The sequence below is a fragment of the Streptopelia decaocto genome (assembly GCF_964273445.1).
Source record: "Streptopelia decaocto genome assembly, chromosome: 5".
NCBI classification, from domain to species: Eukaryota; Metazoa; Chordata; class Aves; order Columbiformes; family Columbidae; genus Streptopelia; species Streptopelia decaocto.
Window position 1 is genome coordinate 33,907,434 of NC_138659.1, and position 138,399 is coordinate 34,045,832.

General features: G+C 52.0%; 5 protein-coding genes and 1 long non-coding RNA gene across 9 annotated transcripts; 5 read left to right on the top strand and 1 right to left on the bottom strand.

The window, feature by feature from the left end:
* The first annotated feature begins 916 nt into the window (after nucleotides 1-916).
* On the top strand, nucleotides 917-20,684 carry LOC309439669 (hexokinase HKDC1-like). Its single transcript, XM_082052576.1, has 18 exons — nucleotides 917-1,098; nucleotides 4,820-4,982; nucleotides 7,437-7,585; nucleotides 7,675-7,794; nucleotides 8,576-8,671; nucleotides 9,697-9,796; nucleotides 10,427-10,610; nucleotides 11,164-11,319; nucleotides 12,081-12,314; nucleotides 12,518-12,822; nucleotides 13,127-13,275; nucleotides 13,370-13,489; nucleotides 15,189-15,284; nucleotides 15,375-15,474; nucleotides 16,465-16,648; nucleotides 17,320-17,475; nucleotides 18,247-18,480; nucleotides 19,959-20,684. Exons 1-18 carry the CDS (start codon nucleotides 1,036-1,038, stop codon nucleotides 20,101-20,103), a joined length of 2,754 nt encoding a protein of 917 aa, XP_081908702.1. The 5' UTR covers nucleotides 917-1,035; the 3' UTR covers nucleotides 20,104-20,684.
* Nucleotides 20,685-36,046: 15,362 nt separating this feature from the next.
* On the top strand, nucleotides 36,047-68,883 carry HK1 (hexokinase 1). Of its 3 annotated transcripts, XM_082052573.1 has the most exons (18): nucleotides 36,047-36,203; nucleotides 42,819-42,981; nucleotides 47,351-47,499; nucleotides 50,940-51,059; nucleotides 53,431-53,526; nucleotides 54,683-54,782; nucleotides 54,878-55,061; nucleotides 55,144-55,299; nucleotides 56,913-57,146; nucleotides 58,559-58,863; nucleotides 59,247-59,395; nucleotides 59,495-59,614; nucleotides 60,779-60,874; nucleotides 61,748-61,847; nucleotides 63,973-64,156; nucleotides 65,373-65,528; nucleotides 66,207-66,440; nucleotides 67,065-68,883. In XM_082052573.1, the coding sequence occupies exons 1-18, from the start codon at nucleotides 36,141-36,143 to the stop codon at nucleotides 67,207-67,209; spliced, it is 2,754 nt and encodes a 917-aa protein (XP_081908699.1). In that variant the 5' UTR covers nucleotides 36,047-36,140; the 3' UTR covers nucleotides 67,210-68,883. The 3 variants fall into 3 exon arrangements, with proteins under 3 accessions (XP_081908699.1, XP_081908700.1, XP_081908701.1); XM_082052574.1 differs by lacking the exons at nucleotides 36,047-36,203; nucleotides 42,819-42,981 and adding an exon at nucleotides 45,988-46,197; XM_082052575.1 differs by lacking the exons at nucleotides 36,047-36,203; nucleotides 42,819-42,981 and adding an exon at nucleotides 47,099-47,208.
* A 1,638-nt stretch (nucleotides 68,884-70,521) lies between these two features.
* LOC309440166 lies at nucleotides 70,522-71,979 on the top strand. The gene is made up of 3 exons (XR_014184146.1): nucleotides 70,522-71,339; nucleotides 71,451-71,559; nucleotides 71,854-71,979. It is a non-coding gene; the product is annotated as an uncharacterized lncRNA (long non-coding RNA).
* Nucleotides 71,980-72,331: 352 nt separating this feature from the next.
* On the bottom strand, nucleotides 72,332-80,665 carry TACR2 (tachykinin receptor 2; the record flags this gene model as incomplete). The annotated part of the gene is made up of 5 exons (XM_082053580.1): nucleotides 72,332-72,531; nucleotides 73,501-73,697; nucleotides 73,985-74,141; nucleotides 77,151-77,345; nucleotides 80,262-80,665. 5 exons carry the CDS (start codon nucleotides 80,663-80,665, stop codon nucleotides 72,336-72,338), a joined length of 1,149 nt encoding a protein of 382 aa, XP_081909706.1. The 3' UTR covers nucleotides 72,332-72,335.
* A 5,052-nt stretch (nucleotides 80,666-85,717) lies between these two features.
* TSPAN15 (tetraspanin 15) lies at nucleotides 85,718-102,854 on the top strand. 2 transcript variants are annotated; one of them, XM_082053786.1, is made up of 8 exons: nucleotides 85,718-85,852; nucleotides 90,229-90,414; nucleotides 92,131-92,205; nucleotides 94,023-94,118; nucleotides 96,260-96,376; nucleotides 99,421-99,468; nucleotides 100,815-100,931; nucleotides 101,388-102,854. In XM_082053786.1, the coding sequence occupies exons 1-8, from the start codon at nucleotides 85,757-85,759 to the stop codon at nucleotides 101,538-101,540; spliced, it is 888 nt and encodes a 295-aa protein (XP_081909912.1). In that variant the 5' UTR covers nucleotides 85,718-85,756; the 3' UTR covers nucleotides 101,541-102,854. The 2 variants fall into 2 exon arrangements, with proteins under 2 accessions (XP_081909912.1, XP_081909913.1); XM_082053787.1 differs by lacking the exon at nucleotides 100,815-100,931.
* Nucleotides 102,855-113,399: 10,545 nt separating this feature from the next.
* NEUROG3 (neurogenin 3) lies at nucleotides 113,400-113,942 on the top strand (the record flags this gene model as incomplete). Its single annotated transcript, XM_082053063.1, has 1 exon — nucleotides 113,400-113,942. The coding sequence occupies one exon, from the start codon at nucleotides 113,400-113,402 to the stop codon at nucleotides 113,940-113,942; it is 543 nt and encodes a 180-aa protein (XP_081909189.1).
* Nucleotides 113,943-138,399: the final 24,457 nt, after the last annotated feature.

The following is a 138,399-nucleotide window of genomic DNA, read 5'->3' on the forward strand; positions in this document are numbered from 1 at the left end:
CAGTGGGGAAGCGCACCCGAGTGTAGGTGTAGTTTGACAATAAGACTCTAACTACCCCATGAGAATGCTCTTTTATATAAACTCTTCATGTGGTTTTCTTTCAGTGGTGTTTCCATAGTCCCTATCGCTTCATACACTGACAAAATCCTGGAGAGACCTGTGCATTCCGGATGCTCTTTTGACAGTGATGGTTAAAGGCTGTGTCACTCGGCTCCGATGGCTGAGGACGCTGCTCTTGCTGCGGGCGCTGCCGCCCGCTCGGGGCATTTACCGGCTGAGCTGTCCGGTCCCAGCACCGCCGGCTGCCAGGTGGATCTGTCCCCTCCCTCGGTTTGCAGCACCGAGGATCTGCATTGTCTGAAACTTTGTCTGCAGGAGGGCGAAGGAGAATAATCTCTACAAACCCTCTCTGGAAACCGCCTGAGAAGTGTTTCAGTGGGGGCAGGGGTCTGTGTCTGTTCCTCTCCGCGGCCGAGGCTTAATTGCAAAAAAGCGGTGGATAAGGGCGCATTGTGCGGAGCTGGAGCGGCGTTCATTCATGCGGAAGGGCTCGTCGCGCAAGTGGCAGCGCTGCAGAGGAAGGAGCCTCCCGGAGTCCCCTCTGGCTCCCAGGCTCCCGCAGCACCTCGTTGGCTGTGCGGGGGAGCCGTGGGCCCCCGGGGCGCGGGGGGCGAGCAGCGCAGGCTGCGCGGCCACTGCAGGGCCAAGTGGGTACAGTCCGAGGGGCAGGAACAAAACCGACGTTTCTCCCCTCAGCTTGGCAGCTCTCCAGGTGCCTGCCCTGGCACAGTGAAGTGTGCGGCTGGGGAGGGAGGGACTCCGGGTCGGTGGGGGGTGATACGAAGAGGCAGGAGTTTAATCATTGAACCGATCACTCTGGATGGACTCAATTTCCCAGCAACTCCACTATCTCGCCCTCGGGGAAATGCCTCAGCAGAAGTTCCTCTAGCTCCAGCTTTGTCAGAGGAGACCTGTTGCTTTGGAGTTACTCACAGCAGCTCTGTCGCTACTGGCTCATCCATCCGCTTCAGGAAAATGTTTGCCGTCCACTTGCTAGCTTTCCATTTCACAAAGCTAAAAGAGGATCAAATCAAAAAGGTATGTAAGATACGCTGTTAGCTGATTCCTGTTTTGAGAACTGTGTTACTCTGGTACTGTGGGGTCTGCAGTACCAAATGCAGACTAGATAATGGCATTATCGACTCGAGCCCTACTGCCAGATGGGGTAAGAAGTACTTGGACCCTGAATTGTCTGATGAGTGTGAAAATTAGTGAGTTAGTGATTTTCCTCGCACGGTTATAAGTTTTCTTTCAGTAATGGAGCAAATGATCTTCAGTAAGGAAAAGTGGTGCTTGAACGTTTATCTGGCAGGGTGCGGTGCAGTCCAGAGGGCAGAACAGAACCTCTTGCTGGATCGCTCCGCGAGTGCGGTGAGAAGGACGGGATTTCTAAAGCTGGGTAGGAATCCGAGTCACCTTGTGGCAGGGGCAGGGAGAGCTCTTGGACTCCTCTTCTGGGACTCAAGAAGCAGTTGCAACTAGCGTTGGTGTGGGAGAAGTGCCTGTGCCTCCTCTCTGCTTGTCCAAACCTGGCTGATAACTGATGTTTATAGATGTGACCTTTAATTACAGTCAGAAAAGCTCAAGATGGCCCAGACCTGAAGCCATCAGTACTGGGAGCGAGCTGGCTAATAGTTGCTCTTCCCCACTGCTCTGTTATGGCGATGCTGCGATGAGTTTTTGGCTCTCCATCGTAAGACCACGTGGGACCTGTGAGCTTCTTGGGTCAGAGGGCCTCTGCTTTCCAGACACGTCCCCTGCGGGTCCCCCGTCCCCCCGGCGCCCCTGGGTGCCGTGTGGCGGCTGCTGCCGCCACGCTCTGTCCTGTTTTCCACCAGCTGTGGGGCGGATGCGTGGCCGCGCAGCAGAGCCGAGGTCCCGCCGGTGCCGCCCGTCAGCAGAGCAGCACAGCTTGTCCTCCCTGTGCCCTCGCTTGAACATGGAGTGTTCGTAGTGGGGCTTCTTCCACTAGTTCTGCCTTGAGGAGAAGCTTCCCAGGAGCGGTCCTGGGCTCTCAGCAGTCAGATGCCTCCAGCTTTGTCTCCCAGTCACAGTCCTTTTATTCCCCAGGGTTTAACATGATCAGAAGAGGGCCCCGATGCCCTTTCCTTGTATGAGGATCTGATCTAAGATCTTTCATCTCCACAGCGCTATTCATTCGTGCTTGTGGCCTTGTGGAGCAGCGCTCAGGTGGAACGGGCTCTTCGGAGGGACATCCAGAGGGTGGCTGGGGGCCTCCCTGAAGTGAGGGGGTGCGGAGGGATTCTGGCAAAGCCATTTAAAAAGTGAAGTCTTTCTGCTAGGCGCAAACTAGCCCTCCTGACGGCAAGAAATCCTCTTCAGAGATGTCTTTTAAGAAGCCCAGGGGAGGATGTTTGGAGCAGAGGTGATTTTTCCCTAATTAGAAAGAAAGAATGTCTTCCCACCTTGACCTCCCCGGGTTTATTTGCTCCCTGGTGGCAATAACAAGAGCCCCCCTGCCACGAAAATAGTGCTGTTCCCATGACTGACAATTAGAAACAAGGGCTGTCCTTAGGGAGGGAGGGAGCCGCGAGCAGAGTTTGCTGGTGCATGGCCTGGCCATCCCTGTGTTTACAAGCAAATGGAATGTGAGCAGGTCCTTAATCTGGTTGTAAATCAGAGTCAGCAGCCTTTCCTGGACTCTGCCTTAGCTAGTTCCCCCAAGAGGACTGTCTGCTGCTGTGGTCAGGGGTAAAAAGCGTGGGGAATGCAATTTCTAGGGGAGCAGGAAGCTCTAGTGCACGTTCTCTGCAGACAGGCATGGTCATTTTTATTACTGTTCAGGGTTTTTTTCCACAGGGACTTCTGTCACCAGGCTGTTTGGGTCTGTGTGACGGTACCCAAGTGCTGTGTGTCTCCAGTCACTGGGTGTTTGGTGGTTTTGTGTGCCCGAAGCAGCAGTGCTGGTGCCCGGGCCGAGGCGGTGGGTGGGCTCAAAAGAGCCTTGGAGGAAATCAAGAGCTTGTGCAAACCAGGGCCGCAAAGAAAGACCTAAATAATGTCCTGTTCAAGGCACAGCTGTATCCTGAGGCAGCTGCTTCTCCTTGCCCATTGCGTCTCGTAGTGTAAGGCGTTCTCCTCTGTGTATGTTCTGCTGTCAGGTAAGTGCTGGAGTTGCTTTCAGGGTCCTGACTTTTTCAGGTGGGTCATTGCTGACCATCAGTTTAAAATTGGACTGTGGATAGGTAATTACTTTGTGCCTCATTGATATAGGTGACCAGTGCAAATTACAGAAGAGGCCAGTTTATCTACAAGCTGCGTTCCTCTCTTTTTACACAACACTACCTTTTAAATCCTGCCTTGTTGCTGGTGGGACTTGTTTTGTGCGTGTTCTCCCAGCCCTCCAGACCTTGCTATGTAAATGGGAGTGACGAAACGCCCTGAACAGATAAAGCAGTGTAATAATGGAGCCCAAGGTGCAAGAGCCGAGTGTTTGCACGGGCGCAGCGTTGGAAGCTGCCCCAGCTCTCTCCCCAGCCCAGCGCCCTGGTCCTGACCCGCGTGCGGTGGGGAGCAGGATGTTGACAGGGGTTACCTCCCGAGGGACGTCCGGCTGCTCGGAGCACGTTTGTTCGGACAGCACCCGGGTCTGGCTCCCCAGCAGAAGAGCGTTCGGGTGCTGATGTGTTAATCCTTCATTGGATGCAGCTACATAGTTCCTAGGCCACCTTACAGCCGTGTATCCAGCCCTGCAGGTAAATAAATGTCAGTCCAAGCAGAGTCTCATCCTGAAGAAGAAAACCTTAAATTTTCCCCTAGCAAAGCAGTACGGAAACACTGGTTGTCTTCTCTATCAGTTTATCTGAATGTGTCTCCTACTTCATAGATGGTTTTGATTCCCTTTAAATTCAACTGGCTTTTATTTTGATTGTATGCTGCAAGTTATTATAGGTCCTTAAGAAAGGATATTGGCTGCACCCAAAGCTGTGTTTAGATGTAATCCTGAACCACAGGAGAGCGGCAGGCAGCCGGGGTGAGGGGCAGCCCTGGGCAGCCTGCGCCCAGCAGAGCTCGCTGTCCTGGGTGGGCGGTGGGAGGTGTCTTCAGGCCGACACGCCGGCCGACGGCGTTTTCTGGACCTGGCTCGGGAGGGCAAATTCTCACCAGGTCGAGGTACTTTGCAGTTCTAGTTCATTACATGTACAGGACAGGATGGTGTAGAAACAGCTTGTCAGGGTCTCAAGCAAGTCTCGCGGGCTTATGTATATTGGCAAGTTCCTGAGCCATGGGGAGAGATGGCTTACTTTTTGACAGTAATTCACCAAAGCTGCATTAAACCCTTTCAAAACAAAGTTCTTTGTAAATGTTCTGATGATGTCCTGGAGCTTGCTTGCAGTGGCGATTCAGGTGCTGAGGTCAAAAACCCACTTGCAGAATCAGAGGGGTGCGGTTTGCTCAGGTGGTGCTGTGCTCACCGTCAGCTTGTTACGTACGCGCAAGTAATTCTTGTGTCTCCCTGGGATCTGTTTGGCCTCATGTCTGTCGGGTGGGTGGGAGGGAGCAGAGTGATTCTTGCCCAGCATAGTGCAGGGGTGCTGCTGACATTAAAGGTTTTCCAGCTCCTTCATTTCCAAACTGCACCCTCGTGGTTAGAAAACCAGTGCAAGTGGCTGGGGAGCTCCTGTGTCTCCTCTGCTCGCAGGAAGCGCCCCCAGCACGCACAGGAGAGTCCTGAGCGCCAGAGCAGCGCTGAGCAGGGGCAGCCTGCGTGTCCCGGTGACACCTCTCGTCTCCCCAGGTTGACAGGTACCTGTATCACCTGCGTCTCTCCGACGACGTCCTGCTGGATGTGATGACTCGCTTCCAGGCCGAGATGATGAGGGGCCTGGGGAGAGACACGAACCCCACGGCAACGGTGAAAATGCTGCCGACGTTTGTGCGCTCACTTCCCGACGGCTCGGGTGAGTTCCCCTGCTCCACTGCAGCAGTGCTGCGCTGGGATGGTGGGGGGTTGTTGGGGCACTCGAGGACAGCACAGCAAGGGGACAGGGCAGGCAGTGGCTTCGAGTCGCTGCCCGTCTCGTGTTGGGAAAGCAGGCGTGTGTTGAGGAGGCGACAGCTTCTGGGGGTGCTGGCAGAGCGTTTTTTCCCCCTGCGCTAGGTGGTTTTTGACCTGGTGCCGCTTGTTTGAGGAAAGGACTTAGAAAACACTCAGAAGACAGCAAATGTGCCTGTGCTTAGTGCAGGCCTTGCCGGAGCTGAGCCGGACACGGCAAGGGCAGCCCCTGCAGCGCGCTGGTACCGCGGCACCACGGTGATGGAGAGCAGCCCGGCCCGCCTGCTACAGCAAGTGCCCCCGAGCAGGTCGCACAGGAAGGCGTCCGGCAGGTTTTGAACATCTCCAGAGAAAGAGACTTTATAACCGGTTTGGGCAGCCCGGTCCAGCGCTCTGTCACCCTCAAAGTAAAGAAGTTTTTCCTCATGTTCAGATGGAACCTTCTGTTCTTCACAATCCCGTGCCCCACAGCGCTGCGGGGAAGGCAGGATGCTGTGAAGCGGCAGCAGCGCCGTGTTCTCAAAGCCGTGATCCTCTCCTGGCTTCTGACAGCAAACTCTGCGCTGCTTTCTCTATTGCCCCAAAAGTGATCCCTACCTGCCCTTCCTTGCCCTCTGCGGTGGAAGATCCGCTTCCGATGGGGTCTGCCAGGAGACAGCCTGTTTGCTGCGAGCAGGACCCTCGCTCCTTCACAGGTGCCCCTGGGATTTAAATAGAGAGGGGAGGGTGCGATGGTGTCCCTGGGAGGACGTAGGGTGAGGTGGGATCTCAAAGCGTCTCTTGTTTGGAGAAGGGTGCTCATCCAAACATCTCTCCTGGCCCCTGGCAGTGCAGGCTGACAGAAAATGGTGTTTTTCCCAGGTTTAACCAAGTCTCTGAATTTGTACCGGACACTGTGTCTGGCCTAGGTCAGAGCTCTGTGTATAACAGCTGTTCATGCAGAAAACTTCAGAGAAATGTTTGCTTTTGTACCTCATTTCCACAGGACTTTATTTCCCCGAAGGTAATTTTCCTACAATTAAATGAGACATAATGGCTTTAGTGGCACAAAGGGAACATTTGGACATCCCTTGAAATGAGGGATGTCTGACAGATATCACATACAAGCCCCTCAAACCGCCTGGCTGGAGCTGGGCGCCCTTCCTTCTGCTGCTGTATTCATCAAAGAAAAAGAAATATTAGCTTAACCGTTGCTATCTCGGTGACGGTCACTGACCGGTTCTGAGGTCTTACATGGCACTGGCCTGTCCTGAAGTGACAGGGACTCCGTGAGGTCAGGAGACCTGGAAATTGCGTGGAATGTCACCAGCGTTGCGAGACACCGCGCTGCTCAGTCAGCTTTGGGCAGCGCTCTCGGGGCCTTTGCGACCGTCCCGTGCCAAGGACGCGCTGCGGGCAGGCTGGGCCGTGCCTTATTGACACACTGCCTTTGTTTAGCTATCGCTTTGATTTTTCTATTTTTACTCTCTTGCAAAATCCTTTTTGCTTATTTTGTTTCCAGACAAAACTTCCAGCTGGTTTAAACACCTTAAACTTGGCTGGATTCTCCCATCTGCAGGAGCAATGACCTGTCGGACATTTCAGTGCCCTCAGCGTTGCTGCCTGAAATGACCTATGTGGAGCATCATCAGTTTTTTAATCATTTAGAGATTAATGGTGTGACTAATGTCACAGTTTACTGAGTAACCCCATTTGCCTCCTCACCTTTGTGATACCTGACCGTGGTATTACAGGTAGAGTTTCCTGCTTCCTTCCCCTTCAGGGACAGATTTGATAAAGCCTGGTCGGGTGTTTGGACCGTGGAACAAAGATCATGCGAGGCTGTGCACACGCCGCTGTGTTTTCCTGCGGGCAGGACCTTCTCCTGCGCGTGGGATGAATAGGTCATTGCTTTATTGTAGCAGCGAGACCGAACGGTGGTTCCGTCTGAGATCCCCTGCTAGAAGAGAACGTGTTCGAGCTGAGAGTGGTGCTGAAAGAGAAACAGAACGTATGGGGCGTTTCAGAGAGATGGACCCCGTGTGGTACAATTACACAAAAATTTGTGAACAGTTTAATGAGTTATCAAGTTTCAGTAACTTGTTAATAAATGCTCTGTGTTCCCTCCACCTCCTGGTAGTTTGTGATTGCAGATATACAGTGATTTCAAATTGGGTCTGTCTTTTTGAAACATGCCGTACTTTTATAGAAACACCTAAAGGCATTTGAAGCACTCGTGTTGGTTGACTTCGAATGGCAGATTAGTCTTGCCCCACTTGGAAACTGGCATCTGCAGTAGGGCCTGGGCTGCGACCCTCGGCGTGGCCTCTGGGCCGTGTCCCCTGGCCATCCTGGTGACAGCCGCCCACTTGTGTTGCAGAGAAGGGTGAATTCCTGGCTGCTGACCTGGGCGGCTCCCAGTTCCGTGCCCACCAGGTGAAGGTGTTTGATGACGGGAAGCAGAGCAGCCAGCTGGAGAGCAAGTTTTACCCGCTGCCCAAGGAGGTCACCCAGGGGAACAGAGCCGAGGTGGGGCCCGTAGGACCTTCTGTGGTGGTGCCGTGCTTGGGCACGTGCCCGCTGGGTGCAGCCTGACCGTCCTCTCCTTTCTCCTGCAGCTCTTTGATTATGTTGCTCACTGCCTGTTAGACTTCATGGAGACCAACAACCTGAAGCATAAGAAGTTACCTCTTGGTTTTACGTTTTCTTTTCCATGCAAACAGACCAAATTAGATGAGGTAAGATGCAAAAGAAATATTATTGGCAAGCATAGCTCCTTGCAGAACCTGGAGAAGCTATTGCATGGGAGTGTTACTCTGTGGGTCTGTGTGGGGTCATGTTTACGTAGCTCTCTGAAGAAGGTGTGGATGACCATTAGCATTTAATTGGACTTCACTGTCATTCAAACACTCGTTGCTGATTTCAAGGCAACATGATATTTAAGCTAAAGCTCTTCTTTTACTTAATCAGTGCCTAATTCCACAGTAACTGTGTGCCCTTGTACGAAGACCGTCAGACTGTAAACCACATACTTTTGTGTCCTGAAGCATGTTTCTTTTTTAATCGCTCTCATTCAATTTCTTTTTTACAGTTGATTCTAAATAGGGAAGACCTGTAGCTGAGCTGAGAGGCCACATGGGAAGTGAAGGGCTGGTTGCAATTGTTTTGTGGCCTCTTATTTATTTCCAGGGATCTGTGCTTTGGGTCTCAGCCCTGCAAATGCTTTATGCTTAACGCTATTTCTGATGAGCATCAGTAAAGCCACGTGTGGTTTAAACAAACACAGGGATACGCATTTGCAGGATTGCGACTTAATCCGCTGCACCCGTTCAGTCATGTTCGCGCTGACAGCCACCCCAAGGTGAGATGTTCTGCTCTGACTTGTTTTGGCCCACGTTTTATTGATAGTGTATGGAGAAACACAGCGGGCTCCTCCCCAGGCTTTGGTCCAGGCTGACCCTGCGGCAGGTTTGTGTGCTAAACCCGGAGCTCTCGGGTCACCGGACCGTTACCTTGCAGGGAATCCTTCTTGGCTGGACGAAACACTTCAAGGTCCGAGGGGTTCAGGACACGGACGTGGTCGGCTCTCTGCGCAAGGCCCTCCAGAAGCATAAGGCAAGTTTTGTACCTGCCAGAGGTGGACCTGAGGGCCTCAGGTTGTCCCCATGGGAGATCAGCTCTTGGTGCGTGGGTTGTTTTGGGAGCTGTCAAACATCACCGCACACTGAGCTGTCCCAGGGCTGGCCCCTCCGCTTCACTCTGCGGGATGGAGCCATTGATGGAAATTAAGGTCAGCAGGAAGACGTGATCAAATCTGCCCTTGAACTAGTGTATATCTTTGAATAGCATTGTTTTAATGTTTTGGAAAGCCTCGTTTTTCATGTGCGTTGCTATTGGTAACACCATCCAAGCACTACGAAGCATCTTTCCATGTCCTGACATCTTTGTAGTAAAGGGGAAGTTCCTCTGCTTTTGCACATGGTAAAAATCCAGCCTTCATTTTTGGTTCGCTTATTTCTCTACGTCAGTCTCTCTGTAGTTAACAGGAACAAATGTCCTGAGAGCTGCTGGGTGAAGCCTGCCCCCCGCTAGTGGTGGCATCTGACTTACAAGGATCCTTTGGTAACTTTGATTATCCTTTAGCAAGTTACCTCAGCATGACAGACAAACCGCCCCGCTCCGACCGCAAGGCTTTTTACTGGGGTGTGACGTTGGTGCGCAGCCTGGTGGTTAATAGTTGCAATTATATATGTGTATTTTCTGCCCCATTTGGTGGGATCTGCTCAGGGGCAGCATGGTGTCCCAGCATGAGCGAGCTACCAGAATGCAGGGCATCAAAAAGATACGTGGGTGCTGGCGTATCACAAAATTCAAACCGATAATACGCTGCTTTTCTAGCAAATGAGGGTGGACTGGGGAAAACTAAATCCTGCGAGCAGAGATCCTGGCTATCCGGGCACTCGAGGATCCAGAGGTGTTGGTTACTTTACAGGGTTTGGGAACAGAGCTACAGCAGTAAGTAGCGCGTGTTCCAGCCGAAGGGCTTTCCTGAGCCAGGCCCTCAGAGCGCGGCCCTGCGTGTCTGCCGCCCGAGACCTCCCAAGCCTTTTCCTTTTAACCACCCACCTTTATGCTGTCAGGACATAGACGTCGATGTTTTAGCGCTGGTCAACGACACCGTGGGAACCATGATGACCTGTGGATATGACGACCCGCGCTGCGAAGTTGGACTCATAGTTGGTAATTTTCTCTGTTCGCTAAGTATTTTTTCCCCGTCATTTGTCTGATCCTGACAACTCCGGACTAGAAGGGGGTGTTGGATACCGGAAAGAGCAGGAAGAAAATGGAAAAAACAATGGTGAGATTTTCAAGCCTGACTGCCTTCTGTGCAGCAGCTGTTTTCATGCTGATCACATTGCCGTCAAATGCCACAGTCCCCATTTTGTCTGGGCTCAGTTGTGACCAGCATACTAAACTTTTCTGCTGACTCTATAGCAAATTACCGTGTGTTTGTCCAGAGAAAGCTGAATTCCTCTCACGTCTGGTGGTTAGGATCACTTTCCACAGTGTCTCTGCTTTGTGCACCGTGGTGGCTTTTCCAAGGCGTGTAAAAGCATATTTGAAAAAGAAAAAAATGTTTTTTAAACAAGTCAAGCCTTAGATCAATTCCTAATGCTTTCACTTACTGTGAAATAATTATTTAACAAGTTCTGGTGGCTTGATATCAGCATCCTGGACCGCAGGGTTATGTATTTGTATTTTCTTCCAGAGATAGTATATTGACTTATTCCCAAAACCTGGGACAAGGCCCACGTGTTGCTTTTGTTTGGTGTAAGGGGTAACGTCTCCACACTGGTCCGACTCTCACAGGCACCGGCACCAACGCCTGCTACATGGAGGAGATGCGGCACATCGACCTGGTGGAAGGGGACGAGGGCAGGATGTGCATTAACACGGAGTGGGGTGCCTTTGGAGACGACGGTGCTTTGGACGACCTCCGCACAGAATTTGATCGGGAGCTGGATCTGGGATCTCTCAATCCTGGGAAACAGCTGTAAGTGATGCCCTGGCAGATTTGTCTCGGCACTCTGAGTTCTATGAGCGCGTTTCCAGCGCGTGCCAGGAGCCCCTTTGGAACAGGAGTTGGGTTGAGGGAACCTGAGGTGACTTATCCTGGTCCTGTCCTATCCAGACCTTTCCCTTCTGGGAAGTGCGGGTACCTCTCGCACCTCCCTGCCCCTCAGGCCGAGGGATTGCTGCTGCAACTGCTGCTGCGCTGTTAGAAATAGTGGCTGCTCTGGTGTGGTGCCACGGAGGGGTAAGGAAGGAGGAGGAAGGTAAACAAAGGGCATATTTGAAGCCTGGTTAATCAAAACTGCTTCTACTGGCCGAGCTGCTCGCAAGTCTTTTGAACATTCTCTCTAATCACTTGAGGGGCTGTTGTTGGGTTGCAGGACCTCAGGATGGCATCCTGTCTACCAGTTAGCTCCCAGACGCCTTTTGTACGTGTTTAAATGCGATCAGCCCCCGTACGAACATAAGATTCTTGAACTTGTAGCTCTGGCTAGCTGGTGAACACCTGTAATCCTTCCTGTGCTTCGTTCCAGGTTTGAGAAGATGATCAGCAGCTTGTATTTGGGGGAACTTGTAAGACTTATTCTCCTAAAAATGACGAAGGAAGGTCTGCTCTTCAATGGGAAAGTGTCAACAGCTCTGCTCACTAAAGGCAAGATTGAAATGAAACACGTGTCTGCAATGGAGAAGTAAGAACCCACAATGTGCTGTTTGAGAGTGGCTATTACTCTCTCACCACCACAGCAATGATAATTAACATGTAATAATAATCTGCGAGTACTGGGAACAGCTCTGAACTGTTCAACTTGATTTTGCTTTTACCTAGGAGAAAAGTTTGTATTTCAATAAGTAGGAATTGGTGGAAGATAAAGTTTTAGCAGAGTACCACGGCAGCAGATATATCAGCTGACCATCAAGATGCAGGGTGTTTAAAGTAACCCATGTGCAGACCTGAGCACGTGGGATGATGGGCGCAGTTCTCCCGTAACGTGGGAATAGTGGGGTTGTGGAGATGTGGTGCAGTCTCTGGATCGGCTAATGGGTGACCACATGCAAAACTGACAGATTCTGGGGTTTTGTTTCTGGTCGTCACTATAACTCCAGGAATATTTGCTTTGTTGTAGCGAGAGAAGCTGTACATCTATTCCCGTGCTCTCCTTCTGTGGACTGAACGTTTTATCCTGTTGTCTCCCTGGCCAGCTACTTGGTTTGTCTCACCAAACACTGAGCTCTGGGAAGCAGCCTCTTAAAAGTCTGGTCTCACCCCCCACGCACTTTTGGGAATAGCGCAGGAAAGACACTACTGGTTTATGGGAACCAGTTATGATGGTGCTTGATGGGCTGTGCTCTGGTCTTCTCTCATTTCTTTTTGTGCCAACGTGAAGATACTGATTGATGTGCTGCATTAATGTCCTCGTGTTAGATTATGTGTTCCTTTGCTTTGGGGTAGATACAAGGAAGGTCTGAGCAACACGAAAGAGATCCTTACAGAGCTGAACCTGTGTCCCTCTGAGGAGGACTGCGTCGCCGTTCAGCACGTCTGCACCATCGTTTCCTTCCGCTCGGCCAACCTCTGCGCGGCCGCCTTGGCAGCCATACTGACCCGGCTGAGAGAGAATAAAAGGCTGCTGAGGATGCGAACCACTGTTGGGATTGATGGAGGGCTCTACAAAACCCACCCTCAGTAAGTAACTAACGAAGATTTGGTAATTGCTCCCCACGTGTTGACGTTGCAAACAGGCTCCATCTGCATACCTGTGTGGCTTTTCAGACAGCTGCTGGTGTTGCTGCAGGGTTGGGGTGAGATCCGCTGGAGTGTCAGCGCGCGTGGAATAAACTGCGCGCGAAGTGCCTGTGAGGGTCTAAAGGAGCCCTTTGTTCCTGTAGATATGCCAAGCGCCTGCACAAGGTGGTGAGGAGGCTGGTCCCGAACTGCGACGTTCGGTTCCTCCTCTCGGTGAGCGGCAGCGGGAAGGGGGCGGCCGTGGTCACGGCGGTGGCGCACAGGCTGGCCGCCCAGCGCGGGAGAATCGACGCCGCTCTCGCACCGTTCCTACTGTCCCTGGACACCCTCGGAGAAGTGAAGAACAAAATGAGGACCGAGCTGGAGTATGGGCTGAAGCGAGAGACGCAAGCCAGTGCCACAGTGAAGATGTTGCCCACGTATGTCTGTGGGACACCAGATGGAACAGGTGAAGTCATTTCCTGGTCACCTGTGGCGGTGCAGGGAAATTGCTTGTCTGTTTTCTAGGGGGAATATGCCAGTTATTCTGGTAAATGCCAGGGTGATATCTGTTGGCAAACCGGTGCTTTGTGTGGTGTTACCTGGCTGGTCCTTCAGCCCCATCCTGGCAGACTGGTGGGATAAATGCCATAGGGAGCCATGTACTGTCACTGGCCCGGATGAAGTTTCTCGGGGATGGGCATAGTAGGCCATCCTGACTGGCAAACATGCTACAAGAAGCACCAAAATGAATTACCCTTCTTCTCTTACAGAGAAAGGAAAATTCCTTGCCCTTGATCTCGGTGGGACAAATTTTAGGGTTCTGCTGGTCAAGATCAGAAGCGGGAGAAGAAGATCAGTGCAAATGTATAACAAAATCTTTGCCATTCCTCTGGAGATCATGCAAGGGACGGGGGAAGAGGTAACCTGTAACCTGTAGCCAGTGTTTGACTGGTCCAGCCAAGGCCCGTTGCATGGAATTACTGGGAGATTTACATGCCTTTTCTGTCCTTCAGCTCTTTGACCATATTGTGCAGTGCATAGCAGACTTTCTGGAGTATATGGGGATTAAAGGTGCTCGACTGCCTCTGGGCTTCACCTTCTCCTTCCCGTGCAGGCAAGCCAGCATTGACAAGGTGAGAACTGCAACACCAGTGGGTCAAGTGGCAGCTGGGCATCTGCTTGGTAAATGACATTATTTTGGGTTAGGATGACTTGTTGGTTGGGAGATTGCAAGAAAAAGCTGTTCTTCTCAATGTTTTCTTCCAAGTAGAACTTTACAAGGTTCCTAAGATATACATGTATGTATGTGCGCACACACACATGTGCACATCAGTCTTTGGAGACAGTATTTCACCTGCTTTATGGGGATTTTATTACTCTACTCTGCAAATTAGTTGTTTCATGAGAAAGTTATCATTCTGTATGCGTATGGGAGGTAGAACTTTCACCTCTTGTATCTGATAAGAGATGGATATTACTCTACTTTTGTTCTATAAAGATTAAGCCTTACGATAGGTAAATGACTACATGTTTTTAATAGCCCAAGAATTTCTTATGCTGCCTTAACTCCTCAATGGCAAGAGGGAGCAGCCGCCTGCTCTGGGTCTCCCGGCTGCCCCCAGCTCTCAGCCGTGGGACTCCCGCACCGCTTCGGCCTCTCTTTGCGGAGCGTCAGCGGCAGAGCTGAGCTTGCTTGTTCGGCTTGGAAGGGCTGGACCTCTCAGATGTGTTAATTTGGCTCATGTGGCTTATTGACAGCCTGTCTTCATCTTTCCAGATCTGATGCAAGAAAGAAAAATAGAATAAAAAATCAAATTCAGGACGAAATAATTCTCAGTTATTCTGATGCGTTTCCGAAGAGGGGCAGGGGAGGTTGTGCTGTTTAGTTCTAGTCAAATGTGTAGGACATTGGGGAAATGAGACCGTGTGATTTTATTGCATGTTTTTGTGTCCTGGTGGGTTTTGCAAAAGCTTTTAAGTCTAGAAGCCAGTCTGTTCTCTCAATTTTCAGGTCCCAGTTGAGTGTATGGCAATAGGACTCGGCTGTTTGTGGGGGGATGGCTCAATATGCCTCCCAAACCTATAGCGTACTATTTAGGTCCTGACAAGTGATGAGGAAACAAGTTCCAGAGCAGTGACGGTAACCTGAGCGGGACACACCTGCAGCGGGTCCCATAGCACGCTGCCCTGTTTGGTTTCTTACTGCTGCTACAACTTGAGGGTGTTTTAAGAGCAGCTTTGTTCTCCCAGTTACTCTCCATTTCTTCTTATTTGGACAGTCCAGAGCCAGTTAACAAGTAGAAGTCTAGTTCATGTAACCTGGATAACTACTGTCAGGCCAGGCGTCTCTCCAAACAGAAACAAATTAGTGTTGCCTGGAGAACTAGGGTCATATCAAGTGTCCTTCAGTAAATGAGCCAAAAATTAACAGTAAGTGTTCATTAATATTTAATTATTTGCAGCAAAAGCATTTTTCAGCCTTTCCCGCAGTGGCTGTGTGCACAGAAAGAGCTGAGACGGGCAGGTTTTCCAAATGAGAAAAGAGCATTAGCAGGCACAGGGTGGGCAGTGTCTCGGTAAATCGCCGAGTCAATCTGGAGTCGCTGCCGTGAGCAGCTGAGTAACAAAGAGACGCGCACACGGTCTGCACTGGACACGCTCAGGAGCCTGTCCGGGGAAATCCGTTACCTAAAGGAACAAAAGACCCCCAACAAACCCACCAGAAAACCAAGCAAGGGGTGGGAAGGAGGGTGAAGACAAGAAAAGACCGATCCTTGGAACTCCAGTCTCCTCTCTGTCCTCACTTGTGGTTTTCGTCCTCTTCTGATTCAGGGAACGCTTGTAGGATGGACAAAAGGTTTCAAGGCAACAGACTGTGAGGGGGAAGATGTTGTTGATATGCTGAGAGAAGCCATCAGGAGAAGAAACGTGAGCTCTGATTTCTGCTCTTTTTGGTCTATTTAATGCACACCCCGTCTTCCTTTGGGACCCTGCTGCTGATTGTGACTTGTCTTGCAGGAGTTTGACTTGGACATTGTAGCGGTGGTGAATGACACCGTTGGGACAATGATGACTTGCGGATATGAGGATCCAAACTGTGAGATTGGTCTTATCGCAGGTACGGTGACATCGAATTGGGCACTATAAGAAGGAAGCACGCATGCAGGTGTCAGGCTTCGCACCCAGTTTTGGAATTTGTAAACCAGCATGTTTTGTTTGAGTTTGATACGTGCTGTTACTAGTCACTGAGAGTTCTCGGTACATTTGTATGGTATTTAAAAGAGAATGTGATAGCACCTATAGCACACAGGATCCTCAATCTGTTGGACTTTTGATCAAATCTCTGATGGTGCCTAAAAAACATGTACGCAGTAAAAGAATATGGGAATGGTAGATATAGCGTGAATCCTCATTTTGGCAAGTGTATTGATATTTACTAGCCAGCTCGTAGGCCTCGGAACAAGAAGACATTTTTTTAAATTGGAATGCGCTCTGTTTGGGCTTTCTAGATGGTTCTGCCAGTGGATCCCTCCATGTTTTCAGCCAGGAATACATCTGAGCATGTCGGATCTGAAACCCCGGTTGGGAAATCGGGCTCTCCTGGCTGGCTAAGTGCACCAGCTATCTCATTTTGTTTGGAGAACCGCTCTTTATGTTAGTTAATGTAACCCATGTTGGAAGTGATGCGGACCTGTTCACCAAACCATTTCAGACTGGGCAACTGCTCGGCTGGCCGCCAGGCCCTTGGCAGGGCTTGCTCCCGGGAGCACGCCGTCACCGAGACGCTGCGTGGTGCGTCACCGCCAGGCTGGCAGCAGTGACCACCCGTGCTTGCCAAAGCCACGTCTGTCCTGTGACAGAGCCCTCGTTCCTCTATGGTGGGAACTTCCTGCGTAGGACCCTTTTTACTTGGCAGTATTCTGTCGTGATAAATTACAGCATTCCTAGCATTGCTGTCTAGCACTTGCTTCTGTAAGATACGGAGAGATCTTTGACATTTGGGATATGGAGAAGAAACCTTTTGAGACAATTGCTGCAGTCATCTTCCGTGTGTTTCAGCTGCTGCTTCACCCTGCTGGTTGAAGCCTTGTCGTTTCTTCACTCCTAGGAACGGGCAGCAATGTGTGCTACATGGAGGACATGAAAAACATAGAAATAGTAGAAGGGAATGAAGGGAAAATGTGCATTAACACGGAATGGGGAGGATTTGGTGACAACGGCTGCATCGACAACATCAGAACAAAGTATGATAAAGAAGTGGATGAAGGCTCACTAAACCCAGGAAAACAGAGGTAAATGTGGTGGTCCCCATGCTAAGACCCTGATGAAGTCCGTTTCAGACACACACTGGCTGCTTTTTAAAATGTACCGAATGAATGAATGAATAATCAGAAAGGAAATTTTTAGTACCAAGTTTAATTAGTTGAGTGGTAAGCAATGCAGATATCTGGACAAAAACCAAAGACGTGCATTGTTTCTGTTAACATAGCACTGTTTTTACCTCAGGGCGGTTACTAAACAGTGCAGCTTTTCAGCCTTGCTCTTGGGGTGTTTTTTCAAAGGTAAAATATACTTTGTGCAAGAGGATAAACTCAACTGACGGTTCTTCGCTTGGTGAAGACGGCATCAATTATATGAGTCACCAGTGAATACATGGGGGGACAAGGAGTTGTTTCACTTCAGTGTCTATTCTGGCATTAACACTATCTTCTGTTTAATAGTGCAATTTTTTTTTCCCTACTTCTGTTACCTTTCAGCATAGATAAATATGTTGTAATTAATGTTTGCACTTGAAATCATTACAGCGTATTTTTGATGGCTGAAAGATGGAGTTCAATGGCCATTGCTTTGCCAGTTTTACTGGTTTTCTGAGGGTTGACATGGCACGTACCACTCACACTGAGCACAGCCAACTTGCTACCTCTTTAAAAGCACGTTTTTTTTTTCTTTTATAACCTGACAGGTATGAAAAAATGACCAGTGGAATGTACCTGGGTGAAATAGTACGGCAGATTTTGATTGACCTAACCAAACAAGGCCTGCTGTTCAGAGGACAGATTTCGGAATCACTCAGGAAAAGAGGCATATTCGAAACAAAATTCCTGTCTCAGATTGAAAGGTAAAGTTGTTAGATGTACATGGTTTAAATCCTTGAGGTCTTCTGTGACCTCCTTCAGTAAGTCAGTCACAGTTTTCTTCTTCACACACCTCCTCCTGCAGCCCCAGAATAAAAGCTGGAGGAGTTCCAGAATTACTCTGTAATTATATGAGTTACCATCTCCTGTCCACACAGCTGTGTTATCTTGAATGCCTTGATCATCAAGCATGCTCATACTTGGAGTGTTTCTTTTAGGACTTACTACTTATTTAAATTTAAAAAGTCAGTGTTATATGAATACCCCATGAATATGTGCTTACCTGCATATCTGTGCATGATGCAACAGTGTTCCAGGCTATTGAAACTCTTTGTACTGTTGAAAACCTTGGAAGGCAGGGTCTGAGATCAAAAATCACCCAGTCGGGTGCCTGATCTGGCTCAGCTCCCTCCTGACTTTGGGAGTCTGGTGAATAACTGCTGCCCGTGCCCTCTGGAAATACCGTCTAACATAGCAAAACGCATGCCAGCAGTAAGTTTTCAACCCGAATTCAAATTGGAATCTGCCTTAAAGAACTGGAGAATGTTAGAGGTGGTCCCGGTTCCTCCGGCCGTGGCCGGTGCCGGCGGTGGGCCCCTGGCAGTGCCCGGTTCCTCTGGCCATGGCCGGTGCCGGCGGTGGGCCCCGGCTCGGTGCCCGGCTCCTCTGGCCGTGGCCAGTGCCAGCGGTGGGCCCCTGGCAGTGCCGCCGCAGCCGCCCTGACGCCTCGTTCTGTTCGTGTTTCCCTGTGCCAGCGACCGGCTGGCTCTCCTGCAGGTCCGGCGCATCCTGCAGCAGCTCGGCCTGGACAGCACGTGCGACGACAGCATCATTGTGAAGGAGGTGTGCGGAGCTGTCTCAAAAAGAGCCGCCCAGCTCTGCGGGGCAGGACTGGCAGCTATTGTAGAGAAGAAGAGAGAAAACCGAGGCGTGGAGCGCTTGCAAATCACCGTTGGAGTAGATGGGACACTGTACAAGCTCCATCCGCAGTGAGTACCTTGGCACCGCTTCCCTTTGCTGTTTGCTCATTTACACTGTGAAAATGTACGGAGCTGTACCAGCTTTCTGCTAAGAAGATGAAAAATGAGAAGGGATGAAGATATAACATGCTTTCCTGCATCCTTTTGTTTCTCTTGCCTAGCCAAAGGTTCAAAATTGCGAAGCCAAGTCCAGTTACCACTGGGAAACTCTTTTCTCTGGAGTGTTGAGCAAACTTACTTTTCTAATATTTATTTTAGAATCATAGAATCATTTCCCTTGGAAGAGACCCTCAGGATCATCGAGTCCAGCCATAACCTAACCAACTCTAGCACGAAACCCTGTCCCTAAGAACCTTGTCCAAACACCTTTTCAACCCCTCCAGGGATGGTGACTCCAGCACTGCCCTGGGCAGCCTGTTCCAATGCCCCACAGCCCTTTCTGGGAAGAATTTTTTCCTAATACCCAATCTAAACCTCCCCTGGTGCAACTTGAGGCCATTTCCTCTTGTCCTATCACTTGCTACTTGGGAGGAGAGACCAACACCCTCCATGCTCCAACCTCCTTTCAGGTAGTCGTAGACAGCGATAAGGTCTCCCCTCAGCTCCTGTTCTCCAGCTGAACCCCCCAGGTCCCTCAGCTGCTCCATCACACTTGTGCTCCAGCCCCTCACCAGCTTTGTCACCTCCTCTGCACTCTCTCTTGTGCCTCAATGTCCTTTTTATGATGAGGGGCCCAAAACTGAACACAGGATTCAAGCTGTGGCCTCATCAGTGCTGAGTACAGTGACACAACCACTTCTCTAGTCCTGCTGGCCACACCATTCGTGATACCAGCCAGGATGCTGGTGGCCTTTTTGGCCACCTGGGCACACGCTGGCTCATGTTCATCTGGCTGTCAATCAGCATCCCCAGACCCCTCTCTGCCAGGCACCTTCCAGCCGCTCTTCCCCAGCCTGGAGCGTCCATGGGGTGGTTGTGACCCAGGACAGGACCCGGCACTCGGCCTTGTTGAACCTCAGACAATTGGCCTCAGCCCAATGATCCAGCCGGTCCAGATCCCTCTGTGTGGCCATACATGAATGTATCTCACTTTTCCAGTGTTTTGGGGGATTTCTGCAATATCTGGGTGTCCCAGATGGAAAGCTGTGGTGAGTTTTTTGAGTCGGGTCATTATTTTGTGAGCAAGCACTGTAAGTAGATGCATTAGATTTTGAGTTGTGAGAAGAGAGCCACCTCCGTGATCTCTAAAGACAAAGGAGAGGGGAGCGTCTGGCATCGCGCTGAACAAAATTAAAGCAGAGAAATAGAAATTAAAATGTGATTGTGTACAGATATTTGTCTTTTTTCCTTAATAGGAGGAAAAGCAAACAGAAAGGGGTGATGTGGAGAAGATGTTGGCTGAGGTTATGGTTCCTTGCTAGTAAATAAAGATCTCAGAGCAGAAAACAGTTGCTAATATGTTCTGTCCTTCTCTCTTTTCCTTTCAGTTTTTCTAGGGTCCTGCAGGAAACAGTGAAGGAACTGGCGCCTCAGTGCGATGTGACTTTCATGCTCTCTGAAGATGGGAGTGGGAAGGGCGCTGCCCTCATCACTGCCGTAGCAAAAAGGTTGCATAATATTGGACAGAAGTGAAAATGAGAGGTCAAGTCGTTCCAGCACCGCAGCCGTGTGCACAGAGACTTGCTGAGCGGTGATTCCAGGCAGCTTTGCCGGACGCCACACAGAGGTGCCTGTTTCCAGGGAGCCGCTGGTTTTTGACCAACCAGGATTGTGCGTTTTTGTCTTTTGAAAACTTTTGATAACTGGGAGAGTGAAAACAAACCAACCAACCAACCCCAAATGTGTATTTTTACAATGGCTTAATTAAGCTGCAGCACCACAACTGAATTTATCAGCAGTTTCTTAGGACTCGTGTGTGTTTTAGTTTCAGCTTGGCCTGGCCCGAGGAGTATTGAGATCCTGCTGTTGCGCGTGTCTAGCGGACGTGTTTGTTCAGTGCTTCGCTGGCTTTGCAATAAATCTGCAAGTAAATAAATTGATGAGCTTTGGTCAGTGATGTTCCCCACCACCGCTACGCTGGCTGCAAGTGTGTTGTGCTGTAAGACTTCCCTGAGGACAGGAGACATATTAGTAGATGAATGTAAAGAAAAAAACGTAATTTCACAAACTATCCATTTGTAGCAATATATGAGTGCACATAAACCTAAACCAGTGCTGGATGAACCTGAATGTGACTGATTCTTTTGGTACTGGGGGAAGGAGGGGATGTAGAGGCAGCTACCGAGTCCGCTACGTCTATGTCAGGCTACCTAGAGACTATCAGATCTGTTCATCTTTAGCTGCCAAAACAGCTGTGTAGAGAGAGAAAAAAAAAAGCCTCAATTTCTGAAATTCTCTTGTTTTCCCTCAGTTACCTCCTTGCCCGTTCATGGGAGGGTAGTTTCCGTTTTGTGGGAGTTCATCCTTGTTCCTCACGTTCTGCTGCCGCGGCCCTGCCTGTCTGGCCTGTTGTAAGTAGGTCCGTGGTGTGCGAGCCGTCCCTCCTGTGTGGCGCCGCTCCTGACCCGTGGGAACACCAGGCGAGCGGAGCCTTCTGTGACCTGTCCATAACTACTCCAGCTGTGCTGAAGGTGCCTTGTGGATGGGGCCTGTCCGATTGCAGCCAAAGTGGCCTGTTTCTCAAATAGCACCGTTTTATTTGGTGGCAGCGTGCCCAAAAGCATGCAGACCCCAGGAAAGTAACCCGTGCCATTCTGCGACCAAATGTCCCTCACGTGATTACCCATCTCAGAATAAACTGAAACGGTACAAAGGAGCAGCGGATCTGCCGCCTGCTGTTCTCTGTTCTCAAGTATTCCCGTCTCCTCTAACCCTCTCTTCTTGGACGTTCGCTTCCTTTAAGGCCGGCAGCAGAAAGTGGGGCCAAGAAATGTGCTGTAAGCCTGGTTAAGTCAAAAGTAGCTGTGGTGCAGGGGGTGAGCAGTTGGGTTTGTGTGATGATCCGCAACAAGGCTGGCTGGTTTAAGTTTAGCAGTGGCAAGCGCAGGATTTGAAGCTGCAGAGCTTTCCTGACTTGCAGTGTTTAAAAGCAGCACATCAACAGCTTCGTGTCAGATGAACTGGGTGGTGAAAAACGCTGTCGGAAATAATCTTCACTTCTGAAGGAATTCCTGGTGGTGCTGTGCTCACCATACTGGACAACTGGGAGACGCAAGTTGTGAACTCATCTGATATTCAATGTTTTCCTCCTTTTGTCAAGGAACTTAATATTTTACCTTTTTATTGAGAATGGACAGAGCTGCAGAAGCCAAGGCTGGCTGTGCAGAGGGGCAGGGCTCTTTGAAACAGAGAGGGTTTCCTGGTGATGAACAGTCTAAATTGGAGGGACTGGGTATAAAAACCCCAAACCTTGTGTCCTGGGGCTACGTGAGGCCTGGAAATAGCCTGGAACAGCTCTTCTGTGTTGGCCACTTCTCCCCTCGGCGCTCTGAAATCTTGTACTGTCTGTGCAGTTTTGGGCACTTCGGGACAAGTGCCGTGTGTTTCTCTGCACAAATTGCGTCTGTGGGTGAAGCGTGTCCCTGTGTGGCTGGGACAAGGTGACGTGACTTGCCCCAGGATGGCCGCGTGAGTATGGTGCACTTCTACTCTAATGTCTGTTCTGCACAACTGGAATGAAAATCAGCAATAAAACAAGGCAAGCCCCATGGGTCCTCGCTCTAAATTTAGAAAGAAATCCTATGCTGCTTTGATTTTTCTTTTTAGTCTTTTTTTGGACGTTAAATATTTGCAGAGTCAGTTACCCCTCAGCTTGCAGTTGACATTAGGCCCACACAATCGTACTTTTTTGCATGTGCAGTTTTTTCCAGCGAGTCCGTGGGTGCTGCTGAACCAAACCCCCTTTCTGTGCATCACATGTAGTGATTTAGTTTAAAGCCCCAGCTTAAAATAAAAGTAGAGGCCTCCCATTAAATTTAACACAGCATATCGTACACCGAAAAATATGTAGTACAATTGGTCACGTGAAGCTGTTAGTCACTTCAAAATGAGATTCTTCCAGTTTCACACCTTAGATGTGCTTTTCTGCTGCTTTTTGGATAGCTTTGTGATGCTTCCTTTCTGTTCTGTGGGTTTTTGTCTCCAGTCAATATGTTTGGTACTTCCTGAATTTACTGATTTTGGTTTGATTCTTCTTGAAGACATCAACATCGTTCTTCAGATCACGACCATACATTTGATTTGCGAAGCTGGAAGATCCGTAAATCACAGGTGTGACAGAAGCATTGCTGGGCGGATGCACTAAGGTTTGTGCTTTGCAGAAGCTCCTGCAGATGGTTGCAGTTACCCTTTCATCTGAGGAGGAAGGATGATCACAAATGTGTTGGTTTGCTGCTAGAGAGACATTTTGGAGGGTATAGGTTTGGACAGCGCTGGAGCTTGACTCCTAATGAGAGAACACGCCGCGGTGACCTGTTCCCTTTGTCACTCTGACAAAGTTCAAAAGTAAATATAGGATCATGTGTAAATCCTTCAGAAATCCTGATTAGCATAATCTCCCTTCTCGGGAAGTCAATATTATATAGGATTAGCAGATTAGTGTAAAGGAGTTTGAGGCCGAAATGCAGGTAATACCAAAATGAAAGTACTGTTGTGATTAGTTTGTGTTTGGTGCAATGAGCTTTCGTTCGGGGTGTCCCAGGCGACACGTCACCACGGTGGGAGGTGGGAAGGGAGTGGGACAGGGAGATGTGGTGAGTGTTGTCCAGCTGTAGCTGAATCTACAGTTTCTCTAGACAGGACCTTCACTGCCTGGATCGTCATTGGGGGCTTATCCAGAGCGTTTCTCACACTAGTCGGGTGGGTAGCTTGTAAAGTTGTGTGTGTGTACATATATATATATGTACACACACATATATATATTTATTTTACTTTATTTTTTATAATTATAAAAGCAGACTTATTCCTTTACATGAGCATGGATGGCCTGTTGGGGTGGGAGTGGGAAGGGAGATCAGATGTCTGCTTTGTGCCAGCACTGCATCCACTCCGTAAAGCTGGCGTGAACCGAGATACAAATACACCTAAAGTTAATTAATGTTTTCCCCCTTCTCATTGATCCTATCACATTGCATGTGCTGTGGGCGTGATGGGTCATGTCTGTCTGAGAGGGGAGTGCCCAGATAATTCTGATCTGTTTAATGTCCTCCAGATGCCAGCGCCTTCCCTGCTCAGCCTTAGGCTGCTTCTGCACTGTGTGTCCGCAGCCCAGGCACCTCCAGAGACAGTACGAGCTGTGTGCGGTGCAGAACCAGAACAGCTCTGCTAAGAAACAGCAAACCCGGGTTCCTGCAGAGACCCGTGCGCTGGCGCAGGGATCGGCTACGGGAGAGCGGACTGAGGGCCGTGCGCTGCGGGTCTGCGTGGGGCTGGGGACCCGGTGCTGGGAAGCTCAGCGGGCGGAAGCCGGCTGGGGGGTGGAAGGAGGTCAGCTCAGCCTTCACCCTTCCCCACCGTTACAAAAAACCCAGATCCACCAAAAACAAACTTGTAGCTTTATCCGGAAAAGTGTAAGTTAAAGCCAAATATAAAACAAACAATCAAGCTGAAGATATATATATATATATATATATATATATATATATATATATATATGTGTGTATAAAATATTTTTTAAAAATATTATATATAATACATAATGTGTATATATATTTTTAATATACATATATATATAACACACACCCCCAACACAACAAAACAAACCAACCAACCAAAAAACAAACAAGAAGAGGTAAGAGAAGAATGGGGACTGGTTCACTGCCACTATGTTGTCCTTTCTTCTTTTGTTGGAAGGATGAAGTCTGTTTGGAAAAAGGGGAGAGATGGTGAGGAGTATGGCACGCCAGCGGTCGAAGATACCCCATGAATCTGTTATTACACACCAGAACAACTTCACGCCGTAAGAGCGGGGAAAAGGGCCAACAGCAGTGCCAGGTGTGATACACTGAAATGCTGAATTACAAGCACTGCTTGAGGACGTGCCCGAGTGAACTGGTTCATCTTTTATTGTTCCGTGGGCAGGATAAGAGGGAGGCGATGGCGATACTGCTTTACCGACATCCATTTTCTTTGGACTTGGAGGCAAACTGTAGCTCCCAACCCCATCCTCAGGCATTTCAGAAATACCAGGGCTCAGTTCTCAAAACCACCTGTGTTGTTGATCCAATTTACTTTTCTGGAGGGCTGGGTTTTTTTGTACTGATTTTCCTGCTCGCTATTTTGGACACTCAGCTTGCTAAAGGCCTCTGTGCCCCTGGGAAGTCACCGTTCCTGTAGCTCTGGCTCGGATTGTGCCAAACCACGCAGCGATGCCGGGCCGTCTGTTGGCGAGGGCTGTCCCCGCGTGTGTCCCCTCCTGGGAGCGCAGAGCTCCGTCCTCTCCTGACACAGAGCTGGGGAGCAGGGGCACGTGCAGGGGATGGGACCTGCGGGCGAGCCGAGATCCTGGGGCGGCAGCGTCTCTGGCTGCGTGAAGCGTAAATACAGCGTGGTTAGGGGGAAGAGCAGCGGGGGTTGGAATGGAAGTGGTTAGGGGGGGGGTTAGCTGGGGATGGACAGCGTGGCTGTGGAGGGAGCTCTCTGCAGCAGGGCAAGCCTGCGAGGGTCCGAGCAGGGGAGCAAGGAAGATGCTTTCCCGGCATGCATGTCCTGAGCACTTCAAAGTGGAAAGTTACAAACGCGGATTTGGAAGCTGCGGCTGATTCTGGAAACAAATGGGACAAATACTGGCATGAGAAAAAAACAAGTTGAAATGCCTGAAGGGCACATGTGCTGCGGCCAGCGATTCTGCAGGAAATGCACCGAAACCAGGGAGCGGAGGAAGCGGGACGTAAACACGGGTCCCAGCGAAGCCAGACGAGGTGGCGGCCTGAGGAGCGACAGCGACAGCGCGCCCAGGGCCTGGCGCTCCCTCCCCGGCCTCGGCGCCGCAGCCACGCTCACCGTGGGCCCCAGCCCGGCCGCCTGGGTGGATTGTGAAGGTGTTTGGCGCTCTGAGCTCGGGAATTCGGCTCCACAGACTCTTCTGTTGCTTTGAGGCTGTGTGCTCAGAACAAGTGAGCTGCGGGTCCAAAGCCCCGTCTGTTAGTCTGAAATTTGAATAACTGCGTGGTCATTAAATCTGCACAAAAAGGAATTGACTCTAAAAGCAGCTGATACGTTATCACGATTAAAGCAATAGCAATGCCTTCTTTCATCACAATGAAGTTACATTGTTAGAGAGCATAATTGACATTTTTTTATTGAAAGATTAAGAAGAATTTGTTTACAGCTTGCGAACAAAGAGGTTTTAATTCAACAAAGTGCAGCAGGAATAAGCAGCAAGTGGCGTTGTCATCTGCTGGCCGGGCAGCTTCGCTGCAGAATGCCGTGCGGAGAGAAGCATGAAGGAATTTGCAGCTCAATTTCTGCCCAGTAAAGTGTGCACCACGCTGGCAAACGCCAGGAAGCTGACGGGAGGGACCCTGAGTGCAAAGAAACGCGGGACTATAGTTAATATTAGCACCTTTTGGGAAGACGCTACGGGTTTTGGAGATCAGCTTCATGCCGCCCGCTGTGGAAAGGTCAAGGTGCGGCGCTTCTAAGGATGGTTTCGCCACGGAGCCCTCGGGATAACACCTGTCAGCTCGACTGGGCGCTAACGTAGGTATCTGGGTTCTTTTTGTTTCTCTGGGTTTGTTTCTTCATGGTCTAATGGATTTAGGAGCTAAGTGGTACTGGCGTTTCGAAGTGGCATGTTGTGATTGGGAGGGGGTGCCGTGCGAGTGTTTGGAAAGCAGATCCAAACGAAGCACCATCGTCAAACAGCTGCAGAGAGGCTCCTCAGAGGTATTTGGAATCCCATTTGTGCTGGTGGCTGTGTCTTAGTGTGCAGACTGCTCTCCAGATAAAGCCAAAGGGTACGTGAAAAAAAAGTGGGTTTATTTTTAAGCAAATTCCTCTTTTGCACTTGGAAATCGTTTGGATTTATTCTCGCGGCTCTGGCCGAGGTTTAAGGAGCCCAAGCTGAACCCCGTTGTTGTGAGCAGGCGGTGCTGCCGTGAGGCGCAGACCCACGCTCAGGGGTACAGACCAAGCTCCACCGCCCCGGGGCGTCTGTCCAGCGCTGTACGGCCGCACGGCCGGGCCGAGACAGAGAACACGAGGCCCCTCACCTGCGCCGTCCCTGCAGGTGACCTCCGTCAGGAGCATCTGGTACCAAGGGCAGGTGATGAAACAGCTGAGGGCATTTTCTGGGTTTTGAATGTTGACCGGTCGATAGCCACAGGCGGCTGTTGCCGTTATCTGTGTAAAACAGAGGTAAAACTTGTGATTAAAACATGTTTGTAGCAATGTCAGCTGTCAGAGCGGGAGTATCTGTAACCCGCTGGAGACAGAGGTGCCCGAGTGAGACCTGTTGATGCCGCGTCAGGGCCCAGACGGGGCTGGTGAACTCACGGCAGTCGTCAAAGGGGCTACCAGGGATGAGCTGCAGTGACCCCAGGTACCAGGGCTGTTGTGAGGATACTTTTGCTTTGCCGAAAGTTGCATCTTCCCCTAAGGAAGGAAGGAAGGGTGGAACAGGTGGGATGGGGTTATGTGCTGCTGCTGGGTCGCCCGTTTAAAGCACTGAGAGGACAAGAAAAGCTTCTTGGTTTAAATAATTGAAAAGAAGCGATTCTCCATGGCCCACCTCTCGTAGCTGTGCTGTGAAGCCAGACTCGCAGGTTTACTACCAGGAATGGCTCAGAGGGATGGAGAAACCGATTTCATTACAATAAGAACTTTCTTTCTGACTCCTACGTGAATTTTTGAAAACTGTTTATTCCCCCTCTACTTTTGTGTGTGTGTGTGTGTGTGTGTGTGAAAACCTGAGATAAAATAGGGGTTCAGAATCTCTTGTGGGTTTGTATTTGATCTGATGTGCTGGGCTGACCTCGTCCGGCTGCCTGACGCCCTCCCAGCCACTCTCACTCCTCTTCCTCAGTGCGACTGGGGAGAAAACAGGAGGAGGAAGCTGGTGGGTGAAGATGAGGACAGGAGATCGCTCACTGGTCACCATCACAGGCAAAACAGGCTCCACTTGGGGAGTCAAAATAGATTTCGATGGTGAGAAACAAAGGCAAAATTAAAATGCCACCTTAGGGTTATTAGTGTGCACCAGCACGGATACCAGCCCCACTGCAGCCTCCTCATGGGCACTCGGGAAGGCCTGAGAGGACTGAGGGATGAAATGCTGGAGAAGGGAGAGAGGGGGACCCCGGACAGGCCACATAGAGTTTCTGATCCTTCTCTAAACTGTTTTGTGATGGCAGCTTGTAAAATTGCAGGAGCCAGCGTCTTCCCCAGAGGCACAGTTTTCATCTGCCCCCAGCCTCAGTGAGGCAGGTCAGAACCTGGGCCAGAAAAAGGAGTCACCGGATTATCACAGAGCAGCTCAAAATCTGCAGTTGCTCCTGGATGATGCTCCGCATCGGTGACTGTCTCCTTGTACTGATCATTAATGGGAATATTTTGTATCGTTAAGGTTTGGTGGGTTCTTCTGGTTAGGATAACAAACCTTTAGGAGGACTCAGGTGCTTTACCACGCAGCACTTTCTTGCTGAGCCCCGTTCCCTGTGTGTGGCAGGAATCCCAGGGCACCGCTGTGTCTTGGAGCCGTTCAAAATCTAGAGCTCTGCCCGCACATTCCCCGTTATCCTGAGTCACGCTCGTGGTCCGCAGGCTGTATGGCCCCACTTTCCCTCTCCTTTGGGGGGATGCTGTAGCTCTGCGGCTGCTGTGTCCCAGCTGCTGGGTGGGTTTCCAAGAGAAGACCTGTCTGCGGGGTGTGTGCCTTTCAAACACACCCTGAGGTTGGGAGGGGGAGACGTGAGCACCCACAGCTCTGCCTCCGTTCCTGTTGACAGCCCCGCGCGATGACGATGTGACATGGCAAGAGGTGCCATGGCCGTGCGGAAGGAGCCGAATGCCCTGGACATGCCCAGCTGCTGCTGCTCCCCGCTGTGCAAAGTGAGTACCTGCCTTGCGCCCCTCTGGGCTACAATGGGGGGGTCATTACCCTAATTTGGGGAGAGCTCCGTATCATGAGGATATTAACCCGGCCTGCACAGGGGGCACTTATGTTGGCAAAAGAGGACACATAACACGGACGTAGTTATACACGGTGCTTTTATTTCAGCGCTGGGAAACCAGGGGTTCGCACCCAAAGCTGGCTTCGACAACTGATTCAAACTGCACTATATTTATACAAGTTGATCACATACATATTCATTACAATTCTTGACAACCATTAACGTATTCCACACCTATTCTAACACAAACTGTCTATCTAAGCGATGCTAAGTAACATTCACATGTTTCGGTTGTTTCTCAGTTACCTGTTTTAAAGAATTGGTCATAAATCTATGTCAATTTTTAAGAATAGGGCATGGTTATATAAGATTATGCTTGAATGCACCTCTACTTGGATACAACCTGAAAAACTTCAAAATAAGGTAAAACCTTGGATACAGCATCCTGGATACAATCCACAAAACCGAACACAGAAGAACCCTGGATACAGTTTACAAAAGTTAGTTCAACGATAACATTTTCCCTGGATACAGTTTACAAAAGTTAGTTCAACGATAACATTTTCCCTGGATACAGTTTACAAAAGTTAGTTCAACTATAACACTTACACTGGGTCTTGCTGGAGAAGGAGCATGAACCAAAAGCCTCTTCAGTTAATGTTCGCACCCCTGTGGCTTGGGAACTAGTGACGCAAACTGAGTTTTGTGATCATCAAATGCTGTATCAAGGAGAAAGGTGTATACTTAGTGGAAAATGGCCTCTTAGCCTGAGTTGAGAGGTATCGTCGTGTTTTGTGGTGGTGGAGAGCTAAGAGAGAGTGGCAGGTGCCGTTCTTTATGCTGAAAGTACATGCTCTTCATTACAGTTTTACTCTCACATAGCACATAGCAGTGTAAAGGCAGCAGTTTGGGCTGTGCCGTTCAGCCCTCCCGGGCGCTGCAGGCCCGTGCGCGGGCACTGGCTGCTGCCCCAAGGGCGACTGCGGTTCACGGGCACGACGGGTTTGTCGGGCTCTCCCGCACAGTGACTGTGGTGGAGCTGAGCTTGGACAAACGAGATCTGCGACCTGCGGGGAGCTGGCAGCAGGCTGGGAAAGCTGTCTCTACACAGTACACCAAGGTAGGTTATATTTTCATTCATTTAAATAGTCGTCACTGCCTCATCGCTTCAGTGAATTTCTGGTTACGCGGACATCTTTTAATTGGTGTTGAACTGCCTCTTCTCAAGACAAAAGATTTGAATTGAACGATTGCAGATACTTTAAATTTAGCCCTTAACTTCTGAAATTTCAAACCAGTTTGCACTCTATATTTTGCCCTTTCTTTTGGTGACGTTTCTTTTAACAAGTTTTGATAGCATTGGAAATTTAGTGGAGTATCAGAAATCTGCGTTTGTGCCCATTTCAGTTTGCTGCAGGCAAGAGATGTCCTAAGAAATGAAAAAATCCTTCACCTTTGGGCCAGGAACAGCAACTTATTGACACTAAGTTCATCACCATAACACCACCGCCCTTCTATTGCCGTATAAACCGAGTTTGTTGATATGGTTATGTGTGCATATAAATATATGTGTGGGTATGGTCTGTTTCACGTGTACATGATCTGCAATAATAATGGGTATGGTCTGTTTCCCGTGTACATGATCTGCAATAATAATGTACTACCAATGCACTAGAAAAACTGGTTGCTCGATGCAGCAGTTCTTACCTCAGAGGAAAAACCCATTAAACCACTGCAGGGCCCCAAGGCGAGTCAGAAAACAGGATGGTAGTTGCCTTCCTCTGCAGATGTGTAAACGGGCTGTAATCGTGGCACTGGGGAGAGAGAAGCTGCTGAGGTGAATACCCGGGACAGGAGGGGAAGGAGAAAGAGATGGGTTGGGATGGACTGCGCTTCCATTTCATGTTTAGTGTGTAAGGAAAGAGCAAAGTGAGTGGACTTGCACGCGAGGTGCCCAGGAATGTAAGCAGGCTGGGGCTGTGCTGGAAAACCGCAGTCAGCTGGAAAACCTCTGGCTTAGTTCATTGTAACTCGCATTAATACAAGACCCAGCGCCTTGCACTGGGGACTCTTCTCTGGGGGGATGCCCGTCATCATCCACAAAGCGTTTTAGCACTGCAGGGGGGTCACTTTCTCTGCTGGCAATGAAACCGGTTCCCTGCTTTATCCGTCAGCCCGGCAGCGAGAGGGGCTGTCTGTACTGGTTAGTGCCTGTGCTGCTTTTGGGGACGCCAGCAGCACAAGGGAGACTGTGCTGTGAGAAAGGTGCCCCTTCGCCAGAACTGCTGCATGTTGGAGCTCGTGCCTGAATGAGTCCAGCATGGGACAGTATTTGGGCTTTCAAGTTGTTTCTATATATTACAAGGTACCAGGAAACAGGTTCCTCTCCATACAGCAGGGAGATGCCTCCTTGTTCCCTTCACCTCCGGGCAGCAGGGGCTTGGACACAGAGCTGCTCATGGCCCCACGAGCCGTGACCCTCCAGCTGCGCTGCCCATAGTGTCCTCTCATGTGCATTGAGGTTTTTTCTGTCTTAAACCAACGCACAAGAAACCACTAAAGGTCACAGGGTTTTTAGCAGCCTCCTCAGCTGCACAGAGCAGCTCTGCTGTGCGGTGCAGAGGTTAAGTCTGGTGGCGGTGTGACTCCAGGGGGCTGTTTCATCTTTTCCCCCGCAAATATGAGGATTTGGATAGAGTCCTTTGTGGTGTAGCTCATGCAGCCCACAGCCTTTGGAAGTTATTGGTTAACTAAAGGTTGGGTAATTGGTTTTTCCCCCGGTTTGATGAAGCTTGCCGTCACCAAGACGTTCCAAAAGAAATTGGCAGCCAGGCCTCCTACATAGTGGGGCGTCATTGTAGGCCTTGGGGCTTGGACTTGTGTTTATCTGCTTTCTGGTACCGGGGAGGTCATGTTCTCTGCATCCCTCTGATGCTGAAGAACAGCGACTACTTGAAAGAAGTAAAAGCAAACACAGCTGCCCGGTGTTTAGATGTGGGGAGCTGAGACAGGGAGCATCTCCATCTGCCCCGGGAGCCTCTGTTCCCACGTGAACCAGTGGACCACGCTCGTCCTTTGCTGGCTTGGCTTCCTTCTCCACTGCCCTCATGGCCACAGTCTGGACATGGCTGTTTGACCCTTAGTAGTGCAGTGCGCAGCTTCCAGGTGTCGCTGCGCTGTCTTTGGAGATCTCTGGATTTCAGTCTTGAAAGCCATAGCCCTGGGTAGCATCATTTTGCCCTCAAACGCTTAGCTCAGTGAATGGTGCCAAATGGTGCTAAAATCCTTCCAGAGGGATTTTATCCCTGCAGCAACTCCAACAAAACAGGGCAGATCCCTTGTCAGCCTCGGTGCCTGTGGCAGGGCTGGGTGTTGCCCTCTCGGGAGGCAGAGGACAAGGCTGTGGGACATTTCCTGCGTTGTCCCCAGTGCTGCGCCCGGCCCGTGCCCTGTCCCCTGCGCGGGGACCTGACGGGCCGGTGTGTGCTGTGCCGCTGCCGCAGCTCTGTCTGTCCTGCGGCCTTTTCCCAGCGAATGAGCTCCCCTCGAGGCATTCCTGGCTATTTTATCTCCTCAACAGGGGAAAGGTGAGATAAAGCACCCCGGCCTGGCTATGTGGCGGCGCTGCTTGCTGAGCCTGCTGGCAACGGGAAGTCACCTGGTACGTTTGACCTCGGCTGGCTGAACTGCGTATCAAATCGATAGCTCTGCTGCTTGTAGATTTTCTTAGTGGCTTCTGCACCAAATTGGGCACAAATGAGCAGTGATTTCTTTTGCAAACACGTAGTTTCCTACCCTGAAATGGGAGCTTCAAAGGCTACTGAAAAATTCCCTTGTTAGAGGTGCTGTCACCAACTGGGAACTTACTGTTTCTCAGCAATGGCGTTTTCTTTTACTTCGCTCTGAGTATTGTGGAAGGAAAATGCCATGTGGGGAAAGGTGGACTGGTCATTTTCCAGACACTTAAAAGCAAGAATAACAAACACCTTCGTTGTTTCATTACAGAAGTAGAAAGCACCTAGCGGCTGTGTACACCAAAACTACCCGATGGACGTGGTTAAAACCAAAATCCCCCCATTGTACAGGAGTCAGATCTGAATGAGACTTGTATAGAGCAGTAATCATTTATTGAAGAAATAGACAAAGCAGGAAAAAACACACCCAGGAGAGCTGATGCACCAAATTACTTCAGTCACTTAAAACACTTCAGTACAGCTAAACCTGGACAATAAGATTAGAGCACAATCAAAATAGCTGCAAGTCGTCGGGTGTCACGTTCAGCCTCCAGTAATTTGTCTTAAAGGACGGTGGCTTTCAAAATAGCCTGCAGGCTGCCTGGCAGCGTACATTAGGTGCTGGTAATTAATTGGCTGCTGAATTGATCTCTTCCAGTAAAGCAGAAGGGAAAAGCCAGGGTTAGATGGAAGGAGAGACTTGCTGAGATGAAGAGGTGGTTGGTCGTGCTGGGCAGGCTGGGCTGGGCTGGACTGGGCAGGGCAGGCTGGGCAGGCTGGGCTGGGCAGGCTGGGCTGGGCAGGCTGGGCTGGGCTGTGCTGGGCTGTGCTGGGCTGGGCTGTGCTGGGCTGGGCTGTTCTGGGCTGGGCTGGGCTGGGCTGGGCTGGGCAGGCTGTGCAGCCCCTCCCTGCTGGCCTGGTAGTGCAGAGAGGGCTTGCAGATGGTTTGGGTGTCCGTAGGAACATTTAGCTGCCCTTCCAGCTCTTTGGTAGGAGGAAAGCTCATTCAGCCGGTGCTGGTTACACCATCGAAGCTGGCCATGTGCTCTTACTTGTCCTTGCAGGGAGACATTTAAAAATACTAGATGTGTACACACCGCGGCTGTTTTGCCGTGGATGGACTGTCACTTTTTCTCTAATGGCTTTTAGGTTGTAGAGCTCATTTTTCTTTTTCTCCTGAATGCCACGCACAGCAACTGAAGACTAACCAGATTATTTGCAATATTTCTTTAACTGTCGTGTGAACCACCTGCTGTTTAAGTGTATAATTTATTTGGGGGTTTGTAGTGTGGGTGGGTTTTATTTTCCTCACACAGAACCAAGGGGGCTCCAGAGTAGTGATGTTTTGAACCTCTTGCTTTTGGTGGCTTAAAAAGAACCTGACCAGTTGTTTCTGGTGAGTTTGAAAGATGCTGTAATACAAATGGTTGGTGGAGCCAAAAGCCACCTGAAAGATCTGTGACATTTTCAGTTCACTTTGAAGTCACCATTTTGGCAGATGAAGAAGACAAACTTGTCCTCCTCTTGCACATTCTTAAGACAGGTGTCATGCTAAAGAGAAGACCATTCTTATTCATAAGGCCATTCTTATTCACTTGGATATTTTGGAGTTCCCAAGCTTTTATCTGGCCCTTTCAAATTCCTTGAGAGCCAGAGGAGATGGTTTGAATTGCTTCATTTCGGTCAAAGACGAGTTGAAGAAAACGTGAGCCTGTGTCCAAGCATTTTAACTGAGTGAGCATTCCTGCAGCCATGTGTTTCTGTATTCGGGGGGTGTTCAGCTGTCGGAGCTGGAGCAGACAGGGAGTGGGGCTTGTAGCCTGGGGCAGGGGCAGCTCCAGCATAGAGCCTGCGGGGGCTGCGGTGCCAGCCTGCGTTCACACCGCACAGAGGGCAGGTGTCAGTGCAGGTGTGCACATAGCGCCTTCGTGCTTTTACGTTTTCACCTGGGCCGCTGCGGGACAGCTTTTTGGCGAGGACATCCCTGGTGCTCAGGATGCCATTGGCCACGCTGGGGAACGGGAACAAGGGTGTTTTTCGGTGTGGAGCGGAAGGTCTGCCGTCTCCTGGCAGTGGTGGCTGATGGTGCTGGGCATTCTGGGGTCCACGTTCAGCTCAGGAGCCTCGGGGTTTGTGCTTGTTAATGGGAAGGGGTTTGACAAGATGTTTCCAGGAGGAGAATGGTGAATAACTCAGGTGACTCTAGCTGCTGTGTTTGACAAAGGTGAATTAGCGCTGGACTGAGAGCAGAAAAAGGCTGCTAAACCAGCCTGGGCATTTTAGGGTAAAGGGACCAAAGAAGAGCTAGATCTGTCTTACCTAGTGAAGCAAAAACTGAGGATGCATATGGTTACTTTCCTCTGTATTTACAGAAAGTGAACATCCGAGACTGAGGAAAGCAGTTTCAGCTGAAAGATAAAGTTTAGCAGGTGACAGTCGGATGGAAAACAGGAGCAAGCCTGGGCTGGGAATTAAAGCAGAAGAGGAGGGGCATGGCCGACAGTGAACTGTGTCCGAGTGGGAGCTCGGTCGGGCTGTGTGAGGGATGGGGCGACGCTGCCGGACGCTGTGGGACGGTGTCGCTCAACTCCACGTTCCCGTGCCCCGAGAGCTGCAGCTGCGCCTGGTCACAGGGCGATGCTGCGGGGGGGGCGGGCGTGTTCGCTCGTTAGTTTGCCAAACAAACGAGCAGGAGTAACACATGCAGAGCAATGAAACGCTGGATGGAAATCTCCCTGAGAGTGAGCGTAACGCTAATGTGGTGAGGTGAAGAAGGAAATCCTGCCCAGCCGCCTGCAGTGATGAGGGCAGTCTAGAGGAGGTTGTTCCTGCCAAAGCAGTGCTTGATTTTGTCTGGTGCAACCATTTAATTAAAGTAGCACCGGAAAGGAAGCTGGAAATTCCAGAAGCAGGTTTTTAATCACTTGGACTTTGATAAGACAGTCTGTGCAAATCACGCCTCCAGCATCACTGCTGTTTGCATGGACGTGCGCGCCTGCCCCCGTGGACGGACGGGGTGCGGGCACACAGCCCGTGGGCTGCCAGCACACACCCCGTGGGCTGCCGGCACACACCCCGTGGGCTGCCAGCATCTGCGTTTGGCCTCCAGCTCTCGGAGGGGCACTGCGTCTCTTGCTTTTCAGAGGCTCTGCCTCGCTGCACGTCTCCTTGGGCGCTGGAGAACGCACCCCAATGTGGCAAAAATGTGGGCAGCGCACAGGGAGAAGAGGTCCTGTCCGCCAGTCTGTTTGATGTGGGGATCTTGTGGGTGGAATATGAATGTGGAATCCCCCAAATACAACTGCCGTAGCAATTGCCTGCTTTGGGGGGCTCCCTGCATGGCTCCCAGCGGCTCAGCCGCCAGCCCAGTGGCTCCAGGCTGGGTCCTGCTCCCGCTGGCAGGGGATGCTCCGTGTAAGCGGAGGTTCCCACGGTTTTGCTGTTTTCTCAAAGATTTCTGATGGCAGAGGCTTTTCTGGAAACACCTTTGGTTTGGTGTTTCGTTGTTGTTTGTTCTGTGCGTGCGGCTCCCGTACCGCAGCAGAGCTCGGGGCAGCCTCCGGCAGCCCGCCTGGGGTCCCCCGTGGGGTGCGGCGGCGCATTGCCCTCCTCTTCCTCTTCCTCTTCCTCTTCCTCCTCCTCCCCGCTCCGCCAGCCAGAAATCGCATCGAGAGGGCTTCGTGCCGCCACGTCCGAGCGGGGCTGCGGGCGGGGCCGGCCCGGAGGAGGAGGAGGAAGGGGAGGCGCTGCGAGCGGCGCGGCCATCCCGGCCATCCTCGGCCGCCGCATCGCTGCGTGCGCGGAGCCGCCCGCTGCAGCCGCCAGGATGATCGCCGCCCAGCTCCTGGCCTACTACTTCACGGAGCTGAAGGAGGACCAGGTCAAAAAGGTAGATGGAAATCCCGCAGCGAAAGGCTGCGCCGCCCCCCATCTCCCCCGGTTTTATTTTTTTCATTTTTATTTTTCCTATTGGTTTTGTTTCTTTGTCCCCATAGCTGTGGGGGCAATGGGGATAAACCCGTTTTTGAGACCAGCCAGACGGGCCCCTCCAAAGCATCCCGGTGGCGAGCGGGCCGGCGGCCGCCGGGCGCGGGCGATGCTGCGGGTCAGGGCGCGGGATGGAGCTGGTCGGAGCGGGGCGGGAGCGGGGGGCTCTGCCAGTGGAACCGTGCTGGCGGCCTTCCGCGGTTTTCCGAGGCACCAGCATCCCTGCAGGGAAGCCTTCCTCTTCCCCAGGGTGCCTGTGGGCATCTGGCACTCCAGCAGCGGGTGACGAAGACGATGAGCAGGTAGTTTTTACATGATTTGTATTTGTGTGTTGCTGCAGCAGCTTCTGGATTACAGGAAGTGGTTGTCAGTTGTGCTTAAAAAGAAGTAGTATTTCTGTGAGCCTCTTTTCCTTTAGCATTAGGTGGCTGCTGCTGCGTGGTTGTTATAGCCCTGGGATTTAGCACTGCCACAAGGAAACGGGTGCAGAGCACAGGATAAATAAAAACATGGCAGTTATGTCCCGGCTGAGCATATTGCTGAGCTGTAGGGAGCCGAGAGCTTGGGGCTACGGATGTGGGGACACCAATTGGGAAAATAATTGCAAACACGACAGGGCCGGGCTGACGTCAGTAGCAGAGCTTCCCCCCTCCTCCTGCGGCCGTACGGGGTGACCCACCGGGGCGTGTGGCCGAGCGCCTCAAGGTATCCCGAAGGTACTTTTGGGAAGCCTCAGTGACAGCATTTGCAGGGTCGATTTGTAGTGGTCTCGGGGCTTGTCCCGGTGGGAAGAGAGCACCATTCCCTTGGGGCTTCTGGCTGTGCCTGGGGAGACCTCCGCTCCCGTGTGCCCTGCTTGAGACGGGCTCACCTGTGCCCACTCTGCTGGATAAAACCTGAGGCAGCACCCATATTTTCCACATCTTCTTGTGTGGTTTAGGTCTTTTTCTTTTCCAGCCGGCAGCTCTCACGAGGAGCTGAAAGCTGCGCCCAGCCTGCAGCTCTTTGCATCTCCTGGCCCTGTGTATGCGGCTCTCCCTTTCCCCCAGGCCCCCTGTTTTCCCTTTCCCGGGGGGGTTTGTAAGTGCTGCTGGCGCCAGGCGTGCATGCCCGGGTAAGGCCTTCTCTGTCTCGCTGGGCCTGTTATATTTAGCAACCCAAGATAAGCACTCGGGTGCACGCTGGCGGGGAGCGGCAGAAGCCTGCGCGGGGAGGGCGCAGAGCGGGCGGGCAAGGGGCTGTTGCCGGGGTTATTTATCACAGGCTGGTTTGGCACCGTGAGGCTGCTATTGTCTGATAGCACGGGAAATCATTAGGCCAGGGAGCTGTAAAGCGTTTTTATGGATCCATCTGTTTTGGTCTGAAAAAGAAATTAAAAAATCAAAAATCCAATTAAAAAGAAAAAAACAGGCTACTGGTGTTGGACGATGTAAGACATCTTTTCCTGTTTATGTCCTTTTGGAACAGATATTGAGCCTTCTCCCTTCTGGCTGTCCTGTAGGGCACTGCAGCCCTGGGGAGCCGTGGCTCCGTCCCCGGGTACCCCTAGGACAAAGGGGTTTGCTCCATCTCGCCGTGCCGCTGGCGAGGCTGGCGCTGCATCTCGGCGTGCAGCTTGCGGAATACGTGCCGGCATGGCCGTGAGTCAGCTCCCTCCCTCTCCTCCGCTTCCGGAAGGGCAGCGCTCGCTGCTGGCCCGTGCTGGCGCCGGGGGCTGCCGAACAGGGTGCTGCCCCCTCGCCGCTCCGCCTGGGGGCTCCTGGCTGCTCCTCTGCCTCGCCGGTCCATGGCAGCGACCAGCTCGACATGGGGCGGCACAGGTGGCAGGTCACCTTGAGGATGCTGCTGTGGGTCACCAGAGGGGTGTGAAAGGGTTAAAAGCACTGGCGAGCTGCATTTGGGAATGGGTTTGTTAAAGGGATCTCCGCTGCACCGGGGCTGGACGTCCTTCTGCCCTTGCAATCCCAGGTTTTCCTACATTTTTGGGCGGGCAGTAATGCTTAGCGCAGCCTTTCTGTAGTGGGATCCCTGCTGGGGGGCACAGATTGGACTGCAGGTTTCAGGCCCTCGGGACACCCTGAGAACCAGCGTGTGCTGCTTCCATACTGGTTTTGCTGGATTTTAGACACTCCCTGCGGTTTCAGAGTCATTTTTTTTCCCACTTTGCAGTTTCTGGAACGTTTTTCCGGCTGAGTCGTGGTGAGCGGGAGGAAGAGGCAGGGTGGACGCGTGGTGTCGAACAAGTGGGTGGTTCATCACGCCTTGGCAGCCCCATGGTCCAGCACCCCTGCAAGGAGGCCTTTTCCCGTGAAAGCACGCGTGTGCGCACTTGCACGTGACCCTCCGTGCAGGAGAAGTAAGCTGGTCATGTACAGTGCCCTGTACCACTTCAATAGGCACGTAGTTTGACTCCAAGCAGGATAAATTATCCACATGTTTTTCAAAGCATCCGCTCCGTGGGTGTTTGTGATCTTCCAGGGCGCTGGAGCTGAGCATCCCGGCGGTGCAAGGACCTGGCCCGAGCCGAGCCCCAGCTCCCCAGCAGGCTGGCTCCCAGCGCGGGGGCGCGCTGTGCGGGGCAGCCCTGGCGCGTGTGCCGCCGGCCTGTTTGCAGAGCTGTTGCACAGCTGCCTTTGAGCGCCTTTGTTTCCAGCAGGTTTGTACCTGCAGTAGCTGGCTCCAGCAGAAGGAGCCTCTAGGTGTTGCGGCTTTCTGTCTGTTGGGAACAGTATCTTTGTGTCCTGTGACCTGACCAGGGAACAAAAAACTGGCATTTAAATGTAATTTAATCTTGAAAAGAACGTCCTGGAATGGGGTGTAAAATACAGCAACCGGCATCAAAAAAAGCCCTTGTAGAGTTGACTTGCCAGTATAAAGGCATTTTAGGAACCAATCTGATAAATCATAAGTAAGCGCAAACAGTTCCAGGGTGTCTAAGGCACTTGTTTTAACACGCCTTGGCTCCCGATGAACCTTCCTGGTGCCGAAAGGAGTGCGGACTATGATTAGCTCTGCAGAAAAATGTTTATGTGCTGAAGGGTTTTCATGCGAAGGCTGTCGGTAAAATGGGCTCTAATGGTTTCCGAGGTTGTTGTGGGAGTGCTCCATGCTTGGACACCGCTGACTGTTGTCAGTGTCCAGGGAACGAAGCACGTGTTTAAGGAACGGCCCTTAGTACTGCCCGTTTCATTATGCGCTGATAATTACTCACAACTTCCCAGTGAGGCCGCTGGAATTTCAGAAACTTCTTGTACGCAAGTGCAAAAAGAGTCTTTCCTATGTGACCAAGAAAAAATAGGTGCGCATGGCTTGGGTTACGACATCCTATTAAATAAAAAATTGCTCACAGATTTTATCTAGCTGTTTTTTTAAGGAAAAAAAAAGAGAAAGAAGCGGTTGATGTCCTGGAGGGTCTGCAGTGTCACCGTGGGAAGGTGCCCTTCCTGGGGGTGGCTCCGAGGTGATAGCCAAATGAAGGAGCGCTTTCTGCTCCTTGCCCACGCAGCCACCTGCCTGAAATGGCTCCTGCTCCGTGTCATCCCCGGGAAGAGCTGCCGCCTGCCTGCCCCCGAGCCTCGCAGGGCTGTGCGTCTGTCCTGCCGCGTGTCCGCCCGTCCCTGGCCCTGCCGGCCCCTCCGCTGCTTCCCTTCGGATAGGCTGAGATTTGCTTTCTGATCGGCTTTTATTGCAGGCAGAGCAGGGTGTTATTAAACTTCCATCCCATAATCCAGCATCCAGCCCTCCCTCTTCCCCCAGTTATTTATGGCAGTTTGCTGAGGTTTCTCCCTCAGAGCGCGGCCTGTGTCGCCGGTGCAGGGCAGCAGCGCTTCTCCCTTCCAGTTGTGCCGCTGCATGGCCGGCCCTTTTCCCGCCCGGAGAAAAAGTTAAAAAGCTGCTTTTTTTTTTAGCTTTGGAAACTGTAACACACAGGAGCGGTACTGTTTCAAACCCAGGTTTAGTCCCCCACTCCCCTGCCTCTTGGCCCTGTGGTGAAGGTGGCCTTGATGTGACACACGATGCACCGGTGCACCGCGATGTGACCATGCACTGCACGGTGATGTGACAACGCGCTGCCATGTGACGATGCCTCATGATGTGACGATGAACCGATGCGCCATGATGTGACCATGCACTGCACGGTGATGTGACGATGCGCCGTGATGTGACGATGCCTCACGATGTGACGATGCCTCGCGATGTGACGATGCACCGATGCGCCGTGATGTGACGATGCGCTGCAATGTGACGATGCACTGCACGCTGATGTGACGATGGCCCGCACGGCGATGCTCCCCGTGCACAGGAGGGTCCAGCCCCATTATGTAAAGGCGCTGACGGTGCTTGTTGGTTTTTCAGCGGAGGAAAAAGAGCCCTCCCTCCTGTTCTCCGTCGCTCCTGGGGGCAGCACAGGGGCAGGGCTGGGGAGAACAATGGGCTCGTCTGGTCCTGACCATGCAAGCGGCAAAACCTGCATTTACAGCAGGGCTTTTGGTGGAGAGGAAACCTTCAGCCCTGTTTTTGGGAGAAGGATGTGCAGAGGGGTATTTTAATTGCACCGTGAAGCCTGACTGTGTGAATGAGGTGTTAGCGTAGCTGGGAGATGTGGGGAATGGGGCCTCTGAGTGGCAGCGCGGGCTGCTGAGAGCTCAGCCTCAGTAAGAGGTTCCCCCCGGCTTTAAAAGGGAACAGCCTCATGCTCTGACATCATGGCCTGACTCTCTGCTAAAAAAAGCCATGGCAGGGCTTACCGGGGAGGAGAGAGCTTGCTCAGCCGCTGCCGGCCGCTGCTCCACCCCGCAGCGTGGGGCTGCGCCGGGCGCACCGGTGCAGGTTGGTGTTCTGGGCTGCAGTGACAGCAGTGCTGGCTGCGGTGGTCACCGCGAGGAGGCCGTCAGCCCGTCGGAGCGGTGCAGGACACGGCTGGGAGGTGGCGATGCTGCCCCGGGGTCTGGCGTTTGGCCCCTGTTGTGGCGAACCTGTGCTCAGCTCTTCTAGTGTGCACCTTCACCGGTTCGTGGGGCGAACACGGGGTGTCATTTCATTGCATTGTAACGTCCCCCGAGCGTCTGTTTGATGGCTGTTTTGCTCTCGCTCTGCACTGAGCACAAAGGCCGGGTCAGGATCAGGCCAGGGAGCTGTGCCCAGCAGCTCTGTCCGTCTGTCCGTGCCTTCCTCCCCACCTGTGCAAATGCTTGGTCACGGTGGGAGGGCGCCTGGCTCGGGGAGATCCGCTGTCTGTGGTGCAGACCTCGACTGCGTGCACAGAAGTACTTTCTGCAGGGGCAATTAAATCGGTGCTGGTTTTACTGTCAGTTTAGGGTTTAATTACATTTTCATTGTCTGCATTTCCTTTGCGAACGGCATTATTCATCCCTTCCTGTCTCAAAGTCCTCCGCATACATACTTTTCTCATGGAGTGTTATAATGTTGGTCCCCTTAGGACATAATGCGTGGCCCTCAAGGCTTCCAGAGAAGGGAAGGAGGCACAGATGGCCTTGGCACAGAAATGGCCTGGGCTTTAAAATGAGGCAACTTTTCCAGCGTTGCTGGGGACAGAAAACATGGGCAGGGTTTTATTTTCTTGGTCCTGCTAAACTGGAAGTAAAAGTGATCCCGAAGGTGTGGCTTTGGTCTGAGCCGCTTGCAGCACCGCATTTCCAAGGCAGGTAATGAAACAAGGCAAGAACAGGCTGGCAGCTGAGGTGAAAGGGGTGGGACGTGCATGATTAGCAGGAACCCCCCAAGGCCACGTTGTATTTTCGAGACAAAGCTTCTCTCACTCTTCCTGATGCTGAAGATGGGTGTAATATTATGGAAAGCAGTATTATTGGAGAACTGAAACCACCTCCTTTTCCAGGGAGGTAAAGGAGGTTCCTGTCTTGGGAAGCCACAAGGGACAAGTCAACAACTTTTAATTTGATGTTCTGTCTTGAGGAGGGAGATGGTACCTGCCCACAGCCGGGTTCTGCCCCTCTGGCTGTGGTGGCTTTGGACTGGGATAGGAAGATGCTCTGCTACGTATAAGGGATTTCTCAGCCTGGAACGTGGCCCCAGAACTGCCATGGCAAATCCTCCTCAATGAAGCGCTTTAAACACAGGGCACCTCTGTGGCCCACGGTGACACCCTTGTCACCCCGGCTGGGACAAGGTGCCACAAGAAGGAATTTTAGCTTCCGCTGTTGAGCTTGTGGGCAGTCAGGAGAGCGGAGGAGTGGGGCGAGGGCTGGGCCGAATGGTTTTGTGTGGAAAGAGGCAGCAGAGCGATGCGGGCTGGGTCTTGCCATGGGAAGGCAGTGGGATGGGGTCCTACTCATACAGGTCCTAGAGCTTGCATGTTTTCCTTGATTCTGACTCAAAAACCAAGGAGTGAAGCGTGTGGCTGCGTCGGCAGCTGGGCTGGAGCCCTGTGGCCGAGCTGGGGCTATACGTGATTCTTGCAATTAAAGACAGGTATAGCCCTCTTGGGGTGTCCCAGGACAGTCTTTCACTCCCTGGTGGCGTTTGTCTTTTTCCCCAGATTGACAAATACCTTTACGCCATGCGGCTGTCTGACGAGACGCTGATAGACATAATGGCTCGCTTCAGGAGGGAGATGAAGAACGGCCTCTCCCGAGATTTCAACCCAACGGCTACAGTCAAGATGCTCCCTACGTTTGTGAGGTCCATTCCCGACGGTTCAGGTAAGGAGCCGACTATGTGTTTTCTGTATTAAACATAGCGTGCTTCGTGGGAAACCTGCTAGAAATACCCAAGAGCAAGAGCAGTTTGCTTTGCGCGAGCCCGGGCAGCACCCCCAGGACGGCCCCCTCCATGGGCAGCGGGCACGGGGCGATGCCAATGGAAGGTCCCCTAAAAGTCAATACGTTTGTGCTGAGGTTCATCTGCTGACCATCAGTACTTCACACAGGAAGATTTTTGATTGATGCAGTTCACACTCATGTGATTTAGCATCTCAACAAATACAGCGGCTTTTAGTCATTTGCCGTTTGACTCAGCATCTCCTCCTTATTTTCCCCGGTGGAACTATGAACTCTTACATGCCGAATTTGAGTTTCCTGGCGCTGGTTTTGGTTTTTGGAGCCACCTTGCTGGCCGTCTCAGGGCAGACCCACAGAACGCCAGGAGGCTGCGATTTGTGGACTGAGCTTCTCCCACCCGGTGGAAATGACCGTGCTCACTGTACCTGATAAAGGTGGCACACGGAGCTGTCAGAAGCCAAAAAGATGTGTTGGTATTTGAGACCAAGATTGCCCCTGTGACTTATTTTAGTGTTTATTTTAAATATTATATGTAGAGTATATAAATATTTATAAACAGTGTGTAACAGTGTTTCTTATTTAGTGGTAACACTGGATTTCCTTCTCATGTAGCACAGCTGGTTAACTCTAGTTTGGTGCCTACCGCAGCTTATGTCCCTGGTGTGCAGAAATGGCATGGTTGTAAGAACTGCACGACACAGTTACCTGTTTCGAGGCTTTTTTGAGTTAAAATCAATGATTTATTGGGTGAAAGGGCAGGAAGCTGGTGCTTTGTGTTACTTGGTGCTGTCTGGCAGGTGGGAATATTTGATAGTTCTGCTTTGCTGTGGCTTTCTGCCACCAAACCAAAACAAAGAGAGAACAAACTCAAACTTGAATCCCGTGTTTCCCTTCATTTAGCTCTGCTGGCCGTTATGTTGACATGAGAAAGCCAGGCAGCCGGTCGCGGGCAGGGGCTGCTCGGAGGGGACACGAGGGCTTTGCGTGGGATCCCAGCGCTTTCAGTGGCCGGGACCCCTGTCTTTCCCCCACGCGTGTGACCCCCGTGGGCGCAGCCTGTCCCCAGCGCCTGCTCTGCCGGGCACTCACGGGGACAAACTGGGGCTGCTTGCCACGAGTCCAACAGTTTTGCAAATTGCTCTGTGGCACAAACCAGGGAGCCTTTGAGGTGCCGTACGGCACAGGCAGCCAGAGCAATGCTTGGTCCTGGTTGAGCATAAATCTGTATTGAGGCATTCATTTCAGATCATGTATTACACACCTGCTTAAAAAAGCAACCTCGTGTGTTGTGTGCAGGGTGCTCAGCTCTTGATTCCGAGCCCGTTTGGCTCAGGGTGGACACGGAGCCCCTTCCCTCTCCCCACAAAGGGCCCTGGGCATGTGTTGGTGTTGCTGTGCCTGAAGAGCGGGTTTGGTTCCCATTCCTGCCCTCGTCCGTCCCTCCGCAAAAGCCAGAGGCTGCAAGCCTGCCCGTTTCTCTGGCCCGTCTCTAATTACTGCCCCGTAAGCTCTTTCCTCTGAGTCTGATTATTATTATGAGAGCTGACTGTTCAGAAAATACTGTTGTTTAGTTTCAGAGCTGTGCTTACGTACTTTATTAACAAGCCGCTCCCGGGTAATAATTCGGGAGGCTCTGAGACTTTGGTGTTAGCAGCGTTTTTGCTTCATTCGGAGTTGCTTAATTTATGAAAGTCAGAAGGGTTTTTGTCCAGAGTGCCTGGAACGGTATCTCAAGCTAATTCAAAACGCTTTCAAAGGATCTTCCTCAATTAATTTACAGCAGGTTGGATTGCATCGTGGCGTTACAAAGCATAGTTTAAATGCTGCTACCTGTGTTTAATTACTGAAGTACGCGGAAGGAAAACGGCTGCTTTGTGTACAGAGAGATTATGTTCTAGTTCAGAGTGCTTTTTTCTTATTAACTGAAAAGGATAATTTTTAATAACCAATCTGAGCTTGATGGTGCTTGAAATCAAACATGCTAATCTGTCAATTTACTGTCAGGGAAGCTGTTTCTGAAGTGCAATGTTTGTTTGAGGAGTGTACCAAGGTGCGTTTAGGCTTGAAAAAGGGCCATCTGGTCCAGTGTTGGTTTTTGTGTTATTCATTGGAGGTAATGGCTTGCATGTGACAGACGATACTCATATGATAAAGCTTATTCAGGTATTTGCCTTAACGAGACACTTGCGGTGAATGCTTTGCTTCCAGCCTTGTTGCAGTGGAGGGGTATGAGGTACCGAATTTGTTATGCCGAACCCGATAAAGGGAACTGCCTCTACCATTTGGATATGTGCGTGTTTCAAATGGCATTTGCACGGGAGCAAAGCGATATTTCAAACCACGCTGTTCAGAAACAGGTGGCGAAATGCTGCAGGATCTGTATTGTGGCAGACTCTGAGTTTGCCCGTGTGTCTTCAGCAGCAAGAAGGAAAAGTTACGTTGCGATGCAGCAAAATTAGGAGGATTATTAAGAGTTGTGGGCTCCCACTGTTGTTCTGATGCGTTTTTCTGTACAGTCTTTATTGTTGTTCGTGTTTTTTGCGTGACAGCGTTTTTGTTTCTGTGTCACGCTGCAAGTTTGGGCAACTCTAAGGGCTTCTGCAGCGCTTCTCCTGCCCCTGGTGGGCTGGTCCTGCCCCTGGTGGGCTGGTCCTGCCCCTGGTGGGCTGGTCCTGCCCCTGGTGGGCTGGTCCTGCCCCTGGTGGGCTGGTCCTGCCCCTGGTGGGCTGGTCCTGCCCCTGGTGGGCTGGTCCTGCCCCTGGTGGGCTGGTCCTGCCCCTGGTGGGCTGGTCCTGCCCCTGGTGGGCTGGTCCTGCCCCTGGTGGGCTGGTCCTGCCCCTGGTGGGCTGGTCCTGCCCCTGGTGGGCTGGTCCTGCCCCTGGGACGCCGCATCAGCTCCCCCGCTCTGCTCAGCGGGACGGAGTTGGGGAGGAGCCGCTCGCTAAGCCAGGCTTTAGGAGTCCTGGTCTGAGGCTGGGCAGGGTGATCTCAGAGGCAGCTCTGGGTCTGGAAATCCTCGTGGATAAATTGCGTACCCCATACTTTGGTGACGGCGTGGGGTTGGAAGGAAGCCTCTGAGACCCGAGTTGAAGTTTGAGGTGGCACATCAAAACGGAGGTCTTCCCGTGTTGGATACAGGTAGAAATGGAAAAACAGTGATGGTGGGAATGGCGTCCCCGCGGTCACAGCTTAAAGTCGCAAAGCAGAATGAAAAGAGGCCGAAGGGCGCTGCTGGATGGGCCTGGCGATGCGTGTTGGTGGTGCAGGATGTTGGGGAGGCGGCTGGGGAAGCTTCTGGCACCACGGCAAAGTGCAGATCCCTGAGGAACCCAGGGGAGAAAGCGCCGTGTGCCTCCGCTTCACCGCCTTCCCTGCGGCCCCGGCCAGCCCGGGGTGCCCGCGCGGACACGAGTGCCTGCATAGAGCCCGCGGATCAACCGCAGCCTCAGCACGCGCTCCTGGCTGATACCCTGTGCACACCGCTTCCCTAAATATTACCTTTTCGCAGGCTTTAACAGCTGTGGTCTTTGTTTGCTCCCTCTTTGATAAGGCAACATAGCGTGAGCAGTTCAGTCAGATCTGTTTGCTTTGCTCTCCAGAGGCTGCTGCAAGTGTCGTTCACCTGAATGACTCCCTGAAGTGGGAAATGGAGGCATCCTAACTCTTTCCTTGGCTCCGGGGAGTTGTTTAGGAGCTCTGTGTGGGGGACTGCGGCTTCTGAATAACCCCTGCAGCACTGTAGGGCTGCCCCGTGGCTTTTCAGGCTGTTGTTTCCCTGACTTGTGTTCTCTGACTGCAGTTTGTAGTGACTCTCGGCCTCCAGGGGTGAGGTAAGTGGCTCCTGCTTTAACTGCACCCGTGCATGAAGTGTTGGTTTTAGAGTAGTGCTCAATCCTGCCACCATTCGCTGTTATTTGCCAAAATGCACAGGTTCATTTACAGCACAGGGCTGCTCATCAGTGTCTGGCATCCCTTCATTTCACTGTCTCTCTTTTCAACATCTTTCGGCTTCCTCCTGAGGTCTTTGCCAGGTTCATCACGAGATGTGGATACAGTCCGTTCTTCTTTGACGAACCCTCGTTGCAGTTGCCTGTCTATCAGTGACGGCGTTGCCATTGTAGCGGCTTCACATGGAACTGTAGGGACCGGGTCTGTGTTTCACGGGGCGCTTGCAGCTGGACTCTGGCTGTAGGCGCTGGCGTGCCTGTGCGTTGTACTTAACAGAGCGCGGGGTTTCCCAGATTTGTGTCGCGTACACATTCTAATCGCTTGTGTCTTGTTTTCCACACAGAGAAGGGAGATTTCATTGCGCTGGACCTTGGCGGTTCGTATTTCCGAATTCTGCGGGTAAAGGTGTCGCATGAGAAAAAGCAGACGGTGCAGATGGAAAGCGAAATTTATAACACGCCTGAAGATATCATGCACGGCAGTGGGACACGGGTAAGCACCTCGTCCTTGGGACATCACTTTAAATATCAGCTACTCTCATGCTGCCGTTTTAGAGAATCACCACAAGGATGACCTCAGCCCCTCAACAAGCACCACCCACAGTGTGCACAGACTCTACTGCAACTCTTTGTTGATACTGACAATAAATAAGCCGTGGTTAGTGTAATACAGCACGCATGGGTGCTGCAAGTCTGTTGGCATTGCGTGTGGGACCTTTGGCTGAGTTAGGGAAAAAATGGCCTAGAAATAAAAATTCTGACTTCTGTAGTAAAGTTACTTCCTGTAGGTGGGAGTGGACAGCAGGACAACAGCCCAGTATTTGCAGGCAGCAAGCATGCCCAGCCCTGCCACCGTAACGCTAGAGGAGGGGCAGAAACGCCCATGGCTGTGACTCTGTGATATCCGTCCTGGCAGCCTGAGCAGCTCAGCAAAATGGAACGTACAAGGGCCTCAGAAAATTACAGGAGGCTGATAGAATGTTTTGGCACAACTGCAACTTAATTTTTGTTGAATAAATGATGGGGTTTGGTTTTGGTTTTGTTTTTTTTAGTCCCCCTGTTCCCAGAGTAGAAAACGTTTGGATCCGTTAACCCAATTTCAAATTGGGCTCTGTGGAAGAATTTATTTTCTTGTTACGATCAGGAAGTGGATTGCAATGAATATCTTACTGACAGATTTGTCTCATGTCAGTGTATCATAAACTGGTAATTTTGTTGCTGGAAACAGGAAGTTTTTTACACTTTTACTGGGATGGGGCGCTATCCAGGAGGCAGGGCCGGCTGGCTCAAAGAGGCTCAGTGCAGACTTGATGAAGGCGGTAAGGAGAGCCAGGAAGGAGACATCAGCTCTGCATCCTTTCCAGGGCTTTGCCATGTTTGCGCTTTAATTTCCAAATACCTGAGGCCATTTGGCCACGGGAACCAGCAGCGCGGAGATCGGGCTGATGGGCTTTTTCATGGCTCTTAAACTGAGGGGGGTGAGCAGGGCTCCTGGTGACCCTGAGGGGACACTCGTTCAGGTGTTTAAGTACCAGGAGAAGGAGAACTGAGAGCATGATCAGAATTGCATCTGGATTCAGAGTTGTCCCCTAGCAATACCCAGCCATGAGTAACATGTTCGCTGTGGGACTTGCCGTGGTGGGTGCCCGGGAGCTGCACGGGCAGGTTTGATTTGGTGCTCCTGGCTGATATGTAGGCTTGAGGTTCCCTGAAATCCCTGAGCCAGACTAGTGGAACACTTGGACTGAACTGCCCACATGGGGTAGGCTACTCATACGTTTTTCAGCAAGCTGTATCATTAACTTCAGTGAGTTATGCTCCTAAAGCCCAATACATAATCAGCTGATTGAAGGGATTGTGATTTGTGGCTTCACACCTCACTAGCGGGGTTCGTTTTGGTATTTTCTACTTCATTGCACTCCAACATCTCTTTTCGCCCATCTGTCAGGCACGGGTTGACAGCTTTGCTGGTAGGAGACAGTTCCCTGTCAAAGTCAAGGGCAGAACTCTCATTGACTCCAGCAGGTAATAGCAGGTCTAAAATTTGTAAGAAGTCTGTTTTGTGTGTCAACTCAGTGAACGGGAGCGTGCCCGGAGGCTCCATTTTGCTGTTGCTTTCTGTGTTGTACCACCGCTGGGGGTAGGCTCTGGGTTTGTGGCTGTTCTCCCAGCCTGGAGCTGTGCTTTCCTTGCTCTTTAAATAGTGCCCGCTCAGGGGCTTGAGCCTGAGCTCAGACCTTCAGCCGTCTGCCAAGACTTGCTGACTGCAGCCAGGTGCATCCTCGTGGAGGCTCCATGGAGCCCAACCTGAACAGGCAGCTTTGTGGCCAGGGAAAGTAATGAAGCTTGAGGTCACATTGCTGAGTGCATGGTGGTTGCATCGCTTCAGGTCTATAAATGTGCCAAACCTGGCTGGCCGTTGCCTCCTGGCTGCAGCATTCGCTCTGTCCACCTCTGAGACACGGGGTGCGATATTGAGCTCACGCTGTTCCCGTCGCACACCTGTGGGTGGGCAAAAACTAGAATTTATCTTCGTTTCGCCTGCCGTACTTTAATGAAATCCACAGAAACTTTGTCATGCTGCTCCGCTGTCCTGTGAAAGCTATTTAGCGTTTGTAAGGTTCGGATGTTAATGGAAACGGACAAACGCTTCCTCGAGTCTCCTTAGGAAAAATGTTGTGACTGTCAGCAGCAGCAAAATCAATAAATGCCTCTCTCTTCCTTTTCTCCTTCTGAGCATTGCCTTCCCTCTGTGCTTTACGGTACAGCAGCGCGTTGCTGAGCAGACACGGCTGTGTGGGGTGGGACACGGCTCGTGGTTTAACCGCGGCTCCCGCGCGGGCTGCGGCCCGGGCTGCGCTCGCCCGTCCCGCTGCTCCCGCAGCCCCGCTGGCCGCGGCACCGTCGTGGCGATCGTGTGCTCGCTCACAGAGACGCGCTCCAGCACGGCGCGTGGCACCGCGTGGGCTCTCTGGAGCGCCCTGGGGGGGCCAAGGGCTCCAGCAGGGGGATTGGACTAGATGGTCCCTTCCAATCCCAAACATGCTGTGATACTGTGGCTCCTTCGCAGTCAGACACAATGCAGGTCGTGATTCGGTATATGAGAGGGATTTTTGTGTAGCAACATCCACAGTCAGTTATTCTGCTTCCTGCTCTATGAATTCCTGAGGGGTTTGTGTTTGGCCCCTGGTTATTGTCTGTACTCCTGGGAGCAGCTAAACCAGGACATAGGGTTGAGTATTTAGCAAGATACTTTGAGATGGAAGGCATAATAAAAACATCCTCTCTTGTTTTCATCTCCGTCCTGGAGCAGCACTGACGTTTTGTGACCCAGCTCTGTCTCTCCTGGATGTTTTTGTTGCTGGTGCAGGCTGCCTGCGTCGTTAAAAAAGGCAGAAAATGTTCACATTTCGAGTTCTTTCTCAAAGCACGTAAAGTATTTAGACAAATCCCCCAAGTCTCCTTTTTCTGTATTCGTTGTGTGCCTTAGACTAGATTTGAGATGATGTCCTTTGGGGGCTCCTGCGGAGCCCTCGCTCCCTGCCTCTGCGGCGCTCGAGCGGCGCAGGCGTTGGTGACCCTGGGAGGGTAAAAAGAGCGGTTTTGCTCCCATCAGATGCTGAGCAGAAGGGTTGTGGCTCCACAGCCACGTGTGGCTTGTTTTAGGAAAAGCCTGTATCTATGGGTGTAAAAGGTGCCATGCGCGATTAGGTGCACAAAAGGACAATGTATTTCATAATTTATTAATAATCAAGGCGCTAATACACACTGCCTGAGAGTATTTTCACAGCTGTGTCATTTGTATATCTTCAAAAGTTTGGAGCAGATACGTTCCCTTTCCCCTCACCCAGCACATTTTTCCTATGCCGTTTGAAATATTTTCTCCCTGAAACTCTGTCTCCGATTCTGATGGTTTTATACTTTTTCTTACAGCTTTTTGACCATGTTGCTGAATGCTTGGGAGACTTTATGGAGAAACAGCAAATCAAAGACAAGAAATTACCAGTGGGGTTTACGTTTTCTTTCCCTTGTCGACAATCCAAGCTGGATGAGGTAAGAAGATTTCACCATTTCTTACTATGCGGAGAGCTATCGCATTATTCAAACACTGCTGTGAAAGCAGTGTCCCAGACAGGTCTCATTTTCGGGATGAATGGGAGTTACATTTCACTGTCAGGCTTCACGCTGTGTTAATGTTTGTGTGTGACCGAGCCGGTCACAGGTGATGGAGAGGCACCCGGTGCTCTGTGCTGAGCTCGTGCTGCTCTGGTTCCCGCTGTGAACGCGGCGGTGGTTCGGCCGCCTCTCCTCTCCCCTGGAGGGGTTTGGCTGGGAGGGCCCAGCCCAGTAGCATTGGCTCAGGTTTTGCAGAACTCCACAAGCGCACCACACGGGTCTGGACCAGGACTGCTCCTGAGCCGCGGTGCTGAGCCTCAGTGCTCAGCGCTGAGGGTCCAGCCGGGCAGCTGGCAGCAACACGCTTTAGGAAGGGATGGAAATAGCCAGCGTTGTGTGAAGTGCCTGATGTGCTTCCCATGACAAGGATGCTACGGTATTTTCCTTCTTGTGCTCGTTATATCACCGGTGACTCAGCAGCCTCCCGGTACAGCGTTGCTATGGCAACGGCGTAGCAAAGTGAGGAGGGAAGTTAAATCATTGCTTTTCTTACTTGTTGAGCGAGGCTGAGACCTGAAAGCAGGGGCGTTCAGTAGCCCAGAGTCTGAGTGTAGCTAAGAGAAGAGCGCTGCCCTGTCCTGCGCCATCCGAGAAGGTGATGCTGGTGCAGCGCTGCGGTCTGGCCGTGGAGCGCGGCGAGGCTGGGGCTGCTGACCGCGGCACGCTCCTCCTGAGGGTGAGGTGTGGATGTTGGCTGCCCTTGCGAAGCCTCGTGATGCTGCATGGAAGGCACTGGTGTGCTCAAGCCGGCAGGATCAAGTCCTTGTTGTGTGGGGCAAGGGCAGGCAGGGAGCACAGGGGATGGCCTGGGGACACCTGTAGAGATGCTTTGGAGATGAGCAGTCATGGACTCTCTTTATGACAGTTTTTGTGATATTTTGGGCATTTGAAAAATCTGTTTTTCTGGATTCTGCGGGCCAGATTTGATCATGGATTTCTGCTTCCGCGAGGCTGTGCTTGCCCAGGTGCTGGTTTCTCATGCTTGGCGAGCAGGAGGAGGCAGAGCAGTCACTGATTTCTGCAGGAGTGACAAGGTGGCACTGCATGGCTGGGTCCTGCTCAGCCTGGCTGTGCCCCAGGGACTCCTCCTGACACGGGGCAGAGCTGCTCTTTGCCAGCGTGGTTTGACCAGCTTCCTGAATGATAAACGTTACATGCACCAAGGAGCCTTTGTGACCATTAAAGCTGTGCCTGCAGAGTGGGCTTTGCCCATGGTTGTCCTGTGCAGCAGCACAGGGCTTTGCTGGGTTTCTAAATGACGCTAACGAGGACGGCACAGTGACAAAATGTAGGCAAACTGAGTTTGTGGTTTAGTGGTAGGAATGCCTGCTGGTCTGGAAAGAGCTGCCTGGATCCCTCCATATCCCGGAGCTTTGGGGTTGGATGCTGTCCCAGCTGGGAGGGTGAATAGGCGCAAGACGTGGTTGATTTTTAAGCTGAGGTATGGGCAAACTTATATTATACCTGGGCAATGGCTGCTTGTGCCTATAGGCTTCAGCTTTGCTGGTTTGTAGCTTCTTGGGCTCCTGTTGTAATAGATGTGAATATTGTGATGGGTGTGAAAAGCTGAGCTGATTTGTCTTTCCTATTGACTACTGTCAATGCTCTTCTCTTTCTTTTCTTGTTAATTATTCACTGAATGCTCTGAATCAGCCAAGCATTCTCTAACCAGAAAAAAACAGATGTGTTCATTAGATTGAGGGATTTGCGGGCTCTCTATGGCAGTTTGCAGACAAGCAATTCAGTAGCAGATTTTTCTTTTGCTGCATGCGTGAGGGACGCCCACCGCTGCATTTCCAGTGTTCCTGTTTACTGCATCCACAAACACGGTCCCACGGGCCCGCGGCCGCCTGCCCCGCTGGGGCTGGGCTGGGGCACGGACAGCGCTGTGCTCAGCCCTGCGCCGTCAGCGCTTTGTGAGGGCACTCCAGTGCCATGGCCCGGAGAGCATTACACGGTTTTCCAAGAAAAACCGTCGAGGAGTAACTGGGAGAAGAGCGGGCTGGAAATACAAACTGCAGACAAACCGCTTTCTAGTGAGGGAGGGGACAACCATTTCCCACCTTTCAGGTTACTGTGGTGAGAATCAAAGACCACCGGTTTCTCAGGTTGAGCAATTAGGTCATATAAGAAAACTGACCTGAAGATGCGTTTGAAGTTACAAATTCTTGTTTTTAAGAGCAAAACAAAAAATCAAATTGTGTGTTATGGTGCCGTCCTGTTGAATATTGCTGTCTCGTTTCATCAGGGCATTCTAATAACCTGGACGAAACGCTTCAAAGCAAGTGGAGTGGAGGGAGCAGATGTTGTGAGGCTGCTGAACAAGGCCATCAAGAAACGTGGGGTAAGTTGCATTTAGTTCTTTTTTTAACTCTGTACCACAGCACACTGGTGTTTCTTGGTCAGGAACCACCCTTCTCATCTCTGTGATCTGAGTGAACGGCGCAGCTCTGCTTTCTTGCTGTTCGCTGGGAAACGGAGCAACGCCAGAGTCGCTACATGGACGCTGTGATTTTCCTCGCAGCACAAACCCAGTTACCGTGTCGTGGTTTGTCGCGGGCAGACCCGCAGCAGCGTTATCGCTCTCCAAAGCTGAGAGAGCACCGTGTGTGCGGGCGCAGCCGTCCAGCGACACCGGCACGTCCCGTTCCCGGGAAGCCGCTCGGTCTGCGCTGGGCATGGGCAGCAGAGCAGAGGAGAAGGGCATTTTGGGCTCGGTGAGCTGTGCTGCACCCTGCAGCTGCTCATAGAGGGGGAAGGTGACCGGGTGGCTGATTCAGACAAATAGAAAGGCCCTGACTGTGAGATGGAATGAATTTGGGTTTGCATAATGCTCACAGGCAGCTGGTACGTTGATTACTCAGCATCTAAATTCATTGCAAACTGGGCGCTATCTGCTCAAATTGGCTCATTGTGGACTCTTAAGAAAACCTGAATTTTGCTGTTACTGAACAACATGACTACAGTCAGTTACTATTGTCAGACTTGGTATCAGGTAGAATAACACACTGAAGAAGCTAGAAAGAAATGAATGCATGTCATTTAGATAGCTTTTACAATTGCGCTATTTGCATATATTATATTAAAATCTTAACTTAAAATAAGACTCCTGGATGTTTTGGGTCAGTTCTGTGAGAAATACGTAGTTTGGGAATGTTTTCTCGATTGACTCCTCAAGCAACGGCATCAGATTAGTCCATGACATATAACTGCAGAGTCCCTCATGCACAGCTTGAGTCCCTTTTCTTCCCTGCCTGAGGGGGCTTATGTGAGAGCAGGTCTTGCTCTCTAGAGTTGCAGATGTGTTACTCTGCTCTCACTATCGTCTTGGGTACGCGGGATAGGGAACTGGCAATAGAGCAGGTGATATTCAAAAAGGTGAGCTGTGGTATTCAGACAGGTTATTTGGCTGCTGTTCCTTGTGAAATTAGTTGATATAAGCAAACTGGTGACAAACGCAGGAAGCCACATGGTCCAAGTAACGTTTTGTTCCCCATCAGGACTACGATGCAGATATCATGGCTGTTGTGAATGACACCGTCGGGACTATGATGACCTGTGGCTTTGATGACCAGCGTTGTGAAGTTGGCTTGATCATTGGTAACGCTCACTGCTGCCGCGGCGTGCTCGTGGCTCTCCTCCCTGTGCCTGGCCCGCTTGGTTAACACCTTGTGTTTATATGTTTTTCTCTAAAGGCACCGGCACCAACGCCTGCTACATGGAGGAGATGCGGCACATCGACCTGGTCGAAGGGGACGAGGGCAGGATGTGCATTAACACGGAGTGGGGGGCCTTTGGAGACGATGGCTCCCTGGAAGACATCAGGACTGAGTTTGATCGAGAGATTGACCGTGGATCCCTTAATCCTGGGAAGCAGCTGTGAGTGAGGCGGTTATTTGTGAGCTCGGCTTCCTTTGTTTTCCCATGGACCGGGGGTGACTGCTGCTGTCCCCTTCTGCAGGTTTGAGAAGATGGTCAGTGGGATGTACATGGGGGAGCTGGTGAGGCTCATCCTGGTGAAGATGGCCAAGGAGGGGCTGCTTTTTGAGGGGAGAATCACCCCTGAGCTTCTCACCAAAGGGAAGTTTGAAACGAAGCACGTTTCCGCCATAGAGAAGTAAGTACCTCTCTGTGCCACCCCCTGGGCTTCACAGTGGCTCTGAACGTTAATTTCCTGCATCTCCTTTCACTTTGTGGGAGACGTGGGCACCCTACAGCCGGGGCAGAGCCAGCACGTCGGGGTCCCCAGCAGGCAGCCCATGCCATCCTCCCTGGCACTCCGTGCTTTTCTCTCTCGGGAGGGCCTGCGGAAGCAGACCAGCCTGTCCAGCTGCGGGCGCTGGAGGCGCTGCCTGTCCCCCGCTGCGCTGCAGCTGAACACGGCGCCAATTGGCTTAGTGCCTCCCAGCAAATGCGTGCGTTGCTCCTCGCCGTGTGCCCGGGACCGCTGGGCAGGAGGAAAACAAGCGTGAGCAGGCAGAGCGCTCGGTGTCGTGGGCAGCGCCGGGCGCCGCGTGGTGACCTCTGAGCTATGTGCCAGCTGGTGTCTTCTGGTGCCATCACCCCTTTGGGCCGTGCTGACTGCCTCTCCCCCCGCGTTTTTAAACCTGCGTCACCGGGATAGTTTATACCGTGGTCGCTGGGCTGGCTTTTCTTCCCAAAGTGCTACTGGTTTTGGTGCACGTGTGTAGATGTACTGACGATTCTGAGTTCAACACCAAGGGAACAGCCTGTGACTTCTGCAACGCTCCCTGTTCTACTCCTGGCCCTGCAGAACATCTTATATGAACAGCTTTCCGTTAAATGTCTGTATTCGTCTTAACCACAGAGGTCCGTGTGGTGCAGCAATCTAATGTTGAACAACAATGAGAACAGTGCAGTTATTAAGAGCAGAATTTGCCCTGAAATCCCACCCCGCTCCCTGAAGAGCACTTTGGTTGTAAGTAGAGGGCACATTCCTGTGCAGCTTCAGATTTCTAGCTGGCACCAGCAAGATGCAAGAGTCCGTAGGAAGATGGATGGGGTGCAGTTAATAATGACAAGATATACTCCTTGTGCTTTTGTCTGGGAAGCGAGCTCTGACGTGGGTAAGCTTTGCCAGAAACTTTGCTGTCAGGGTGTTAATGTGGGAAAATGAAGGGCAAGAGTAGAAATTCAGCGAGGCTGGAAAAGTCTGAAAGGAGTCCCATTGGGATGAAATCACTTAGGCAACCTTCACTCAGGGTTTTGTTTTCTGGTTAATTTATCGAGACACATGAGGAAGCAAGCGTGGGATGAGTTGTATGCTCAAGCCTGAATTGTGGGGTAGGTGTTTCCTGCTCCAGAGAGGAGAAGCTGTTTGCAGTCTAAAGCATCAATGTGATGGAAAAGCATTTAGTTCCTCCAGCTCTGTACAAGTGCTTGGAAGCTGTGAACTTTCTTGGGGGTGCACAGGAGGAGCCATTGTGGGGTTGTTGCTCTGCTCCAGGTCCAGTGCTGTTGGGCCTGGAAGTACATGGTTTGTAGGAAGGATGTTTGCACCAAGCTTTAATGGGAAGTTGTTTTCTGTCTGTGAATGAATGCATATTTAGAGCATTTTATTTCAAGCATCACGGAGCTTCCCAGTCCAGATTCCCTGAGAAACATTCTTCCTAACCCCTTTCTCAAACTCCAGGCAGGTTGGATGTGACTCAGTCCTGCGTTTCACAGCTCCTGCACTGAGAAGCACCCGTTACTCCTCTCTCTTTGTAGGAGCAAAGAAGGTTTGAACAAAGCCAAAGAAATCTTGACGCGCCTGGGGGTGGAGCCATCCCACGAGGACTGCATCGCCGTCCAGCACGTCTGCACCATTGTGTCCTTCCGCTCGGCCAACCTGGTGGCCTCCACGCTGGGCGCCATCCTCAACCAGCTGCGCGATAACAAAGGGGTCGGCCGCCTCCGCACCACCGTGGGGGTCGATGGCTCCCTCTACAAGATGCACCCGCAGTGAGTCCCCTGCTGCCCTTGTCGCTCTTCACCTGCCTGGCCTCGGCTCTGCAAAGGGCTGAGCCTGGAGCCCCGAGATGTCAACCCGGCAGCGGTCTGGGTGTGAGATGAGGCACCACGGCCGTAGGGGTTTGGTCTCGGATATGGGGAGCTCAGAGGAAAGGAGAGGTGTCTTATACTGAAGAACTAGGGTGAGATTTAAAAAAGCAACCAACCAACCAAAAAAATGCAACAAAACCACAAAGAAAAGAACCCAAAAGCTGAGTAACTGGATACCACAATACCATTGAAAACTGTGGTGGCTTGAGTACCTGCCTTAAGGGGTCTCCATAGACCTCTTGAAAGGAGAATTCTTACTACAAAATATCACTTTGTGTCCGTGGCTGGGCTTTGAGAGACCTGCAGTATTGCGCCTCCATCTCCATTTTCCATTTAAACTTAGTTGTTTGGAAAATCACTGTGCCAAGCCCTATTTCTTTCAGTCTTTTCTGAAGAAATACTTGGAAACCAGGGGAGAAAAATTGGTGCTTATATTTCCGTGGCCTTTTAAAAGCTGTCTTTGTCTTGCTTTTCCCTGTGTTGAAAGTTCTACTTTAAATCAAAGAGCTGTTCAGATTTATGTAGAAATCAGAGGAGCCGAGCTCCTCTGCTGTGGATGTGGCACCTGCGAAAGGGTTTCCAAGTTCTGCATAAAGAAATGAAGAGATGCACGGTGTGCAGGTGTGGTTTCTGCACACACCGTAAAATGCTTTTATTTAGTAAATAATACCTGGTGATAACAAGTCATGTTCCAGCCTGGGCTGTAGGACTTAGCCGTGGGTGCCGAGGGGAGCAGAAGCACAGCTTGCGGGGTATATTATAACACCTTGGCACTGGAGCTGGCTGGGAGGGCAGAATCTTGTTCATGAGGAGACTTTTGAAAGGAGAAATACGTTTAACATTTCGTTTTCAGTTTCTCATTATTCTGTTGGAAAAAAAAAGATACCCTTAGTTAAAGAAAACCACAACATTTTGGCAAACAGATTTCCAAGAGTGATATTTCGACCAGCTTTTCCAGGGTGTGTTAAGATAACATCCACGGGTGATTTCTGTTTCTGAACCGTTTTGTTTCCTCACACCACCTAACCGGTGGGTTCAGGGAGGGGACCGAGGCAGCCTTGGAGCCTGCAGGTCTCTCCCATGCAGCGCTGGGGTCAGGGGGTGACGCTCTGACGCTGCACCTTGCTGGTTGCTGGCTTTTTGCGGGAGTTTGGGAGAAAAGAGGCTGTAGGGAAGTGCTGGGTTTTCCCCTGGCAGCGGGGCTGGAGCTCGCTTGGTGACGGTGAGAGTCCCCTCATGGCCATCCTGTCCTGGGGGCCGTGAGGAAGGTGATGCAGACAGCGCGCAGCCTCCCCTCCCCTCCCCTCCCGCAGGTACGCCCGGCGCTTGCACAAAACCACCCGGCGCCTGGTGCCCGACTCGGATGTTCGGTTCCTGCTGTCGGAGAGCGGCAGCGGGAAGGGAGCGGCCATGGTGACGGCGGTGGCGTACCGGCTGGCAGAGCAGCACCGGCTCATCGACGAGACGCTGGCCGAGTTCAAGCTCACCCACGAGCAGCTGCTGCAGGTGAAGAAGAGGATGAGGGCGGAGATGGAAGCGGGGCTGAAGAAGAAGACTCACGAGACTGCCAAGGTGAAGATGCTGCCCACGTTCGTCCGCAGCACGCCGGATGGGACAGGTACGGCGCGCCCGGGCTGCAGCGAGGGCGCGGGCATGGCGGCCGGGCGCCCCAAACGCGCTCCCGTGATGGGCTTTGGGCTCGGAACCCAAACCTTGTCTGTGCAGCCTGGGGAGCTTGTGCATTTCGGGGTGGCTGGCCAAATTCCTGCTTTTCCTCAGGGAACAGTCGCGTGGGTCCTCTTTGGTTTTAAACAGAACCAAACCCAAAACCACAAAAAAAATGGCCAGAATAGTCAGAGCAGAATCTAAAATCCTCCTTTGGTGAAGACCTTCCCAACTGAGAGCTCCTAAGAGATTTTATGTCAAAGTGCTTTCTGGGGAAAAGCACTTCTAAAGATTTTGATTGCGGTTCTTTAAATACACACAGATATTGTTTTACAGAGAACGGAGACTTCCTGGCACTCGACCTTGGAGGGACAAACTTCAGAGTTTTGCTGGTGAAAATCCGCAGCGGTAAGAGGAGAACGGTTGAGATGCACAACAAGATCTATGCCATCCCCATAGAGGTGATGCAGGGAACGGGAGAAGAGGTATTTGTGCTTCTCTTTTGCAGCACTGTGACTTTTTAAATACCTTCTTAAGCGCACGTGACACGCGTGACTTCAAACGCGTGACTTTTCTCTTTTAAGCTGTTTGATCACATCGTTACCTGCATTTCTGACTTCCTGGATTACATGGGCATAAAAGGCGCACGTCTTCCTCTCGGCTTCACGTTTTCCTTCCCTTGCAAGCAGACCAGTCTGGATGCCGTAAGTTCCTCAGTACCTTTTGAATCTGCTTTTGTGCTTGTGCTGGGCCTGATTTCTTCATCATCAACGCGACACTTACAGGGAGGTTGTACAGGGGGAGGGTTCGTGCTCTGACCCTGACCAGCTGCTCCTATAAATAGTTCCTTTAAAGGCAGTGCTGCAGATGCTGCTTACCCATGGCTGTGACAGATAGGAGCAGTTACATTTTCCATGGTGGCAATATCCCTTTTTTAAGGGACCGTGGTGTTTTCCAGCCGTATAAGTCAGCTGGATTGTGATACTGCCCGGGTTGTGCACGCGGTGAGCAGAGTCCGTCTGTCCTGCTGGCTCCGGTCCCCGGCTGATCTGCTCTTGGCCCGCTTGGCTTCGAGTAACCTGTAGTGTCCCTGTTCTTCTCTTTGCTTTCATGTTTAACTCCTTCACTGCCACACGCATCCGCCAGCTCCGGCCGCGCAGCTGTTAGCAGCTTCCTGTCTATTTAGTGCTGTTCTTGAAGAAAGACACATATTCTGTCACCCTTTTCTGAGTTTGTTGTTTCTGTCACACTTTTGTTGTTGTTGCGTTGCTCTGGAATTTGGAGACCAAGTCTGATTTAGTAGTTTTAGAAGCAATTTCCACATATATAAAGAGATACTCACTTTCATAGAGCCTCTCCTTTAACTTCACACTAAAGCACTTGAAATGTCAGGTGTAGAGAATAACCTCTGAGTCTTAGTGAAAATAAGATGAATGTTCATATATAAGGAAGGAGGAAATAGGCGGTGATGTTAGGAGCAGCATTCAAATGCTGTCATGTTCCTGGTGATAGGAGGCTGGGTCAAGCCAAGGAGCCTTTGGGGTGTGACAGAGAAGACAGGTTGTTCAGCAGAACGTGGCACCGTGGTGGTGATTGTGGGAGAACCTTCTCCTTCTAGGAGTCTGTGTGCTGACGGGCCGTGAACATCCATGGCCGTTCGCTGGGACCGCGGGGTCGGAGCTGCGCTGTGCGATAGATAACCCGCGGTCACCTGTGTGAAGCGTTGTGATTTCTGCTTCTATGGGCTGGGAGGTGAGCAAATGCAGGAGGTATCAGATGGAAATGCTCAGTGATCATCCCTTGGGGGACTGCAGGATTTTGGGGGCAACCTGTAGGAAACTTGATAACCTATTTTCTTTCTTTCTTAGGGTATCCTTCTCAATTGGACAAAAGGCTTCAAAGCTACAGACTGCGAGGGAGAAGACGTGGTGTATTTACTTAGAGAAGGAATTAAAAGAAGAGAGGTGATTTATTTTTCCTCTGGTGTTGTTTCCGTTCTCTCCTCCTCCTTCTCCATCCTCCCCCGGCCTGGCTGAGCGCCTGGGTCACGCTGGGTCCCTCTCGCTGGGTTTGGATGCCTTGAGGAAACGGGCAGGTGCAGATGCAGCCCCAGCCCTGGCGTGTGGCCCGACTGCACGCAGGATGGACACAGGGTGTGCGGGGAAACGGGAGACGTCAGCCACTCTAATTGAGCCACACGGGGATTTTGTTTCACCGCTTGTTTTGTTTTGTGTTTTCCCCGGAGATGCCTAATTTGCTAAATTTAGCAGAACTTTCAAGGCTTCTTTCAAACCCTGTGGCCATTTCACTGCGCCAGAGCATGGAGAAAGCAGGCGCTGTCAGCGGAGCGACTGGGGAGCCGCCTCAGCGCACCCAGACGACAGTTTCCCCCTCCCAGCGCTTGTTCTTGAAAAGGCCTCAAGCAGCTTAGCTGAGTCTTTCTAGGAAGGAAGAACAGCAGCCTGAGAGCGTTAGTTTTAGCAGAGTTTCATCAGCAAGTGAAGAAAGGATCTTAAACACTCTTGCTACTGGATTTGCTACCACGCTGTTGTAATACAGAATGGCAGTAGCGCTCTGGCGTGTGCCTAGATACAAGATCTGTACTTAAAAATACCTAAACCAAAGAGGACAGCCAGGAATAGACTTTCTTCTGAAGACCGTCAGTTGTATGTAGAGCATGTGAGGAGCCTCCTGGTAGTTCCTATTTCTGTGTGTGTAAGATCAGGCTGGTACTTCCAGTTGTCTGTTTTCCAGTGTGTGGTCCTTTAGTGTCCCCTTTGGTGCGAGGGCTTTCCCCAGACACAGAGTTCTCACTGGGTTATTTCTCTCTTCCGAAGGAGTTCGACTTGGACGTGGTGGCTGTGGTGAATGATACGGTGGGAACAATGATGACTTGTGCTTATGAAGACCCAAACTGTGAAATCGGACTCATCGTGGGTACGTGTCAGAGCTGCTTTTTACTTGGCACTTTTGTATTAAACAGCACACAGACACACGTGTCTGCATCCTCATGGAGAGATCCCTGTGGTGAGCTGAAGATATAGGTGGGGTGTCCGGGAGTGAAAGATTTCCAGGTCAAAAAGCTGTCCCTTCGGAAACAAGCTGCCTGAAGGAATTAAGAGCAAAACTCAACAGCCAGCTTAGTTCTGCGCATGATCAGTTGAGATAAGCACAGCCTGTAATGCTGAGCAAACCCTGCCTGTTGTAGCCGGGTAGGTACTTGGGAAGCGAGCAAACACGGGCTCGCATAGTCTCACCAGCTCCGGGGTGTCTGTTAGTCTGTCCTGGAGGAGTTTTCCCCGCTCGGGTGTTCGGGGTAGCCCACGGCTTCCCTCGAGCATGTGTTCTTTCAGAATGAACACAGTTCCCGAATGGCACGTGATGGAAAGCTCTGATGGACAAAGCGCAGTGACTGACAGCTGGAATAATTCCACAGCCCGCTACCGGAGCCTCTGCGAATGCCATGCTTGGGGTGCCTGTGGCACAGGGCGCCGTCAGTTCCCAAAGCTCCCCTGAGAAATGAATTTTCAGTGGGAGAGAAGGGGACGGAGCACCTGTGCAAGCTTTAAGGATGTTTTTCAGTTGCGAGGTGGCTGGTAGGAAAATAAAGCGCTGCTGCTTTATCCCCGCGACAGCTGGAAATGCCCGGGATGCGTCAGCACGGTGCCCGCGGGCGGCAGCCGCGTCTGCGCAGCTCCGCGGTGCCACGTTCGCAGGGACGCGGTTCCCTGCAGCAGGGACGGCGTGTCCTCGGGTGCTGCGAGCATCCTCCAGGAGCGTCTGCTGCGGCCCTGCCAGATCCGTCTGTGCGCGGAGCAGGGGTCGGGGTGGCCTGCGTACGTCTGGCATAACGAGAGCAACGGGGCTCTGACGGCTCCCTCTGCCTGAACTGCCTTGGCCAGACCCATGGCGCTTCTGAGCAGCCTGCACAAGCCGGTGGTCGTCCTGCTCTCCCAGTTGCAGGGAGGTGGGTGAATTTCCCTGCTGTTGCTTGGCAGGGAAAAACATTCTTGCACAGGCGAGTTCAGGTCCCACCGGTGTCCTGTCTGCGCCCAGTGCCGCCGCTCCTGCCCCAGAGAGCCAGCTTTTCTGAGTCTTCACTGCTATTGATGAGACCGGCTCTCTGCTTTTCACGTGCTGGCAACAGGAGATCATCTAAAAGCCTGTCAGTCTAACAGCCTATATTTAATAGATACCCATGTATTCAGGCAGCTCGTTCTGGACAATGAGACTTGTCGTTGGGAGGCTGGCCAGTGCTGATGGTCCACAACTGGGTTTTATCTGGTTTGGTCCTGCAAAGCTGGGTCTGAGTGTGCAAGCCCAGACTGTGCCCCTGTGGCTCGGCTCTCCTGCAGCGGGAAGGACTGCGGGAAGGTTTGTCTGTGCTCAGGCTCTAATGATACACTACCCTGAAGAAATTGCAGTGGAAAACAGACTTGCCGATATATTAATAATTGGTGCAGAATCTGTGATGCAGAGTTAAATGAGAGTTCGCCGAGCAACTTCAAGAAAGCTTTAGCCCCAGGTAGCAGCAAAAGCTGCCTCTCTTTGCTAATAAAGCTGTGGTTCCCAAGGCCTCTGCGTACAAGAAGCACTTTGTCATTGCCGTGCTCCCGAGCATCCCCTTTAGGCAGAATCAGACACGGCATCGTTTAAACATGGGGTAACCTTCCTGCCAGAGAAACTGTTTCAGCAATTTGGATCAGAAAAAACAGACAAACAACAGCAACAAAACACCACAAAAAACCCCAAACCAACCAACAAACAACCAGCAAAACCCAAACAAACAGACAAACAACCACCAAAAAAACCCCAAACAAACAACAACAAAACTAACAACCAACAAAGCAAGAACTGAAATATACCCTGCAGTTAGCTGGTAAAAGACTTGCTGAGGTTCTCAGTTCAGCAGTTTTCCCCCTGAATTTTGTTTCAAAGGATGATTTGACTTCATCATTCAAAACAAGCACATTCAAGCTCCTCAGAAGGTTTTGTCGGGTCTGTCATCCTCGTTCTAGTGTTTTGTTCCAAACAAAGAGTAACCTCAGTGTTTTCTTTTCAGGAACTGGCAGCAACGCCTGTTACATGGAGGAGATGAGGAACATAGAGATGGTGGATGGCGAGCAGGGGCGGATGTGCGTGAACACGGAGTGGGGAGCGTTCGGGGATAACGGATGCCTGGACGATATCAGGACGATTTATGACAAAGTGGTTGATGACTATTCACTAAATGCTGGAAAGCAAAGGTACTGCGGGATGGATGGCGTGCAAAGCACAAGCCAGGCTGCCTTAAATGCTTTTAAGAGAGAACTGGATCTCTCCCGGTTGGAGAAGGGAGAGGTTGGGTCAAAAATGGCTGCAGCCCTGCTGTCCTGCGGGATCTCCCTCTTCTGTGCTTTTCCTGCTCGCTGCTTGTTTTGCAGCTTATTTGCTGCCATGGGACTGCAGCAGTTCTTTTGGTGAGAACCTCTTGATATCACCAAGAGACCCTTTTTTCTCACCGTGTTGTGCTGAGGGGTTGAAATGGCTCGTCGTTCTTTGCTCTTGGTCTCTGGGCTGGAACTGCTGCGTGCCCAGAGCACAGATTTTCATCATTTCTCTGCAGCCATACTTCGACACCAGCAGCTTTTAAAATTATTTTATTGCTAGAGTAAATCCATCTGAAAACCTGGGGGACGCAGACAAGTGGGCAGGTCCCTTGGGAAGCTCTTTAGAGATGGGGGTGGCACTGATGGACCCTGGTGTGGCGCAGAATTGGCAGGGAGGACGCAGCCAAAGGCAGTAGAGGAGGCAGCAAGGGGAATAATTTACTCCAGAGATTCAGGCCCCCAGGAGGGAGGACTCTTGCTGGGTACAAGCCCGAGAGAGCTCCTGGTATTAAATGGGCTGCGTGGCTGGCTTCCAGGGGGATGGCGCTGGGCTTTTGCTCGATCCAGGGCAGAAAACCCTGCGTTGGACCTTCAGGAGGTGAAATAAATGCATCACTGGATGCGTTTTTTTAAATACATAGAGAAGTGTTTAGTTCTCATTACTGCATGTAGCCACGGAGCTGTTTCTGCGGAAGGTCTGAGCTGTGCTTGTGCAGCGGAGATGAGCTTTCCCTGCGGTTTCCGTGAGAGACGCGCAGCAAATTTGGCTTTGATGTGGGCACTGTGCTGCTCTCCGGCAACAGGCTTGAATTTCTTCATCTGGGAGAAATACCAGCCGTGATTGACAACAGCCTGGCTGGGGAATGAGGGAGGGAGGAAGGGGTGGGTTGTTTGTAGGGGTGCTCGCAAGGCTTCCCACTGAGTCATCGTGCTTTTTCTTGCCCGTCTTTTCCAGTAAATGGCCATTCTGTGTAAATTGGGTTGTGTATTCCATGTCGCCAACGTGTGCGGGCAGGACACCTGGCTGATAATGCGGCTGCGATGCACTCGTGAGCAGCGTCCCTCTGAGCCCTGCTGCCGCCTGTCGTTGCAGGTACGAGAAGATGATCAGCGGGATGTACCTGGGGGAAATAGTCCGCAACATTTTGATCGACTTCACCAAACGGGGGTTCCTGTTCAGAGGCCAGATTTCGGAGACGCTGAAGACCCGACATATCTTTGAAACCAAGTTCCTTTCTCAGATCGAGAGGTAAGAAGGCTGCGGGGGCGGTTCAGGGTAAGGTAACGCGGTAGCCCTCATCTGGTGGTGCTGCTGGAGGGGAGGACAGCCAGACAGCATCGCTTGGCTCTCCAGAGAAGAGTTTGGTCTCAGCAAGAGCCTGTGCGTGTGCAGAAGAACTTTTTACAGCTTTACCCGAATTTATAGTGATGCTCACTGCTAAATCACGGGAAGGACTGTCAAGGATTCCCTTACCGTATCGTTTTATTGGCTTGCTTGGAAATCAAGCCATTTTCCTGTTGCCCCTTGTGTGTATCTACCTATAATTTGTTGAACTGAACGAACAACAGCTGAACGAGCACTTCTTCTCTGGATATTTTTGTATCTTTATTGCCCAGACTGTATTTTAGTAATCTTAGAGTCTGTTGAGTCTATAGGGTGGAAAACCCCAAGCTGGTCATTAGAAGTATTTTCCTGGAATGCCCTTTGGTTAGAGAAGCGGAGAGGAGAGGAGAGGAGAGGGGAAGGGGGCTGTGCCGGGGCTCCCTGGCTGCCCGCGCCCTGTCGGCGCTGCAGCGCGGTGCAGGCATTGGCGCTCCCCGGGCTCTCTTGCGGGGCTGCTGCCTGGTGTGGGTGCAGTGGGGTTTGTGGTGGGGCCGTGACCAAGGGAAACCTTTAATTTAACACCATGCCCTTCTGCTTGTGCAGTGACAGGCTGGCCTTGCTGCAGGTGCGAGCCATCCTCCAGCAGCTGGGGCTCAACAGCACCTGTGACGACAGCATCATCGTCAAGACGGTGTGCGGCGCCGTGTCCAGGCGAGCGGCACAGTTGTGTGGCGCTGGAATGGCTGCGGTTGTAGATAAAATTAGGGAGAACAGAGGATTAGAGCGCCTGGAGATAACGGTTGGTGTGGATGGGACTCTGTACAAACTGCATCCACAGTGAGTATTCACCTCCTCAGCGTTTGTTTGCCTGCGATCTGGGGCGCGTTGCTTGTGCATCCTCGCTCCCGGTGCACCAGGCTGGTCTGTCTCGCGAGGATAAGAGCCAGAGGAAAAAGTCTGAATCAGGAGTGGTCAGGGCTTTCTGAAGGGCAACGAGAGGATCAAGGAGGACTTGTGGAGGGTTCTTGGGGCGGTGACAAACTGAAGGGGACGCGGCTTGCCGAGCAAGTTGGGAAGCCGCTCAGCAAGGAAAGGGTCTCTTGGCTCTGCAGCAGCACTGACAGGGCAGTGCTGCGATGCCCCGTGCCTCTCTGGAGGCGTTTCTGCTCAGCACACACAGGAGTTGGCTGCTGAGAAGCAATGGCAGGCGAGGGCAGGAACCTGAAAGAGCTGGTGGCAGCAGGAGGGGACCAGTGCCCCTCTCTGGTGTGCGTGGAGGGAGGTGGGTGGGAAGGAGATGACTGTACGTGCTCTCTTCTCTCCCTTTGCTGTGTTAGTGCTCCCGGCATTCAAATCCACCCTAGTTTCCAGCCCGTTAGTTCTTTCCCCGTTGCAAAGGGGAGCACGGCTCCGCGGATGCTGCGGGACCCCCCTCACCACTGCCATCGTTTCCTTTCACAGCTTTTCGAGGATTATGCACCAAACAGTCAAAGACCTGGCACCCAACTGCGACGTGACGTTCCTGCTGTCCGAGGACGGCAGCGGGAAGGGGGCCGCGCTCATCACGGCCGTGGGATGCAGGCTGCGCGACGCCGAGCAGAACTGAACCCGCAGCCCGGCCCCGATTCTGTCTTGTGAGCACTTTCCATAAAGCAGCGACTGTGTAGTCAGAACTGGTGAAAAAAACCCAGAACTCACTGCTTTATCGGGGGAAAAAAAATACAACTAATGACATAAAAAATAGGATACAAGATAGAATGTGTGCTGTTAATAATATCTCCTGTTTCTGGACCCCAATCTGCATGTTTCTTATTCACCTTGTTGGTACCTTCCCCATCTGTAGGTCATGGAAAAATCAGTCTATAATTTCTGCAGCTGTCAAAAATCAGTTGTTGTCTGAGAGGAAGCTGCCCGAGTGCCGTGCGCTGAGAGCTGCCGCTGCATCGTCCGAGCGTGCGCTCTGCAGCACCCCGTTGGGCGCACCGCCAGCACACCGACCACCGACGGGGTGCTGATGCTTTAGCACGGGGGAAGCAACAGTTCCCTCCGGCACATCTACCTGCCGTTGTTCCGTATGAAGCGATTGTGGAAGCGTTATGGTGTGTCAGCACTGTGCACGCACGTAACTCTATAGCGGGACTTGACAACACGACGTACTTGCTTCCTTGATGCCTGTTTTGTCACGGTAACAGTGAACGCCCCTGTCCCACAGAGCTGGTTCCACTGGTATTCCCCCGTGCTTCTGTGAATAGTGTTGTGTTTCTGGGCAAAATCTGTCACAGTTCGGCAAGAAGTCCCATAACAGTAAAACCAGGTGGCTGGCGATTGGGGTAATCCAAATCTCCAGACCCAGGAAACCGGTAGATTTATGGTCCCTAGGCGGGCTGTGCTGTGTTCTTCTGTTCAAGAGCTCTTATTAAAAGTATTTTCTATCTCTTGTTGTTAGTCTGGATCAGAGTACTGCAGCTGCCCCTCTACCGAGCTGCAGCTGGGCACTGTCACCCAGATGTGTACACTGCCGTCTCTCGCCTTAAAATGGGTATTTGCTTCCACATAAAGCTTTCATCTTTACTACTGTTCAGCAGCCACTCGAAACACAAACACCGAGCTAGAGTTGGTCATCAGAAAGGAATAGGAGCGTTTCATTTTGATCTTGCCTTTGTGGATCTGGGTGCATAAACTAAGCGAACTGCAAAGCCAGAAATCAGACCCAGCTTATTCCAAGGACTAAAGAAACAACAACGATCATGTACACTTGGTGCATCCTGTCCTCCGTCGAGTTGATGCCATTATTGTATTTGTGTACCAGTTGCATTACTTAAATTGAGCAGCAGTTAGGAAGGCAAATGTTGAATAGCATTTGCAAGTCACGCGACTTTCTGGAAAGAGGGAGACCACATAATAGCCCTTAATTCCCGCTCTTCTATCAAAAATGGGTTTGAGATGTCTGCATGGTTTTCCCTGCTGCCTTTTCCTGCGGTGAGTAGATGGAAACATGCAGGCTGCTCCCCTTTGTCCTGGCTCCACTCCCTAAGATTTGGATTGCCCTACCTATCGATAACATTTCAGTATGCATTATGGTGCACTGTGGGTGAATGTTGTAAAGTAACATGTGAGTCACAAACAGTCATTGCAGCTTTAAGTGTGCGTCTACCTGAAAAATTGCATGCCTGACTGGTTTTGCAAAGGTAGAGAGTCGTTTTCCTTTGCACACTAGTAGCTCCGGTACTAGTGTTATGTGATACTTGTGAAAATATTAAACTTTTTTGATGTGCGTTAACTGGTGTTTAGTGGTTCTTTCTGGAAGAGGTGCTGTTGGCTGGTGGCTTAGTGCTTTGGGAAGAACTATTGTGCAGGGAGAGCTGCAACCTAATCCCAGCGGTGCCTGCGTTTTGTGTGTGTGTTTTTATTGCTGGGCGGCCGGGGTCAGTTCACACAGGGCAGGTTTTGCGCAGGTCCCCGTGGTTCCCAGCGTGGTTCAGCAGCGCCCGTGTCGCTCATGCAGGTGCATCCCAAGCCCCGTCTCGTGCGGGGGATGCGCGGCGCAGGAAACCTCCGCCCGCTGCGCGGAGCCGAGGCCGTTGGTTTAGGCTTTGCCACATACACAGCGATGGATACATGACAGTCGCTGTGTCCCCGCAGAACTCGGATGAGTCTGTACCCTCCCTGTGTGCGTAGGGTCAATGTCGGCAGAATCGCAGCGTCAGGTGCTTGTACGCCGTTTTGCACGTCCTGCGTTGGAGTTGTGTATGAAACCCCCTTCTCGCATACACCAAAGTTGTGCTTCTCCAACAACCCGTCTTAACGTTACAGCTTGGAAAGTCTCTGCCCCCTTCGTGTGCAGCTGTGACCCCCCCAACAGGAGTCGGAAGAGGGCGAGAGGGTTTTTGGGCACAGGGGACATGCTGAGTTTTGGTTGCTTGAAGATTTGCAGCTGCTTTGCCTGCTGCCAGCAGGGCTGCAGGGTGGTGGGAGCCGAGCGGGGACCTGGCTTGGGGCTCTGCAGCATCTGAGGGCTCAGCTCAGCGCAGGGTAGAGAATGAATGTGAGGTGGAAGGTGAATTGGTCTCAGGGTGACTGCGAATTTTGAAGATGCTGGCATAGGTCGTTTTGTTTATTGGATGCAGCTCATAACAAATAGGGAGTGAGTTTGTGTTTCTAACAGCGCGACTTTTCCTACTGTGGACCGTAGGCGATGTGCTCGATAACACACGGCAGTTCTGTTCCAAAGGGAGACCTGGTGGCATTCCATTTCCAGTCTGCTTCTTACCCCTAGGAAACTGTTCCAGGTGAATCACAAGCTATAGCTGTCCGAAGAAATGTCTCCAATGTTATCCAAGCAATGACTGAGATGTCTTACTTAAAGCTTTTAGGCTTGGTGAATAAAATAACAGTCCTCTTAATTGTTAAGCTGTAATTACTGCAATATGAACACAAAGACCTTATATTTCCTGGGGAAAAGAACATTTGCGTACCACTGTTGTAATGTCATCTGCTCCTTGCTCCTCTGGGGGTTCCCTCAGAAGCCTTTTGAATGGGTTTTAAAACAAGCAGACTTTGTTTTGTTTTGTTTTCTTAAGAAAATAGCAGAAGGCAAAATAAAGTGTTTCTGAACTTCTGAACCCCGTTTTGTGCTTCTTGTTTGTTCCTATGCCATAAAAAGTGAGATACTCCAAACGTTTTCCTTTACTGACTGCAGGGTCTCCATTGCTGCTCAGAGCACAAGTCACTGTGCGGAGGAGGGATTTACTGCTGACCCGGAGGTGTTTTACTGCTGTGCCGTATTTAATCATGTCTCTATTTATATGAAGAACTGCATGCGTTTACTACGGGGCATGGTGACCCTGTTCGCTCATATATCACGGGAAATAATGTAGTGTGCCTTGGCATGCCTTTCCTTCCAGTACCTAACGAGGGCTCGGAGCGGCTCTGCTCTTTTAACTGTTGGTGTTTCGAGCAGAGCAGCATCTCAGATCTGCAGCGCGAGTCCCTTGGGGCACAGGGCGTTTTGCCTGCGACCTGAAGAAACCACCCTCTGCATTCTGCACCCCGCCAAGGGAGAGATGCCATGAGCTGCTGGAAACGTCGGTGCCTGTCAGGGGCTGTGCGGGGAGACAGCCCGTGCGTGCGTGACACCCGCGCATCCGAAATGCGCTCTGCCCGGCTGGCGTTGCGGCGTCTAATCTGATCCTGGAGATGTGCGCCTTGCGGAGCATCCCTCCGGAATGGTTTCGAATCCCTTTGGAAGAACAGCTGGTGCTGGGTGTCTGTAAACGCCTCTGACTGCTCTTCCTCTGCCCAGCGGTGCGGTCTGGGGAGGAGCAAGCAGGCCGGCTCGGGGCTGGACAGACAGCGCTGGACAGACAGCAGCAGGGCTGGAAACGTCCTGCCGGGACCATCTAAAATAACGAACTTCTTAAAAAGGGCACACGGCTCTGCGCCCTTTTGTCCCATTAGTGAGACAAGATTGCCAGGCCCCTGCATAACACAATCATTCCCCGCGGCAGCCACGGGGGTGAAGAAGAGTAAGTGGCAAAGGAAGATGTGTCTGCTGGTTCTTGTATTGAAACACGCTTGGGAAGATCATATCCCTGACCGCTCTTTCAGTTCAAACCACGAATCTGTTCTCTGAGTTCATACAGAATTACACCTTGTATTCTTGCCTGCACAGAGCAAAAGAGAATATTTCAAATAACTGGATCTCGTCAACATTCTAGGAGCTTTTTGCGTGCTAAGGTATGGCTCTGTGATACTACATGCAAACCTGGCATGAAAGGTGAGGGTGATTGCTACTTATTGCACCGGTATTAAATGCTGTGTTACTTTTACATAATGTTTATATTTCAGCTTCTCCTGTCTTGCATGCCTGCACATAATGCCTCAGGCTTTGAAGATTACAGATTTCAGCCTTTATTTTCATATCCAGGGAGAGAAGAACAGTGATAATAAAAACAAGGTGAGTCTGGCCAGGGCAGGTAAGGGGCTGTCTGGGGAAAGGCCGCGATGGGCTGCGGTCAGTGTTTACAGGGGGTGGGCTGGGCCCGCGAGCCCTCACCAACCAGCCAGCAGCTCACGCCCGGCTGCAGACTCTGCTGAGAGCCTCTCACCAAACTACACACCACCATCAACTATGTGAGGCCAGAGGAGTCACTTGGGCACAGCTTAATAGGGACAGGGCATGGTATTTTGGTATAAGGTTATAGAAACCTGTGCAAAGATGGCATCTTAAAGAACCGTTTCTCTCTTTCAGCTGATGAGAGATGATGCAGGCATGAAACTCCCGGAGTTCGGAAGGTGTTCAGGGCTCTGTTCAGTCTGGGTTTGTTAGAGCTTTGCTCTGCAGGGTCCGCCCTTAGCTGCTGAGCTGGGGCACCGGCTGCCCACACGGCCCCAGCATCCGCCCAGATGGGGCCAGATGTGCCCCTGCCTTTCTGCTCCATCGCCTCTTCTCCAGATTTAAGTGTCTTGGTGGAACAGAAAGCAGGAGAATCACTGTCTGCAGGAGAATAATTGATGTTCTACTGACTGGCACAGCCTCACACCTGCTTCGCTGCTTTTTTGGGCAAATTCTCTCTGTTCTGAATCGCAGTTGTTGGTGTAAGGGAGGGCTGAACTGCATCCACAGCGGGGTGATATTTGGACCTAGGCAGATATGAGCATTATCAGCAGAGTGCTGTCAATGCCGACGGCACCTGAAAAAGTCCCGTAGGAAACAGTTGCTTCAGAAGAAAATCAAAGCGTTAGCTGGGTGAGGGTAAACGACGTCTTCTCTTTCTCGTTCAGTGCAGTTTCTGTGTCAAAACTCGTTGTCCTTGACTTCCTGTGGGTTGTCTGGTAGAGAGATGGGGACCGAAGTTTAAGTTTGTCTTTCTCAGTTGCTTTTATACAGGGACACCACTGGAAGGCTAATTTAAAGCCAGAACGGAACCTGTAAATGTAAGACAAGAAATTAAATGGTGAAATTCTATTTTTAATTGTGCAGAGAAAGGATAAATGCATCACTTGGTTCTGCCTCTGAATTACCGTGGGAATAAAGAAATCCTATGGTAGTCAAACGAGTGAGGTGAAGAACTAAATATAGAAAGCCGTGGGTGGAAGAGCAATAGGAGTTGTGATCAGATTTCCTTATATTTCAAGTAAATACAGAAGATGGGTGAAATGGCAGGATGTTTGATGTGCCCAGTAGATGATGCTGACCATAACAGCATTCGATGAGAAGCAGAGCATCTGAGGAAAATCCATGTGTTTACCCATTGAAAGCTTTTTAAAAATGATTAATAATTAAATGAGGAAGCTGTCTGCTTTCTGAGAGAGGAGGAGGATGCGTTTGGGTGTTTCTCATTAAATGAAGGTTGGCTGAACGCTGCCTTCTGTTGCGAGCTTAGCGACAGGAGCTGTCAGGAGCGCTCGGAAGGAATCGCTCTGCGATTGAGCCGCTTTGCTGTGGGATCCGGGTGACACCGCACTGGGGTGTCCCCAGAACCGCTCCCTGCCCTCCGGGCTCAGCGGGGCGGCGCTGCGGGGCAGCGGCGGCGGGTGAGCCGGCAGGTTTGCGTGGGGCGGCTCCCCCCGCTGTGTCCGTGTCTGGCCGCAGCAGCGGCCCCGGGCTCCGCTCTCAGCGCGGAGCAGCAGGGCCACCTCTTGGCGGCGGGGCCGCGCTGCCCCCGCCGCCCGCTCGGGCGCTGTGCCCGCACAATGGGCTCTCGGCAGGTCACCCGTGGGGATGGGCCCTGCGGCTGCCTGGTTAATCTCGTGTTATTAGCAGAGTACGAATTAACTTGTCTACCTGGCCTATTGGCCACGGTTGAAAATCACGTTTATTCTCACCTCCAGAGATTGGTGCTTGTTCGGATTGAGAAGTTCATTCTCTCTGTGCATACACATGCGTGCCACTCACCTTTGGTTAAGACAGCAGTATATGATGGGATTGTACATCGTTGAACTCATGGCAAGCAGAAAGATTGCGAGATAAACCTGCTGAATGTACTTCTGCTGGTAGATGTCTTCCTTAAAGCTCCCCAGGATGAAATAGATGTGATAGGGCAGCCAGCAGACCGCAAAAATGATCACAACTACCACCATGGTCTTCACAAACTGGAAGGACAAAACCGGAGTGTTACTTCTGGGGCTCCCTGCAGTTGTCCGAGCTGCCGGGGAAGAGCTGATGCTGCCTTTGCCTGAGTCTGGGTGCTCTGGCGAGGAAACCAGCCCTGGTGGGGGAAGCGGGAACAGGGAGGGAGCTGAGCACGTTTCTGCCCCAGACCGAAATATTTTGTCAACCTTTCGTGCCCAATCCCACAAGGTTTAGTACCAAACGCAAGCTCAGTTTTGGTGTGCAGGCTGCTGTGCCGAGGGAACTGTGTTAAAGTTTCACTTCTGACCTTTTTTTTGGCATTAACTTGGTGCTCGTAGCAGACTCTGTTAAGGTGGTTGCCTGGAACCGCACTGCTCCACAGGGTGATTCCTATAATGCTGTACGCAACAAACATCACCATCAACGGCAGCAAATAAATCAACATGATCACCACAATGTGGTACCTGGAAAAGAACAAGCACGTTTTCACAGTCAGTGCAGCCAGCTCTTCAGAAATTGTCCTTTGGACATGTCTGGCTGGTTCCCATCAATGTCACCCCCAAAGCCTAAAGAAGCAGAAATTTTGCCTACAAACTTTGCTATGGGCTAACAGTAAAAGCTCATCTTTCTGATGGTGTGTTGTGTTAGTCCTTGGACTGGATTGATTGCTCTTGCAAGACACAGTAATATAATTTACCTTTTATCAGAGGGTGACAGTCCATGGCCACCTGCCCTGAACTTTGCTATCCCACTGCAGTCAGGAAAGACAAATGTTTAAGACTTGGAGATGTAAATATACGGAGCTTTAAATCACAGATATGGAAAATGAACATTCCAAAAACTAGAGGATAACTTGACAAACACAGTAGTGCCACTAGCTTAATTCGGCAACAGTGGGAAAAAGCAAAAGGGACCACAAAATGCAGCAGGCTGCTAATGGGGTGCACAAACCTGGCAGCGGAGATGCTGCAGAGAGCAGGGCAGTGGTGGAGTCACCATCCTGGAGGGGTTTAAAAGGCGTTTAGACGAGGTTCTTAGGGACATGGGTTAGTGCCAGAGTTAGGTTATGGCTGGACTCGATGATCCTGAGGGTCTCTTCCAGTCGAAATGATTCTATGATTCTATCCTACGGAGGAACATCTCCTGCGTGCAGCAGAACGCGAGCGCAGTCCTTGCTGCATCTGCGGCGCCAGCTGGTTTATTTGTGCGCGCACACAACTATCTGTCACCAACAGGCTCCTTGGTTACTGCTGCAGCCGAAAGCAGCAGCGTCTCCTTTGGCTGTGCTTCGTCTTGGCGCTTTCTAGCTTTCCGTGTTACCCCACAAGCTTTTGCTGGTTCCCTCGTGCTAGGGTTTGATTGTTTTAAGCAACCACCATTTACGGGGAGGGAACAACCTGCTCACTCGGTTACAGCAGCTGTCAAATGAACGTAAACAGTGTGACAAGGAGGATTAGGCAGGAGGGCTCTGGCACCGGCTGCCGGCAGAGGCCCCGAAGGCTGGGGGGGTGCAAATGGTCTTTCTGGGCTCAGCAACGCTCCAGTTACTTCTGCTGAGTGAGTGACCAGGGTCTGCTCTGCAGAGCGCGGGGAAACGGGCGCTGGGCTGCTCGGTGGGGGCTGTGCAGAGAAAAACATTGATATTTGTGAAATGTGGCAGGCCCCTGCCTATTTCCTGCACTTCCCGAGTGTCCTCAGAGCGGCAGTCGAAGGTCTGATACCGTGTGGAGCGCAGCAGAAATGCAGAGCCCTTCTAGAGTCCCCATCCTGGGAGGAGGAGAGGAGGGGATGGCATGGCATGGCATGGGATGGCATGGGATAGGATGGCATGGCATGGCATGGCATGGGATGGCATGGCATGGGATGGCATGGGATAGGATGGCATGGCATGGGATGGCATGGGAGCCTAAGCTTGAGCACGTGACTAAATGAAACCGTTAGTTTTGTAGTTGTGCTGCTTTGCTCCAAAGTTAACCTCTGTGGTTAAGGTTCTTCATTTTGGTTAAACTTGTATAGATTTAGTGCCTTCATATCCGAGATTTCTCAGGTGCTGGCAGTCACAGCAGTACATTGTTCGAATCTTCTCAGACTTGTTTCTATCATAATCATAAAAGTTTTTCCTACAGAAAAGGATTTTCCTTTGTTCTCAGGTCTAGAAAGTTGGTTTTACTCGACTACAAAGGATTTGGAGGACCCACAGTTAACAAAGGAACCCAATTCTCTGTTACTTTTTTGTTTGTTTGTTTGTTGTTGTTGTTGTTTTGGGGTTTTTTGGGGGGGGTTGTTAGCATTTCTGTTGCTCTATATGCAGACCAGCCCATGAGCGGCTGCACGTGTGTTTCTGTCCCTGGTCTGTACGGCAGGCGTGTGTCCTGCCAGGTCCGTCACTCAGGATGATTTCTGGGGAGCGCTGCTTCCAGCTTCCTTTCTGTGAAAGCCACTGGAACCCGTAAATCTGAGGCTGCTTGGGAGCGTGAGCTGGCGAATGAAGTGGTTTGTGTGTTCAGGAGATGCTGCTCTCCAGCTGGGGAAACCAGAAAGAACCCGCCTCATTATTTGCCGTGTGCAGGACCAGCCTTTCCAGCCCGCAGAGGTTTCATCAGCACGCTGGTAAACTCCTTTTCAGTCCTTCCTGAACAGCGGACGTGGGAGAAATAAACCTAATGCTTTTCGTCTGAACGAAAGTCAGCAGTGGTTTATATATAAGTGATTATCCACTATTCCTCCTTCTCGATCAGTAACACGTCGTGTTCCCTCTGCGGTTCTTCCATTACTACTTTGTGTAAATATGTTTTGCTCGATAAATTTCTCAAGCTGCTCTACGTATCACGTGCTTCGAATGATGATTAATCACAGCAGATCCCCTAAATGCAGGGCATGGCTTGTTTCATTTGTTTGACCGATCTTGCTTTAAAGCGGGAGGAAGTTGCTGTGCGGGTTGGGAGCTTTGGGAGTGCAGCCATGTACCCAGGTAATTCAGCTAGAAAGCCTCACAATGCTTCAAACATGCTCCTCTGTTTTTTTCCCTTTTATTTTTCTTCCCTCCCCCAAGAGTAGCATAATTTTTAGCTAATTATGTAGCTTCTCCGCATTAAATATACACATTTTCTTCCTGCCTGACAGAAGGAGAAAATCCAAAATCTTTGGAACTAGGATTTGTTGCTTGTTTAGAGACTTTTTGCGCTGGTTTCTCCTAAATCTGCCAAGCCCTGTATCCAGGGTTTCTAGAGCCTATAACCTGTTTTCAAAGCAGCAGAGGATGCTGCATCACCCTCCTTTACCCTGAGCCGTGGTCTCCGAGCAGCTTTTTCCACAGCGGGCTTGAACCGAGCTCAGCTGGGCCACACCAGACCCCTGTTTCCCCCAGACCTCCTGCTCCCCGCTCCCCAGCGCTGCCCGGAGCCCAAGGTTCAGAGGACGAAGCGATTCCATAGTTAACTTTGGCGCGACCCAGCAGTCTCTGTTTCTCTTACGTGAGCTGGTGCTTGGAGCCGACGTCGCCGGGCCAGACGACGATGCACTTGGTGGTTCCGTGGTCCGTCAGGATCTCGGCGTAGAAGCACTGCGGGAAGGCCAGGGCGAACGCCACCAGCCAGATGAGAGCTATGATGACCCTGGTGCTGCCGGCAGAGAGCCTGGGCCTGAACGGGTGGATTATGGCCATGTACCTGCAAGGAAAACAGGTAACGCTCTGCGGTTGCATTGGTGAACTGTACAACAAATACAGCAAGTGTCACAACTCGCTGGACGGTGTGGTGGCCTTTATCTATAGGGATATTTTGGCAGGTTGCAGCCTACAAATAAGTGAAAGGAGTTAAATCCTTTCTAAAGAGTCTTAGGGCAGAACATATTAAAACCACGTGGATGGACGCCCCTCTGTGAGGAGGTGTCAGTTTTCCGTGCCTTCTGCACATGCTCTTTGCAAGCATTACCCTTACTTTGGATTTCTTTTTCTAATTAACTTTTCAAATGCTTTATGTGTTTTCCATGCTGTGAACTCGGTGTTAGTTTGGAGCTATGCTTTGTTTAATACCATGCTCTTTTCTCCTTCATGAACCAAAAAAACCCAAACCAAACACTCCATTTCCCCCTAATTATGCCAATCTCCTCTGACACCCTGGATTATCACGATAGCAGATTGGGGTCCCGAGTGTCCTTTATCCTGGATTTTTTCCCCATTTTTTAGCTGTGGGAAGCTCCCGTGCCGCCCGCCTGTGCCTGCGAACGCTGCAGGGCTCTGCGTGGTGGGGAGAAGGGCTGAGGCTTTGGTCCCGCACCTGCTCGGAGCCCTCACGGCACGTCTGACCAGTGAATTACTTGCCAGCCCCAGGGCGCTCTCTGGTTTTAAGTTCCCCGTGTAGAAATGCGCGGTGTCGTAATGAGTACATAATCAATTATGCATTTCTTGTCATGCTCTCCGTGCTCTTTGTCATGGTTGTTCCGAAAGCAAAATAGAGTGGAAAATGCCAATTGCTTCCTGGTTTTCACAGCGCAAACCTGACAAGCCCTGTGCTGCCTCCTTGCAGGCGTGGGGAGGGAGCTCTGCCCGGCGGCTGCACGGACAGACAGCACAGTGAGCAGGACAGAGCCACGCGGCGGCAGAGCCTTATTTAGCTATAAAATTTTAATGCCGCTTTGCTTTCCTTTAGCTTGTTGTTAGGCGGTGTTACACAGCGCTCGGAATCTGCTCAGAGAGAGGAACCAAGTGGAGAATATTTGCCTACTGAAGTGCCCAGACTTGTGGCTCTCGGCGGACGGCAGGTCCTGGCTATAAACACCACGCACTGTGCTTTTAGGCAAGCTCCTGCGGGTTGGGACATCCACCCAATCTACTGCATGGCAGGGCTGCCCTTGTCCCAGCTCCTGCTCCCTGTGCCCGCTCCCTGGACACCCCGGGATGCTGGACCACGCTCCCCGCATCCTCCCTCTGGTCCTCGTCCTGGGCAGACATAAAAAAGCTGAATTTCGGACCATCTCGCACGCTTTCCAAAGAGGGCTGAGGAGACTTGGCTAACCGGAGCGTGAAACGTGATACGGCGTCTCTGCCCGGGGCAGAAGAGCCGCCGGGTACGCAGAGCGGAATGGCCCTAGGCCCACCGGTGAGCCACATCAGGGCCTTTTCCACAGCAAAGACAGAGCTGTCCCTTCTCAGCCTCCTTCCTTACAATAAACCACTTCAAAAGACATTGTTTTATCTGAGTTAAACAACGGGACCCAAGTGGACGCAAGTTCCCATAACAATAAATGGAAGCTGTAAGTTTCCAGGACAGCAGCGTCAGGATCTATTTTAAGGCTAAGCGAAGAATAGCTAAATATGGTTTGCAGCGAGATGCCAAGTTTTCTTTCTGATCCATGCCATGTGACTGAAGGGATTTTGGCTGTATAGGTGCTTTCACCAACAGTCCCCCTGACATGTCAAGCAGGCATGAGGACAGGCTGAAATGGATTTATTTAAAAACATAAATATACACATTATCTGTCAGAATACACATAAAAAATAGCAGCTACTAAAACGCTGTGATTTAAAGCCAGGAACAGCTCAGTCGTGGGTTTGGGGGGGTGTTACATGCAAACAGGGCAAAGCCTTTTCCTGCTAGTTCGGTTATGTGGTTCATGTAGAGCGGCTCCCACGCTGGGTGTGTGGCTGAGCCGAGCTGCGGCAGCGAGCCCCGCGACACACGGAGCCGGGAGCCTTTTGGGTGGCCCCCGGGGAGCTGGAACGGCCCTTCGTGGGTACACGGGCTCCGTAAGTGGTGGAGAAAACAGCGACATGGGATGGAAAAGATACAGGTGTTCCCAGAAAGTAGAAGAAACAGAGAGAAGGTGGGAAGGAGAGTGGAGAGCCCAGAAGGGAGCTTAACCTTCTGTAATTGAACATGCCATTGCCTTCGAGAGGAAATTCCCATGAACTTTTGGCCACTTTCTAGTAAAAAGAAAAACAGCATCACGCTACTTAACAATGAGCTGTAAACACAGTCGGACTCCGCAAATTTAAGCTCAAGTAAGAGAGACTTGGCAGATAGGCAGAAGAGAGTATTGTGAAAATACCAAATTACTTCGGAAGTCAAACAAAATCACTGTAATTACTTTCTTCCCTCTCAGAATAAGTCATTCTTGTGAACTATTGGAGCGGACTCCGCTGTTTTTGATCCAAACCCCATTATTTCTGGTGCTTTGCTGGACTCACAAGAAGGATGGTGGGCGCTGATACTCTCAGCATCCTGCAGCAGATCCGTATCGCTCCAACTCTGTCCAAGTGACAGATCCTTCTCGTGGTTTAAAAAGGAAGTTTGTTGATCATAAGTCACTTCCCAGTCATCCTGCAGTGTGGGAGCGATAAAATACCAGCCACTTCCTTTCATTACAGACCCAGGTGTGATCAGAGCAGGGATAAGACAGAAGAGCCTTCCTTTCATGCTGCAACCAGCGTCTAACCCCCAGTTCTATTTTCCTGGTGCCCCCGCACTTTGCCGATGCAGCACCTGGCACGGTGGGTGGGGGCCAATGGCACAAAGCACTGCAATCACTATTTTTGTTATTCACAGCCCATTTTTGGGCCCCCATGCTCTCCGTTCGCACCTTACCTCTCTGCGGCCACGGCCGTCATGGAGTAAATGCTCACGAACATCGCGGTGATGGGGAACCAGTTCTGAAACCTGCAGAACTCCTCGCCAAAGTACCAGACGTTGTGGCTGGCGTAAATAAAATTGAAGATGGTGTTGAAAGCAGACATCAGCAAATCCGAAAGAGCCAAATTGACGATAAAGTAATTAGTAGCTGTCCTCATTCTCCTGTGTGCAAGAATGATCCAGATGACGGTGATGTTGCCAACGATGGATGTGATAACGATGAAGGAGTAGGTGATAGCCCACAAAGCAATCTGCCATCCCGGCTGGGTGAACTGGGTGGCTGCCATCCCATTGCTGCCGTCCTCGAGGGACTCAGCCTGCGACGAGTTGCTAGCGTTTGAAACGGAGAAGCTGCTCATGGCTTTTTCTTCAGCTAAACCTAAGCTGAAGTATTCTGGCATCTGCTCATTTTCTTGCAGTAGATGCTGGTGCTGAGAATCAACGTGCATACGACCAAGTGCCATTAAAAAGCCATCGGGATGAGACGTCCCACGTCCTCTTGTCCTGTTTTCCAAGCAATGCAGTGCGGTTCCAGGAGTAGGTGAGCGATAGCGACGACCTCCTTGCCTGGCATTGTAACCTGTGCTTGAAGAGCAAAAACTGCAGAGTGACTCTCTGTCCTCAAGTTTCTTTTCCTCTAAGTAAGAAAGAAAAAAAGAAGATTAAAAAGAACAAAAGTGGGCGTCCTTTTCCAGGTGAATGGCAGGCAATGTCTTCCTATGGATTAGTTTTAAGGCCGAGAAAATATAAATGGAAATATCAAGCCATAAAGCACTTTGATCCAAGTGGAAATCCCTGTTTTGCAGGGCGGGGGTTTCCCGAGGACCAGGTGGCGGCTCCCCTGCAGCAGGCTGGGACAGGGGCTGCTCGGCCCCGGGACTGTGACACCAAGGCGGGAGCTGCGCTGGGGCGGATTCTCTGCGGGGCTGCAGGAGACTTTGAGGGGAGGTGGAGTCTCTCGCAAGCAGAAACTAAACAACCGATTTGACATCAAACCACAGGCGGCAAAGTGGTGCTTCAACCTTTCCCCCCACCATCCACTCGGTTTGAAATAACCTCTGAAGCAGATACGCTGCTGTATCAGATCTACAGGTTTAAATGCATGGGTAGCTACTTTGCCGGGTTTACCAGTCCTGCAGGACCCACCCCGGCTCCCCACGAGCAATCAGAGCAAGAAAGGAAACAAATTGCATTTTAGCAAGGTGGCCTCACTCTCTGCAACTATTTTTAATACATTTTACTTAATGGTGACTGCTCAATATAATACTACTCAGCTTAAATTACAGCAACAAGTGCTGTTGGTGCTCGAAGGGTCGTCGGTGAATGTTGCCAGGAGAGAGGTGTTTGTGGAGGCCAGACCTGAGCCGGGACTTGCGAGCAGGTTTCGGTGGGAAGCTGGTGGCCAGGAGCCCACCCAGACCTCCAGAAATGCCTCTGCAGACGCTCTCCAGCAGGGAAACACCTGGAGGAGCCTCGGCCCCCAGCCTGCGTGTCCCGCGGCGCCGAGGGGCTGAGCGGGGACGTTCCCCGGCTGGACTGCTGCAGCCCCTCTCCCCAGCGCGCTGCAGAGACCCCCATGGCCCCACACCCGCAAGGGGAGCAGCACCTGTCCCCACAGGAGCGGAGGAGCCTGACCCCCATCTCTGCTCAGAGCACAGAGCTCTCGCTCGCAGCTTTGCAGTAAGTGACAGGAACATAAGCAACGTGCCGAGGCTGAGATTTCCAAGAGCACTTGGCGCTGCTCGTGCCTGCTCTGCTGGGAGCTACAAGTGTTTCAGGTATTTAAATCTGTTTTCAGCTACAAAACCTATTTTCAGACATTAACACTTGTTTGCAGGATTCAGAAAGCTCCTGGCGAGTAACATGAAGGAAAAACTCCACCCCAAGTGCATGCAGCACTGGGACAGCAGTGGTTTTCCAGCTCCCCTGTTCCTGGAGCTGTGCTACAGGGCAGTATTTACCCATTCAAGGTCCCTTCCACCAGCTCAGCAGCACCACTCTTGCCTTGCTTCATTAATTTGTGGAGGCAGCCTTTAATTAACCCATCACCTAACCACTGCAGCTCTTCAAAGCAAATCTTCTCTGATATGGTATTACCCAAAGTTAGTACTTGTAGTGCTACGTGTTCTCCTCATGATGGGCTTTCCCGCAGGCAACCCCACTCACTGCCCTACCCAGGAACTACAGAAATACACTCGTACGTATCTTCTCATGTGCGTTGCAAAGCTGTTCCAGGCTCTTCTTGAAGGTCTTACGCTGGTGCCTCGCTGAGCAGCTTATGAGCTGTGTGCCATGCAGGAGGGCTTGGCCTGTTTCGCAATACGAATTCAACAGCTTGTAGCGCTCCTCAGGTTTTTTTTCCTTTGGCTTGCTCAAATTTCTTCAAATTCCAAAAAGAATATGAGCAAAACCCTCTTTGTTTAGCTGACAGTGGAGCTGAAGTCTTTGTCATAGAAAGCAGAATGTGAGCAGGGGCTTAGGGAAAGGGCTGCACTTGGTGTTCTGATGGTGAACTCAGACCCTCTCCCAGCTGACTTTAACCATGGTCATGGGGTCAGTGTTTCCCAGGAACCTTCTTCTGAGCCATTTTTCTTGGTCCCCGATCTGCGATGTGGGTGATAATCGGAGAGCAGCCACCCTTTGCTCAACATTTCATCACGTAAGTCAGCAAGTACTTGCTTTCATTTATTCACACCCACACATTTTATTCGTTTCCTGGTTGTGCATCGATGAGTTTATCATCCTGGAGCCTGCCCAGTGATATAACCTGTGCTATCGGCCTTCTACCTTGCAAACTGGAGTGACTTTTTTACAAAGGCAGGCTCCAAATTCCTCAGGAAAGCTGCACTTGCTTGGGACTATGTGCAAAGCCTGCCTCTCCAGTGAACTGGACTCGTACCAGGGAAAGGGACTATCCGAGAGCAGGGGTTTGGGCTCGGCTGGTTTCACTGCTGTTTTTATTACAGGCAGGACTGTTCGAGGCCACACGTCGCTGTGCTGAGTCACCGATCCCAGGCCTGTGCAAACGCTGAGAGATGCAAACAAATGATGCAGGTCTGGAAGGGGGAATAAAGGTGCAGTTTGTCTTTTGGAAAAATAATACAATGTAATATAGGGAGTAGGGGCTTTAATTGTATTGCCCGTTGGATTTGGCTCTGGGAGGAAGGACCTTTGTCCAGGGACCAGCAGGACACGTGGGCCGTGAGGATACACCTGCAATGCGCAGCTGGACGGCAGCCCTGTCAGCCAGACTGGGGCTGCAGGAAAGCAGCAGAAACGCTGCTGGTACCTCTGAAGAGTTCGGGGTCTTTCTGACACGCTGCCCTTCCCGGCAGGTCTCCGAATGCCCCGGCTCAAACGCTCTGCAGATCGTGGTTTTGGACCATCCGTGGCATCCACCATGCCCCGTACACACTCATGACAGCCCGGAAGGAAGCGAGGGAGGAGATGTGGACGTTACCGGTCCTTAACGTGAACCAAACCTGCTGCTGGTGAGCCATCGGGTGCCTTGGAGCGGATGCTGTAACAATGCTGGCGGAGTTTCCGAGCTCTGGGCAGCTCTGTGCTGCGCCAGGCGGGGCTGCAGGGACCTCAGCGCCGGGGCCGTTCGGAACATCGCACTTTAAACCACTGTTTGCTGCTGAACCACGTTAACTGGGTCCAGGAATCTTGCCGTTTCATTGTCTAGACAGAGCCCCGATTCAGACAAATAAAAGCATTATTCAATTATTTTTATATGGCTTTGTAACACAAACACATCTTAACGTATTGGCTCAATTCACAGTGAAAACAATGGGAAAACGGACACTGCTTTTAAGCGGCTTCCCCAAGCAGCCTGTTGTGCCCTGGTGTTCTGTTAGCAGAAATCACAGCATGAGTGACAAGGTGAGGTGTGAGGAAAGTCAAACTCCAATGATTAATTTTGTTAAATAAACAAACACGGAATATGCATAAGTGACAGGAATTTGTTCAGGTGCGAATGATGCCCGTGAGACATGAGGAACGTGTGGTGGACTGTAATCCCCAGCGTTTACACGATCTGTGATGCGATTTCCAGCCTGCACACGCTGGGTAAGCGCCAGGGATATTTGCACGTTTGTCTGAAAGTTGCTGGTATTTTAGGAGATGAATGATCTAGGCCATTGTATTACATATTATTGTCAGAAATGTAATAGGCAATGAGCTGCTCTGTTACCAGCAGGGACAGGGGCTGGATTATTTGTTTCTCAGAAGCAGAATTTAGCACTGCATGCAAAAACAATGGCACTTTTAATAACAGAATTATGCAGGAGTCTTTTTTAGCCTTTATAAAAGAGGTTTTGGTAGTGATTACAGGTTTATTTTATGTACCTAACAAAATGATGTGCGACCGACCACTTATACAGTTTTACATACACAGGTTTTCCACAGTCTCGTTGCTTGATAACAATAAATGCCGCTGCACTTCATCTCCCCCGATCGCAGACGCTGTTTTCAGCGCTGTCTGTCTCTGCTCTGCGCCAGGATGCAACAACCGACCCTGTGACAGTTGTCTGCGCTTTGAATGAGGCCTTTTTCCCCGAGGAAAATGGTCCTTTGTGGGGCAGGAGTGCAGCGCTGCCAGCTTGAAAGGGCTTATTTCATCTCAGAGGCACGAATGGCGTTTGCAGTTCATGATCGCTGTGTAGACCCAACACTGACCCACTGTCACGGCAGCAGGACGTGGATAAATGCCCACGTAGGCAGAAAATTTGGCCAGGGCACTGCGCCCGTTCCCTGTTCCACTTGTGTGTTGTTATTTGCAGGACGGGACCCTCACTGCATGTGCAATTGCCTGGGTAGTACAATGAAAGGTAAACGTTCTGGTACTGCTTAATTGTGCTGCTGTAGAGTGCGGGGATTCTTCTTTGCGATGTTTATGTGTGCATAACCAAAAAAACCCAGCACCCATGTAGCACCTTTGCATTTATATATATATGTATGTATTATTTTTTGCCCACGCTGTCTTAAATAGCAATTGCAGAGGTTTACGGGTGTGTGCATTGCTCTGGGCTCTGGCAGCAGCGTTAGGTGCCTGTTTCAGTAGCAAGATATATATATATATATATATATATTTTTTTTTTTATATATATATAAAATTATTTTAGTGTTTCTGAGATCCCGGCTGCGGGGCGAGTCCTGGACGCGCGTTGAGAAACAAAAAGAAAAGAAGAGCTGCCGCCGGCAGAATCTCGGCGGTTTCCGTCCCCCCCCGTGTTATCCGTGTTTCTCCGCCGTGCGCTGGGCCACCCCCGGGCACCTCGTCATTACCCCCCCCGGCCGCTGCCGCTACCGGAAGCGGCGGTGTCGCCCCCGGACCCGCCCGGCGGGGCGGCCGCTCCCTCCCCCGGGCACGGGCCGCCGGGAAGGGGAGGGGAAGGGAACGGAACGGAGGGAGCGGCGGGAGGCGGCAGGTGCTGCGGGGCGGGAGGATGGCGGCGGGGGACGCGGAGCAAGTGCGGTACTGCGGGCGGCTCTCCTACCTCTGCCTCAAGCTCACCCTCATCACCTACTCCACCACCTTCTGGGTGAGGGCGGCGGGGGGACAGCGACAGCGCTCCCCCAGCCCGGGGGGGTGCGGGGGGCGCGGCCGCCCCCGCTCCGTGCGGCGTTGGGGACGGAGGATCCCGGGTCCGGAGGGTCCCGGGTCCGGCTCCCGCGGGAGCGTCTCGTCCTGCCGGGAACGGGGTTTTGCAACAATTGCTGCTCCCGCTGCCGAGGCGGCCCGGCACACCTGTGGAGGAGGGTGTAGCTCTTCCTAGGAAGCGACAGACTGGTTTTGGCGGACGGGGGACTTGCAGGGGTTGGAAGTTTCGGCAGATAAAAATCACTCCTGTATGTATTAAAATATTGCCTTTTTTCCCCCTAGGGGAGGTAGGTAGATAAAGCCTTTGCCCGACAATGGCAGTCAGCAGTATGTGGGATAATTCCCCTTCTGAGCTTTGGCTCGGTGATACTGTGAAGTTTTGAAGCTTCAAGGTGTGTCACAGTCACTGTGCTCCGGCGGATGTCAGGTGAAACCCACGCGCAGCCTCCTGAAAGTGGTGAAGTCCCAGCTTCTTACCTCTGGCTTCTCAAATGTGGCAGATTCAGCACAACCTGGGCTGTGGAAGGAGCCGTCGGGGCTCACTTTAGTGAACGGTGATTTTACACAGTGCTTTTTCAGGGACACTGGGGCGATGCTGCCTGGCTGTGCTGGCTCCGGGATGCACTCACGTATGAGATGCTTAGGCGGGGTTTCTTTCTGGCTCTTTCAGTTTAAATGCTGCGTAAGCTCTTGTTTTGCTGGTCTGTGTTTCTGTCTTAATAGTTGCCGTATTTACCAGGTGGGAGCATAAAGCTTTTATCATGTTGCGTGGGAGAGGCGGTTTAGATCCACCAGGTTTGGCAGTGGGTGTCTCATGAAAGCCACGATTTAAGGATGAACAGAAAACAAAATGCAAAGTGTTCGGGTGTCATTCAGACTTTCTGGGGTCCTGGATGTCTTTTGTATTTTCTAAGCAAATAAAACCAACCAGGGAAAACCAGGTTTGCAGTCCCGAAGTTCCCTGTGTTACTCCACAGCCCCTATTCCGCAGGTGTGATTTTTTGGAAATGGCAGTTTGCTGCGTTAGTTTTCAAACCTTTATTCTGGTGCGTGTCCTTCACACAGGACCGTGCGTGTCGTCTGCTCCGCGTTGTCCATGGGCAGCAAGGGCCCTTTGCGGGTGGGACGTGAAAATTGCTCTGCTAGCAGAAAAAGGGCCCTGCTGAAACGTTTCTGTGAGAGTCCCTGGAGGACAAAACCTCTTTCAAACAGCCGGAGGATTATATTTACTCTTTGTGATTGCTCGCTCTGGATTTTCAGTGTTCTGCCCTTGTTTATAACCAAGGGCTTCCATGTCGCTGCTCGGCTGAAGAGCTGGTTTGCTCGGGGGGGGCAGGGGGGCTTGTGTTTTGGTTTATTTTGGTACATTTGTGAGTGATGAACATGGGGATCTGAGTCCCCAGGATTGCTGAAATCACCAGGAAGTGAACATCAGCTGTACCAAAGGCAGAGCAAAGCGGCGGCACGCGGAGCGCTGGGGGTGTTCGCTGCGAGCCCCGGCGCTGCTGCGGCCCCTCGGTGCTTTGGAGAACACTCAGAGCTGTCACTTTCCTAGGCAACTGTTTGCTGGTGAATGCGGCTGTCGTGGCATTTCACCGGGCTGAAACAGCACCCAGCACTTGAAACACAAGGTGCTGGTGTTGAGCAGGCGCTTTATTCAAGAGTAAGTATTGTAAACACAGGGTTAAACTCACTAGTCTAGAAATGAATGCTCTTCCTTTCTCTTGGGAAAGCAAATCCTGTGCATGCAAAAGCCCCAGAGGAAGTCGCTGCTGTTTGCTGGTGGACACTCGTTTAGTGTGAGTCAGGGCCAGTTCCGTTGTCCTGTGGACACAGTGCGAATTGGCAGCTTGGGAGATGTTGTGAAGGATGCAGGATGTAAACAGCTCGTATAGGGCTGGGCTGCCTATGGGACGGTGGCGCTTCCAGCCCCGCTCGCTGGGAGGGAGAGCACACACGGGGGATGAGTGCAAACTCGCATGGCAGCTTGGTTCACGTCATTGCTGGTTTGACCATATGAAAGGTTTACAAAATGTTATTAAACGTTTAAAAAATTAGAAGATAATAAAAGCGTAAATCCTGCTTGTTAGGGAATGAGGATTTTAACCGTGTGCCGAGGTGTCACTCGTCCGGGGTGGCATATCGGCCTCGGTCCTTGAGACAGTAAAAGCCGTAAAGTGGGGGAGTTTGGGGTGGGGGATTTTAGGCTTTTTTGGGGGTCAAGCTGGTGTCAGAAAACAAAAGGCAGGACTGTACACTTGTACACTTGAAATGCTACAAGTAGTCTTGGAGGGCGTGTGAGCAGAGGTGCAAACGGAACATAAAGATACATATGTATCTGTAAGATTTCTCTCTCTATATATATCTTAAGCTCTCAAAGTGGGAACACATCTTGTGTTTCTACTCACAGGCACCAAACAAACATCTCAAATTGAATGTACTGCTGATAAAACTGTGGCTGAGAAAACGACATTTCAGTAGAACACTCTGGCCTTGAAACAGCACACTTCGAAAATTCAGACAATCCCCATCGAGTTTTAACAGACGTGGTTTACGTCTGGTTTTTTGGTTTTGATTTCCTGAGCATGGTATCTCCCAGGCAGGGCTGGAGCTCCTGAGCGGTGTTTGCTCTGAGCCGCGTTACTGCCGCTTTCCACAGGGTGGGTGCTGTTCGGGCACAAAGGTGTCAGCTTTTACATCTTAGGCGGTTCGTTTTCTTTTAAAATCATCATCATAATAATAGAACTGCTGCATCACGTGCGCATGTACAGTCACCGGTTTTATAGTCTGTAGTTGTTTTGTGTGGTTCCGAGACTCTCTGATCAATTGTTATAGCTGTATTTACAATTTTCAAACTGATTTGTTTGTTGTCTACTGCTTGAAAAAAATGTATCATTTATGACCTGAATAATTGAATATTTTAAAGAATGAAGCTAACACTACAAGTTCACTATTCAGTAATAAGCCCCCAAACTACAGTTTTACAGTAGAAGCACATAAATGGTAGGTTTGGGTGCCTGTTACTTGTCCCCCATGTTCCCTCTCCTGCCTTCCCTAATCAGCATGATTCCTGAACTCCTCAGAGCGAAGTTACTCTGAATTCCATTGGGTACAATTTTAAGTTTCTAAATAGCTTCAGTATATTTGTGGGTGAACCCTTCTGAGATGTGTTTCCTTTTTAAAAGCAGCCTGCTGGTATTCCTCACGTTGTGTCCCTTGGGTTCTTACCTGTAGCAAATCAAGAATTGCCAGTAAGCTCTGATTTATTTTAATGTATCCAATAATTAAAAATCAAATCCAGCTGTTGGACTGGTGACGTCCCAGCTGAGGGTGCCGTGTGTGCGTGGAGCTTTGTGTGGGATATCCCGGCTGAGACCAGGAGCTCCGTGTGTGTGAGAGGGTCTGTCCTGCAGAGGTGCTGGGTCGGGGGGACGCTGTTCATCGGGCTGCTAAGATGATGGGTTTGGTTTGGGATGTGCCCGGCTCTTGGAGTTGACAGGAAGCTTTTCCACTGCAGTTTTCATGCCTTACGTGTTGTAGGCTATTTTATTCTTTATTTTTTTTTAATTCAGCGTAATTCAAAGTGACTCGAAGTATGGCATAGGTTTGATACCTGATGGCTTTGACTTAACCATAATAATTTTGACTGAAATGTGGTATTAAATGAAATGTATTGCTTCTTGCTTCACTTGTCAGCTGTATCTGGTAGTGCTTAAGGTAGTGCTGTAATTGCCGTTACTGTGGGTTTTTCTTTCCTATATTGGGTGCATTGCCGCCAATGCCAGGAGGCCTGGAGGTGCAGGATACACCTGGCTGTATTTACCAGCCTAAATACAACAGGAGCTGATGTGAAGGGCCTTATAAGCTGTTGATTGCAGACTGGGGTAGAAATTATATGGCGTTAGGGGCATATATACACACACACATACACATACATACCCCACAGAGAGGGAGGGACAGACAGACACTTGGAGGAGGAATATTAGTGCCGTGGCATTTGCCAGTGTGTGTAATATATGTGATCTCAGATGAGTAATAAATTACATTTTAACCAGTGACGTATGTTTCAATTTGTTTCAGTTCCGGAATGTTAAAACATTATTAAATATGTTTTGAAATGAACGAATCTCAGTTCTTTTCTAACTGGGCTGTTTTCTGTGTAGCCTTTGAGGTCTGTTTTGTTAATCCACACTTGCGGTTTGGTGTTCCACTGTCCGTCATTGATTCTGAGGGGAGCAGTCACGGGTTCGTGTGCTCACCCCGTGTCATCCCTGCTGTTCCTGGGCAGTCACCCCTGTGCTCCTCTCTGTGTTCCAGGTGATCGGGGCCCTTGTCCTCGCTGTTGGCATTTATGCAGAAGTCGAAAGACAGAAGTACAAGACTCTAGAAAGTGCCTTTCTAGCCCCAGCGATTATTTTAATACTTTTGGGCATTATCATGTTCCTGGTATCTTTTGTGGGTGTACTGGCTTCTCTACGAGACAACTTACGCCTCCTGCAAGCAGTAAGTCTTGATTTCTTTATTTGTGATTTTTAAGCTCGTTGCTTTCCGGTGTCGCCCAAATTCAAACCCTTATTAAATGGCTTTTTGCAGTTGCCTTCTGTGCTTTTGGTGGAGCCAGAGCTGCCCTGTGGCGGGGGTCCCGCCCCGTGTCCGGATGCCCCCCCGTCAGGGAGCGCTGTGTCTTTGCAGTGACAGGGCGGGCGAGGGGCAGAGCCCCGCGCTGAGAAACCAGCTTTCCTATAGCTAAGGGCTTTATGGAAAACCACCAGGAACGTGAGTTATCATGTGCAAACTCGCTGTTCCACACCATCCGACGGGGGCTGACACCGCCCGCACAGTCTGGCTGCGGCTCCTCCCCATGGGTGCGGGGGTTCCCTAAAACCGAACCTCCTTGCTGGGGCACCAAGTGCAGAGGTGAGCTGTGGTCTCAGATGGTTCCCCGAACGCTTCTCGTTTCAACACCGTGGCTGCAGATGGAAGTTGCACATGCAGCTAATTAAAAACGAAGCGTGAAAACATAATTTTCACCTTCGTGTCAGTTCAGTCTAAGGAAATGCTAAAAGTGTCGTATGTTATGTAGGAGAAAGCAGAAAGTTATACTGGAATTTTGCTGAGGGTCTGTCCTTGTGTGGTGGTGGCATCTTCCACCCTGAGCATGGCGCTGTGTCCTCTTCTGATGCAGAACATGTTTTCTGTGCCCATGTGGCAGCAAACCAGGCAGGGTATGGAAACGAAGAAAGTCCCCGACGTTTGCTTCTCAGGCTGATTCCAGAGTTAACAGGAGAGAAGATTTGTGAATATGTGACACTGACACTGGGTACTGAGGGCACAGGAGTTGAACCAGCATTCGGGGCACGGTGTTAGAGATTATTTTCACATGAGAGAGCGTAAAACTTTTCTCCCGTTGAGGTTTGCTAAATTAATGCAACAGCCACCTTTTATGCCTAGAGAATCCTTCGGGTTAAAATAACATTTAAGTACTGGCACATCACAGTTATGATGTTGCTATAGATTTCTTCATGTTATTCATGTTTTCCAAGCGCTTTTGATAAGCAGTCACCGACGCATGCATTGTGGCCATTTGTGAGGTGCGGTTGTGAGCACGGTACACAAAATGAATAAATGAATAGCTGGCAGCTGTGGGTTCTTGTACCAGTGAGCACAGCAGGTCCGGCTCGTGCCTGCGTGCAGCCCGTGTTGGGCTGGGGGCGACGCGGCCCCTCTCTGAAGCAGCACACGCGCAGCTGCTTTAACACTGGCAATTCAGTAGAAAATGGTTTGGATTATCTTAAAGCACCGCTTTACCCAAGAAAAGAAAGCTAACGAGTAAGTACTGTGTAGGAGGCATAAAACATTATTTTTGGTGTGGTTTGCAGCGGTCCGTTAACGTGCTTCTCCGGGATGCTGCTGTGGAGAGAAATATCTTGGCGTGATAAATGCATCTATCAGTTTTGAGTCCATCCAAAGCAGAAAAAGAATGTGTTTGCCAATTGGGCAAAACCCAGAATGACTCAGGCGAGGAGAAAAAAGCTTTCTGCACCATGAACAGTTTTATAAGAACAAACCCATAATTTTATATCTTTCTTTAAAATGACGTCTCACATGCAGAAAGCCAAGTGTGCTGGCAATTGCATGTTACCCACTTAAGGACACTAATTGAAAGAGTAATTGGGGTTTGTTCTGTTCAAGGACTCATTTGCACTTGTTTTCCTGCAGTTCATGTACATCCTTGGGATCTGCTTGCTGATCGAGCTGACCGGCGGAGTGGTGGCCCTGATCTTCAGAAACCAGGTGAGCCGCTCGTGTTGAGCTTTGATCACCAAGGACCTTCCTCGCAATCCACAACCACACAGCCGTGCTGCTCGTGTTGAGCTTTGATCACCAAGGACCTTCCTCGCGATCCAGGACCGCACAGCCGTGCTGCAGAGCAAATACAGGGTGTTCAAATTGTCACTTGAGCGCTGATTGATGGAGGTCTGAAGGCAGCTCAGGCCTTTTTAGGGCCTTTCGGGTTTGGGGAGGGAAGGGGTTGGCCACTTGTTCTGGAGATGAATTCCAGATTAAAGAATTTGGGGAACACCTGTTAACTAAGAGTGTGCAATAGAGGCTGAACGAGTTTGCAGCTCTTCATGGATTACAAGGGCTTTCTTCTCATTGCCATCTGGGGCTCACTGCTGATCCAGAAAGTCTCCAGCTGGGTTTGGGGACAGACTTTATTATCTTTTAGGGGCCAAAATGTTTTACTTTGCCTAAAGGGCAGCTCTTCCATGCCCACATGCTTTAAGCAATGTAACTGATTTCTGTAGGAGAGCCCATCCTTTACAAGCATGCTATAATTACATAAAAACCTTAGTTTTTCTAAACAGAAAGCAACAGATTGTTTTATCTGTTAAAAATGTTTTAAAGCATAAATGTGTTTGCTATGGCAAGTACTGGATTTCTATGCTTTCATTTTTCTCTAATCTGGCAAGATACAGCATTAAAAAGAGATGCTGAATTATAAGACCTCTTCCCTCCCCACCCCAATCTTGCCAATCTCATTTCCACAAAAAGGAGTCATATGTTACGTATGTGATTTAAAAAGCTTTTAGAAAAGATCTCATTGTTCTCTTGAAGCAGTATTACGTGTTTTCCCTAGCTAGTGTGTTCTTCTTACTCCACGCAGGACCGGAGTCACGCACTTGACTTGCGAGAGCGCAGGATGAGTTGTCCTCATCTCTAGAAGCCGTTGCTGTAGGCTCTGTCCTGGTCCCACACAAGGAGTTGTTCTCAGTTGTGGGATGAGTGGGTCGGTCTGCCCGGTGCGGGAACGTCGGCGTCGTGGGACGCACAGAATTTGCTTGATGGAAAATTTAAGTAGATACAAAAGCTGGTATTTGGTGAGAGGGCAAGGAGGAATTGCTGCTGGCTTTCAGACGAACTCTGGGTTTTGTGCGTTCGGGGTTTCCCGAGCCGTTTGTTGGCCGAGCAGGACTGCTATGCGCAGGGACAGGCTGGGTTAGTATGGGGACAAGAGGGAAGGATTTCATAAAAACTTGTTTATTTTGCATTTGAATGCTGGTTGTTTTGCATGTCTTGCTGGTTTTCCCCATTTCTTTCTCTATTTCCCTCTCAAACCTGCCGAGCCCCAGTGGGTGCTACGGGCAGTGTGAGGTGTTGGTGTTTGCTGCTCTTCGTTCTTGGCCAGTTGGGTTAGTCCCGCAAAACCCCATCTTAATCACCGATGCGATAATGGGTTTTGTTCTGTTTTGTTTCCAGGTGTTGCAGTTTGTAGTACTGAGACAATGAGTATTAGGTGTATTTTGGGTTTCTTTCTGACCTGTGAGGATTTAGCTTTGATGGGTTTAGCGGCTGGGTTGACAGTTGTTACATTCTGATGGTGTTTAGTCTCAGTTCTTGCTGTGCTCTGCTGCTGACAGAGGGTTGGTCCCTGCAGGACTGGGCTATGATTGATTTCTAATTGGTGTTTGTTTTTCCTTTGAAAAAACAGAACCAAACCAAAGAGCCTTTCCTCTGTGCCACCAATTACACTTGTCGCTTTAACCTGTTCTTTTCATTTGGTTTTGGCCTGTGTAACCCATGAATTTTGGTTTACTTCTACCTTCTAGACAATCAAATTTTTGAACGACAATATAAGAAGAGGAATCGAGAATTACTACGATGACTTGGACTTCAAGAACATCATGGATTCTGTTCAAAAGCGGGTTGGTCGCTTTGTTTCTTTGGCTTTTCCCCGGGACTATATAGTTGCCCAGGGGTGGTGGATCCTCAGTGACAGCTTTGAGTTTTTCCAGTGATGTGATAATCAGATTGTTATTGATGAGGGGGATGAGATCTCACGGGTCATCTGTGGCAGCATCGGTGCGGCCGGGGCTCCCCCGGCATCCGGCTGGCGCTGGATGCCCTAAATCACTGCAGGAAGAGGGGGCAGGTGATGTGGATGATCAAGGCCAGATCCTGCAAACGTGTGTTCATACAGGGTCCCCACAGCCAGATTCAGACAAACTCAGCCGGAATTCCACCCGAGTCCTTGCGCTCGGCATTTCTGCTGGCGGGTCCAAGATGTTCAACAGCATCTTGTTAACAGGAGGCAGTGGATAACGAGGAATTAGGTGGCAATTAGGCTGTTGGAACCTGGACCGTTGTATTTTGAGTCGAGGGCACATGGCAAGCTCGTTAACAAGGTGATTATTCAAAGGAAAAGCCCTTGGGAGCGTATGTACCTGTAATTAAAATTCAGAGATTGCGTTGAGCCCAGCTGCACGTTACTTAATGGCACGTGTGGTTGACTCACAGCCCTTTTAATTTTCAAGGCTGGCGTGTTGAAATCTTTATTGGATTATTGAAGAGCTCTGCCATGCCGTTCAGAGGCCATAGAAGCAGCAGAAGATGTCCAGAAATGTGCTGTCAGGGCCCATGTGATGTCAGTGACCGTGCCAAATAATGATTGAAAACAAAAAAGTGAGGTTAGGAAGTGATATGTGTATTTTATGACATCGTTATGGAGATGAAAACAAAGTTAGCATGGAAAGTCTGTCAGAAACAAACCGTCCTGAGGAAATTTTGTCATTAGACTTCATAATGCATTAAAATTTCCATGCACTGCCCAAAATTATCTGTATGTAAAACGACTATACATTTTAGTGATTAAATAAACGCCTCTTTTTCCTTTCATTTAGAATATAAAATGAATGTTTGCATTAAGTCAGTGTAAACTTTGAGTATTTGTTTTCCAGATTTCAGTTTCACTAAATCACACCCAAAATGTTTTGGTGAGATTATTTTTATGCCTTCCAGCAGCGCTTTTGTCCTTCAGACTAACGTAGAAGCGTAGTCACGATTCTCTATGAGACCCGAAGCGCTGTGTTACAGCTGGAGAGCCTGTCACAGTGCTTGATGATGTCCAGACCCGAACAGTTTTCAGCTCAGAAAAGATGGGAGATGGAACTGGGCATTCTGTGCTCTCCTCCGGCACACAGAGCAGCAGCTCCGTGAGTGAGAGGGCTGCTACCGCGATCTTCAGTTCTTTTCAGTTGTGTCCATCATATGTATCAGCCTTGCCGATGAAACGGCAGAATTACTGCGTAGCCCGGTGCTCTTAAAATTGTTATAGTCTTACTTTGCTTCCTACTTGTCGAGGGTTAAGATTGCGGGGTGACAATAAAACCCTGGCAGATGTATTGTTAACCCCCTCTCCCCCCGCACTTCCCCTTTTTTTGCCCTTCCCTCTCCCCCTTTCCACTCAGCACAGGCGATCAGGAGGAAAAGAAGAACAGAGAGAAGAGAGCTGGAAAAATTAAAGATGTTTTACTAATGCTGCTAATAAGAATAGAGAAAATAATACAAAATATACAAAACCAATCTTGAAAGTCTCAGCAACTGCAGAGCCGGCACCTGAAGTCCTGGACTGGACTCTGCAGCCAACCGGAGCTGGATTCAGTCTGTCACTGGCCTCAGTTCGCAGGGATGACTTGCAAGGTCCTCTCTCAATGTTGGCCATAAGCAGAAGGGAAAAGAACGAGATCCTTGTGATCTCCCACTTTTATATGAAGTATTCATGTGAATGGAATGTTATACACAGTTGGTCAGTTTCTTAGTCACTTGTTTCTCGTCGCCCCTCTCGTGAGATGTCCATCCATGCTTATCAATAAGTTTGCATTCCATTGCTAGGTTTACCAAAACATGTGTCTGGTTCTCCAGGAAAATGCAGTTAATATGAAGGCTTTAGCTGACAGGCAAGTTCACTGAAAGAGAAACTTGTTTTTAACAAAACCAGGACACTACTGATTCGAGAGTTTCTGTTAAGACATGAATGTTTAGTTTGTTGTATTGAATTTCTCCGCAGTTCAAGTGCTGCGGTGGGGAGGATTACAGAGACTGGTCGCAGAACGTCTACCACAGCTGCGCGGCGCCGGGACCGCTGGCCTGCGGGGTGCCCTACACGTGCTGTGTCACTAACAAGGTCAGTCCTGGCATCTGGCGTTGCCGCTCTGTGCCGGGTCGCCGGCGTTCGCATGAAGAGGCGCCCAACTTTAAAAAGCCGCGGGGAGGACGTGAAGGAAATGGGGTCTCTCCTGAAAACGGGAGCTGTGGGTCTGTCGGTCTTGGCAGCCTGACAAGGAGAACGTTGCTGTTGTGGGTGTGGGTCGGGGTGCAGCAGCTGCTGTGTGAATCAAAAACCAAACCCCGTCATCCCGAGACATCCAAACCGTGGGGAAGTGGCCTCAGGGTGGGTGCAGCCTTCCGGGCGCAGGTCTGGAGCGCAGCTGTGGCTCCGTCCTCAGCCGTCCCTGCACACTGCTGCGTGCTGCTCTGTGAAGCCTCCCTGCAAGGAAACCCGGGCACATGGAGTCCGGACCTGTTTCTCTGGTTGGGCCAGGCCAGGTTTAGGTTGGGTATTAGGAAAAAATTCTCCACAGAAAGGGTTGTGAGGCATTGGAACAGGCTGCCCAGGGCAGTGCTGGAGTCACCAACCCTGGGCGGGTTTAAAGGGCATTTAGATGAGGTTCTTAGGGACATGGTTTAGTACTAGAGTTAGGTTAAGTTATGGTTGGATTGGATGATCCTGAGGGTCTCTTCCAACAGAAATGATTCAGTCTACGATGAACTGGTGTTAGCTGGTGCTGGCAGCACTAGGAGCAGGCATCAAGTTCCATGTAAATGTGTTTTATATAGATTTTAGCGGTTTTAATTCATCACTCTTCATTTGAGGGATAGATGTAATGCTGAATTTGATAAAGAACTGTTTCTCAACTTAAAACCAGTATGGGCCATCCCTCCCTGACTGGGTTTGGGCCTTTGGTTGGAACGTGAGTCAGAGAGGTTGAGTATGTGCGAGAGCAGAGGTTGTAGAGCTCATGATGGATGGCCTGCCCTGTGTGTCATGTGCTGCTCTTTCAGTGTCTGCCTTCAGCATGGCTCTTTCATTAAAAAAATGGAAAAGAAGTGCAATAAGTGTGTCAGTAATCCTGCTAGGTGTTGCTGAGAAATGTGTATAATATCCAAGTGTTTATTCCATGTGCTTACACATTTTTTGTGTATGAGAAGGAGTCTGTTTAAGTCTGCGCTGAGCTTTGATTTATTCTCAGAAACCAAAGCTAAACAGTTATGCTTTAAGTCTTAGGTGTTTGGGAATGAGAAAGTTGTGTATATGAAAAGAATATCTGCTGATCCACAGCTGCACTGAGCAGAAGAGCTCAGGATTTTGCCCTCGGTTGATGGTAAAGAAAGATAGAGCTGGCTAGTAAAGAGCAATCTGGCTTTCTGGGGGTCGTTCAAAATGCTGCTTGTTTTTCTGTAGCGGTCATTTCTCTGTTGAAGTCTTATTTTAAAAGTTTAGTTGGTGTGTGTGTAAAAAGAGCATTAATGTGAAGGTGAAGCACTGCGAAATGGGTGACTAATAATGCCAGGTGCCTTTACAGCCACAGCACAGTCAGACACATCGTGTGTTTCAAATGCAACCTGTCGGGCAGGAAAACGCTAAAACAGGAGCTTTTCTGAGGGGAAGAAGGGAGCATGTTCTCCGTATGCTGTATTGTAGCTGGGGAGCGCAGATGAGGCTACTTGCAGCCTCAAGGTGGCTTGCAAAGTGGTGAGCTCAGGAAAGGTAATTGAAAGGCGGGGAGAACCCCCAAAATTGCAAAGAAAACTTATTTAAGGGCGGGCTGTTCGGTGAGACACTGTGGTGCTTCAGGGCTTGTGGCTTTGGCACCCTGGGATGCCATCGATATCCCTTACGGAGTCCAGGTCGCAGGGTGGCACTGACACCATGTCCAGCTCTGCCGTGGAAAGAAAGAAAGAAAAACCAGCAAGAGGCTGAATAAATCTTGTATGTTTGACAAATGCTTCCAAATACAGGCTGGTTTCTGTCCTGGAAAACGACAGATATGGCTTGTGATTACTCACGGGCTTTGTAGTCATGGAAAACTCGGGCTCATGCTGGAGGCTGCGCTCTGTGTGCTCAGACGAGCCAGGCGCAGCCCGCCAGGGCACCGAGGGGACTGTTCTCAAGTCACAGTATTTACTGAAGACTTCCACTAGGGTAACAGACAAAAATCAGTCCCCAAATGCCTATAAACCACTGTTTAAATGCCTTTATCAACGCTGCATACAGTTCCCTGTGCCATGGTGTCGTGTTAGCGAATGCTGTGCTTAAAATGAAATGACGTGACTGTGTTCCTTGTGCTTGTGTATTTTGCCTTATTCCCCTCATTTGCTATTGTCCTTTTCCTCCATGTTCCAGCTTTGTTTGTTGCCTGATTTGAAGCCGCTGGGCTTTCCGTTGCCTGATCCGTAAGCGGATGGTGTTTTCATATGAGCTTTGCCGGGCCAGGTAGAGCTTCGGGGCTCGAGCAAAATACTGAATGGCTACACAAAGTGTGTTGGTCATCGGTGATGAGTGCAAGCGCTCAGTCTTTTAAAAATGTATTTTATATTCATATGTATAATGACATATAAAAATAGATTATAATAAACTTGTTCTTGTAAAATGTTCATGTAAGCATTCATAGCATTGGACATTATTGGAGTTTTGGGTATTTCAGAGCTGAAATTTGTCATCGTGATGGTATGATGGCTGTGTTCATCCCTGGTTTTCTTAATAACATTTGTTGAAGTTATTAAGGCCTAAAAATTAAAGCCAGCTGTTCGTTCTGTGGGAGCAGCTGTAGCTCCCAGCTCCGTTGTAGCCAGCTTTGGTTTCCGATGCCACGCTGGTTTTCTGGATAGATACACTTCAAACGTCTCGTGTCATGAGACAATGGCAATACCGATTTGTCTAAAGTCACATAGAGCTGTGTCTAAACCTGAGCCTGGGGTGCTGGACTGAGGAATAACCCATCTTGTTGCTTTTATATGGGCTGGGTGAATGCAAGAAGAGTAAGAATTGTGTGTGTGTGTGATTTTTGGTTTCTGTTATAGTTTATATTTACTTTTTATATTTATATATATTTTATTTATTATATTATTTATTATATTATATATATTATATTTATCTTTTCTTTTCAGACAGATATTATCAACACTATGTGCGGATACAAAACCATCGACAAAGAGGTAATGTAAGTGATGGCCACCCTGTCGTGGCAAAGGGTGATGCTGCTCTGCTCTTTTGGTTTTGTTTTGGTCAGATACAAAGTAGTCTTCCGCATACTGAAATCTACCAGGCACTTAAATCAGCCATTAGAATTATTTTATCTAGAATAACCTTCCTATATATAGAACATTAATTGTATTTTATTGTGGTATCTTCCTTTCTTTGTATATTCCATGATTTTTTGTTTGATGTGCATGAAGCACCTCTTCCCAGAGCTCGTCCCCTGTATGCTTATTGCACAATTAATACAAAGAACGATGCTTCAATTCTTTCAAGTAGTGACTCGAGCTGGGGAAAGCTTTTAATACTTAAAGCCAAAGTTTCTCACTGAGTAAAATTAGCCTTGGTAAAGCCAGTGTAGCTGTTTCTAAGTGTTTTATGTCCCAGCAGTGGGTGTTTTGTTTTTAAGGCTGTGATAGTTATTCCTGGGAGGGGAGCAGAACATCCCGGGTGGTGTTGGCTTCTCCGCGCTCCAGGAGTGGGATGGGGACTCCTCCTTGGGTTTTCCCCTCGGTGACGCCACAGTACAGACTGCTGGCCCAAGGCACTAATTGCAAAGTGATTAAGCTGGGAAATTGGTAATTGGATCCGCTGCGAGTTCTCCACTCCCAGCTTTGTAGTGCGGTGCGGTGGTCTGAAAAAGCCCCTCTCCCCAGCTCATTCGAGGCTCTTGGAGCACAATACCAGCTTCAAATGTTGGTTTTTGGAATTACTGGCTATTTTTACGTACGACCTGTCTTCATTTAGATTCATTGATTTATGGCTTAATCACCTAAAAGCTCCAGCCTGGCTCTAACATCCAAAGCACTTAAGAATCTGCTTAACTTCATGCCATTCATCTGCTCAGGACCCTTTGCAGCCTCAAGTGCTGCTCTGTATTATGGGCTGGGGCGACGGTGCCGCACAGCTTGCAGGGCTGAGGCTGAAATCCTCTTGTTCCTGCCCTGTTTAGAGTCTATTACAAATCAGTTGGTCCACAATTGGTGTCTTTCCGCTGCTGCACTTTCAGCTTGGGAGCAGGGATGAGAGCTAAAGAGACACCTCTGCTTCCTGAGTGATCCAAAATGACAATTGGATGTGATTCGTGGGAAAAAAAAACAACTCAGAAAATGGAATAACTTGTTCAGATGTGAAACAACTTAAAAGCAGACAGAAGAATCAGTGACGAGGTCTGCGTCAAATTCAGTGGGCTTAGAGCGGTGGAAGGAGGGCCAGATTCGCCTCCCTGAAATTTGAATTGTCACATGTTACTGTGTCGTATGCCCATGCCACTGCCCGTTTGAACGTCTGCTCTGTTGTCTTGCAGCGCTTGAGTGTTCAGCATGTTATATACGTCCGCGGATGCACAAATGCAGTGCTGATTTGGTTTTTGGACAACTACAGCATCATGGCCGGCGTGCTGCTCGGCATATTGCTGCCCCAGGTGAGAAGGGACCGGTGCATTAGCCATTAAATTGGATTGTCCGATTCGTTGCTACGGTATGCAATATCCCATTTGACTATATTTACTTATAATTTTTTACTTAAATGTAACATAACTGGTAAGTGTTCTGGTAACTTAGTAGTGTTACGTTGCAGGATTTGCTGAGTTAATTTGGTTTTGCATGGGGTTTTTTTGAGTCCTCTCTTCCTGCATCCACTGAGACTTTCCAATGCTCTAAGGTACAGGGGTGGTCGTTCTTCTACTGTATTAGCTCTTTGCAAAAACGACCCACTTATACCCCGTATGCAAAGAAGAAGAACAGTGTGAGTTTCTGGATAGAGACTGCGTACCTGCCCAGATATGCGATGTATGTGTAGGTAATCTCTAAAAGCCGCTGTGGGAAGTGTTAGATAAGCAGTACTGGAGCTCTGGCTTGAGCTGCCCTTCCTTTTGCAGTTCCTGGGAGTGCTGTTGTCCTTGCTGTACATAACCCGAGTGGAAGACATCATCGCCGAGCACAAGCTGAGCGAAGGGCTCTTCCAAGCAGTGCCGCAGAGATCTGCCCCCGAGTTCGCTGGGGCTGGCTGCTGCATGTGCTACCCGGGGTGACTTCGGAACCCTCAACGTCCTTTAAAAACTCCATCCGTTCTGGTTCGTGCTGGCTGCTGTGGCTGTCGCAGACTGCGGGCGCGAGGGCCGGGCCCGCGGAGCGGTGGTCGGCAGCGCCGGTACCTCCGTCGCTCCTGGTGCGTCGGCATCGCCGGGCGGAGCGGGAGGGCTCCGTGCTGCCCTCAGTGCTGCTGGAGGTGGGCTTCTGGATCATCAAATCGCTTGGTTTCTAATGATTACTCAGTGATACCCAGTCGGGTAAACTGCTCTGTGAAGATTTGGAGGTTTCTAGGGAGAGCCTTTGCATCTTGAGGTGTGGTATTTAAATGTTTGTCCTTTCCTTCCAAAGCAGATTTCTTACTGATCTGTGTGGCGAATATTAAACGTGTTTAATAATTTTTTATGCTAATCTGGGTGAATTTACTGACAATAATGGATGTGGTGCTGAACACTTTCGTTGCTCAGTGTTTTGTGCCTTTGAATAAGGGGACAAATGCCAGTGTTGAATCAGGTAATGCCTGATATATTTTTAATGCAATTTGTTACCGTCTGGCTTTTGTATAGACTTACAGGATGTTTTAGTCTTGTATGTACTATATTTGTCCCTTTTAGTAAATTAACTAGGTGATTTCTTGGTTTTTTTTGTTTTTTTTAGAGGGGGAGTTCTGTGTGTTGAGATGTTTCTAAATTTTATTCTTCTTGTCAAAAATAAAAGAATAACTGTTTTTAATTGAAAAAAAAAAAAAAAACAAACACAAAGATTTTGTTTAGAATACTTCGTATTTCCTATGTCAGTGGAGGCCGCGGTGCCCTGGGCCGTGGCGCTGGCCCCGCCGCCGGCTTGCGGGGTCTGGACGGGGGGCTGGGGGTCTGCGCCTCGCGCGCTCCTCTCCGCGGCTTCTTGGGGTGTTGTTGGTGGTCTGTGATGTTCCAGATAAACACATTCAGGATGAGAATAAAGCAGGTTGGGTTTATCATCCCGTCTTTATGAATGTTGTCTTTTCTGGCTCTCCCCTAAGCCACATGGAGGAATATCTGCTGTCATTCTCTCCTTGCTGCTTTTCTTCTGCTCTTGTAAGTTCCTTGTCCTGGATATATCTTCTGCTCTCTTCAAAACTTGGTGTTTGCTGCCCAGCCCCCACTTCACCAGGGGTTTCTGAGGAAGCTCCACGCTTTTCCAGGAGCCACAGAGATTACTCACCCAGCTGTTCGGGATTCCTGGTGGTGTCTGGGGACAGAGATCCCTCAGTGTGACCGAGCCCATCGTCCGCCAAGAGAGGTTATTTCCTACACAGCACACTCTAGCGTTGGGTCCCACGCATGGTCACACATTCCGTTGCTCCATGTCGTCACCTACATTTTCCTGGTCTCTGTCCTGAATAACGTATTTTGGTAAGTTAAGAAGCAAGGTGTGTTCTGAGGGCGGAATTGTGTACGGAGAGAGGCAGGTGCAGCTTTGGAGGACCAAGCTGGTGAAAGAGAGGAAGAGTGAAGCTGGAACTGATTTACTGTGGAGTTTTGAAGTTGTGTTGTGATGGTTTGAAGTATAAGGGATCTGGGAAAGCAGGACATGACAGAAGCATGGATAAAATTGGGGTGGTTTAAATGGAACATGGAAAGTATTCAGGGACACCACTGAGCAGTTCACAAGGAAATTTGTGGGCTGCGCTGAATTTTCAACCATCCTCAGTGCTCTCTGTAATACACAGTGTTTTGGAGGGGGAAGGTGGGGGGTTTGCCTGTCAATTGTGTTCTAAATGTGTGATTTTGTTTAATAAATGATTGGTTCGAACGCTGCTGACCCTCCCCGTTCCCCCCGCTCTGAGGAAGCTGACTCTACCCTCCGCAGGCCCTGGTGACCGGGGAAGGATGGTGCCCATGGGGGGCAGCTGGAGGAGAGGGAGGCAGGTCCCTGCCCAGCTGCCTTCGGGCACCGGAGCTGTGGGAGACGATGGGAAGACTGAAGTGGGGGGTGACTTCGCTCTTAAGCTTGAGTTTTGGCTCTTCTCAGTGTGCCACGCTATGTCCTGCTGCTAGATTGATGTTTTTTAAGGGTTTGTAGCATGCATAAGGTGTTTTTTGTGTGCTTACAAGTGCTTTTCAATCTTGAGCATCTGAACCTGCAGTCCTGCCCGGTTCATCTGCATGAGCCAAATCTGGAGGGGATGTGAACCTGTGGCTCGTCTCCATGCTGCTCCACGATTTTCTTTTCAAATACGCATGTCCCAGTGTCTACAAGCAGATCAACTGCAAGCATGCAAAGGTGGACACTCAAAATGTTATCATGGACTCATTTTTACCCATTGTAAGTGAAAACCACTATGGCCACACTAGCGAAGGTCATCTGGGCTCTTCCAGATAGCTGATGTGGAAGTTGATTTTAAATGGGTGAAGAACCCTGATGTAACTCAATTCCTGCCTTCCTGGCAGGAGCAGCCGCAGCTGGACCGCTCCTCACAGCTCATCCTCACACCTGCTCTTAAAGGTGCTCCTTGCTGTTTAAAAGGCTGGGGCAACTCTGCAAACCCCGGAACTGTTGCAAGAGCCAGTTTAAGTGCTTTCCGTCCCTGGCGGCCACTGCGCCGCTTAGGAGCGCGGAGGCGCTTTGTACTGAGAGTCACGCGCTGTTCGGCTCAAAATTAGGTATCTACCATTGTATTTCAAATAATTACAAGCTGTCCAGACATCACCTTGGGCCTCGCACACTGATGAGCTGGAGACCTGGCTGGAGCATTGTGCCTGGTGTATACTGTACAAGGATGTTACATGACAAAAATCTTTAATTAGAGCGGTTCCGGAGGAGAAATGCTGAGCAGCTCTCCCTCTGGTGGTGCAGATGTGCCATATCTCAGGGTGCTAATTAAATCTCTGCTTGCTGTGAATTAAATCTCCACTCAGCGTGTCCGTATGGCACCGGGGTTTCTCCTGCGGCCCTGTCCCCTCTGGACAGGGATTCCATGGGCTTCATGCCCTCCCAAGCTGGAAATCCCTCGTTAGCCCCGAATCTCTGCAGTAATTAGCATCTGTTCATGAGGCAGAGTGGGACACCCATGTACAGCTGCTCATTACAACCTGACCTGGAAAGGCACCCTCAGAGGTGGGATGAGCTGATTTCCTACTGATGGGGAAAAAGTGGGTCTTTAAGATCTAAACCCTATTTAGCTAAAAGTTGTTTTGCAGGTTTGTATTCCTAAAGCCCTTTTTTTCACCAGGACTTCCCAGTGCTCGTGATTGTCTGTACAAGATGATTATTAAAAGCTGCGTGGGTTCAGGAATTGCGTTTAGGTAAGAAATAACCTGGTCATGTTCCAGCTGCAGAGTGCAGGTGCTTCTACGCTGTGGAGGATCCTCTGGGAGATCATCTTGGCCCCGAGCGCGCTGGTGACATGTGAAGCTGCTTTGGGTTTGCATCCTCCTTTAATGTCTTCCCCTTTCTGGGGAGGAAGGAGAGAGGGTCACATCTTCACCTGTGGTGGTGAGAACAACAGGGCAAAGCCACCTCGTGCTTCTGGACACCGGCTACCAGTTTGCAGATCGTAACCCATTCTGGTGCTCAGCCTTTGCTGGAGGTTTCTTGTGGGTCAGTGCCCCGGGTGCGGACATTCCTGCCTGCAGCAGGTTTGGGGACGGGGAGGCTGGCTGGGCATCGCTCCCTGCAGCAGGTTTGGGGACGGGGAGGCTGGCTGGGCATTGCTCCCTGCAGCACCCCCGGGGTGCTCAGTGACCCTGCAGCGGGAACCACATGGTGCTGATCTCTCAGTTGGAGCAAAGCGGAGCAGCACTGTCTCCTCCCGCTTGAGGCTATAGCTCGCTGGGTTAAAATACAGGTAACAACACCCTGGGGGTTTAGAAGGTGCTTTCTGTGGGGTCCCTGGAGCTACATGCAGGCTCTGGCAAAGCTGTCGAGCTGCTGAAGAAAACTGGCTCTTGGAGAAGCTGGCATGCAGGACTTTGAAGTTTATGGGATTTATTCAATGTAACTGCTCTTTCTGACTGAGACAGCTGTCCTCTCCCCATGTCAGGCACACTGGCCCCATGCAGCACATCCTTTTGCTGGGCTGAGTAACTGCAAATCGAAAGGGCTTCATGGCAGTGCTGGGAAAGGTGCCTGTGCTGGAGGAGAGGTGCACATGGTGCCCAGATCTCGGCTGCAGGCTGTGGTGAGTGGGGAAACATGGTCCTCTGGGGCAATGGCCAAGTCCATGGTCGAAGGAGAGAAGATGCAGTTAACTAAGTGTGAGCTCTGAAAGCCTCAACCTTTCCAAGCAGGGAGCCTGCGATGAGGTGTCCTTCAACCCAAGACCTTCACTGCTGCTGCTCACAGTGAGTTTGGCAGCTGTCACGCTGGAACTGGGCCTGTGTAACGCTTCCGTCAGGTCTTCTGTCTGCTCCTTGTCCTTGCTTTTGTGCGGAGGGGCTGTGCAACCACAAGCCCTCCTGGCTCATCTCAGGGCATCCAAGGTGGTGGTGATGATTTCCAGCCCCTTGGCTTGCCAGAGCATCAGACATACCCCAGGGCTGATGTAGCTTCGCTGGCTTGGTTTCCCTATAAAATGGCATCGCTAAACACAGCACTGAATGGGACTGTTGCTCCCAACGGTGCTCATGGCCCTCCCGGGGTCCCTCTCCCTGTGTGCGGGCTGAGAGACGTGCAGCTTTGGGAAGGCTCCTCTCCCAGCAAAGAGGACGGACGCTGGTGCTGTTGCCTGCGCTTTCCTGGGCTGACACCGCTGCTCAGGTAAAAGCGTTCTGGGCCCTCATGGTCCCTGGCACTTGGTGTGTCCTAAAATAGTGTTCATCCCCCAGGAAAAGGAGGTAAAATGTCTAAGCCTCCCCAAAAAGAGCTCCACGTCTGGGCTTAGTTCAGGTCCCAGCCAGCTGTTAGCTTATTCCCGTAGAAAATGTACTTGTGCCACCGAAAGGATCCGATCCACCTGAGGTAATGAGCTGTGTAAGGAAGAATCTCTTGTCTGGGTGGGACGCGTGTGTGTGTCACAGGGGTCACAGCCAGCAGCAGGGACCGAGGACCGGGACGGGGGGGCTGCGCCTTTTCACGCCCCACGGCGAGCAGCCCCATTGCCCAGCAGGGGAAGGAGAGGCCATCAGCGCCGGCGGGGTGTCAGGAGCGCCCCTGCTGCACCTCATCCTGCCCTCCCAAACCCAGCACCCCCTGCGTGGGGCAGGATATGGCCCTGCTGCCCCCAGCCCAGCGGCACGCCAGCCCCCGGCCCTGATTATTGTTGGGTGTCGAAAAAGACATTGAAAGGGAGGAGGAGAGCTGTGAAGAGGGTCACTTCAGTGGCTCTTTCTCTCTCTGTTTTTCCCTGAGAAGGAAGTTAGAAAAGCAGAGCCCTCAAAGCCGCATTGAAAGGGTGACAGAGACAGGATAATGCGTAAGACGGAGGGAAGGAATCTCAGAGCACTCGCCACGGTGTTTTAATGATCTGTTAACAATTGCCCCTTTCAGGGGAGAACATATGGTAGATGGTTTGCTTTAAAAAACAAACAAAAAAAAAGACAAAAAAGAAAAAAAAGAAATTACTTCAGAAACTTAACTGATGGTGGAAAAGGGTGGGGACTGCGCTGGGGAGCTGGGGGAGGGGACACTGGATGATGAGGGGACACTGGATGATGAGGGGACGTCAGACCGTGTGTCTGTGGACACAGGGACTTGGCTGGAGCCAGAGACTCCCAAAATGTGCAGGAGCTGCTGGGGATGGCTTGGGCAGGTTTGAAGAAAGGTAGCGATGAAGGAAACTGATCGGTGCTGATAAAACCCAGGAAGCCACTGGGACCCTGGGGTGTGCGTGTGCATGGGGTGCTGCTGTACCCATGCAAATCACTAAAATGCTCTGGGTGCACTGGCTGGGTGAGAACTTTGAGATCTCCCCGCTGTTACCTGCCGTGAGATCACTGCCTTTTCCCCACTCTTACACCCTCTTGGCATGAGGTTTGGTCACGGTTCCCTAAAATCGCATTGCCAAGAACTGATACAGGCTGGTCTTAACTTGTCTTGCCGAGCTGGGCTGCAGCTGAAATTCTGTGTTACAGTATTTTGTGTGAAAATATCCGGAGTTGTGTTGGTTTTGCTTTCCTTTCTTGTTGCAAATACATCGTTTCTCTTTGAGATATGGGAGTCAGACCGGCTGCGCCCCTTCGCAGAGGTCCCAGCGCAGGCTGGCAGGAGGGGCTGTGCCACTCGTGGGTTCCCCGGGTTTGTTACACACCTCAGCACCGGGGAGAAAACGATCCCTGCTGGATACAAACATCTCAGCACTGCAGCAGGGCAGGGCAGGGCAAGAAGGCTGCTGTTCGAAGGTCAGGGACTCAGCAGATGGACCCCAGTGCTGGATGAAGGGCTGGGAGAGGGACTCCAGCATCAGGAGCTGGGCAGGGATAGCTGGGAGAGGCTGGGATGGGGCACTGAGGCTGCCCGATGGGGACACCAGTGCAAGGAAGCGGGACATGAGGTGTGGGGATGGGAGCGAGGGGATGGCGAGGCTGAGACAGAGGAAGGTGGGTGAGGAGGGATGCTTCTTTCTAAGAAACATCCAAATGTCCACACCGCACCTTTACGGATCACATCCCCGTTGCCAGCAGGGGTTGAGCAGGGACCCCAGCACCAGCCACTGGAAGCAACATCCGTTTGCAAAGGAAGGGTCAAAGCACCCCCATCTTGCTCTGTCTCGTGCTGTGGACTTCAATGGAGATCTGGAGAGGGGCTGGTGGTGTGTGAGTCCCTTGGGACACATCTGCCCTTTTTTTCAGGCCAGGTGGGGAATTGCCTTCCAGACTCCTGGCTTTTGGCAACTTTTCACTTCTCAAAAGCCAGGTCTGGTGCCTTGTGCTACACCCAAAGTCTGACTGGTGGAGCCTCTCAGCCAGAGAGGAACGCGCATCTCTGACTGTTTCCAGCGATCAGGAGGCACCGTCTGTCTCTTTGATGGGCAGCTGGGGATGAGGAGTGTCAGAGTGAGCAAATATGGCCAGTTCACATTGCTTATAACCTCATTGTACATCAAAATGCCAGAAGTTAGATTTCCGCCCTCACAGGAGAGATGTGCCGAGCAGGAAGATGGCAGGTCTGAGACCAGCATATCCACGGTCCGTGATTTTGTTGATGGCAAAAGCAGGGTTGATGCAGGTGGACACTGAAGCCTCAAGTCTGTGTCGTTCATGTGCCAGCTGAAGATGACCACTGCCAGCTGCTGAAGTCCAAGTGCTGGAGAGACCTTGACTTGAAATCTTCCTCCTGTTGAACTGTAGCTGTGGAGACAGTAAATTTCTAACTACAGTTATTCTTTCGGATTTCCATGCAGTCAAGTACACGAGTATGGGCTTATGCCAGACCACTGGGGCTGCTAACAAGTTAAAGATGGACGTGAGCTTGAACACCTGTTAAGCCCCTACTATGTTTCATTCAAACATCAGGGGAACATTGTGGTGGTGGTGGCTTCTGTGAAATCTCACCAGAAACTTGTAAAGCTTAAAGCACTTGGCAAACCTGAATGAGCGTGCTGGATGTGTAATCCATCCTGTGTGCCCAGGCTGCCAGCAAGGGACAGGTGCTCGTTCTGGCAGGTGAAATCAGCTGGGACAAGGAACCGCTTGGCACAAGTGGAGAGGAGAGCAAACCTTGAAGAACTGGGAATGACGGGAGGCGAATGACCCCTAGAGAGGTGAGGACCCTTTTTCCTTACCTGGGAAGATACTCAGATGAATGGGTAAATACTTTCAGGTAAGAGGTTTCACAGCACCCACCTGTAGGCATCACAGCCCAGTATCCAACTGACCCTTTAGTACTTGTTGATTGTTCTCTTCCTTCCCTTCCCATAGGATTTATCTTCCTTTCTCCTATCCAGATACAATCAGGGTTTTTGCTGTGTTTGAGACTGTTGCATTCTGACCCAAAATATGTTTTGGTATCACAGGAGCTGTCTGCTCTTTCAGCCTTATGAAGCCATTTCCTGACAGGCGACGTTTTAAGGGCACAAACGCATGAAGTTTATTTTAGTGCAGAAGAAACTCTTGGGCTTGCTTTCCCTGTGCGCTATCAGGGCTTCTCCTCTTCTGGTGCACTTCATGTCTCACCTGGGGCTCTGTTGCGTTATCCCTGTCCCTGAGTAGCCTCTGACCACAGCTTTTGTGAGTTGCAGCTTGTGAGGTGCAGGGCCCAGCTGCCGGTGGGGCTGGAGGACAACCCACCGGCTCTGGCGCAGATCAGGCCTTTCAGGTAGATCTCTACAGCACAGAGAGGGTGAGGGCTGCTGGATGGTTACGGAGGGGATCAGTATTCAGAGCTGGGGGGATTTATGCCACCATGGCAAGAGGGGACTCTAGCCTAACTTAAGGGGGATGTGATTCCTTGCACAGCCCCTTCTCTCGTGTGCAGAGTTCACTTTGCCTCCATGGGGAGGGACACCCAAAGCACGAAACATCCTTTGCAGTAGCACTGGCACATACCGGGGAGACCTTTTGCTAGCCAAGCCCTCAGTGCGTGTTACCAGTTGCTCTGGACTCTCTCTTGTGCCAGACTCCCGCCACAAAACGCAGGAAGATTTAGGGTGGTGAAGTGTGCTTTGCTATCCCTTTCCCAAGCAGCCTTTGCCGCTCTGCCCGCTCCTGGCCCCGGGGGGCTGCTTGCTCAACGCTCGCCGGGCAATTAACGTTTGCCCGGGGAGGCTCCTTTCGCCCCGGCGGGCACCCCTGCCCCCTGCCCGCTCTGGCTGCCCGTTCCCCGGGGTGGCGGAGGCGTGCTCCCGAGGCGCTGGGCTCTGCCGGCCCGGGGCCGGCTCCCTGCGCTGCGCCCGGCCGTGCGCCCCGTCGGGCGGCTCCCGGGGCCGCGCTCCCCATGCCGCTTGCCGGGAATCTCCTTCCTTCTCCTATTTTTTTTTTTTCTTTTTAATATATTTTCCTTTTTGCGGCGCTTCTCCTCTCCCTCTTGTCGGGAGAGGAGGCGGGGGGGAGGAAGGGAGAAATATTGTTTGAATTCACAAAGCGGGGCATCTGGTGCACCTTGCGCCTGGCATCTGTGCTCCTTGTGTCCCGAGCAGCGCGCTCGCACAGGGGCGAGGGGCAGGAGGGGCAGCCGTGCATCTGTTGGGCGCCACAATAAAGTCACAAAACAGAGGCGCGGAGCCGGCCCAGCCGCGCTGCCCTCTCAAAGGACGCGGGACTGAGGCTCCAGGTATTATGCGCCGGGTAGGTAGGGCCGGAGCAGCAGCTGCTCCGGCTCTGAAGGGCTGCGCTCCGCCGAGCCGCTCGACATATGGCACGGCAAATCACGGTATCTCCTGAGCAGCTTCGGCCGGGGGGGAGCGGGGGAAGGAAGGGACGGTCCCACCGCAGGTGCCTCCGCCGTGCGCCCCCGCTACCGCCGCTGCCCCGCGGGGAGGAGGCGCTGGCGCGCACCGGCGGACCTGGGGCAGGCGGAGGGTGCGGAGCGACCGGCGGCCCCCCAGCCCTTGGGGAGAGGTTTCGGGAGCAGGTCTGGCCTTATCTGCCCTCCCCTCTCCCGAGCAAACAGCTCCCGGCGGGCAGGCGGGCTGCGACACAGCCCCGGCTCGCAAAACGTCCCCGACGCCTGGCAGGCGAGAGATGCGCCGGGGCTGGGCTGGTTACCATATGTTTTCAATAAAATAAGACAAATAGGGCCGGGAGATAGGGATTGCAGTAAACCTGTTATAAAGCAGCATAAACTAGGCCAATGTAAACGGCAGAAGGGCCCCTCCTGGAAGGGCCGTTGGGTGCCAGTTCCGAGCCGGGCGGCTCGGCCAGGTGTGAGCGGGAGCCCGCCGCGGTGCCCCCGCAGTTTTTTTATCACGTTTCTGGTAATATGGTGCTTGTTATGCTAACTATGAGTAAACATACCCGGCCGGGCTTTGTGGTGACGGGAGGGAGTTATCGGAAAGTGGCAGTGGAAGGTGATTTAACAATAAAGTTGTCTTGTTTGCCAGCAGGTGATGTCTGCCCCCAGCCCCATGATTAATGCTTCCCAAAGCACTCCACTTTACAATCTCTTGTAATTATTTATTAAACGAAATCTATTTATTATTATTTTAGCAAACAGCGGTACCAGGTGGGGCTTTCTTTTCCTCTTCAGCTTTTGTTTGAAGGACGTTTGAAGTGGGCAGTCTGAGGCTTGGAAACTCGCTCGCCAGATTTTTTTGTCATCCAATTGCACAGGCACAAAAAAAAAACCCCGCCAGGCCCTTCCTATTCATCCTCCCCTGCCCTCCGAGCCGCCCCTCGAGAAGGGGCGCCCGAGCTTGCCGCGGTGGCCGGCCCCCCTCGGCCCCGCTCCCCCGCCCTCCCAGCGCCGCCGCCGCGGGGGAGCGGGGCTGCCCGCCCGTCGCGCCGCGCCCCTGGAGAGGCAGCGCGCACCACTCCGCACGGCCCCGCACCACAGCAGCCGCGGCTGCCCCGCCGGGCTGGGGACTGGGCCAGACCAGGGGAGCTGCCCCCGCACCGCCGCGGCCCGGGTGGGCCGGTCCGGCCGCTCCCGGCGCCGGTGTTGCCGGCCGGCATCCGCCGCGCCGCTTTGGTGAAGGAGCGGGGGGTTCCAGCCTCGCCGGGGCTGCGCCCTCCTGGCAGCTTTGCCCGCGCCCGCGGGGGCGCCGGTCCGTGCAGGGGGGAGTCTGGCCCCGCCGCCCGCGGCCTTTCGTCCTCCGCCGGGGAAACGTGCCCCGGGCCCGAGCCAGTTTCCGACGCCCGCCGCAGCCGGTGCGCAAAAGTCTCCGGCACGTTTTGCGCACCGAGCCCAGGCGGATGAGAAGTTCCTCCCGGGCCAAGCGCCGGGCCCGCGGGGCGGGTGTGGCCGAGGGCTGCACGGGGAAGCCTTCCCCCGTGGGACCCAGCCCCAGTTTCCCTGGGGGGCGCAAAGACACGACGCGGGGGGGCAGGAGAGCGGCGTCCCCCCTCCGGTGCCGGTGCTCACCGCCCGCGGGACCGTGCCCTCAGCTGCGCCGGTCGGTGCCAGGGCAGCGCGGGGCTGTCCCTGGCGCTGCAGGGGCGATGAGAGGGGTCGTGGGAGGTGACGGGGTCCCCTCGTTTCCCTCCGGGGGCGGTGGGGTTGTCCCGGGAGAGCCCCACCGCGCCGGGGCGGCGGGAGGAGGGAGGTGGATGAGGCTCAGCCGAGCGGAACGGAGCCTGAGCCACCCCGGAGGAATCCCCAGGGCCGGCGCCGGGGGACCCCGCCTGGCCTGGCGGTGCGCCGCTTTGCGCGGTGCCCGGCGCTGCCCCGCTTTGCGCAGCCGGGTCCCAAGACCCTCCTGTCACCACCGGGTCCCGGGGCCGAATCTTCCCGCCCGACCCCGCGCCGCAGCCACCCGCGGAGTCCCGGCGTGCGTGGCGGCCCCGGCCGACGTACAGACCCTCCTGCTCGGGGTCCGGGGCTCGGCCTGAGGGTCCCGTCCTGGTGGAAGGCGAGCGAGGGCCGGGCCTGGGAGAGAGGGGGTGGGCGGGGGGTACCGGGGCGGCGTGGGAGCCGGCGGGGTCTCGCGTGGCGGGGCCGGGGCGGTGCTGAGCCCGGCACGCTCCCGCCGGGCTGATAAGATAAAAGCGTGCCAAGGGGTGGGTGCGGGCGGGGGGACGCACACGCCGCCCGACCGGGAAATCCCCATTGTCTGCCGGCCCTATATATAGGGGCTTAACCGCAGTCGTGTGCCGGCCGCGCAACCTTTCCTGCCCGCACTCGAGGGAAAGTGGGGAGGGGGGAGTAGCGAGGGGCACGGAGCGAGAGCCGCTCTTTTGCCCTGCAGCCTCGCTCAGGCTCAGCAGGTACAGCTGCGGGGGAGAGAGCTTCTCCGCGCCGGCCGCACCGCCGCTCTTTGCCGGCTAACGGTGGCTTGGCTTTGCAGGATGGCCCCGCAGAGCGACCGCTCGCCGGGCGAAGGGCAGCCCTATTTCGGCGGCGCCGAGGACGCCCCTTCCGCGGCCGGCGGCGGCTCCGCGGGCAGCCGGGGCGACTCGCCGGCCCGCAACGCCTTGGTCCCGCGGGAAGCGGCGGCCCGCAGGAAGGGGAAGGCGCGGCGGGGCCGCGGCAAGGCGCGGGGCGAGGGGCTGCTCAGCAAGCAGAAGAGGAGCCGGCGCATGAAGGCCAACGACCGGGAGAGGAACCGCATGCACCACCTCAACTCCGCCTTGGACGCGCTCCGTAGCGTCCTGCCCACCTTCCCCGACGACGCCAAGCTCACCAAGATCGAGACGCTCCGCTTCGCCCACAACTACATCTGGGCGCTCACCCAGAGTCTCCGCCTGGCCGAGCAGGGCCTGCCCGAGCCCACCCCGCCGCCGCCCCCCGTCGCCGCCGCATCCCCCGGGTCCTGGGACTCGCCCTGCCCCGCCGTCCCACCGCCTGCCGCCCTGCGCCGCGGCCCCAGCGCCTTCCCCGCCTTCCTCTGAGCCCGTCGCCCGGCTGCTTTCCACTCCTTTTTGGCCTTCAGATAGCCGGTGGAGCAGAGGGGGAGCTCCCCGCGTTGCGCGCCGGGGGGAGGTGGGCGCCCCGCTCTCCCCCGCCCCATCCCGCTTGGCTGAAGTGCAGCGGGAGCGGGCGGGGAAAAACAAATCACGGTTTTGTACTTGGAAACGGTAAATTATATTAATTTGTCGCTATCGCTATTTATTGATTATATTTCGTAACAAATATATATTTTGTATATAAGAGTATTTTTGGCAGCGGTGGTCCGGCTGTTTGTACCGGGGAGGAGAGCCGCGGTTTTTGGAGAAGAGAATAAAGTGTGTCACGGTCAGACCTGTGCGACGCCGTGTTTTTTTCCACCGGGGGTGTTTCAAATTTGCGCTTAGCCCGCACCGGGGAGGGCAGCGCCGGCCTCGCGGGGACTTGCGCGGAGCCTCGGGCAGTGTGACCCGTGCCGGGGCGCTGTGCCCGGTGCAGGGACACTCCCCTGCGTGGGAAGGGATGGCGATGGAGAGCTGCTAAGCGGCGTCCTGCGCCTGTGCGCACTCCGGAGTGTGCCCGTCGGGGCCCACGCGTGCATTTAAAACCGGCTTCTCTTTGCAGACGCGCTTTCCCGCACGGCCCGTCTGATATCCCGTACCGCCGGGCAGCTGTCCCGCTCCACCCGCCGCGTCCCGGGTAAGGTGCGCCCGGCTGCAGCCCTCCCCACGCAAGCGGATTTTCAGCGCCGGGCTCGGCCCTGGGGCTATTCTGGGGCTATCCCCGGGGCATAGCGCTCCAGCTCGCAGGGCGGTGTGGGTCCCCGGGGCAGCATTGCCCTGGATCGACCCCATCTTCCCCAGGGGAGGGTTTAGCCGGGGTAGGGGCGGTGTTCGGTGGGCAGCGGGCGCGGTCGGAACCTGCAGCCCTGAGAGGGGGCTGGAGCGGAGGGCATCAGGCCTGTTAAAGCCGCTGGAGGTGGGAAAAGCAACACCTCCCACGCCACGGCGATAAGAGAAGCTGTATGAATCCCGCCAGCCTTTCCCGGCCCTCTCCTGCCAGTGACTCAATTTGTAGCTGGTAGATTTACGGCCGGGCCACCTCCCCTCTCCGCGCCGCCCCGGCGGGGCGGCAGTCACTAGACAAAGCGGGCCGTGAGGCCAAAAGCCCATTGTGATGCTAATTGTTCTCAGCTGAGCCCGTTTGCCCGCGGCAAAGAGATGCTATTGAGGCAATTTGTAGAACAAAAGAAATTTGGTTACTGGAAACAAAGACGCACGCACAACGCTTCTCCCCCCCCGCCCAGCACTCCCTTCCCGCACCGCAACAAAAGAGGCAAGAGTGAAACCTGACCGGTTGCGGGATCCCGGGGCCTTGTCCCGCCGCTCCCCCTCGCCCTGCCGACGGGGAGGGGGACATTCTCCTCCACTCCCCCGCCTCCGCACTGCTCCCGCTCCCCGGGTGCCGCGGAACGGGCTGCGGTGGGGGAGACACGGCGGCGCGGGGAGCGCTCGGGGCTGGCGGTGCGCGGAGCGGCCCCTGCGCCCCGACCCGCACCGGCGCCGCGGGCTCTGGCCATGGTGCTGAAGGCGGCGGCTGGGCCCGGGAGGGGCTGCGTGCGCGGCGCGGTGCTTCCCCCCCCAACCTTCTCCCCTCCCGGGGCTCAGCCTTCGAGTTGTGTGGAACTGAACGCCCCCCGGGCACGGGGTTGTGGGGAACCCCTCCTGGTGCGAACCCCCGCCCAGTGCGTCTCTGCCCAGCCTTGCCGGACGCAGCCCAGGTGCAGGCTAGCTGTGGGGCACTGAGATTCAGGTGGGCTGCGGGCAACATCATCCAGACCTGAGTCAAAGTGAGAGGCCAGGTCGGCGTTGGTGCTGACCAGGCACTTTGCAGCTCAGAAAGCACATGAGGCTTGGGGGAGTTTGGAGAAGCAGTGATTTGTTCTTGTGCACTTGATCCAGCCTCGGTCAATGAACCGTCCCACGGAGAGGAGCCACGGGTGCCCTGTGCACCAGGGAAAAGGGAAAGAGGGCACTGTGCTGCCAGCGCTGACAAGCAAGGCAAGAAGGACTCCCTTTCTGCTTGAGCTTTTTTGGAGACCTTCTCTTCCTGCTGCCTCCTGGGACGTGTTCGTCCATGCAGAGCCCCTCTTCTTTGCCTGTTCATTGATTTGAGAAACAATACCTACATTGCTGGAGAAATGCAGCCCACGGGGCAAGGCTGAGGACTAGGAAAAGCCCGTGTGTGCCTATCTCTGTGTGTAGTGTTATAGTCCTGAACGTGATCTATCTGTGTCGTAGATCAGATAGGCAGAATGAAAGACCTAATAGTATTCCTCCCCCTTCCCCCCTTTCTGGCTGAATTGTGTATTGTTTTCATACTCTAACAGTCTGCAAAGTGCTCCAAGGCCTCTGTGTGTGGCCACAGGAGAAACATGGTGATTATTTGGGTGATAAAATCATTTAATGTTTTCCCTACTAGTGCAGCTCCACTCTGATATTTCCCTCTGAGGTATCACCTTTCCCTGGCTGTCTGCGTGTGCCGCGGACTGAGCAGGATACAACACACTCACTTGGTCTGCAAAAGTCGCATTTTTGCAAAAACACTGCAAAAGGGAACTCCAGGTCTTTATGGGCAAGAAAAAGGGCAAGGAGAGCCCGAGAGCCCTGTGAAGAGCTTTGGGGATTATAGAAGTCCCCAAAGACATCTATACAGCTGTATTTTCAGAAAGTGGTGACTTCAGTGGGTTTTACTGCATTGCAAATTCTTTTCTCTGGAGGCCGAGGACGTTTCTGGTCTTCAGCCGTGGGGCTGTAAGTTGGGGGTGGCGGGGAGGCGGGTGGATTTACTACCTCTGGAGAACTAGCAACTTCTTTAGGGGCTTGAATGCTTTTTTTTTTCTTTGCCTCCACATTATTAGGTTAATCATTGCTTGAACTGGTTGCTATGGTTTTGGCAAACCCATGGAAACTTGATAATGAAGACTGAAAGACTCTTTTTCCATTTATCTTTTCTCTATGTTTAGTGCATGATGGTCTCATTTCTCTTGACGGGGCTGTCCCAGCATCAGTGCCCGGCCTTTATAATCACAGTGCTGTAATGGCCTCCGGACTTTTTGATGTGGAAGAAACAGGTGGCTGCTGGGACCATGACCATTTCAGGGACACAGGCTGGTGCCCCTGCATACTTGCAGGCAATGGGTTGAAAACAAACTTAGCTGCCAGGTCTGGTCACTGAAATCCCATGCAAAGCAGACTCAACTTTTATTTTTGTAGCCAGGGGAGAGCCCCTTGCTACAAGCTGATGTTTTCAAGCCCCAAACACTGAGTTTTAGGTCTATTTCTGTTTAGACATAAAGATTTTTAAACTATGTCATATTTTAAACTATGTCATATTTTACTCCCTCTCCTCTGTAGCTGCACTTTACTGCTGAACTCTGGCTGCAAGGACATTCGGCAAACTCTGGTGATGCCTCCGAAGCAGAGCCTCCTGCAACTGCCTCACCGATGCTCTGCTCAGGTTAAAATGGGGGACTGAGGATAACCAAAAGTTGAACACAGAGCCTGTAAGTAATTTGCAGGGCTCAGAGAGGCCAGGCTCATTGCCAGGGCCAAGGAAAGTGAAGCACTGTGGGGTTCTTTCCTCAGGGACAGGCTCGTCCCCCTCCTCCTTGATCCTAGCGGGCTCCCTCGTGTCTGAAGGCTGGCAAGAAAATGAAGGTGATTCCCATAATCCCAGGGCAATTCCTTTGACCTCAGACCTCCATTCTGCACTCTAAACACAGCTTTAAGTGCGTCGCCTCCTGCCCTCTCACATTGTCTGCCTCTGACACCGCAGTCAGGCTTCCTGGCAGAGGCGGCAGGAGGCAGCCCCCGTGCCGCTGGCAATGCCGCCGGCGGGGCAGGCCCTCTCACCTCTTTGAACGTGCCTTGGGGTGCCCCAGGGTCCCCCGGAGCTGCTCCTGTGGGGCCATGGCAGGGTGCTGGGCGCCGCCGCACGCCCGCGGCTGCTGCGCACCCGTCCTCCCGCACCGCATGCACGTTTCGGTGCAGCCGCGCTCGCCGGCACAGAAAAGCCGAAGAATTGGGATTCTTTCACATGGTCAGCCCTCAAAAGTCTGCCTTTCCCCCCTCCTCCCAGCTATAATGACAATCCAAAGAGTTCCTGATAGGGTTTTAAAAGATGCTTATTCATTCACTGTCCACGAAGCATGAAAATCCAGCTCATTTGTTCATTTGTTGCCATTCTTCGTCTGAACGACCCCACAGGGGCTGAAGCCTGTTGCCGAAAACTTGTCACTCACACTTTTAACTTCTTTTTGTTGTACTCCTCTTGATTTCATTCTTCTGGGTCTCCACCTCCGCCACCACCCCACCCTCTCCTCTGGTCACAAAGGCGAGTCTGGGAAGCTCTTTAAAGCTGCAGTGCCCTCTTTTAAAAATCAATACAAAAAAAGGAGTAGCTGAAAGGAGATCCCAAGTTTGTGTAAGGAAGGGGGACACTCCATCTCGTGTGCACAACCCAGACGGGGAGGGCGGGAGAGGGGACAGGGCCAGGTGCCAGTGCCCCGAATCCACCATTGAGCCCTGTCTGGGGTTCACGTGGCACCCTGACCAGAGGAGTTGGGCCTTTCTGTGTCAAAGGGAATGTAACCTGAGGGTTTCAGGGCCGTGGAAGGAGAGGGAAAAAGCATCAGCCAAGCAGTGAGCTCCTTGAGGAGCAGCCGCCAGCGTGGCCTCTCCCCGCGGCGTGTCCTTGGTGCTCCGTCCCCTCCATACAGAGGTTTTTGCAGCATGTGTCTGATGCAGCAGCTCTGCTTTCTAACGAGAACAACCGGTACACACTTCCCTTTTGAAGCTGTGGGATCCATAGTGCGTAAAAAAAGGACAAATTAATGAGTATTTGTATCTGGAACTGGGCTGGATGATGCTAACTAATCTCCAAGCAGGTTCTGGCTGCTTATGAATCCAGGTCCTGGCTGGGGATTCACAGCCGGACTCTTCCCAGCTGGGACTATTCAGTGATGCTTGCCCTCCCTGGATCCTGGGGGTGATGCATTTGGGCCCCCCTCAGCCCCCCATCAGCGCCGGGACTGGCCAAAGCGCGGGGCTCCCCTCCCTGGGGGACACGCACAGGTTCTGTTTAATGGTCCCCATGGACATTTCTGATCGCGTTTAACCCCTGCAGCCCAGAGTTGCGCAGCTGCAGCCACGAAGAAGCTGTGAACCCTTTTGTTTCAGTGGAGCTGTGAGGTTTCACCTCATTTTTTGGGGGCCTGAGACATGACTCTTGCCTGTACTTTATGCAGCTCTGCCTGGAGCGGGCCCAGGTGTAAGGAATCACATCTCCTGCTTCTCCCTGGAGGGTGTGGGTGAAGCATGGGCTCCTCGGTCAGGCTCCGCTCGTTATTTCAGATAGCTTGTTGCAGGGAAATTATCTCTCCCCTCCCTTCCCACCCAGTGTATGCAAGTGGAGCTCATTCCCTTTTTTCCTCAGGACACCACATCCCCAAGTCTCCAGTACCCAAATTTCAGTGGAAAAAGCTGCCACCAATAGACACAGGTATAAAAGCAGCTGCCTGCCCACACTTCCCTCCCCAGGGCAGGGGCACTGTGGGAGCCTCTCCCTGTCACCTCCCAGGTACCAATCCATCATCCCCAGACCCTGGGCACCGGTGGCCCAAGCCGTCCCGCTCCCTGCTTGGGCAGGTTGTTTCAGCCACCAAGACCTTGCACCTGTGGGACAGGGGGAAGATTAATGGGGCAGGTGCTGGTGCCCGGAGCTGGCTCTTGCCCTGATAAGGTGGGAGCTGAGATAGTGCTGGGTCAATACTCCGCGGTGGCCACCTGGAGCGGTGGCTGGAGCCACCTGAGGGGCTCCAGAGAGGAGAGGACACGCGGGTCCAGCTGTGTCCCACGGGAGGTGCGGCTCCCCCCTCACCCAGCCCCCTGCGCCGTGCTGGCCGTGACCCGCTGCTCCCAGCCGGACCCCGTCTCCCCAGACACCTGCTCCCCCCGCCGCTCCCGCACATCAGCTTTCACCACGCAGCCTGGCTCCCGGGGCAAAGCCAAGGCTCCAGCCTCCCCCTGCGGTTAATAATTCCCAAGGGAGGGTGGCGTTCCCATTTATCACCCTTCTTTAAAACCCAGCTGTTATTTATGTGTGTGCCCCCCACCTCGCCTTTCCCAGTGTGCTACTGTGCCCTAATGCATTCTGTGACATCCTAATGTCCCCACGTTTGGGCGGGAGGCGGTTTTGCATGAGTGGGGGTCCCACCATCAATATATGCCCTGTTTTAGGCACCGGAGCTTGGAGATAAATGGTACCACTGGCTGCACACATTGGAACAGCGAAAGGACACCTGTTGCTGGAAAAACTGCAATCCAGGGTTAGCTGATTTTTTTTGTTTGTTTGTTTGAAAGAACTCCTCTGGGAATAAGCCCTGATGTAGTTCATCCTTACCTGCTCCTGGAACTGTGTTTCATCAATACTTGGTGGTGGGTGGGTGCCCTGGAAGGAGGCTGCCCAATTTGGTCAGTGTTTTCTTTCTGCCGCTCTCGGGCTCTGTGCTCGGGAGGTGCCCCTGCCCTGCCTGGCTTGCGTTGGGCCACTTCATCCCAGTGACCCAGGAGACTTAAGGATGGGACTCTGGGGTGCCAATAGCAACTGTCTTTAAAACTATGTGTTTGGGGTGCACTTCAGCAGCCCTGCGGTTCAGCCTTTGCAGTATCACAGGCAGACTTTCTGGGGAGGTTGTTTTCCCTTTTTCCCATGGTCTGTCCCTGGTCTCTTGTGGGACGCTGTGCTGTCCTGGCTGCCCCGCGCCAGGCTGCACGGCTGATTAGGGGCCTCCTTTGTCACCTAATTGGATTTTTCTCCCCTTGTTAGCCTGCAATGAAAATGTCATGGGCGGCAGTGAGGTGCCCATTCATCTCGAATTAAACTCGGTCGCCTCTCGGGCGAGCTGCGCTGCTATTCACCCTGCAGCAGGCAGCTGCTGCTCGCCGGGATGGTCCCCGTGGCTTGCTGGAGGATTTTTGGCCGGTGTGTGGGCCATGCACGGCGGTGCGTTGCCAGGAGGTGGTGCTGGGATCCCGCGCCCTTGGCCTTGGCCAGACACGGGCCAGCACGCCAGCTTCTGGCACACTGTGTTTTCCAGGGAGTCGTGGGTTGTGGAGGGCTGTGAGGGGACCAGGGTGGCAGGGCTGTGGAGGGCTGTGAGGGGACCAGGGTGACAGGGCTGTGGAGGGCTGTGAGGGGACCAGGGTGGCCGGGTGTTTCATAGAAGGCAGTTAAAGAGCTGCCAGCTCTGTAAATGCAGGCGCAGAGGGGCAGCTCAGGTCCCAAAGTGGGGCTCGGGTCAGGTCTTCTCGGCCACAAGGCGCCGGGAGCCGGAAAGCGATGTGAGGTGATGGGAAACGGGCTTTGCTGTGGGGTGGGTCCCAGCAGGACAGCGAGCCCAGCTACGTTGGTGCAATGTAGCCCACCGTGTGTGATGTTAAACAAGAAAGAACAGTGTTTTTTGAATACACCATAAGATTAGAAAAGGTGAAATTATTTGCGGCGAACAATGGCGTTGATAACTTTTTCCGTTCTTTGCTTTCCTGTGAGTAAACATCCATTCTTCTTACTTTTACAAAAGCCTTCAGCAGGCCAGTGCAAAGCATCCAGGATTGTTTCTGTCCTGACTGGATGCCTCCCAGCCGGGGAAAGAGCTTTCCTGTTCCCTGCCCGAACTCCTCCTCAGTGATTTGCTAAAGCCCAGGGCGGCTTTGCCTTTCCCTGGCCGCGCTGGCACCAGAACCTCCCTGACCTTAACTCGGCAAAAGGCAGATGAAAGAGCTCCGGGGGCTCCGCAGGGACGACTAATGATCTGCAAACAGACAGACACTTGCAAAATGCTTTTTTCCTTGCTCTCCTCCCTCCTCCGCTGCTGACATATATATATATATCTATATATCTGGAGAGACACTCGGAAAAAAGTGGCCTTGGGTGTAGGGTCCCCAGGGGAGTTTGCTGAGTTTGCAGGGGTTCACTGCTGCCAAAATCATGAGATGGGCGGGAAGGAGGAGGAACAGCTCCACGGGAGCATCAGGAGGGGAAGACCATTCATTTCCTTACTCAGATGGCTTCTGCCACTGCTGCCTGGGAACTGGGCTCCTCAAAATCCACCCTATAGGCCAGGAAACCAAGCCGTGCAGGTGAGCGCCCCGCTGCCTGGGCTCACAGCCCAGCCGTGTCAGTGGTCAGGCTGCGAAGCCGGGGCTCCCGCTCCGAGATATTTTTATTGCCTGGGAATCGGGCTGAGGAAAGATGTGGCCTGGCCTTTTTTGTTTTTCCCCTTCCTCCCCACTTTATTTGGCCAAATCCAGAAAAACGCAGGGGATGGCTTATGTTTTGGAGCAGCACGATGGGCTCTGCTCTGCAGATGGCCCCATGTACTTCACAGGGCCACAGAGACGATGCTCATCACCCCCTTTCCCCTAAATTGTTATTTTTCACATCCCCTGACGGTGTTAAAAATCAATGCATCTGGTTCCCCTGAAGCAGAAGGTGGAAAACCCTGGGGGTCCTGGGGGGGCACGTTTCCCAGCTCCCACAGGAAGGAGCTGCTGCTGGCAGCCTGAAAACAGGCTGGTGTGTCACGGCCAGCGGTTTCTTGGCACACACTGGGAAACCCCGAGTATGCTAGAGGACAATACATCCAGAAGGCCGGGAGAACAATAATATCGCAGGAAGCAGCCAGGGATACTGCAGGGGAGAAGCCCGATTTAGCGCATTTCCTGGCCCGAAGGCCCATGCCATGGTGTGGCTGCGGCTGTCCTGGTTGTACCCGTCACCAGAGGGGCCGAGTGAGACTGTTTGCAGATCCCTGCAAACTTCTTAAGCTACTTATTTGCCAGTTATTCATTATTTTGTCAAGTTACCTTTTTTTTTTTTTTTCTTTCATGTTATTGCAAGTCGCCTGGGCCATGTAGAAATGAGCTACTGGAGGAGGAGAAAAACATGGAGGAGGTACCTGGGGCAAAACAATTATGCATTTCTTACAGCACTGGCCAAATTTGTCTCCGGTGGCCACCAGCCCAAGCTTGCCCCATGCCCACACTGCCACCTGACCTGTCACCCCGCGCAGCGCTGGCGGAGGGAGGGCAGTGTCTCCGGTCGCTCTGCCGCCAGCATGGCTGCTGCTCGCTGCCCTTGCTCAGCCCTCATCTCACCATCACGCCCAGACCACGGGCCGTGGGGATGACCCGGCTCTGCTGCAGAAGCAGGGATTGCAGAAAGCAAATTAAAAATACAAGCAGGTGGGAGGGGAGGGGGCTACGCTGCCTTCCCCACTGCTCCCCTGTACTTTTCACCCTGGCGAGGTCAGCCCCATAAAACACAGATGGGGGATCCCTGCGGCTCCTTGATTGCTGTTGGTGTAACCCCTCACAGGAAAATCTCACTGGTGGAAACAGGGTTTAGGAAGGCTTGAGGTGGGGCCTGGGAATAGCATCCATAGGGGGGTTTCCTGTAGGGCATTTTGGAGTAAAACGAGGTTTCCATCCTTGGAGCCCCTGGGATGTCCTGGCACAGCCCTGTGCCCCTGGGATGTCCTGGCACAGCCCTGTGCCCCCCTGGGATGTCCCAGCACAGCCCTGTGCCCCCCTGGGATGTCCCGGCACAGCCATGTGCACCCCTGGGATGTCCCGGCACAGTCCTGTGCCCCTGGGATGTCCCGGCACAGCCCTGTGCGCCCCTGGGATGTCCCGGCACAGCCCTGTGCACCCCTGGGATGTCCCGGCACCATGGGACAGGTTCCCGCCGTGGCAGAGCTCCCCAGGCCAGCTGGCAGCGTGGTCTGCCAGGCAAGGTTTTATGTTCTTCATGGTTTGGAAAGAAGAAATCAGTAGGATACGTGTACTTCAGCCAATAATGCGCAGCAACACACGTTTGATCTAGTGTGTGTATTAAAACAGAAGTTGAAGAGCCTTTTCTCAACACTTATGAGTCTTTTTTATGACTTTCTTGACTTTATTCACTCCAGCGAGCACTCCTATGCAGCTTTTTTTTGCGTATTTTTCAGCTGCACTGAATGGCTCTGCTCCTGCTCTGGGGGCCTGGGGGCTCGGAAAGGCTTTGATGAGCCTCCTCCTTGGGTCTGTGTGGAGGGGCTTCGCCATGCCCCAAAAGGCTGAGAAATGCCTATCAGCCAGCCAGGCTTCTCCTGACCCTCGGAGGTGGGGTGGAAGCTCCTTTCCTGTGGTGGGGACTGCACCCTGAGAGGCCCCATGCATTCCAATAATTCCCCCCCATCTCCTTTAATTTCTCTTCCCACCCTTTTCTTCTGTAACTCTGCTGTGCTGTCTGCTATGATGGCGAAAAGTACTTAGTTCCCAAAGAAAAAACAGACTCTGGAAATCAAAGTCTCTTTTTAGAGCTTCTCAGAACTGAAGTGGCCGGGGGAGCTAATAAAACCCTGAGTTACGAAGTGCCGTGGAGGCTGAAACCCTCCCGCTTGTCCCACAACAAGGGCGAAACAAGGACCCGGGTCCAGCTCCTACGGAAAAGCGAAGAGGGGAGCTGGGTGATATACGCGGCACTGGTGCAAAGGCAAGGGCAGCTGGGCCTTGCCAGAGGTGTGGGCACAGAGGCGGCTTTGGTGATGTGGGATCTGCTGGACCCGGTTGCGACTGGGCTTTGCTCAATCTGTGGTGGCCAAGGGACAAGCCGGTGGCCCGTGGCGGTGCTGGGGCTTCCTGCTGCAGGAGAGGTGGCCAGAGCAGCTGCTGTCCACAGGGACAGCATACCATCCCGTTTTGGGACTCACACCCGAGGCTGGCAGGGCAAAGAAAGAGGCTTTTTGCCCCGAGTCCCTGCCCCACAGTTGCCGCAGCAGGCTCAGCCTGCCAGCAAACACTCTGCAGAGCAAGGATGAATTGACTTTGGTCTCTGACTTAGAGATGGGCAAAGAAAGGCTGTGTGCACTAATCCTGCACTGGATTTATTATACTGCTATATTTTTGTATATTGATTTATTATACTTTATTATATCATATTTTAGTAACTGCCTGGTGGAGCTGGGCCCAGGATTAACCAGGGCACAGTGAAACAGGGTGCAATGGGCACGCACAGGGCAGGGACAGGTGGCACCATCAGCCCCCTGAGGACAAGCCCCAGCTGGGGCAGGACCCCTGATTATTGCGGGCAGAGCCTTGAGTGTACTAATTGGCCTTAATGGCCCTAAGCAGCCTCACCTGGGGCCTCCTCACATCCATAGGCTGGCTCTACTTAAACCCAGCCCACGCCTGTGATGTTTTCTTTGTCTCCAGCTCGGTGCAGATGGGTGAGACTTGGGGAGAGCTGAGCAGCCCCCCACTGCGGCTCCTTGGAGGTGGGTCGCTGCCGTGCCAGAGGGCAGTTCTACGGGGTCCTTCTGCCCTTCTTACCCCGGCTCTTTTGAAGATTAAAACCCCTTTCTGGATCCTTGGCAGCCACCTGTAGAGGAGCAGTTTTTTGGTAGGAAGAGGCTGGGTGGAAAAGCCATCGTGGGGTTGGGGAGGAGAGGGTTTCATCCAGCTAAATGCATTTTTGGGAATGGTGAGCAGTACCTGGTGTAAGTGGTGTGAGAGAGGGGAGCTGGCGGGACCCTTCTCCTCCCTGCGGTGGCTGTGTGGGCAAACCTCCATGGTGAGGGTGTGAGGTCCAGGCTGGAAGCAGGATGGCTCTGCTTTTGCTGACCACGCTTGGTGAGGATGTAGTCCTGGGAGGAAAAAACAATGCTGTTGTTTCCATTCCATTTCCAATATTGGTTTGAGTCTCCCTTTTCTGTTCGACAAAGGGTCTGCCTACCCCTTGCACTAAGGAACGTGTGGCTTGTGTGTTTGGCTGCGGTGGTTTGTAGCCTGAAATGGATGAAGGTCCCTGGGGAGCCTTTGTGGGGTGACGACTGAGTGTCGGGGCTGGGCAGCCCTTCTCCAGCCTGACCCGCCGTCCTGCTGCATTTCCACCATGGTCATGGAGATGGGAAAGCTCTCCTGGAGAGAGGGCTCTGCCCCCGAGAGGTGCTTTTGTCTCAGCTGCTCAGCCAGTGCCCTCCAGGTTTCCTTTTGCTTCCTGCCATCTGCATAAGAGCCCAGGAGACATTTCCAGCAGCTCATCCCTCCGTTCCTGGTGTGTTCTGTGGGTCTTGCCTGATGCCTCCTTCGGGGGCAGGACTTAGAGGTGAACTGAGGTGATGTTGTGTCAACACAATCCTTAAGTTTCTGAATTACTGTGGGTTATGATATCTCCTTTAATGCAGGAGATACACAGTGCATCACTGCCTTTCCAGAACCTTCCCCATCCAACCCTCACCAGAGCCAGGCAGTGCATGTATGGGAACAGATTTGCTTGGGAAGAATGTTTTGTTCTATCAAGAGCCCCAGGGGGTATTTATTTTTTTATTTTAGGATATGATATTTTTCTATATTCTGTTTTTGTTTTTTTGGAAATTTGGCATCAGCTAAGGAACATCCTCTGGCTGTGATTTGCAAGGCTGAGTGTGCCCCTCCTGGCACGGGGCTGCGTTCTGCAGCGGGGATGATGCTGGACAAATCTGTTAAGCAGAAGGTGCTGGAGAAGGAATTAACCTTTAAAACACATGCGCAAGGTACATACGAAATATTCCTCCTAATGTAGCACTTGGGATCGGGGCCGATGGCAGTAGCAGAGCAGTGGGATGCGTGGTCAGCCCTGCCCGCAGCGCTGGGCCAGCCAGGCCAGGCGGGGTTGGGGACATGCTGAGAGTTTTTAAAATCATCATATTGGCCAGGTGTCCCTGGTTTCCTGATGTTTGTGCCTGCCTGGGTGCCTTGGATCTGAGGTGTTCCCCTATGGCGAAGCTGGACACAAGGATTTCATGAGCAAAACGTTAGATTTATGGATTTTTTTCTTTTTCTCTCTCCCTACTTATTACATTTAAACATACATTTTTGGTAGCAAGTGGCGAACCTGCGTGGCTGAGCGGGGGCTGCTCTGCGATGCGCCCACCACCAGCAAAATCCATCTGGCAGAGGGGTCTGAGGGAAAGATTAACAGTTGAAACACACATGTAGGAACCTCCAGCCTGCAGTGGGCTCGGCTCCTGCCGCACAGGGGTCGGGAAGTACAGCTCGAGTGGCGTTCGGGTCTGGTGACAAGGACAGGGAGCTGGGAGCTGCTCTCACAAGGGGCCATGGGGCAGGTGCAGAGGAGAAGCACCATATGTTAAACAACCCCCAGGAAGCTTTCAAGCCTCCGTTGTAAAAATCCCCCGTCTTTCTCCCTGTATTTAATGCATCTTTGTATGGACACTAATTCCTCAAGTATCCGCACCAGGGCTGACTTTTAGTATGTTTGTCCAGGCAGGCTGCCAGCGAGCGGTTCCTACAAGGCTCCCAAGCTCCGATGTTTGTTAACGCTGCAGTAAATCACGGCGGCTCTTTGGGCAAGGTTTTACTTGACAAAACAGCAGAGGCAAGAAAAAGAGAGAAGAGACCACAACAAAATGCAAAGGGCTTATTTAAGCTGGAGAAGAGTAACTGGCATGAATAAAACAGATGGGGGACAATGAGGGAAACCTCCAGCTCTGCTCCCCCATCTTCCTTATTCATCAGTGGGCAATAATTGAAAGGGGAAAAAGCCCAAGTTTGGTACTTTTGGCTGAGGAAGGTGATGAAGGGAGCCCAGCTGGCCAGCTTGGTCATGGAGAAACCTGCTGAGAAGGGAAGGTCTTGGGAAGCAGAAGTGTCAGACTGAGCTGCAACTTTGGTGGGATTATAACCCCAGAATCTCCTGTGCCGAGCCTCTTTGGTTGCTCTCGTTCCCCCAGTGTATTTTTGGAGGAGGACGTGTGACATGGCCCCTTTAGCAGCTGGCCATGGTTTCGAGGGAGTGAAATGGCTCACTCAGTGTTACTGAATGCAGAGACCTCACCCCAAAGCAGCCACCTCCGTGGCAGTATCTCCATCCCAACGTGGGCTGCATCCTGCCCCCGTGCTGCAGCCCCTCTCCCTGTGCCTCCCCCAGCCCTGCTGCAGTGGGATATTTATTTATCCCCGCCAGCTTTCTGTCTTCCCTCTTTTCCCCAGCTTATTTATGGCCGTTGCCTTTCAGCTCCCGGCCACCACAGCCTGAACTTGGCCATTATGTGCGGCTCGTCGCGGGGGCCATCAATCTGCGGAGCCGGCGTGCGGCCCGATGGACTTTACTCATCATCATCAATTTTCCCCGCCATGCTGGCGCATCCCTTTGGATCAGGGCAGCTGCGCATGTGTTGCTGGTGGCCTCTGGGCTCCCACCTCATCCTCACAGAAGCCTTTTGTCCTGGGATGCTCGCGGTCATCAGGTGGGGCTGCTGTCCAAAGCAGGGTTGGGGTGGCTTCAGAGAGGTGATAAGAGAGCACTGCACAGGAAAAAACAAAAAAAATAATTGCATTTCACTCTAAATAAGCACCATGAAGTGCTGCTTAGCCAGCCTTACATGTAAGCAAATTCTCTCTATAAATCTGGCAGGGGAGTTGTTCCTATTCTGTTTCTTGGGTGGAGGCAGAGGTGTGCTCTTGCTGTGCTTGCAGACTGGTGCCTTTAGGGAGGCTGCGGAGCTGCTGTCTTTCCTGCCCGTGAAAGGACTCCCGCGGTGTTTAGCATGAAATGCATGTGGGGCTGGGGCCAGAGACTGCAGCTCTAACAGCGAATGGTGAAACTGCCAGTGGTTCTGGAGTGATGTCAGGAGGGTTGTGTGGGTACCGCTGCCCGGGGGGCTGTGTTTGGGAGGGGAAGCGAGAGGTGCTGCTGAGCTCTCCCTGCCCCACAGCGATGTGATAATGCTTGGGCTGTGCCACTTTTGGGAGGTTCCAGTACCATGAAGGAATGGTGCCGGGCTGTGGGAGGTGAACCCCAGCTCAGCCCTCCCGCGTGCCCCCTGGGGCTGTGGGGCACTGGGGCATCTAATGCCTCCCTGAACCATCCCAGCCACCTTCCTCCTGCTTGGTGGGGCAGGGAAGCAGCTGGATTGAAGGTATTTCTCAGTGACTGGATGGTTTCATCCTGATCTACCCAGGATAATTCAGATCTTGAAATAAGGCACTGTTCAATTAAAAAATAAATCAGGAAGGCTGCTCCAGCCAGGCTGTGGTTGGGATCCTGTGGTTTGCCGGGCGTGCTTTTCTAGGGTGATGGTAGAGGGATGTTTTTAGTGGTTGGACACTGATGCAAACTGGCGTGGGGCCATGGGAGCTTTGCTCTGCGTGGGAGCGCTGCGTCCGTGGGAGGTGCTGCTGGGCCTTCTCTCGACCTGGGGGGCAGAGGCCATGGCTTTTGGGGGGGCGAAAGAGCAGCCAGTGAGGTGCCTGGACAGAGGGGTTAAATTACCTTGGTCCAAAGTGAAGCAGGGCTGGCTCCTGATAAGGCAGCAGCATCGTGGGAGCTCAGTTTCATTAGGAGCACTGGTCGAAGCCCCTGGTGTCCTGAGGATGCTGAAAGCAGCTCCCAGGATGTCAACTGCTGCCTAAAAGCCAGTTTGGGTGTACGACCGTGGCTCTGCTGCCTTGCTGTAGGTGACGCTGGGCTGTCACCCTGTGACCCTCCTGGGGAGGTGGAAAAGCCCAGCCTGGCTCTCACTCAGCTGCTTCAAGTTGCTGCCTCATTCAGAAATAACTGGGTGGCCATGGTGGCCTGGCCGAGGGAGGGGGTGAGCGGCTGGTGGCATCACTTCTTGCCACTCGTATTTTTAGGGGTGGCGTTAGGACTTGGCACAGGTACAAGCAGCTGAAAAATGCGTGGCATTTCCTCTTCCTGACAGGGGATCTGGGAGGCTGGATGATGCCCGTGGTCCTGCTGTGTCAGCTGCCTTGGGCACAGGGGACTGATACAGAGAGCAGAGGCACTGACATAATGTCACCTCCCGGCCCTGCTGCCCAAGGTTGGGCAAGGCTGGTGCTGTGGGTCTGGCTGGAATGGGGTGGCAAGGTGTTGCATGGTACCTACTGTGCCTTTCCCCCCCGAAAATACATATTCCCAGTGTGGGCTGTTGCATCAAATCACCAAAATATCCCAGCTTTGCATGAGGCGTTTTGCAGGGTTGCCTCCAACTGCTGACTGCTACGATGGAGGTTTTTGCTGTCGGTCTGGGACAAGCTGGGAACTTAGAGCTTGAGCCTGGTTTGTGTCCCCTGTTGAGCCCGAAATCCTCTGATGCCGTCGCAGCTTGAGCGGGAGCAGCAGCCGGGCCACCCGCCGGCCCCTCTGCCTGATGCATTCGCCATGAGCAGCGAATGTGACCTGCAGCCTTGCCCTTGCCCATCTCGCCTCCTCTCCTTCCCCCTCCTTTCTCCCTTCACCTGGAGAAAAAAATCTGGTGCTGAAGCCCATCTGGAGAAGTCTTTTAGGAGAGGGGAAACCCATAAATTTCCCTCCAGCTCCCCTGACCTTTAGTTTCCCGAGGGAGAGGAAACATTTTCCCCATGGTGGTGACATGGAGGACAGGGGTCTCCCCTTGCCGAGCCAGATGTTATATAGATCTGCAAACCCAGGCTGTTGGTGGGGGAAGATGCTCAGAGATTAACCTCAAAGTCAAGGAGGAGGATGCTCCGAGTGGGCTACAAAAGCTTTGGTCTGTCCTGCTGGGGGTGGTACTGAAGGAAATGAACCCCCCAGCTCTGCCCAGCAAGGTACACCCCAGCATGCGTGCAGGAGGAGTGGCGGGGGTGAACCCGATCTTGGTGTTTCCATTTCATGTGTTATGAAGTACATCATTATTCTTCGAAGCGATGTAAAAATGGGAAGTGCTATTCCCTGGAGCCCGGCGGGGAGGAAACCCGTGGTCTTTTATCAGCCCTGGCTGTTGCAGCAGCCTGTCCCACAGCACACGTGTTTGGGTTTCGGTGCAGATGCTCCCCGTGGTGTTACCTGAGGCTGAACAATACCTGCTTTCTTCCCTGCGAGCAAATGGGGCTGCCCTGCCTTTCCAAAACTGGGGAGATTTATGGGGTGCTTGACTGCAGGGGACACCGACACTGATCGCCTGCTTGGGAAGAAAGGAAGGAAAAGGGTTCACTTTCAGGAAAAGCCGAACAGCAGTTGTCACAGTGGCTTTATCCTGGTCTGGGGTAATACAGTATGGTCCAACACTTGGTAATGCCTTTATGGGTATAGAAGATGGGGTTCAAAGCTAAACTCAACTTTGATTTCTAGCAATGGAGTGTTAATGCTGGATCGTGTAGCCCAAGGCTTCCTGTCTCCTCCCCAGGCATGTCCTAAGGCATGTTGTCTTGATGAGCTTCAATTAAAACGGGCAGCTCAGCTCACTGCTGGCCCTGGCCAGGCAGGCTTCAGGCACCGGGGTCATTATATTGCTGACCCTAATCTCATCCTCCACCTGTTTTAAGGAAAACTTAGGGGTTGCTAGCCAGCTGTGAACCTGGAGCCTTTGCATGGGGCTTCTCCCGAGGTGTGACAGGGCTGGGAGGTGTCCCCAGGCACAGCCTGGGCACTGGTACTTCTGCTTGGCTTGGTGAAGACACTTTGCTCTTGTTCCTGCTGACCTGAGGCTTTAAAGTTACTGGTGTCTTCCTGCCGCCCCTTAATTTTGCCTTGGGGAAGTCTGGGTCGGGTGCACCTCTGGTTAGACAGTGGCACCCTGCCTTGGGGTGAGGGTAATGGACCACTTACTCCAGGTCATGCTTCTCTTTCAGTTGGCTGGAGGATACTGCGGCTCCGCTCCAGGCTGTAAAAGGAGATTTCCTTGGGCATCCTCCAAGGGAAGGTGCCAACCACCCTACTCCAAAGGAAGATGGGGAGTTTTCAGAGGATCTCAAGCGGGCAGAGCCTGGTCTGTGTCCAGAAGAGCCTTTTTCCTCTGAAGGAAACATCCTCACCTTGCCATGGAGGACCCACAGATGCACCCCAGCAGATCCACTGTGATTACAAGATGAGAAACAAGGTAAGATGCATGGTCTGAACCCAATGTACACCCCAAATGGCCTTTTTGCAGCCCCATCGCTGCTCATCTGCCTCCAGGTACCTTCAGGACAGTTGCACCCAGGGGTGACAGCTGAAGGTTGGGGTGATTTATTTGCTGATGTGGCCAGAAAAGGCTCCCCAGGGTGTGTATGGGTGTCCCTAGCTGGCTGTACCCCCTCCAAATATGGCTATGGGCTGAAGTGGGGAGTTTTCATCAGAGGAATTGCTGGCGATGGTTTAATCTACCCATCCAGTCTGTATCCTGCCTCATGTGCCCTGGTGTGTGTCCTCCTGCAGGACCGGTTTTATCCGTGACTTGAGCACTCAGTGGGGATTTAAAAGGTCGGGCTCTGTCCTCCCGCGTGTGTGTGTCTGGGCTAATGCGTATGAAGTCTCAGCTCGAGGGGGCATGTTGCTGGCCGCTGTTTCGCAGACAGCTCTGCACCTGTTTCTGCCCAGTGGTTTAGAGTATAATAAAGGGATATAAATACCATGGTGACGCCCGTGGGTGGCGCGCAGCCTGCTGTGGGGCCATCAGCTGTGCCTCTGTGGGTGCTGCGTCTCGGGGAGGGCAATTCGAACCTCAGTCTTGCAGTATCATGGAGAAATAGCTAGGATTTCTTTTTTTTTAAGGGAGGGAAAAACATCTACCCCGACTTTGACAGATATGTTTATAAAAATGTATGTCAGTGCCAGAGAGAAGCGCTGCAGGTGGCAGGAGAGCTGGTGGGTTGCAGTGATTTCCACCCATCTCGTGATGTTCATGGGATCCCGGTGTCTTGCACAGGGGAGCCACCCTGCACCTTTTCCTTCTTTTCTTTCCTTCCAAGACTCAGATTTTGCAGTCGGGAAGGGGACAAAGCAGCCCCAGGGCTGGTGAAAAGCAGTGGGGAAGGAGCCTGCTCCTGCTTATGGGAAGCCTGTGCTGTGATCAAGGGTGACCCCACAGACCCCACCTGCTCTCAGCACTGAGAGCCCGTAATCTTGTTTCCTAACATTGCCCCCAGTCGTCAGGGTGACAGGTACGGTGCCACGGGGCAGGATTAGGCCGTCCCGGAGCAGCAGGTGCCGGTGGCCGCAGGTCCCCTCTGGCATGCATCCCGGTGGCACCGGCACGTTTTCACCTCTCTCCAGGGAAAGGAGCCTCTTTCCAGGAGATGGCAGCAGCTTTTCGGAGCTGGGACTGTGTTCCCAGCCTTTCTGAGAACTGGCAGCTGGGAGGCAGGAGGAATAATGGGGACAGAAAACCCTGTTTCCTGGGGGAAACACCCCCTTTCTGAGTGAAATGGAGAGGGTGCTTGGGGAACTGCTGCTGTGGTGGTGAGCCAGTCCCCAGTGATGCTGCTGGGGCTGTAATGAGGCTTTCCCATCCCACAGGAGACATCACTAACACTTCTTTTATAGCCTGGAGTGCTTTCTACCTGGGCTGAAGCTTTTTTATGAGAGTGATTTGAATTCATTTGAAGTAGTCGAGTAAACGCCCCATCCAGCCCCCAGAAAGCCTCTGAGGTTGCCCTAAAGCCTTCCAGAACAAGGCAAAGGGATTTCAGGAAAGTAAATGGAAAACACTTTGGAAACTGGTCATAGGGGCTGGTATTTGCCATTGTCGGGCTCCGCCTGGCAGGAGGAATTTGCTTGTGCTTGGGGCTGATGTGGCTTTGCCTAAATAGGAGTGCTTTGCATGTGGCCAGCAACTCAGCTGCATTTCAGGGTGGAGAGTGGTCTGAGATGGCTTATAACAGTCCTGTGCCCTTCACAGGGCATGGAGGTGAGGTTTGCTCAGTCCTGAAGCCTCTACAGCCTGATTTGAGGCTCATTTCCCATGTGTGTAATCCAGCTAAGTCACCCTCAGCCCTGTCTGCCTCCAGCCGCCGAAGTCTGGTCTGTCCAAGCCATTGCTGGGACATGGCCTACAAAACCAGTTTGTGGGACTTTCCTTTGAATGCTGTGGTGTCTGCAGACTCTTGCTCTTTCCAAACCTCCTGTGAGGTGGCCCCATTTTCCACACCTCTCCCTGCCACTGTGGTGGTGGTGTGCATCTCCAGAACCCCACTGTCTTATCTTCACCAAGGTTTTGCTCCTGTCTGCTCCTTGCTTTGGCTGTTTGGCTTTTCTGTGACAAGCAGGTGCTAACAGCCCTGTTGCTTCCCATGGCCACCCTCCTCCTCCTCTTTCCCCACCAGCTGACCTTGCAACAGGACCTGGGGAGGGAGCCTTCCCCATCCCCAGCTGACATCTTCTTGCCTTGTGGTTTGTGAGCAGCTCCAGAGACAGCTGGAGGTTCCTGGGCTGCAGAGATATGCACTGCTCATAAATAAACCCCATCTGTCAGTCCTACTGCCCGGATGTCTGCTGTCTGCCCTGGCCTGGGGAGAAGTGGGGATGAACAGGGGGTTGGTCCCCAGCAGGGTGTCGGGAGCATCCCTGCGAGGTGCACCATGGTCCTTCCATGAGACATGTGCCCACGTGGGTCTGTGCTGGGGAGCCCCTCTGTGCGGGGGGGTGGTCTCGGCAGCCGTGGGTCAGGGACAACTATCCTCCCTCAACTGCTGGGCCACCCCTCCTGGCCTTGGTTTACAGATTTTGTAAGGAAACAGTCCAGAAGCGGGTGTGACCGTGACCCTGTCCTGCTCCTTGGGCACTTGCTCAGGTTGAGAGTGCCTTGGATTTGTATTTGCACCAGAGCAAGGGAAGCTTGTGGTGCTACCTGCGGTGGCTTTTGGAAACACCCAGGGGGAGAATCGGTTCCTTCACCCTCTCTGCCCTAGATCTGTGGGGGCTGAAGGCCTTGCAGGGAGGTGGTTTAATGGCAAACTTTGTCTGGACTGATCCAAATATTGGTCTAATTGTTGGGAAGTGCGGTTTGTTTATTGGAAGTCTCTGCAGATGTGAAATAAGCATCAAACGCTGACCAAGAGGGACATGAAGGGAGATGCGTGCTACATGCATCCACAGGTTGGTCACTGCTGTCCTGGTGCTCTCGATGTCTTACAAGCTCAACAGCTTTGGGATCATGATTTTTGGTGTACCTGTACGGTTGTTAAATTCCTCTGTGCCTCTGTTTCCCATTTTATAGAATAAGGATAATGGTATGGAAATTCTTTTAAAGGGCTTTGAGATGTAAGGCTGTGTCAGAAGGGGCCACCGCAGTTCATTGTGATGGATCTTATTTGGTGCCCACTTGTGCAGCAGAAGGCATCAACAAAATGAAGGTAATGGTTTGGATTGTGGGGTCATCAGCAAATTCTTACATCTTTCATAAGAAAAGTCCTACTTTTTAACCAAACAGTGCAATCTGGTGCCTTAAAATGCCCTTTTTATTTTAAGAAAAAGAGTGTGAAGGGAGCAACCTCCCAGGTGGCGGCAGGGCGCAAGCAGGGCTGCCAGGGGACAGTTTGGTAAGCAAGGGGAGATAAGACGCCAAGTGACAGCTGCCAGCGAGCTGCTTCCGGAGGGCAGGGTATAAATAGACAACAAAGGGATCTGGCGTCAGAGCAGCGCTCGCACCTTCCTGCTGCCCGGCCCGGCAGGCGCGAGCGGGAAACGCCCCTGGGGAGCCGCGCCGGCCGGCGGAATCTGCTCTGGGAGTTGAGCACGCGCGGATAACGTCATGACAAGATAAGGCATTTATCAGCCTGCTTTGGACCTCTGTCTGTCTGCAGTGGGCTGGTTCTGCAGCGCTGACTGGCCATAGCAGGTGGTGCTTGGATGTACCTAATATCTGCTCACCCCCCAGGCAGAGCCTGGAGCCGCTGGCTCCTGCCTTGGCTGCCCAGACTTCTCCTACACAAGGCTGTTGCTGTCCTAAAAAGGTGTCCTGCTTGTCCCAGCTCTATCCCTGGTAATTTATGGTGACGCCTGCCATGTGCTGCCCCAGGTCTGTGCTTATCCAGCCCTAGCTGCTGCTCCTGCAGGGTGCCTGGGCTCTGCAGGGGGGCTGGCCTGTTCCCCTGCCCCCCCAGTCATGCCAGGCATCTTCCAGCCTCACCCGGGCTTTTCTTGCTGGGCTGTTCTTCCCTTGAGGTGTCGTCTTGCCAGATGTTCCCTTTACTGCCCGTTTCCCGCCTCCTTTAAGGATAGGAACAAAGCCACCAGCCTAACAGTGGCATGGACATGATGGGTTGTTGCAATAACACTGGTTTTCTGTAGCAACACCAATGGTACAGCGGTACCACTTCTTAAAATTCTGAACGTGGTGCATCAGAAGGCAGAAAGTCCTCTCCAGGCCTCTTGGCTATTTTAAAAATAGCCATAGTTTTCATAGTGTTACCTGGGGCAGCTCTTTGCTGATGCCTTTCAGGCAACTTTCTGCTTTACATTGACTAGGTTTGTTTCGTAGTTTGCTGCTGGGGTGGGCAGGTGTTGGCTCCCATGACGTGTGTGTCCTGCCCTGAGTAGCTTGTGTGGATGCTGTAGAGCACCAGGGACTCGGTGGAAAGAACAGACTTAGGCTGAGGAAGGAAAATACAAGATCCGTGTGATAGAAAATCAGCCCAGCCTGCAGGAATAAAGCCCCAGTTCACATATGGCAGTGCAAATCTGTGCTGCCTTTCCCCGTGGCGGGGAGAGGCATTTGTGGGGGCGTGCGTGGGGCTTGTGGTGAGCTCAGCTGTGAGGATGCTGCGCACTGCGGTGCTGGGGAAGGACAGACGGACTGACGGCGGCATCCGGGCTGGGAGCACAAAGCAGGGCTGCTCCCCCGACTGTCGGCCGTGCAGAATTCCTGGGATATGGAGGGTCTTTTGTGTGGGGATCAGCTGTCGGCTCGCTGCCTATTTTTAGGGTGGCAGATCCCGTGCTATGCGAGGGGATGGCTGATGGTGAGAGGTGTGCGGGGACGCTTGTGCGGAGCTCACCTGTGGTCATGCGCCACGGGGACAGTTTGCTGCTGCCATTTGCACCACTGCACGCCTGGGTGTCCGTGCATAACTGAGCAGAGACTCAGCATTTCATGCACCGTTGTCTGCTGATGGGTTTGGCCAGATTTGCGCAGAGATGAAGTGGGACGTGATGGCAGCACTTCTGTGTCTCTGATGTGTCCTCCCCGCTGGCTGCTTCAGCTTGGGCCGGGGGCAGGGAGGGAGAAATGCCAGGGTTTGTGTTTGGGGTTGTCTTTTATTTTATTTTTTAAGCTTTCTCAGGGTTTGGGGAGAATATGATCTTGCAAAAAGTTGTTTTTCTTCAATTTAGAAAACAGAGCCCTTTTTCTGTTCTGCTTGAGGGGAAGGCTGTGTGCGAGCATGGCTTGTATCGGACACCAGAGTCCAAGCCAGATGTCTGAGGACGTAGCAAAGGGGGTTTCACAAACGCCCCCGCTCCACAGCTGTGTAGGACAGCACGTATCTTCCTACGCCAGTGCGCTGTTCTGCGTAGATGAAGTCGTTCTTCTATGACCAGGTGTGTGGAAGCGCATCCACGTGTACAAATACAGCTTTTGGGGGGTTGTTTGCTTTTCTCCAGGTGTGTGATGTGGAAGCTTTGCTTAAATGTAGCTAAGGGCGAGTCATTCATTGAGCAAAGCTAGTCTTTGTGTAGTTTTTTTAATCTAACAATAACATACTAATGGCTGGACGCAATGATCCTGAGGATCTCTTCCGACCAAAGTGATTCTATGATTCTATAATGATGCTTTTCCACTGTCTCAGCTCATGGGTTCATCATCCACACTGGTGATGCTGAGAGAGGGGAAAACAGCCCGTAGCTGCTCTTTTTAATAAGAAAGCCTTGCACACACTCGATGGAGAAATGGCTCTGCCAGCAGCACACACACGCGCTTTTGTTCCATGTGCTAAACTGCTTGAGACGCAGCTGAATTTCTTTAAACAAAAGGCATTTGTTTAAAAACATTTTGACGAAAGTGTTGCAAATGTGTGTGTTTTTTTTTTCCATAGGAAGCAAACACTTATGGAACTGTCTTTACCTGAAGTGAGGTTTTCAGTTACATGGAATTTAAATGTACATGTTTGTCTTTTCCATTTTTCTTACAGAAATGTTTGGGCTTATGTTTTGTCATAAAATTAAAATATTTTATTTTTTGTCCTCTTCCTGGTAGAAAAACCAGAGAAAAGGGGTACAAAGGGAAACCCGAAACAATGCACCTGCCTCCCAAACGTGTTGCTGAGCACTGAAGGCCGTTTTGAAGGCCTTTCCTGGGGAAGGACGCTTTCTCCTGCACCCAGCCCTGAGCAGAAATTAGCGTTCTAGAAAGGATTTCCTAAGAAGGAAGGCGGTCGCCATGTCTCCTAAAGCTTCTCTAAAAATACACAATCCAGGATCCGGGCTGATCAGGGTGTAAATGTACAGTAATGTGCTATTGTGCTGCGGTTTGGAGAGCCGCCTGGCGCGACTCCAGAGCAAAGGCAAGGCGAACTGCAATTGCTTTGATTTGCTAATTGCATCCCTGGAAAAATACAAAGATAAGTGATCCTTTGCGCCCAGGCTGTGGTAATTCCACAGAGAGAGTCCTTGGTTTTCACTTGGTGTGCAGGCTTGTTTATC

What these genes read in the sequence shown, in the direction of transcription:
- LOC309439669 (XM_082052576.1), top strand. Translation starts at nt 1,036, where the DNA reads ATGTTTGCCGTCCACTTGCTAGCTTTCCATTTCACAAAGCTAAAAGAG. An exon ending in GGCAAGCCAGCATTGACAAG is followed by an intron (nt 13,490 to 15,188) that starts GTGAGAACTGCA and finishes CTTCTGATTCAG; the next exon opens with GGAACGCTTGTAGGATGGAC. An exon ending in AAGCCATCAGGAGAAGAAAC is followed by an intron (nt 15,285 to 15,374) that starts GTGAGCTCTGAT and finishes CTTGTCTTGCAG; the next exon opens with GAGTTTGACTTGGACATTGT.
- HK1 (XM_082052573.1), top strand. Translation starts at nt 36,141, where the DNA reads ATGATCGCCGCCCAGCTCCTGGCCTACTACTTCACGGAGCTGAAGGAG. An exon ending in CTAAATGCTGGAAAGCAAAG is followed by an intron (nt 64,157 to 65,372) that starts GTACTGCGGGAT and finishes CTGTCGTTGCAG; the next exon opens with GTACGAGAAGATGATCAGCG. An exon ending in CTGTACAAACTGCATCCACA is followed by an intron (nt 66,441 to 67,064) that starts GTGAGTATTCAC and finishes TTCCTTTCACAG; the next exon opens with CTTTTCGAGGATTATGCACC.
- TSPAN15 (XM_082053786.1), top strand. Translation starts at nt 85,757, where the DNA reads ATGGCGGCGGGGGACGCGGAGCAAGTGCGGTACTGCGGGCGGCTCTCC. An exon ending in ACTTACGCCTCCTGCAAGCA is followed by an intron (nt 90,415 to 92,130) that starts GTAAGTCTTGAT and finishes GTTTTCCTGCAG; the next exon opens with TTCATGTACATCCTTGGGAT. An exon ending in TCGGCATATTGCTGCCCCAG is followed by an intron (nt 100,932 to 101,387) that starts GTGAGAAGGGAC and finishes TTCCTTTTGCAG; the next exon opens with TTCCTGGGAGTGCTGTTGTC.